The sequence below is a fragment of the Oncorhynchus kisutch genome, linkage group LG18 (assembly GCF_002021735.2).
Source record: "Oncorhynchus kisutch isolate 150728-3 linkage group LG18, Okis_V2, whole genome shotgun sequence".
Taxonomy (NCBI): Eukaryota; Metazoa; Chordata; class Actinopteri; order Salmoniformes; family Salmonidae; genus Oncorhynchus; species Oncorhynchus kisutch.
The window spans coordinates 57,485,682-57,629,860 of record NC_034191.2 but is presented as its reverse complement, the minus strand read 5'-3'; the positions used below and the strand labels follow the sequence as shown (position 1 = coordinate 57,629,860).

Here is a 144,179-nt window from a genome sequence, read left to right as displayed (position 1 = left end):
GATATAGTGCACTACTTTTGACCTGGGCTCTGGTCAATAGTAATTCACTATAGGGAATAGGGTGCCATTTGAGATCCAGCCTAACAGGGCTGCTAGAATCACTAGCACTCAGTAGGCCCATATCATACAGATATAATTTCAAATATATACACTGCTCAAAAAAATAAAGGGAACACTTAAACAACACAATGTAACTCCAAGTCAATCACACTTCTGTGAAATCAAACTGTCCACTTAGGAAGCAACACTGATTGACAATAAATTTCACATGCTGTTGTGCAAATGGAATAGACAACAGGTGGAAATTATAGGCAATTAGCAAGACATCCCCCAATAAAGGAGTGGTTCTGCAGGTGATAACCACAGACCACTTCTCAGTTCCTATGGTTCCTGGCTGATGTTTTGGTCACTTTTGAATGCTGGCGGTGCTTGAGACGGAGTCTACAACCCACACGAGTGGCTCAGGTAGTGCAGCTCATCCAGGATGGTACATCAATGCGAACTGTGGCAAGAAGGTTTGCTGTGTCTGTCAGCGTAGTGTCCAGAGCATGGAGGTGCTACCAGGAGACAGGCCAGTACATCAGGAGACGTGGAGGAGGCCAACAACCCAGCAGCAGGAGTGCTACCTCCGTCTTTGTGCAAGGAGGAGCAGGAGGAGCACTGCCAGAGCCCTGCAAAATGACCTCCAGCATGCCACAAATGTGCATGTGTCTGCTCAAACGGTCAGAAACAGACTCCAGGAGGGTGGTATGAGGGCCCGACGTCCACAGGTGGGGGTTGTGCTTACAGCCCAACACCGTGCAGGACGTTTGCATTTGCCAGAGAACACCAAGATTGGCAAATCCGCCACTGGCGCCCTGTGGTCTTCACAGATGAAAGCAGGTACACACTGAGCACGTGACAGACTTGACATTCTGGAGACGCCGTGGAGAACGTTCTGCTGCCTGCAACATCCTCCAGCATGACCGGTTTGGTGGTGGGTCAGTCTTGGTGTGGGGTGGCATTTCTTTGGGGGGACGCACAGCCCTCCATGTGCTCGCCAGAGGTAGCCTGACTGCCATTAGGTACCGGGATGAGATCCTCAGACCCCTTGTGAGACCATATGCTGGTGCGGTTGGCCCTGGGTTCCTCCTGATGCAAGACAATGCTAGATCTCATGTGGCTGGAGTGTGTCAGCAGTTCCTGCAAGAGGAAGGCATTGATGCTATGGACTGGCCCGCCCGTTCCCCAGACCTGAATCCAATTGAGCACATCTGGCACATCTGGGACATGTCTCGCTCCATCCACCAATGCCACATTGCACCACAGACTGTCCAGGAGTTGGCGGATGCTTTAGTACAGATCTGGGAGGAAATCCCTCAGGACACCATCCGCCACCTCATCAGGAGCATGCCCAGGCGTTGTAGGGAGGTCATACAGGCACGTGGAGGCCACACACACTACTGAGCCTCATTTTGACTTGTTTTAAGGACATTACAAAGTTGGATCAGCCTGTAGTGTGGTTTTCCACTTTAATTTTGAGTGTGACTCCAAATCCAGACCTCCTTGGATTGATACATTTGATTTCCATTGATAATTTTTGTGTGATTTTGTTGTCAGCACATTCAACTATGTAAAGAAATAAGTATTTAATAAGAATATTTCATTCATTCAGATCTAGGATGTGTTATTTTAGTGTTCCCTTTATTTTTTTGAGCAATATATATATATTATTTAACCTTTACTCAACTAGGCAAGTCAGTTAAGAACAAATTCTTATTTACAACAACAGCCTACACCAGCCAAACCTGGACGACGCTGGGCCAATTGTGCACCGTCATATGGGACGCCCAATAACGGCCGGTTGTGATACAACCTGGATTCGAACCAGAGTGTCTGTAGTGTCGCCTCTAGCACTGAGACGCAGTGCCTTAGACCACTGCACCTTTCGGGAGCCCAAAACAGTTAAGTGAGCAAACACTTAGGCTCAATACCAATACCCCCTGGTTTGTGCAATTCCACGAGCCCCATCGAGTCATAGTGTGTCCCAATTCAACTTCTAGTTGGCCCTCCAAAATGCAGACTTCATATCTAGTGTTTCTGAAAACTCCCATGAAGCTCTGAGACCCAACCCTGTCGAGTTACTTTAAGAAAACAATAAACTAGGATGGAAGCAAACGTAAGTAATTATTACTTCATCAGGAATCATGCAGAAAATGTACAGTTAAGAGGAATATGTTAACGCAAGAGATTGAAGATATTTGGCAGCTGAATAAAGGTAGCTAGCTAACTATTTTCTTGCTTATTGGGGAGGATAAAAATACATGTATATCTATGGATGCTTGGCTATGTAGCCAATCGGTGTATGGACTCTAAAACTTTGGGTATAAACATAATTTCTGAACAGTAGTTTGGCATTTTTATTGCTTCCACTGGTTAATCATTAATCCCAAGAAATGACAGAAAATTTGTGAGTGAATGAAATGTAACTGTTACATGTCAAACTGCTATGGAATGAAAGTCCTGCTTCAGTACGACTCCACATTGTTGTGATTGAGCCTTAGTCAGGCAGTTAGTCTTACTAAAAGAAACATCATCTCACTGTCAACTGCGTTTATTTTCAGCAAACTTAACATGTGCAAATATTTGTATGAACATAACGAGATTCCACAACTTAGACATAAACTGAACAAGTTCCACAAACGTGACTAACAGTAATGGAATAATGTGTCCCTGAACAAAGGGAGGGTCAAAATCAAAAGTAACAGTCGGTATCTGGTGTGGCCACCAGCTGCATTAAGTACTGCAGTGCATCTCCTCCGCATGGACAGCAGCAGATTTGCCAGTTCTTGCTGTGAGATGTTACCCCACTCTTCCACCAAGGCACCTGCAAGTTCCCGGACATTTCCCTCACCCTCCGATCCAACAGGTCCCAGATGTGCTCAATGGGATTGAGATCCGGGCTCTTCGCTGGCCATAGCAGAACACTGACATTCCTGTCTTGCAGGAAATCACGCACAGAACGAGCAGTTAGGCTGGTGGCATTGTCATGCTGGAGGGTCATGTCAGGATGAACCTGCAGGAAGGGTACCACATGAGGGAGGATGATGTCTTCCCTGTAACGCACATCGTTGAGATTGCCTGCAATGACAATAAGCTCAGTCCGATGATGCTGTGACACACCGCCCCAGACCATGACGATCCCTCCACCTCCAAATTGATCCCGCTCCAGAGTACAGGCCTCAGTGTAATGCTCATTCCTTTGATGATAAACGCGAATCCGACCATCACCCCTGGTGAGACAAAACCGCGACTCGTCAGAGAAGAGCACTTTTTCCAGTCCTGTCTGGTCCAGCGACAGTGGCTTTATGCCCATAGGTGACGTTGTTGCCGGTGATGTCTGGTGAGGACCTGCCTTACAACAGGCCTACAAGCCCTCAGTCCAGCCTCTCTCAGCCTATTGTGGACAGTCTGAGCACTGATGGAGGGATTGTGCATTCCTGGTGTAACTTGGGCAGTTGTTGTTGCCATCCTGTACCTGTCTTGCAGGTGTGATGTTCGGATGTACCGATCCTGTGCAGGTGTTGTTACACATGGTCTGCCACTGCGAGGACAATCAGCTGTCCGTCCTGTCTCCCTGTAGCGCTGTCTTAGGCGTCTCACAGTACGGACATTGCAATTTATTGCGCTGTCCACATCTGCAGTCCTCATACCTCCTTGCAGCATGCCTAAGGGACATTCAAGCAGAGGAGCAAGGACACTGGGGATCTTTATTTTGGGTGTTTTTCAGTGTCAGCAGAAAGGCCTCTTTGGTGTCCTTTGTTTTCATAATTGTGACCTTAATTGCCTACCGTCTATAAGCTGTTTTCTGTCTTAACGACAATTCCACAGGTGCATGTGTTCATTAATTGGTTATGGTTCATTGAACAAGCATGGGAAACAGTGTTTACGCCCTTTACAATGAAGATCTGTGAAGATATTTGGATTTTTACTAATTATCTTTGAAAGACAGGGTCCTGAAAAAGGGACTTTTATTTTTATGCTGAGTTTATATACAAAAGAAAGAAGAAGGGAGATACACACTAAGCTACAAATAAACAGACACAATAAAGGGTTTTCCAGAACACACTCTCCTGTACACACACACACACACACACACGGGCAGCAGACACACCAACAGGCAGACATGCACACCCACAAAGCATAGCAGCAACCCACCTGATCAGACCTGCTACTCTGGTTCCTTCAGTTAGTGTGCCAGAAGGCTCATGACGCTCCACCCCTTCACTTCAATGTACCGCCTTAGAGCCTGTCCGTCAGAGTGAGAGAGAAGGAAAAGGAGTGTCACCCATAGAATTCAAGGATTTTACACACAGTATACAAATGAGAGAGGGGAGTTGCTAAAAACCTTTGAGGAAGTACCATTCATACAAGGGTCATTCAAAAAATATCCTCAATTGCATTTTCCACCGATCACCACTAGATGGGGCTGACTGCACATAGAAGCAATACAGCGCTGTAGCCAGTGGTGTATACTGTGTGTATATATAAATATATATACACACACAGTTGAAGTCAATTTAAAAGGCAATGCTACCAAATACTAATTGAGTGTATGTAAACTTCTGACCCACTGGGAATGTGATGAAAGAAACAAAAGCTGAAATAAATCATTCTCTATACTATTATTCTGACATTTCACATTCTTAAAATAAAGTGGTGATCCTAACTGACCTAAGACAGGGAATTTTTACCCAGATTAAATGTCAGGAATTGTGAAAAACTGAGTTTAAATGTATTTGGCTAAATTGTATGTAAACTTCCGACTTCAACTGTATATGTATATATCTCATTGGCTGTAGCCCAGCGTATACTAGACCAGAGTGAAAATGAAAAACATTCCCTACAACTCATACCTGTGCTGCCTTTCCCAGAATGAGAGAAGCTAGGCAGCTAAATATCAAGCTATGACTCCAAATCACTCAGCTTCCTATTGGTGTCTATGAAGAGAGAAGCAGCAGAGATCTCCTCTCCTGCCTGGTTTGGTTTTATTTAGCCACCCTGGATATGTGACCTGTCTGTCTGGGACTAGCTAGCAGTGAGATTGAACCTTTCTCCTTAATGAGCTTTGTAATAAATTGAAGTGTTTTTTCACCCCCACGTTGTCCGTCCAGGACCTGGTTTCCCAGGATAAGTCTCTCATTCCGTGCCATGCAGCTGTGCATTAATTCAATTTAATATTGTGTCAGTGCCATGGAGAGGCAACCCCCGACACATAAGTGTATGTAGAGGGGTGGGGGTAACAGTGGAATGCGGCAGTGCGGGGAATGTAACCTCAACTCACCCAGCAGTACTATTAAGGGTGAAAGCTCCACAAAGAGCTGCACTGTATGGGAATGGACTGAACAAGGAGAAAGAGTGAGAAGAGAGGAAGGAGGAGAGAGGGGGGAGAGGAAGCAGAGCGGGAGGATAGAGGGGTGAGGGGAGAGAGAGGGTTGAGTGGCCTAAAAGTTTCAGAGACTACGGAGTGAGTGAATGAATATCTCTGGTCATTCGTTCGATGGCATTAACCACCCAGCTAGGTGGAAAGAAGCTAAGCCAAGATGGGCCCCCTCCTCAGCCCCTTGCTTCTCTCACTCAGTCCTTTTCTTGCCCGGCAACCTGCCTCATTTCACAATGCCTGCTTTGAATGACAATAGAACCTTGACAGGGGATGAGATCACTGGTGGCCATCTCCTCTGCCCTCACCTGAAGAGGTCACACAGTCAGTAGGACAGGCCCCCAGGGAAAGTGACACACATGGTCTTTCTTGCTCTCTCTGTATGCATCTTTCTCACTCTCTCTCTCTCTCTCTCTCTCTCTGTGTGTGTGGCTCAGTTGGTAGAGCATGGCACTTGCAATGCCAGGGTTGTGGGTTTGTTTCCTGCGGGGGACCAGTATTTTTTTTAAATATTTAAAAAAATGGGCAAAGCTGTCAAAGCAAAGGGTGGCTACTTTGAAGAATCTCAAATATATTTTGATTTGTTCAACACTTTTTTGTTGACTACATGATTCCATATGTGTTATTTCTTAGTTTTGATGTCTTCACTATTAATGTAGAAAATAGTACAAATAAAGAAAATCCCTGGAATGAGTCGGTGTGTCCAAACCTTTGACTGGTACTGTAGATAATAACCAAAAAATGTACAGTAAACATTACTCAAAGTTCCAAAGGAATAGACACATTTCAATGTCATATTATGGATGTGTGTGTTGTAACTATATGCAAATAGTGAAAATACAAAAGGGAAAATAAATAAACATAAATATGGGTTGTACTTACAATAGTGTTGCCCTTTTTTGTGGCAACAGGACACAAATCCTGCTGCTGTGATGGCACACTGTGGTATTTCACACAATAGATATGAGAGTTTATCCAAATTTGATTTGTTTTCAAATTCTTTGTGTATCTGTGTAATCTGGCAAATGTATGGTCATACATTTGTCAGGAGGTGAGGAAGTGCAGCTCAGTTTCCACCTCATTTTGTGTTGTGGGCAGTGTGCACATAGCCTGTCTTCTCTTGAGAGCCAGGTCTGCCTACGACGGCTTCTCTCAATAGCAAGGCTATGCTCACTGAGTCTGTACATAGTCAAAGCTTTCCTTAAGTTTGGGTCAGTGACAGTGGTCAGGTATTCTGCTACTGTGTACTCTCCGTTTAGGATCAAATAGCATTCCAGTTGGCTCAGTTTTTTGGACAATTCATTCCAATGTGTCAAGTAATTCTATTTTTATTTTCTCATGATATGTTTGGGTCTAATTGTGTTGCTGTCCTAGTGCTCTGTTTGTGTTTGTGAACAGAGCCCCAAGACCAGCTTGCTTAGGGGGCTCTTCTCCAGGTTAATTTCTCCGTAGGTGATGGCTTTGTTATGGAAGGTTTGGAAATCGCTTCCTTTTAGGTGGTTGTAGAATTTTCTGGATTTAAAATCATTAGCAGGTATCGGCCTAATTCTGCTCTGTATGCATTATTTGGTGTTTTATTTGGTACACAGAGGATGTTTTTGCAGAATTTGGTGTTTGTCCCATTTTGTGAATTCTTGTTTGGTGAGCAGACCCCAGACCCCACAACCATAAAAGGGCAATGGATTCTATAACTGTTAAAGTATTATTTGCTATTTGATGTTCCTTTTGATGCCGTAGGGCCTTCTTGCCTTGTCTCTCAGATCGTTCACAGCTTTGTGGAAGTTACCTGTGGTGCTGATGTGACTGTGTGCTCTGTGACTTCAGATTCTAGTGGGGTGAGGCCGGGTGTTGCAGACTGTTCTAGTGTCCCCGCAAATTCGTTGATATATATGTGGAAGGGGGTGGGGCTCAAGTTGCATCCCTATCTCACTCCACGGGCCTGTGGGAAGAAATGTGTTTTTTTTGCCAATTTTAACCGTACATTTGTTGTTTGTGTACATTTTAATAATGTCTTAGGTTTCCCCCCAACACCACTTTCCAATTTGAATAGCAGACACTCATACCAAATGAAGGTAAAAGCTTTTTTGAAATCAACAATGCCTTTGCTTTGGTTTGTTTGTTTGTCAGTTAGGGTGTGCAGGGTGAATACGTGGACTGTCGCATGGTAATTTGGTAAAAAGCCAATTTGTCATCTGCTCAGTACCTTGTTTTCACTGAGGAAATGTACGAGTCTGCTGTTAATGCAGAGGATTTTCCCAAGGATGCTATTGACACATATCCCACGGTAATTATTGGGGTCAAATTTGTCCCTACTTTTGTGGATTGGGGTGATTAGTCCTTGGTTGCAAAAATTGGGGAAGATGCCAAAGATGAGGATGATTAAAGACGTTAATATGGCCAATTGGAATTCGTGGTCTGTATATTTGATCATTTAATGTCGTATACCATCAACACCACAGGGTTGGAGGGTTTGTAAGTTGTCATGAAGTTCATTCAATGTAATTGGATAATCCAGTGGGTTCTGGTAGTCTTTAACAGCTGATTCTATGATTGGTAATTGACCATGTAGATATTTTTGCTTTTGTTCTTTGTTATAGAGCCAAAAGGATTGGAGAAGTGGTTTATCCATCTATCCGATTTGGATAGATAACAACATGAAGTTGTTTGTTTTAGGTTTTTCCAATTTTCCCAGAAGTGGTTAGATTCTATGGATTCTTCAATTACATTAAGCAGATATCTGACATGCTGTTCCTTCTTTTTCTGTAGTGTATTTCTGTATTGTTTGAGTGATTTTAGTGAATGCGAAGGCTCAGTTTTTCTGGGTCTAGGTTTTTGGTTGGATACGGTTCTCAATTTATTTCTTAGGTTTTTGCATTCCAGTTTGTCACTGTTGTTCATTTTCTTAGGTTGTCGGCTTGAAATGTTCAGATTTGACAGGGAGGCCAAATATAGTGTTTAGGTTTCCTACTGCCAAGTTTACACCTTCACTATTACAGTGGAACATTTTGTCCAGGAAATTGCCTGAAAGGGATTGAATATGTGGTTGCCCAATTGTCTTTTAGTAGATTTCTACACTACTTTCCTTCCATCCATTGCATTCTTTTTATATTACTCAGTTCCTTTGGCTTTGATGCCTCACGATTGAGTATGGTTCTGTTCAAGTAGACTGTGATTTTGCTTTGATCTGATAGGGCTGTCAGTGGGCTGACTGTGGATTCTCTGAGAGACTCTGGGTTGAGGTCAGTGATAAAGTAATCACAGTACTACTGCCAAGGGATGAGCTGTAGGTGTACCTACCATAGGAGTCTCCTCAATTAAAAAAATATATATATTTGCCACTTCTCAACAACAACAAAAAATCTTGATCAACCAAACAATCGACTAAATAGGGGTCAGCCAAATTGCAACACAGTGCAACTCTCAGTACCTTCCGTCTCCGTAGTGTGAATTTACCTTAAGCTACCAGTAGTTGTGGCTTACCTAAACAATGCCCCAAACTGAGTAGAGAAGGATGGGTTAACTTTAAAGCACAACTGATGGCAATAAACAACTTCTCTGATAGAACGTTTTCTATGTGGCATCAATATTAGTCAGAAACATTTATTATAGTGTCAAATTTTACTACAATTTTGGTAATAAAGTCAATCTTGTCCAAAACTGAGTTTTGTAATCGAGTTCGTCATGAATTGGCTAATAGAGGGTTGGGTTTTGATTTTGACAATGCTCACTAACACAGGACTCACAGCTGCAGTGATTGTGCTCCATCCAATCTTACCGCAGCGAATCTGACTTTGTTTACATAAGACAACACGATGTACATTTTTTTTACTTGAAAAACACTGCACCTTAGCTAGATGTAAAATGTTTTATTCATTCTGACTATTTTGAGGAAGTGATACTGGCTTTGCACCTATGGTGTCTTATGGGAGACAAACATCAGTAACTGTCCCAAGACTGAAATCTTGTTTTTCTTCATGAGCAACAGAGAAACACAAGCGGAATCGGTGCAGAACAATGTCCTCTGTCAGACAAGTCAATCAACTAGTCAGCCAGTGTTTGCTAGGTCAAGTCAAGGGAGCTGCAGTCAGTAAAAATCAGTCTCTGTGGGAGGGAGGTGGGAGGGTTAGACCATTAGTATATGCATAATTGAAAAGGCTGTTTGAAGGACAGCTTTCAGAGCATACTGCTACATTTTATAATCTTATTTTTACACTGAACAAAAAATAAACAACATCTAAAGTGTAGGTTTCATCAGGAGAAATAAAAAAAATCCCTCCAATTCTCCATACGCACAAAAAGTTTATTGTTCTCAAATGTTGTGCACAAATGTGTTTACATGCCTGTTAATAAGCATTTCTCAATTGTCAATCAAAAAGCTGATTAAATAGCATGATCATTACACAGGTGCACCTTGTGACTTGGGACAATACAAGGCGACTTTAAATGTGCCGTTTTGTCACACAACACAATTCCACAGATGTCTCAAGTGTTGAGGGAGCGTGAAATTGGCATGCTGACTGCAGGAATGGGGGTAAAGTATAATGGGGGTAAAGTATACGACATAAAATATATTTACACATGTAGTTTAAACTGAACAATAAAATACCCACGTTTTTTTTGCAGAAGGGCAAGGGGTGAGACAAGGTGTAGTTTAAGTCCAACCCTGTTTAACATCTACATCAACGAACCAGCAGTGTTGTTGGACTGATCTGCAGCCCCTGGACTCACCCTAAAAGATGAGGTCAGACTCCTGCTCTACGCAGATTACCTTGTCCTACAGTCACCAACAGAGCTAGGTCTACACTAAAGGAAACAAAAAAACAAAAACTAAAATTTCTTAGGGGGTAGATCAGCTTTAAAAGTGCAGATAGATTGTAGCTTCCATCAATGTAATTGTCTGCATCCAATCACACATATATTTTTTGTATATACTTGGATAAACTTGGTTTAGCTAACACAACGTGCCATTGGAACACAGGAGTGATGGTTGCTGATCAGGGGCCTCTGTACACCCATGTAAATATTCCATTAATAATCTGCCGTCTCCAGCTACAATAGTCATTTACAACATTAACAATGTCTACACTGTATTTCTGATCAATGATGTTATTTTAATGAACAAAAAAAAAGTGCTTTTCTTTCAAAAACAGGGACATTTCTAAGTGACCCCAAACTTTTGAACAGTGGTGTACGTTTTATGGAAACAGTATGGTTTACATTATTTGTTATATTGTTAGTCCCAACCTTCAGCTCTATCAACCCCTCCCATCTATCTCTGAACACCATCCATATTGGATTTCTATTTGCCTTATATTTTTCAACTGTGCTGTGATGTTTCACTAAAGTTCTGAACCTTTCAAATCTCATTGCTTCTACAGATTGTAAATTGAAAATAAATGTTATTGCTAAAATAATTATGTCATTGATCAATTGACTTTGACTTTCCAGATCAACCAGTAGTGCTATCTGCAGGGTTAGCTCCAGGTAAATATTGTAATTCTTTAGCCATTCCTGGACCTGTGACCAAAAACCAGCTACATATGGACAGTACCAAAACAAATGATCTAATGATTCTGCCTCTTCGCAGCAAAATCTACAGAGCTGGGAAGATTGTATCCCCCCCAAAATAACATTCTATTGATCGCAAGAATTTAGTATAATCATTTAAATTGACAAACTTTAAGTTTTGAATCCGGCTTTGTTTTGCGTATCAGTTCAAAAACCATGTACCATGGAATCGGTACATCAAAAATCTCTTCCCAACTACTTGGCCATCTATATGCCACGGCTGTCCATTTTTTGGTCCTTAAATGAAACTGGAATACTTTTTTATTTATCACAATTTTCTTTAACCATTTATGGCTAAAAGAAATCAGCCGAAGACCTCAGGAAAAAAATTGTGCAAACAATAGTACGCAAGTATTAACACCATGGGACCACGCAGCCGTCATACCGCTCAGGAAGGAGACGCGTTCTGTCTCCTAGAGATGAACATACTTTGGTTTGAAAAGGGCAAATCAGTCCCAGAACAACAGCAAAGGACCTTGTGAAGATGCTGGAGGAATCAGGTACAAAAGTATCTATATCCACAGTAAAACGAGTCCTATATCGGCATAACCTGAAAGGCCGCTCAGCAAGGAAGAAGCCACTGCTCCAAAACCGCCATAAAAAAAACCAGACTATGGTTTGCAACTGCACATGGGGACAAAGATCATACTTTTTGGAGAAATGTCCTCTGGTCTGATGAAACAAAAATAAAACTGTTTGGCCATAATGACCATCGTTATGTTTGGAGGAAAAAGAGGGAGGCTTGCAAGCCGAAGAACACCATCCCAACCGTGAAGCACGGGGGATGGCATCATCATGTTGTGGGGGTGCTTTGCTGCAGGAGGGACTGGAGCACTTCACAAAATAGATGGCATCAGGAGGGAGGAGAATTATGTGGATATACTGAAGCAACATCTCAAGACATCATTCAGGAAGTTAAAGCTTGATCACAAATGGGTCTTCCAAATGGACAGTGACCCCAAACATACTTCCAAAGTTGTGGCAAAATGGTTTAAGGACAACAAAGTCAAGGTATTGGAGTGGCCATCACAAAGCCCTGACCTCAATCCTATAGAAAATGTATGGGCAGTTACACCAGCTCTGTCAGGAGGAATGTGCCAAAATTCACCCAACTTATTGTGGGAAGCTTGTGGAAGGCTACCCGAAACCTTTGACCCAAATTAAACAATTTAAAGGCAATGCTACAAAATACTAATTGAGTGTATATAAACTTTTGACCCATTGGGAATGTGATGAAAGAAATTAAATATGAAATAAATCACTCTCTCTACTATTATTCTGACATTTCACATTCTTAAAATAAAGTGGTGATCCTAACTGACCTAAGACAGGGAATTTTTACTAGGATTAAATGTCAGGAATTGTGAAAAACTGAGTTTAAATGTACTTGGCTAAGGTGTATGTAAACTTCCAACTTCAACTGTATATAAAAAAAAATATTATATACCTCAACTGGTTTTCCCAGAATTAAAGGCTTTAATTGCATCAAGAAGTACCTCCTCTGAAATTTCACCTTCACATGAGTCTTTATGTATAGAAGTTATTTTTACATTATAAATAGAAAAAAGCCATACAATTAGCTTCGGTTAGAGGGAAGCAAAGTGAATCATGGGTGACTAAAATACTTTTGGTAGCTTCTATTTCCTTTGTTTGTATGGATTCTTTTGCCCTGATTTTGTTTAGAGATGAGTACTGAATTACATGGCCACTAAAAAAAGGCACATTTAAAAGCGTCCCATACAATAAGCAAATTTGCTGTACCTATGTTATGTCAGATTTTTTTTTTAAATTCCTCTGTCCTAGTCCTGATTAAATGCAGTAAGAGTAATGTATATGCCAATTATCTGATGGTCCGACCACATTCTACCCCCTATCAACACTTTTTCAACTTTTGTTGCCAACGAGAATGACATAAGAAAAAAAGTCAAGACGAAGAGCTTGATTGAGCCTCTGCCATGTGTATCTCTCAAGGTCAGGATCTTTAAGCCTCCATATCCTCTAGTTCCAACATATCCATGGCATTCATTACTTCCTTAAGAGCATGAGGGTGATAGTTTGTAGTGTGATTTCCTTTACAGTCCATTGAGGCATTTAAAACAGTATTATAATCTCCCACCATAATAATAGTGTTTTGTATTGCTTGCAGGGTTGATACATTTATTATATAGATTGTCAAAGAAGCGTGGATCATCATTATTTGGTCCGTAAAGGTTACTGAGCAATATCTGTTTCTGGTCCAATAACATATTTAAAATCATCCATCTACCTTGCGGATCTGTTTGGACAATTTGCACATTCGAATCAAAACTACTGTTAAATTAATATCATCACCCCTGGGAGAAGTGTATTCCACCCCCCAGTCCATTTTCCACACAACTTCATCTAAAATTGTTGAATGAGTTTCCTGTAAACAATAGATATTATATTCCTTCTCTTTGAGCCAGGTAAATAGTTATTATTTTGTTATTATCTGCTCAGCCATTACACTTATAACTGGCTATACTTATTTCACCATAATGATACACGTTTCAAATCAATTTATCATAATATGTTTGTAAATGTACCGTTAAAAAGTACCATAGTGACTGAGTGTCCATATAGCTCTACCATGATATTTGCATTGCTGCCAAGTAACCCTCCAAATGTTCTCCACTATTCCACCCGCTAAAGCCCCTCACAATCCCATGTAGGGTTGTCATCCCAATGACAGGCAGACCACCCCCGTCCTCCCGGATCCCATGGCCCCTCCGAGAGGCCGGTACCCATCCTTTGAAAAGAGTACAGTGCCACCCACAGAACAGAAGCAGATCAAGCACTAAAATATTGGCTGATTTAAAAATCCTTTATAAATACATTTCCATTTCCAATGCTCTCACCTAAATCTGCTTAATATATAGCTATTTTTTTAAATTTGTATTAATATATATATATATATATATATATATATATATATGTTAATTACCATCATTAACAATTAATATGCATAATAATTTGTACAAAGGATTGTTACCTTTAACCAGAATTGCCATTGCATTAGATTACATTTTTGTCAAGCAATTATTATTCTAAATGAACAACTTAACATTCTTTGGGAATACAACTTTCAGAAAACCAAAGTCATAATTTTCCAGAAAAAGGCCAGGAATCAGAGCAGCAGACACTCCATCAAATGAGAAAATACCATGGTTTAACACGCCCAATGGTAGAGAGTGAGCGCGCGAACAAGGGAGAGAGAGAGTGAGCGCGCGAGCAAGGGACAGAGAGAGTGAGCGCGCGAGCAAGGGAGAGAGAGAGTGAGCGCGCGAGCAAGGGAGAGAGAGAGTGAGCGCGCGAGCAAGGGAGAGAGAGAGTGAGCGCGCGAGCAAGGGAGAGAGAGAGTGAGCGCGCGAGCAAGGGAGAGAGAGAGTGAGCGCGCGAGCAAGGGAGAGAGAGAGTGAGCGCGCGAGCAAGGGAGAGAGAGAGTGAGCGCGCGAGCAAGGGAGAGAGAGAGTGAGCGCGCGAGCAAGGGAGAGAGAGAGTGAGCGCGCGAGCAAGGGAGAGAGAGAGTGAGCGCGCGAGCAAGGGAGAGAGAGAGTGAGCGCGCGAGCAAGGGAGAGAGAGTGAGCGCGTGAGCAAGGGAGAGAGAGAGTGAGCGCGCAAGCAAGGGAGAGAGAGTGAGCGCGCAAGCGAGCAAGGGAGAGAGAATGTGCACGCGAGCAAACAAGGGAGAGAGTGAGCAAGGGAGAGAGTGAGCGAGAAAGAGAAAGCTAGAGCGAGCAAGGGAGAGAGAGCGAGAGCGAGGGAGAGCAAGCGAGCGAGCAAGGGAGAGCGAGAGAGAGGGCGGGCGAGGGAAAGAGAGGGCGAGCGAGGGAGAGAGGGCGAGCGAGGGAGAGAGGGCGAGCGAGGGAGAGAGGGCGAGAGAGGGCGAGCGAGGGCGAGCGAGGGAGAGCGAGGGAGAGCGAGGGAGAGCGAGGGAGAGCGAGGGAGAGCGAGGGAGAGCGAGGGAGAGCGAGGGAGAGAGGGCGAGCGAGGGCGAGCGAGGGAGAGCAAGAACGAGGGCGAGAGAGAGAACAAGGGAGCGAGAACGAGGGCGAAAGAACGAGGGGAAAGTGAGAGGAGGGAGCGAAGGAGGGAGAGCTAGCAAGGGAGAGAGAAGTACTACTATCTAGCCCATCACAACATGATCACAACATGATCATGTGTCCACTGGCATGTGATAAAAGGTGCATAAACATTGGGTGACTCCTAGGCCCAGTCTGCCCCACCCTCTTCCACCCTGTAAGCTAACCCAAGAACAGACACTTCCTTTGGGGAAGGGGAGCCCCACCGAGGGGGTTAACTGAGCCAGGACAGTTATCCCCCTCGGAACCCATCAGTAACAACGGCCCAAAAGGGGATGGAGAGGGTAAGGATCAGCTTGGGCCACCAGGTCTGGTTGCACACAAAGGCAAATAGGACCACCCGAAGAAGATACACGTCTGTGGTGGAGCCACTAGTGTAGCAGCTGGTGAGGAAGGGATCAAGACAGTTCACTCATTTGACCAAGACCATGTTAGTTTTGGTAAGACCACCACTTATTGCTCACATCAAACAGTGAGCAAACAAAGAGCAGAGTGACATTACATTCTTTCTCTCTTTATTGTCTCTTATTTTTGTCAGCTCCTGTGTGTAGGCCCAAGTCATCTTTCCCCTCCAGGGCAGCCAGTAGTAAACCTGCCAGCCAGGCCAGCCAGTAGTAAACCTGCCAGCCAGTAGTAAACCTGACAGCCAGTACAGCCAGTAGTATACCTGCCAGCCAGAAGTATACCTGCCAGTCAGGACAGCCAGAAGTATACCTGCCAGCGAGGACAGCCAGTAGTATACCTGCCAGCCAGAAGTATACCTGCCAGCGAGGACAGCCAGAAGTATACCTGCCAGCGAGGACAGCCAGAAGAATACCTGCCAGCGAGGACAGCCAGAAGAATACCTGCCAGCGAGGACAGCCAGAAGAATACCTGCCAGCGAGGACAGCCAGAAGAATACCTGCCAGCGAGGACAGCCAGAAGAATACCTGCCAGCGAGGACAGCCAGAAGTATACCTGCCAGCCAGAGGAGCCAGAAGTATACCTGCCAGCCAGGCCAGCCAGATGTATACCTGCCAGCGAGGACAGCCAGAAGTACACCTGTCAGCCAGGGCAGCCAGAAGTACACCTGCCAGCCAGGGAAGCCAGAAGTACACCTGCCAGTCAGGGCAGCCAAAAGTATACCTGCCAGCGAGGAGAGCCAGAAGTATACCTGCCAGCCAGGGCAGCCAGAAGTATACCTGCCAGCCATGCAGGTGTTCAAACAGCTCAGACAAAGAGAGACAACTATTACCTGTCTGTGACCACGCATGTTGCATCTTTTAGGACCATTCTCAAAGAACAATCAGTAGCTTTATTTTGGTTTTAAAGTAGACAGGATTACAAGGCCACCCCCTCTTGGGTCTCTTATTGTTCCACCAAATACCAGGCTACTTGTAGCTTCAACTAATCCAGCCGTTAAGCTTCTTAGCAATGACAAACAGATAGATAGGCCTAGTTGTTTGATAAGCTGGGTGAAAGTGGCCCATACAAACATTGTGGCAGTTACTGGAGTCTGGCTGCCAGTCAAAGTCTACTCAGAGAAATACAACTGTCAAAATGTTATGGCACTTCTTCAGTCAATCACTCTCTCTTTGTTGTTCCCTCAATGTTTTTCTAACAGGTGGCTCAGATGGAAACTCAGGTAATTTCCAGCAGACTTCACCCGGATCATATGACGTAAGCCAGCCAAGTCAGAAAGCTATTTGGAGGAAAGCTAGGCAGTAGGCCCAGTTCTTTACCATGGATGGATGACCTTTAATGGTTTTCAATGAGGATAAGACAGAACCATCCCACACAGTGACAGTGTTCAGATAATTGATTACCTTTAATGGGAAAAGGAATCCCTACCTTTTGAGCCCAACCGCACACAAAGGTTTAATACAGAACACATGATGAATCATGCACCCATAGAGGACAGTTTGAGATCTCTGTATTGGGAGGCTTGAACTACAATTTCCCTTTCTGAAGAGCCATAACAACAACATAACACCAGAGAAGAAGAGAGACTGAGACCTTCCTCCAACTCCAGAGAAACTTAAAATAACTACGACTTCCCTTTTCTCAATGACCATAACAACCATAGCAACAAACTGTCACCCATGCATGCCACACCCTGGTTATTTACCAAGCCAACATATGGAAAGGGAATACACTATATATACAAAAGTATGTTGACTCCCTCTTCAAATTAGTGGATTAGGCCACTTCAGCCACACCCATTGCTAACAGGTGTATACAATTGAGCACACAGCCATGCAATCTCCATAGACAAACATTGGCAGTAGAATGGCCTTACAGAAGAGCTCGGTGACTTTCAACGTGGCACCGTCATAGGATGCCACTTTTCCCACATGTCAGTTCGTCAACTTTCTGCCCTGCTAGAGCTGCCCAGTCATCTGTAAGTGCTGTTATTGTGAAGTGGAAACGTCTAGGAGTAACAATGCGCAAAGTGGTAGGCCACACAAGCTCACAGAACGGGACCGCCGAGAGAAGGGAAATCTTACCGCTACAGCATACAATGACTTTCTAGATGATTCTGTGCTTCCAACTCTGTGGCAACAGTTTGGGGAAGGTCCTTTCCTGTTTCAGCATGACAACTTCCCGTGCACAAAGCGAAGTCTAAACAGAAATGATTTGTCGAGATCGGTGTGGAAGAACTTGACTGGCCTGCACAGACCCTGACCTCAACCCCATCAAACACCTTTGGGATGAATTGGAATGCCGACTGCGAGCCAGGCCTAATCGCCCATCATCAGTGCCTCTCTAATGCTTGTGTGGCTGAATAGAAGCAAGTCCCCGCAGCAATGTTCCAACATCTAGTGGAAAGCCATCCCACAAGAGTGGAGGCTGTTATAACAGCAAAGGGGGGACCAACTCCATATTAATGCCCGTAATTTTGGAATGAGATGTTAGACGAGCAGGTGTCCATATACTTTTGGTCATGTAGTGTTGCTAGTCAGTTGCACAACTGAATACATTCAACCGATATGAATATGAGTCTATGAGAGCATAGCCCCCCCTCTTTTCCAGCCAGAGTTTAAATCTTCTCTTTCCTCGAGGACCATAGCAACATAAAGTACCATAACACCCATGGACTACATGAACAATTCATATACTGGAAGTCAAATGGGACCAAAGCCCCCGGTCAGTCACTGCTATAGCCTGGATCTAAATTAGCCAGAGGACGGCTCGAAAGCCACAAACTGTTATTTATGCTACCAGGAAGTTTCCAAGCCATTGAGCATTCTCAATACTCTGATGCACAGCCCCAAAAGGGAGAACCCAGTTTCTCAGAAACTATGGTAAACCCCAATGGAGGACATAAAACTGTTCAAGGAGAATTGTTTGAGATTAAATTAATAGGGGGGAAAGGTAAGGAAGGGTGAAACATCATGGATGACCATGGGAATGTGCATTTCTGTTTGCATCCCAAATGGCACCCTATTCCCTATACAGTGCACTACTTTTGACCAGAGCTCTTTGGGTTCTGGTCAAAGGTAGTGCACTATATGGAAAATGGGGAGCTATTTGGATGTAGCCATTCTGAATAATTCCCTTTGCTGTCCAATATTACTTTATTACTGTCACAGTTTCCATTTTTATCAATGCCTGACTGCAAAGAGCAAGGAGTCAAGGATTGTAATTTCTCACCGAATGTGTCCGTTTCCTAGCACACCGTAAACGATAGGCTAGCATGCACACATTGACTTTTCCCTGAACTTTAATAACACACTCAAAAGGAGGCCCAGAATCTGATATGCAAAAGCCTGAACCACTCCCAAGTAGCCTAATCCCCCACCTCCAAGTTCAATATTAGCCTACTGCCAGGAACAGCAAACATACCAGCAAACAAGTAGACCAGTACTACAGGACACTCCCAAAGATTCATTAACCCCAATGAAGATTATAATATACCAAAAAGAAGATGATTAGGAGTAGACAATCCTAATCAGTTGGCCAACCTGTTTGGCTGCAGTGGGCTTCTAGGTAGCCTGGTTAAACCTGCTTGCATGTGTGTGTGTGTATATATATATATATATATATATATATATATATGTGCGTCTGTGTGTGGTCTTCCACATCAATCAAGTCTGGTCTACCTACTCCCTAGCCAGCCACTGAACCAGCCCCTTTCCACCCAACGACTCCGCATCTCTGTCCCAAATGGCACCAAATTCCCTCTATAGTGCACTACTTTTGACCAGGACAAATAAGTCTCTGCTCAAAGGTAGTCTCAGTGTGTTACCTCCCCCCAGCCTAGCCTCAAGGTCAAGCTGTAAGGCCAGGGTATTTCTTCTGGTGTTTCTCATAACAATACTAAAAACTTTCCCTTGGCTTTCCAGTGCTTTTTCATTCGATTTCTAACTTTGCTAAAGGGGACAATAAGCCCTCTAAAAGCTCCCTGCCTTAATAATGCTCCCCTATACGTAATAAGGACCCAGTTAGCACCCTCCAATTATAGGCTCTGGTCCTGCTCTTGCTGAAGGGCTGGAGAGAAAGAGATGCGACATTAACACTTTGTGCAATGAGGCCGTCGGCTGTTTTTAGAGCCTGAGTTTTAGCGTCGGGTTGCACTGAGGGGCAGAGCACAGCTAAACGGAGCTAAGCACAGGGATAGTAGTGAGAATCCCTGGTTCTGACTCAGCAGGTGAAACCCTAGAGGGCTGAGGGAGGTGGGAGAAGGTTAAACCGGTCAGAGATTAAGAGTAAAAAAAAGACAAACTGAATTGCTTTCATGGAGGACTGGCTTGAATTGTGAGGATGACCACACAATTTATTTTCATCAGGAGCAAAATCTATTGGTTATCTACTCAAAGTTGCAAAGGAAATGCTGTGATCTATGTAATATACACAAGTGACCAACAAAATGGATAAAGACTGGCGGTATAGCAGAAACAGTGACATTAGTGGTCAAAACATGGTACTTCCATACTACTTTATGGTAAATAATGCACGTGATTACAATGAATAATTTCAGATTCACAGGGAATACATTACATAGTATGGACAAGCAATAATCCAAGCCGCAGCTTCATACTATTGATCCTGTATACAGCTTGTTGGGGTTGGATTGGCATGGGGTGCGGGCGTCCATGGGTGGCTTAAGACAATTTTGGGGGGATTCGTCATGACTTACTAATTGGTAGGAAGAAGTTTACTCCAAATTGGATGTTGGGTACAATATTAATTGAAAATGATCTGAATCCTATTGATTAAAATGGCCAATTTGGGTGCAATCAATTAGCTTAATTTCTCTGAGATTAAACACATTTTCAACAAGGTAACATTTCAGTACTTATTTCTAATAAACTATTTCAGAACAATCTGAGATGGGTGTCATGGCTTGCTTAAATAACATGGAACAACTCAATTGAGAAAGAAAAAGCTGAGGATAATGTGGTGTTAGTTGAAATTCCAAGCGTCTATGCAAGATCAGACAAGCCACATTGCATCACATTAACTGTGTGTGATAACAGGTACGTAGGCTTCTGTGGAATTTTCAATAAAATGATCTGCAGGCAGAACAGAATTTTCTTGTTGCTTTGGAGCAATTTCACGGTAACGTTATTAGGCTATGACTCCGATTTTTCACATTAAAATGTAGGCCAGCAGTACCAGACCAAAGGTTTGGACACCTACTCATTAAAGGGTTTTTCTTAATTTTTACAATTTTCTACATCAGGCCTTTGTATTGGTGTCCTTTAGTAGTGGTTTCTTTGCAGCAATTCGACCATGAAGGCCTGATTCATACAGTCTCCTCAAAACAGTTGATGTTGAGATGTGTCTCTTACAGTGAAGCATTTATTTGGGCTGCATTTTCTGAGGCTGGTAACTAATGGACGTATCCTCTGCAGCAGAGGTAACTCTGGGTCTTCCTTTCCTGTTGCGGTCCTCATTAGAGTCAGTTTCATCATCGCCCTTGATGTTTTTTGTGACTGCACATGAAGAAACCTTCAACGTTGCTGAAATTTTCCACATTGACTGACCTTCAGGTCTTAAAATAATGACGGAATGTCGTTTCTCTTTGCTTTTATGAGCTATTCTTGCCATAATATGGACTTGGTCTTTTACCAAATAGGGCTATGATCTTTATACCACCCCTACCTTGTCACAACACAACTGATTGGCTCAAACGCATTAAGAAGGAAAGAAATTCCACAAATTAACTTTTAACAATGCACACCTGTAGATTGAAATTCATTCCAGGTGACTACCTCATGAAGATGGTTGAGAGAATGCCAAGAGTGTGCAAAGCTGTCATCAAGGCAAAAGGGTGGCTACTTTGAAGAATCTCAAATATATATATATATATATTTTAACATTTGTATTAAACTTATTTTGGTTACAACATGATTCCATGTGTCATTCCATAGCGTTGATGTATTAACTATTATTCTACAATGTACAAAATTCTACAATAGTAAAAATAAAGAAAAACCCTGGAATGAGTAGTTGTGTCCAAACTTTTGACTGGTACTGCATGTCAAACAAAAAAACATTGACTTCAAAGTTAACAAAACCATACAACTCTACGCACGAGGACTACTTTTTACACAGAACATTTCACAAAAACACATTTACTTGAAGAACTGTGCAGATGCAACGTTTAGTACCAGAATAATAGTTGTGTCCACTGTTTCCAAAACCGCTGTTAAATATCTGCTCTGAATTAAGATTCAAAGATGTCTGAGGAAAGAATGGAGTGTCAGCTATGACATGGCACCATGAGTTTGTATATATCTATGTTGGTTATTGAATGACAGGAAATTACGTGGATTTACAACCGGTAACGGTTTTACGGTTACGGAATTACATCATGGGTCCCTGATCTGTATTATACAGAAATGCATAATCACGAATATGAATAGCATTGTCTTCATGGTGTTGTATCCAGAATAGAGGTCGACCGATTAATCAGAATGGCCGATTAATTTGGGCCGATTTCAAGTTTTCATAACAATCGGAAATCTGTATTTTTGGGCGCCGATTTTGCCGGGTTTTTGTTGATGTTTTTTTACACCTTTATTTAATCTTTATTTAACTAGGCAAGTCAGTTAAGAACACATTCTTATTTTCAATGACGGCCTAGGAACGAGGCAGAACGACAGATTTTTTGCTTGTCAGCTCGGGGGATCCAATCTTGCAACCTTACAGTTAACTAGTCCAACGCTCTAAACAAGAGCCTCACGAGGAGACTGCCTGTTACACGAATGCAGTAAACCAAGGTAAGTTGCTAGCTAGCATTAAACTTATCTTATAAAAAACAATCAACGACTGTCGTTGCTCCAATGTGTACTTAACCATAAACATCAATGCCTTTCTTAAAATCAATACACAAGTCTATATTTTTAAACCTGCATATTTAGCTAAAAGTAATCCAGGTTAGATGGCAATATTAACCAAGTGAAATTGTGTAACTAGATAAAATACGGAACGGAATAAACGTTTTGTTTTCGAGGTGATAGTTTCCGGATTTGACCTAAGGCTCGTATTTCTGTGTGTTTATTATAGTTAAGTCTATGATTTGATATAGCAGTCTGACTGAGGGGTGGTAGCAGCAGCAGGCTCGTAATAGTCAAAGGTATATGGTTTAGAGAGAAATAGTCAACGCGTTATAATTCCTGAAATAACTTGCAGCTGAACTTTAAAGGGATTCCTTCGTTATTTTACCGTTCATGTCTTCCATAGAGAATGTCTTGATCTACTTCAAATAAGGTCTGTGTTTCGTGATGGCTTAAACCGCCTCTGCGTTTTGATACCCGTGTAAATCTCAATAGGATAAGGTAAAGTTTGTCAAAATATTTTCATAAATCCACTCTACAAAAAAATTGATCTTCGCTTATATTTAGCCAATATTGATCAGAGTTACCTTGTCCTATGGATATCTACATAGTTATAAAATTGGCAAGGTGGTGTAAGCCTACACGAAACACAGACCTTATTTTAAGTGAATCTAAAAATATCCTATGGAATAAATGAATGAAGGAACCACTTTTGCTAGGTGTCATGGGAATTATGACTCGCACTTTGGTAGTCAATTCTTATTATGTCCATTATTAAAATAGGATTACCTGCATATAGAAATTACAGTTTTTGTTTTCAACATTCATCACAGGTAACTTAAACTCTATTTTTATTCAAACAGTTGAGAGTATTTGTCTCCTAAGCAGACTCTTCAGTATCATTGTCACTTCAGAGCTGTGTGTGTGTTTTTAAATCGGACGAATAAATCGGTATTGGCTTTTTTTTTTTGTTCTCCAATAAATCGGTATCGGCGTTGAAAAATCATAAATCGGTCAACCTCTAATCCAGAATATGTAGAAATAAAAAAGATAGAAATATGCAATATCAGAATTCTGCATATTAGGGTATTATTCTACACACTGGCGATTGTTGAAATGAGCTCAGCACACCAAAAAGACCACATGTTAATCAAAGACAACATCTACCAGAAAAAGTACACGTCTAAGACCCCTTTTCCATCTATTTGACCAGAAATCAAAGCCTTTGATTATTCCAAATTTTTAGGAAGGAAAACAGTTGAAAAATATGTAGCCCTTAATAAAAAATAATGCTTTATTGACTATTAGCTTTCATTTGACACCCAATTTGACCAGTGTCATGTATTCATGGCTGCCAAGGGAAGCCAGACTTCCTAAAAAAATGTACCAAGAAACAAAACATTACAGAATTTATCTTTCTTTGTGTTGTTGTCCTCCGGTGGCTAGCTAGCTAGCTAAAATTGACCCTTTTCTAAATTAGCCATGGCTGGAGACAGGGATTTGGACTTCTGGTTTTACTTAATTCTTCGTACTGGCCAATGATTATAAGGGCGATTGTGATCCAACCAATAATTACGACATTGTGCCCCTGGCCCGAGAGAATGGAAGTACAATATGTAACTAGATGTAGAAGACTAAGGTTTATTAGCGAACGTTGCCCATGAAAAGGAATTTAGGATAGCAACCAAGCATTTTAGCCAGGTAGCCTAAGACAACAACAAAAAAGTGTGTACTGAATGTCGGAAACATGAACTTGCATGACCATGCTGTAGGTCATGTAACTGTTTGTTACATGCAATAAGGCCTATGTTTTGTGGATTTCACAGGACAGATGTTGCTCTCTGGTTTTGTGATGAAACTAAAAGTTTGGTTGAATTTATTCTGCAGCCTTTATTGTCGCAGCCTTTAGGCCTCTGTATCACAGTCACAGGGCATATAAACTAACAGATTATAGAGCAAACAACACAATTGTCACAACACATAGGTTGTAATATGCCTTTTTCCCCCCCTGGATTCCCCAGTGATTTTAGTCACACAGCATAACTGAATTTTCTATTTACTGCACATGTTGGTGCTCATGGGTCATTTGGCTAAAAGCCACTGACTGTATTACAGCTATGTCTAAGGGGCATTGCTAAACATCAGCTGACAGGCTTACTTCTGTTGTAGTGACAAAATGTCAACAAGATAGGTTGTAGGCTAATAGCTAAGAGGAAATATGCATAGTGTGGAGTTGCTAGACAGCTTACTTGTACTTATTTAGAGGAAGTGGGGGAAAACACATGACACTTATGAGGGAAAAGGTAGAAACAACAAAAAGGCCAAGAAATGAACAAGTTTCATTCATCAACAAGTCTCTTAAAGGTCTCACAGCCGGACCAATTAAAACATTCCTGCTGCGAGGGAGAGAGAACTGGCCATGGACCTGCTGAAGATTCATCATCACTCACTGATTACTGGGCAACAAGCGCCATGGACCTGAGATGAGGAGAGGGGGGCAGGCCTGGACAATGGCTTTAATTTACGAGGACCAGCAGAGGGCAGGAGGGGCAGGGGAGACCGGGTCTATGCGCCCCGGCACTCCATGAGTCACCCCATTACACAGTGTGTACCACTCCCAGGCTACGAGTAAGGGTCCACTGTCTCTCGGCGTGAAAAGGGACATCAAGGGACTTTCCAGTTTCCACATCATTGTGCCAATGTGACACTGGATGAAACAAAAGATCCAAATAAAGTTAACTAGTAACTCAGAGTTTCCTTTGAAAAAGTTCAGCACTATTGTTACTTAATTCCTTTGCTTTGTTATGGAGAACATTGCTAACAAACAATGTCATGCTCCCGTATAGATTCCCACAAATTGGTTTATGGGTCGTTCCATGCCATGTCAGAGATCTGTCACACCCACCAACTCCGGTTGTTCTAAAAATAGTTTCTGTAGTTAAAATTTCCTATCTTATCTGTTTCTACAAATCAAACTTTGTCACATGCCCCGAGTACTTACTTACAAGCCCATAACTCTCTTGAACTGCACTGAATAAACTAAAAGTAAAAAATAAACCATAACAATAACATAACGAGGCTGTATAATACAGGGGGTACCGGTACCGAGTCAGTGTGCGGGGGTACAGGTTAGAGGTCATTTATACATGTAAGTAGGGGTGAAGTGACTATGCATAGATAATAAACAGCGAGTAAGAGTGGTGTACAAAACAAAGGGGGGGCCATTTGATTAATTGTTCAGCAGTCTTGTGGCTTGGGGGTAGAAGCTGTTAAGGAGCCTTTTGGTCCTAGACTTGGCGCTCCGGTACTGCTTGCCATGCGGTAGCAGAGAAAACAGTCTATGACTTGGGTGACTGGGGTCTCTGACAACTTAATGGGCTTACCTATGACACTGCCTATTATATAGGTCCATTATATAGATCCTATTATACAACATTATATCATTTGATCAGTGTCACATTTATTGAATATTATATCATTTAAAATGGCCAATTTGGGTGAAATCAATTAGCTTAATTGCTGAGAAATTATATTTCAACAAAATAATGTTGCAGGAATGCTAATCTGGTTTGTTTTTACTATTTCGAAACAATCTGAGATGGTGAGTGTTGAAATCCTCTTTCTTGTGCTTTTTGAGAGGTGGAATGACCCTTATGAGACTGCATGCACAGTAGTCTGTGCAGTGAGTGTGTCCCGTTTGGCAATAAAGGACCCCATTGTCTGTGAAACCAAAAACAAATGAGTAAGCCCTGAGCATCAGCACCTGTCATCTCCCTCACACCCCTCCCTGTTAATCACAACGACTGACCCAAATGAGCCAGCCACGCAGAAGATTCACATAATAATCATTACACACACACACACTCTCTCTCTCTCTCTCTCTCTCTTACACACATGCACACAACTACGCACACACCCCTTGTTCTCAACATTCCTCACACACAATAATATACAGTCCCCGCCAAGCAGGCCGTAGTGGATTCTGTCTGTCGGTGTATTTTCTACCCTCAGCTATCCTCTCATCTAATTGTTGCCTTGCCTGTGAAATGTGAACCAAGGGAGTGATAAGACGTGAAGGAGTATAAAATACAACTGCTAAGAAGCAATTGATTAAAAATAAATCAAATTTATGATCCTGGATTCAGGTGGGTGAATCTAAAACACTGTACGGACAGAGAGCAGGAAAGGAGAGGAGGAGGCAATGAGAAGAGAAGGGTGAGTTTAGTAACAGAGACCGGCTGGCTGTGGGATGGTTGGTTCCCTTGAGGCTTCAAAGCACAAACTCCCTGAAACTCCCACCACCTCCACTGTGATTAGGAGGAGGCTGGAGGGAGTCTGTATATCACTTGAGCTCACTTTTTACCGCTTTAAAACGCCTTGATAATGCCTTGGAATGTACCTCCCTTTCTGACATGGGAGGACGGAGAGAACGGAGAGACAACCCATATGCCTCTTTTTGGCATGAGGAGTAAGTTGTACCCTCAAAACACCCGTCTCAACGTCAACAGTGAAGAGGTGACTCTGGGATGCTGGCCTTCTAGGCAGAGTTGCAAAGAAAAAGCCTTATCTCAGACTGGTCAATAGAAATAACATCCTCCTACATCCCGTTGCCATTCATAAACTATGCAACGTGGTTAGATGGCCATGGTATCACATCGGGAGTAGTAAATCAAACGATTTCCTAGGTGTCATTTCCTAGGATGTCAGGGATTGCCTGACAGTGACACTTAAGTGAGTGACTTTCGTCTCCTCAGTCAGCGTAGCCTGCCGAATCGCATCGGTGAGAGAGCCGTTCATTTGGCACCCTAATTTGCACAGGCTACTGGCACAGTAGGCCAAGGCTGTTTGGTGATAATCTGTAAATAAATTATGAAAACATTTAATGAAAATTGTGATTCATCACTGCAGGAACAATAGGTAGTGAAGAGCCTCATTCTGGTCCAAATATGATAATTTGTCATTCAGGCATTAAAACAGAATTCAACCATGTACATTTTTTTATTGAACTTGGTAGGGAATCAACTAAATGTTTTGAAAATGTATTACATTTGCCCAATATTATAAGACGTTTACAGATTCAGGGACGTCACTACAGATTCATAAATAGGGGGGATACACCTCTTTTAGGGGAGGTCTGGCCCCCAAATGTCTTTTATAGAGCAACAACAGGTGTAAAATCTATCAAAATAAGGTTATTTTTGGTCAAGGTTGGCTAAAATATACTTGTCTCAGTTTGTGTTAGACACTGATCTAATATGACTTACTTAAATTCTATCCAAATAAAGTCCACTCTGTCACCATCCATTCAAAACCAACAAAAGGCACAAACATGGCTGTACTACATATCCAAAATACTTTTGGGATTTTATTTTGAGAGAGAGAAGAACGAGAGAGAAAATGATGGATCTGTTTGTTGTCCCTCCTTCTCTGGATCTGTTCGCTTCGCTCTGGATCTGTTTCTTGTCCCTCTTTCTCTGGACCCGTTTGTTGTCCCTCCCTCTCTGGACCCGTTTGTGGTCCCTCCCTCTCTGGATCTGTTTCTTGTCCCCCTCTCTCTGGACCTGTTTCTTGTCCCTCTTTCTCTGGGCATGCTTGCTCTCTCTCTCCCTTATATAGCTCGCATGTTGATCTCTTCCTTGCACATAAGTCTCTCTTTTGGCATGACGCTTGAATATATCATGAACATCATTTATTTATGCCTAACAAAAGTAAGACATAAATTTGTACAGCATATGACAGCTTAAACATCTACGCGCTTTTTTAATCACGTAACCATCAAACATGCTCCCTCAGCCCTATCAGCCTCCAGCTTCTTTCCCTCATTCTTGTCTGCTGTGTTTTGACATGTATTGTTATTAAACTCAGATTTACAATAACTCAAGGATTAATAGGTGATTAATCAGCCTAAATTTTAATTTGTTTGAACTGGTAAAATCTTAATTTTTCACCGAATTGGCTCTCGGCAGAGCTGCTGGCACTGCCTCTCGAAGAATTTCCGTATATACATCTAGCGATAGTCGTAGCTAGCCTACAGTTGAGGAAAATACAATGACATTGTGATCAACACTATGTCACCTTTTCTACACATGACCTACTGATAATTGTTTTGCAATGGCCTACTGAATGAAAGCAATTGAGTATGAAAAGATACGTGCATGATGTTACGTCATCGGTCTCATTTATAGCCTGACACAGATAGCAAAACTAAATTAAGGCTGAAAACAAAAATATTCTCTCAAACCTTAACCATTGAGTTGACGCTTAACCACAAACTCCGAAATGGGACGTTTGAGAAACCGGAATGAATGTCTAATTCGGATGTGAGACTGGGAGAACTAGCTGGTCTTGAAAGTACCACAAGCACCTCTGTATACGTTTGATAAATAAGAAAAAAGTTGAAGTCAGAAGTTTACATACACCTTAGCCAAATACATTTAAACTCAGTTTTTCACAATTCCTAACATTTAATCCTAGTAAAAATTCCCTGTTTTAGGTCAGTTACGATCACCACTTTATTTAATTATTTTCGTGACCAACTTGCCCTCCAAATACACCTCTGCTGTAGTCAATCAGGATCTCAGCGATCACTGCCTCAAACGACCACCCCTCATCACTGTCAAACGCTCCCTAAAACACTTCTGCGAGCAGGCCTTTCTAATCGACCTGGCCCGGGTATCCTGGAAGGATATTGACCTCATCCCGTCAGTAGAGGATGCCTGGTTGTTCTTTAAAAATACATCTTAAATAAGCATGCCCTTTTTTTTTATGTAGAACTAAGAACAGATATAGCCCTTGGTTCACTCCAGACCTGACTGCCCTCGACCAGCACAAAAACATCGTGGGGCGTACTGCACTAGCATGGAATAGTCCCCACGATATGCAACTTTTCAGGGAAGTCAGGAACCAATACACACAGTCAGTTAGGAAATCAAAGGCTAGCTTTTTCAAACCGAAATTTGAATCCTGTAGCTCGAACTCCAAAAGGTTCTGGGACACTAAAGTCCAAGGAGAATAAGACCACCTACATCACCGATGAATCCAAGAAAATCGAGAATTTCAATAAGCATTTCTCAACGGCTGGCCATGATTTCCTCCTGGTAACCCCAACCCAGGCAAACAGCTCCGCACCTGCCGCTTCTACTTGCCCAAGCCTCTCAGCTTCTCCTTCACCCAAATCCAGAAAGCAGATGTTCTGAAAGAGCTGCAAAACCTGGACCCCTACAAATAAGCTGGGCTAGACAATTTGGACCCTCTCTTTCTAAAATTATCCGCCGCCATTGTTGCAACTCCTATTACTAGTCTGTTCAACCTCTCTTTGTATCGGCCGAGATTACTCAAAATTGTAAAGCTGCAGCGGTCATCCCCCTCTTCAAAGGGGGAGACACTCTAGATCCAAACTATTAGACCTATATCCATCCTGTCCTGCCTTTCTAAAGTCTTCGAAAGCAAAGATAACAAACAGATCACTGACCATTACAAATCCCACCGTATCTTCTCCGCTGTGCAATCCGGTTTCCGAGCTGGTCACGCGTGCACCTCAGCCACGCACAAGGTACTAAACGATATCATAACCACCATCAATAAAATACAATACTGTGCAGCTGTATTCATTGACCTGGCCAAGGCTTTTGACTGTCAATCACTGCATTCTTATTGGCAGACTCGATAGCCTTGGTTTCTCAAATGACTGCCTCGCCTGGTTCACAAACTACTTCTCCGACAGAGTTCAATGTGTCAAATTGGAGGGCCTTTTGTCCGGACCTCTGGCAGTCTCTATAGGGGTACCACAGGGTTCAATTCTCGGGCCGACTCTTTTCTCTGTATATATCAATGATGTCGCTCTTGTTGCGGGTGATTCCTTGATCCACCTCTACGCAGACGACACCATTCTGTATACATCTGGACCTTCTTTGGACACGGTTAATAACAAACCTCCAAATGAGCTTCAACGCCATTAAAAAAAAAAACTCTCCTCCCGTGGCCTCCAACTGCTCTTAAAACCTCTTATGGCTTGGGGGCAGTATTTCGACGTCTGGATGAGAAGCGTGCCCAAAGTAAACTACCTGTTAGTCAGGCCCAGAAGCTAGGATATGCATATACTTGTTAGATTTGGACGAAAACTCTAAAGTTTCCAAAACTGTTAAAATAATGTCTGAGTATAACAGAACTGATATGGCAGGCGAAAACCTGAGGAAAATCCATCCATGAAGTGGGATTTTTGTTTGATGTGGGTATTTTCAATTGAATGCCTATAAAGTATCTAATGGGTTAGGACCCAGATTGCAGTTCCTATGGCTTCCAAAAGATGTCAACAGTCTTTAGACATTGTTTCAGGCTTGTTTTCTGAAAAATTAAGAAGAATGAGACCTCTCCGCCGAGTTTTTGGAATATAAAGAGGGACTTTGTTGAACAAAACAAACATTTGTGTACCTGGGACTCTTGGGACTACAACCATATGAAGATCTTCAAAGGTAAGTGATTAATTTTATCGCTATTTCTGACTTTTGTAATGTATAACCGATGTATAACACCGGCTTAAATGTTTAATTTTTTTATGAATGTTTATTATGACTATTTCTGTATTTTTAATTTGGCGCTGTGCAATTTCACCGGATGTTGTCGAGGTGGGTCGCTATCAGAACGCCTGCCCGAGAAAGGTTAAACACTAGTAAAACTAAATGCATGCTCTTCAACCGATTGCTGCCCGCACCCGCCCGCCCGACTAGCATCACTACTCTGGATGGTTCTGACTTAGAATATGTGGACAACTATAAATACCTAGATGTCTGGTTAGACTGTAAACTCTCCTTCCAGACTCACATTAAGCATCTCCAATCCAAATTAAATCTAGAATTGGTTTCCTTTTTCGCAACAAAACCTCCTTCACTGACGCTGCCAAACATACCCTCGTAAAACTGACTATCCTACCGATCCTCGACTTCGGCGATGTCATCTACAAAATAGCCTCCAACACTCTACTCAGCAAACTGGATGCAGCCTACTACAGTGCCATCCGTTTTGTCATCAAAACCACATATACCACCCACCACTGCGACTTGTATGCTCTCATCGGCTGGCTCTCGCTACATATTCGTTGCCAGACCCACTGGCTCCAGGTCATCTATAAGTCTTTGCTGGGTAAAGCTCTGCCTTGTCTCAGCTCACTGGTCACCATAACACACACCCATAGCATGCGCTCCAGCAGGTATATCTCACTGGTCATCCCCAATGCCAACACCTCCTTTAGCAGTCATTCCTTCCAGTTCTCTGCTGCCAATTACTGGAACGAATTGCAAAATTCACTGAAGATGGAGATATATCTCCCTCACTAACTTTAAGCATCAGCAATCTGAGCAGCTTACCGATCGCTGCAGCTGTACATAGCCCATCTGTAAATAGCCCATCCAACTACCTACCTCATCCCCATAGTGTTTTTATTTATTCTTTTGCATACCAGTATTTCTACTTGCACATCCTCGTCTGCACAGCTATCACACCCGTGTTAATTTCCTAAATTGTAATTACGCTACTATGGCCTATTTCCTTACCTCTTTATTTCATTTGCACACACTGTGTATAGATTTTCCATTGTGTTACTGACTGTACTTTTGTTTATCACGTGTAACTCTTTTTTGTTGTTTTTTGTTGCACTGCTTTGCTTTATCTTGGCCAGGTTGCAGTTGTAAATGAGAACTTGATCTCAACTGGCATACCTGGTTAAATATAAACATTTTAAAAAATGTAATAATGTGAAATGTCAGAATAATAGTAGAGAGTATGATTTATTTCAGCTTTTATTTCTTTCATCACCATTCCCAGTGGGTCAGAAGTTCACATACACTCAATTAGTATTTGGTAGCATTACTGTTCAATTGTTTAACTTGGGTCAAACATTTCAGGTAGCCTTCCACGACCTTCCCACAACAAGTTGGGAGAATTTTGGCCAATTCCTCCTGACAGAGCTGGTGTAACTGAGTCAGGTTTGTAGGCCTCCTTGCTCGCACATGCTTTTTCAGTTCTGCCCACAAACGTTCTATTGAGGTCAGGGCTTTGTGATGGCCACTCCAATACCTTTACTTTGTTGTCCTTAAGCCATTTTGCCACAACTTTGGAAGTATGCTTGGGGTCATTGTCCATTTGGAAGACCCATTTGTAACCAAGCTTTAACTTCCTAACAGATGTCTTGAGATGTTGCTTCAATATATCCACATCATTATCCTCCCTCATGATGCCATCTATTTTGTGAAGTGAACCTGTCCCTCCTGCAGCAAAGCACCCCCACAACATGATGCTGCCACCCCCGTGCTTCACGGTTGGGATGGTGTTCTTCGGCTTGCAAGACTCCCTATTTTTCCTCCAAACATAACGATGGTCATTATGGCCAAACAGTTTTATTTTCGTTTCATCAGACCAGAGGACAGTTCTCCAAAGAGTACGATCTTTGTCCCTATGTGCAGTTGCAAACCGTAGTCTGGCTTTTTTATGGCAGTTTTGGAGCAGTGGCTTCTTCCTTGCTGAGTGCCCTTTCAGGTTATGTCGATATAGACCTCGTTTTACTGTGGATATAGATTATTTTGTACCCGTTTCCTCCAGCATCTTCACAAGGTCTTTTGCTGTTGTTCTGGGATTGATTTGCCCTTTTCAAACCAAAGTATGTTCATCTCTAGGAGACAGAACGCGTCTCCTTCCTGAGCGGTATGACGGCTGCGTGGTCCCATGGTGTTTATACTTGCGTACTATTGTTTGCACAGATGAACATGGTACCTTCAGGCGTTTGGAAATTGCTCCCAAGGATGAACCAGACTTGTGGAGGTCTACAATCTTTTTGTCTGATTTCTTTAGATTTTCCCATGATGTCAAGCAAAGAGGCACTGAGTTTGAAGGTAGGCCTTGAAATACATCCACAGGTACACCTCCAATTGACTCAAATGATGTCAATTAGCCTATCAGAAGCTTCTAAAGCCATGACATCATTTTCGGAAATTAAAGGCAGTCAATTTAGTGCATGTAAACTCCTGACCCACTGGAATTGTGATACAGTGAATTAGAAGTGAAATAATCTGTCTGTAAACAATTGTTGGAAAAATGACTTGTGTCATGCACAAAGTAGATGTCCAAAACCGACTTGCCAAAACTATGGTTTGTTAACAAGAAATTTGTGGAGTGGTTGAAAAACTAGTTAATAACTCCAACCTAAGTGTATGTAAACTTCTGACTTCAACTGTACGTAATGAATATACTGTACACATGGGCCAATTTATTTCCACTAAATTATGCAAATTACCTACAGACCGATAAGCATGACCAGTCAAATGGATTTACAACGACTGGTATTTTCAATGAACAGGCTAAAAAGCATTATCTCGCAATGGGATTTTCTCCCGGCACCAATTCTATTTATTTTCTCTGACAAAAGCCAGCCATTATCGGCTAACGGAAACCCTGGCCGCTCCATGTAATTGCGGAAAACAAGGGTGGCTATTCCCATGACATTGCGTACATCATTCTCAACACAATATATATATATCTCTCGTCTCCAGGGGCTAGCCTAACCCAGATGCCTGTCCGGCTTGAGAGCTGCTGCTGCTGCACTGAACAAACTGAACTGTGACATTAAACAGAACCTCTCACACATAGTTACACATACCCTCTCTCTCTCTCTCTCTCTCTCTCTCTCTCGACACACACACAAATTCTCTCTACACACATACCATGCTTCTTCTATCAACATCAGCCGTCCATATAACAGTTGCCTGGACACAAGGGCCCGTGAGAATTGGCTCCCACCTTTCTGTGGCCGATAAATGAGAACAAATGCTAGAAGCTAGGTGTAATATGAATTACAGTAGGGAACTTGGGATAACATAAATAATACAAATACTGAGCTATATTGTATGCTAAAAAGGAAAATTATATTATTTTATACTAAATGGTCATTTCCATGTAAAAGGACCCATGAGCATCAACATGTGGTTCATCAGAGCATATCACAATGGGTGTCAAATGAAAAGCTAACAGGCTGACTACACCGTTTGCATCGCGTGCACGAACATTGCAAAATAAATTTAGAAATCTATATTATTCAATTACTGCACCCACACTGCTCGGCGCACCAACGGCCGTCTGCGTTGCCAAGGGCTAAAATAGAAGTCAGTTCTATTTGTGACGCAGATTGCGCAGCAAGTCCTGCCTCTCCCATCTCCTCATTGGTTTATAGAAACAGATACCCACATGCCATCTCCTCATTGGTTATTCCCATGTTGGTGACAAAGACGAACAAGGTCAGTGGCGGTAATGCACCTAATTGATTAAAGTTGCCATCTCAATATAAAGTCAAGAGAAGGAAAAAGCCTAGGAGGAGAGATGACTAGAAATTATTTGGTTGACCGTTTTATGTGTGGATTAATTGGCAGAGTAGAGGACCTTGTGCATTTCAGGTAAAATAATAACTCAATGTTTATATCCCAGTACAAATTAGATAGCAACAGCAAGCCTGCTAAATAGGACAAATTAGCTAGCAAGTGCAAGCTAGCTAGCTAAATTGCCATAAATGTTTAATGCTTTTCGACTTGTCCCCAAAGTTCTTCTTTGATATTTTAACCTACGTGTCGTGATAGCGTTTGGTGTTGGAAGACAAAATAAATCTATGCACGATGGCACACGTGTGCAGCTGGTTTGGGTTCTGTGTAAGAGTGTATATTTTGGGGGAATTACAGGATATATATATTTTTCAACCATTTCCCTCCAAAGAATGAGGAATAAGTAAAGACTGATTCCTGGTCAAACAGATGGAAAAGGGGTCTTCGAAAACGCCTACCAGAAAAAAAGTATTGAAAGGTGTTAGAAATAAATCTAAACACAATAATGAAGTAAAAGGCTCATTTTGTTTATGAATTATTAAGTTATTAAAACTAAAACTTCCACTACCAAATCCGTAACAGAATTCCTGAAATTGAATTGGCTACAATGAGAAACCACAGTTGGATTCACAAGTTTGGACAGTACTGTAATGTACTCTACTGTTTTGTACTGTACTCTCCTGAGCTCGACTTTGATTTTCAAACTTGTGAACATAGAAGTTGATGATTGGTTCATATTTGGTCCGGTCCAGACCAACCAAATGTGGTCTTTGGGGTTACAGCTCATTAAAAATAAATAGCCAGTGTTTAGAATAATATCCAAATATGCAAAGGAGGATATTGCCTATTTACACATTTGTGTACCTATTTAGGACACATCACCAAGAAGAGAATGACATTCATATCCACAATTGTGCATTTCTGATCAGAGACCCATGATGAAATTCCCTTACAGGGTGTAAATCCACTTCACTTACTGTAGTTCAATAACCTAAATAGATTTTTTCAAAGTCAACATGTCATGTCATTTTTACAGACATCTGTGAATCTTAATTCAGAGCACATATTTAACAAAGATATTGGAAAATGGGCACATAAAAAGAGATTTTACCAAAATTCAGTTGCTAAACTTTGCATCTTCACAGTTCAAGTAAATGTGTTTTTGCAAAATTGTCAGTGTAAATTGTTAAAAGTAGTCCTTGTGCATAGAGTTTGTTCAACTTTGTTTTTTTCTGTGGCATACATTTTAACTGTAAAATCAGAGTGTCAGCGCAATTCCATTACCACAGAACTGAACTAATACAAATGCTCAGAGAAAGACATTTGGTTTAACAGGTATTACATCTAAAAATGTAAAAGATAAATACGGGTCAAAATTATTGGCACCCCTGTTTTCAATACTCTAGCACTCTCCCTTTGTGAGGACAACGACATTGAGCCTTTTTTCTAAAAAGGTTGTATGCGATTGGAGAACACGTTGGGAGGTAGATTAGACCAGTCCTCCATAAAGAATCTTCCCAGATCCTTGATATCCTTTGTGTGTTCTTACGGACTACTCTTAAATGAAATCTTTCTCTGAGCAATTATATTAGTGTAAAATATAATTGCCCAGTTGTTGAGCATACTACCTCAGTATCTGCAATATTTATACTTCACAAAAATATAAAACAACATGTAAGGTGTTGGTCCCATGTTTCATGAGCTGAAATAAAAGATCCCAGAAATGTTCCATATGCACCAAAAGCTTATTTCTCTCATATTTTGTGCACAATATGTTTACATCCCTGTTAGCGAGCATTTCTCATTTGTTAAGATAATCCATCCACCTGATAGGTGTGAAATATCAAAAAGCTGATTAAAACAGCATGACCATTACACAAGTGCACATTGTGCTGGGGGCAATTAAAGGCCACTTTAAAATGTGCAGTTTTGTCACACAACAATGCCACAGATTTCTCAAGTTGAGGGAGCATGCAATCGGCATGCTGACGACAGGAATGTCCACCAGAGCTGTTGCCAGAGAATTTTATATTAATTTCTCTACCATAAGCCGCTTCCAACGTCATTTTAGAGAATTTGGCAGTACACCTAACCCGGCCTCACCACCGCAGACCACGTGTAATCACACCAGCCCAGGACCTCTTCACCTGCAACATCGTCCGAGACCAGCCATCTGGCCAGCTGATTAAACTGTGGGTCTGCATAACCAAATATTTTCCGCAAACTGTCAGAAACTGTCTTAAGGAAGCTAATCTGTGTGTTCGTCTTCCTCACCAGGGTCTGGGTCTGACTGCAGTTCAACGTCGTAACCGATTTCAGTGGGAAAATGCTCACCTTGAATGGCCGCTGGATCTTCACGGATTAATCCCGGTTTCAACTGTAGCAGGCAGATGGCAGGCAGCGTGTTTGGCCTTGTGTGGCCAGCTGATGTCAACATTATGGTATGGGCAGGCATAAGCAACGGACAACGAACACAACTGCACTTTATCGATGGCAATTTTAATGCACAGAGATACCGTGACGAGATCCTGAGGCCCATTGTCGTGCCATTCATCCACTGCCATAACCTCATATTTCAACATGATAACGCACAGCCCCAAATCGCAAGGATGTGTACACCATTCCTGGAAGCTGAAAATGTCCCAGGTTCTTCCGTTGCCTGCATACTGACCAGACATGTCATCCATTGAGCATTTTTGGGATGCTCTGGATCAACGTGCACAACAGCGTATTCCAGTTCCCGCCAATTTCCAGCAACTTCGCACAGACATTGAAGAGGAGTGGGACAACATTCCACAGGCCACAGCCAGTTCAACTCTGCAAGGGAGATGTGTCGCACTGCATGAGGCAAATGGTCACAATAGATACAGACCGGTTTTCTGGTCCACGGCTTACATTTTTTAAGGTATCTGTGACCAACAGATTCATATCTGTATTCCCAGTTATATAAAATCCAAGAGGCTAATGAATTTATTTCAATTGACTGATTTTGTTATATGAACATTAACTCAGTAAAATCTTTGAAATTGTTGCGTTAATATTTTTGTTCAGTGTATTTATATTATTTTTGGATCATATTTATCAAAGATGCCAAATATTTATCAAGGGTGCCTCTGCGAGAGGATTATGGCCACATGTTGACTGATAACGTCAAGCAGATGAAATTAACAAAGAGAATAAAGACCTCACAGCTTGATCACCCACTTACCCCTTCTTCCAACGCCTCTTCCACCCACTGAGGGATTTGTTACGGTGGAAAACAGACACAGGGGCGACAGACAGGAGAGACAAGCCAGTAAAACCTGCTCACCACTAAACAATGTAGTTCTGGAGGTTCCCCTCCCCTGCCTCCATTTTACTGGGAAGATACAAGATCCCATATCGCCAGCTGTCTTTACTGTAATGCCAACCGGAGAACAAATTCCCTACCTGGCACCACACCTGGATAAACTGTTAACATGGCACCGATGGGTAATACATGCTCTTATACCTTTGTAGTAGGACTAACGCTATAATTACTACAAGACCTTGGCTAACTCAAGCTTCTTAATAAACAAGCTAAACAAAGGGTGCAGAGACAAAGATTTAACCAAGTGGTCAGGGGCTCACTCACAGGTTAGAGCTTACTGCCATCTCTAGTCTGCCAGACACACAGAAACAGAGAGTGCAAGCATCTTCATTTAGCCCCATTATAGCCTATTAGGATGATTACCTTTAAAGCCCTAGACCTAAACTCATCCACGATACCATTAAAACCATCCTGCTGGGCTGATAGGGCTGGACAAGAGGGGCTTTAAATACACTACATGACCAAAAGTATGTGGACACCTGCTCGAAGGAACGTCTCATTCCAAAATCATGGACATTAAAAAACATTTCTGTATGGACTTGCTTTGTGCACGGGGGCATTGTCACGCTGAAAAAGTAAAGGTCCTTCGCCAAACTGTTGCCACAATTCGGTGCTGGAATCGTCTAGAATGTAAATGTATACTGTTGTGGTAAGATATCCCTTCACTGGAACTAAGGGGCCTCGCCCGAACCATGAAAAACGGTCAGTTTGTCAGTTTGTCCGAAAAATATTAGTATTCTACCTCCACCAAACTTGGCACTATGCATTGTGCCACTATGCATTGGGGCAGGCACAATGCATTGGAGCATGCATTTAGCACTATGCATTGGGACAGGTAGTACTCTCCTGGCATCCGCCAAACCCAGATTAATCCGTCAGACTGCCAAAACAGTGAAGCATGATTCATCACTCCAGAGAACGTGTTTCTACTGCTCCAGAGTCCAATGGTGGAGAGCTTTACACCACTCCAGCCAACGTTTGGCATTGGCAACTACGCGCTTCAGCACTCAGTGGTCCCGTTCTGTGAACTTGTGTGGCCTACCACTTTGCAGCTGAGCCGTTGTTGCTCCTAGACGTTTCTACTTCACAATAACAGCACTCACAGTTGACCGGGGCAGCTCTAGCAGGGTAGAAAATTGACAAACTGACTTGTTGGAAAGATGGCATCCTATTACGGTACCACGTTGAAAGTCATTGAGCATTTCAGTAAGGCCATTCTACTGTCGATGTTTGTCTATGGAGATTGCATGGCTGTGTGCTCGATTTTATACAGTCAGCAACGTGTGTGGCTGAAAAAAATAAATCAACTCATTTTAAGGGGTTTCCACATACTGTGCATATATAGTGTACCTCTAATGAAGAAAGGTACTATCTAGATCCTAAAAGGGTTATTTGGCTGTCCTCATAGGAGAATCCTATGAAGAACCCTTTTTGGTTCCAGGTAGAACACTTATGGTACGAGGTTGAACCCTTTTGGGTTCAATGTAGAACTCTTTCCACAGAGGGTTCTACCTGGAGAAAGAGTTCTCCCTGGAACCAAAAAGAGTTCTCCCTGGAACCAAAAAGGGTTCTACTATGGGGACAGCCGAAGAAACCTTTGTACAGTATAGGCTAGAGGTCAACCGATTATGATTTTTCAACGCCGATGCCGATTATTGGAGGACCAAAAAAAGTAGATACCGATTAAATCGGCCGATTTATTTATTTGTAATAATGACAATTACAACAATACTGAATTAACACTTCTTTTAACTTAATGTTATAAAACATCAATAAAATCAATTTAGCCTCAAATAAATAATGAAACATGTTCAATTTGGTTTAAATAATGCAAAAACAAAGTGTTGGAGAAGTAAGTAATATGTGCCATGTAAAAATGTGTGCCATGTAAAATATGTGCCATGTAAAAAAGCTAACGTTTAAGTTCCTTGCTCAGAACATGAGAACAAATTAAAGTTGGTGGTTCCTTTCAACATGAGACTTCAATATTCCAAGGTAAGAGGTTTTAGGTTGTAGTTGATATAGTATTTATAGGACTATTTCTCTCTATACCATTTGTATTTCATATACCTCTGACTATTGGATGTTCTTATAGGCACTTTAGTATTGCCAGTGTAACAGTATAGCTTCCGTCCCTCTCCTCGCTCCTACCTGGGCTCGAACCAGGAACACATCGACAACAGCCACACTCGAAGCATCTTTACCCATCGCTCCACAAAAGCCACTGCAAGGGAAATAACTACTCCAAATCTAAAAGCAAGTGACGTTTGAAACAGTATTAGCGCACACCCAGCTAACTAGCTAGCCATTTCACATTGGTTACACCAGCCATTAGGCTGACAGCCTTGAAGTCATAAACAGCGCTGTGCTTGCGAAGAGCTGCTGGCAAAACGCACGAAAGTGCTGTTTGAATGAATGATTACGGGACTGCTGCTGCTCAGTCAGACTGCTTTATCAAATCAGACTTAATTACCACATAATAACACACAGAAATACGAGCCGTTGGTCATTAATATGATCGAATCCGGAAACTATCATTTCGAAAACAAAAGCTTTATTATTTCAGTGAAATACGGAACCGTTCGGTATGTTATCTAACGGGTGGCATCCCTAAGTCTAAATATTCTTGTTACATTGCACAACCTTCAATGTATGTCATAATTACGTAAAATTCTGGCAAATTATTTCGCAATGAGCCAGGCAGCCCAAACTGTTGCATATACCCTGACTCTGCGTGCAATGAATGCAAGAGAAATGACACAATTTCATTTGGTTAATATTGCCTGCTAAACTGGATAAGTAGTTATAACTAGTGATTATGATTGATTGTTTTTTATAAGATAAGTTTAATGCTAGCTAGCAATTTACCTTGGCTTCTACTGCATTCGCGTAACAGGCAGGCTACTCGTGGAGTGCAATGGTTAGAGCGTTGGACTAGTTAACTGTGCGGTAGCAAGATTGAAACCCCTGAGTTGACAAGGTGAAAATCTGTCGTTCTGCCCCTGTACAAAGCAGTTAACCCACAGTTCCTAGGCAGTCATTGAAAATAAGAATGTGTTCTTAACGGACTTGCCTAGTTAAATAAAAAAGGTATAAAAAAAAATCTCAATTCAAATAAATAAAACATTTCATCGGAAATCGGTGCCCAAAAAAACAGATTTCCAATTGTTATGAAAACTTTAAATCGACTCTAAATAAATCGGCCATTCCGATTAATCGGGTCGACCTCTAGTATAGGCATAGGCCGATGAAGGCCTGGGTCGTATTCTTAGTGAAAAAATTACAATTTTGACAAGTTCCGGGTAGTCTCTCTCAGTTTTGGCCCATTTACGTCAGGTTCTTTCCTAGTGAATAGTACCCTGCTGATGGGAAAGAGAGAAATACCCACACACACCTTTAAAAAATGGCTCAGGCTCAGCAGAGACTCAGACTGGCGATAGAACTGAAGAAAGGACAGCAGCCTGTCAGTCTCAAAGCCAATGGAGGCCTAAGCCTTAACATCAGAAAGAGGGTGGCACATACACCAGCTCCAAAAAGCATCATGGAGGGGGGGGGGGGGATTGGGATTGAACCTCTGAAAGAGAAGGAGGCGGCTGGGGACAGTGTGTTAAGAAAGGCCAGTGGAGGCCACTGGGTGCAACAGATTAGCTGAGGAGCTCAGCCCGGGGCGATCCCATGCAGCAGGACCAGTTCACTACTAGACTAGCCCTGCCCTGGTGGGGTGGTGTCACTGGCAGAGCTCCATGAGAGAGGATCTGCTCAGTCACTGATGAGATTAAAACAGCCCAGCGGATGTAGAGGCTCTGAAAGTATTTATACGCAACACACTCCTGAGGGAGTTACTATTACGTTACTATACACCGCACACACCCTGCTGTGGCCTGGCTTGTAGGGTTGAAGTCCTTGGCTAACCTTCCTGTAAAGGGTCACAATAAAAAGGTTCCTGGCTGGGGCAATAGGCTCGGTCTCTGGCTAACCTAACCTGTGAAAGAAGGGCCAAGGTAAGAGTTAGGGTTTCCAAATTTCCATCAGGTTACAGCCACTGATTCCATGGTGTTTGTTGGCTCTTCTGAACAATAAATAACCCTGCCTAAGAGACTTCTGGATTTAGATAGAGCAATGTGCAGTCTTTATCCAGATATGAGCTAGATACGGTGTGGCATCTCAATCCCTTTCTAGTGCACGACTTTGGCCTGGGCCCATAGGGCACAACGCAGTAACGTGACTGGTGATGTGGGTAGCCAATCCTCAGGTTGTGTCTGACATTAAGGAGACATGTATCCCACACAAACCTATCTGCTATCATAACAATTTAGATCGCATTGCTCCCTGTGAGAGTAAAATCCCCTATTTACACCGAAAAAGCTAGACTTTTCATGAAACTGAACAATGAATCACATCCTATCTTATCCCACACCCCATTGTCAGAAGCGGTAAGAAAGGAGGGGGATTGCAATGTCTCCACTGAAGCCCATTGAGTTTGGGGCTCAGAGATGGAGGCGATGGTTCATGCCCTCTGTCCATTTGCCAGACCCTTTGTTTTAGTTAATGACTGGAGCAGAATAGGTGGATTGGTATCAAATACATTAAACACATGGTTTACAGGTGTTTGATGCCATTCCATTTGCTCCGTTCCGGCCATTATTATGAGCCGTCCACCCTTCAGTAGCCTCCTGTGATGGAATTAATTATCAAGTTGTATTTATATGGCTCTCTTTCAATTCCTCTCTTCCTTCATCCTCCAGGCTGCCTGGTGACCTTGTGCCTGGCTGAGGTTCAATGCTGCTGGACAGGACAGGTTCACCTCTAAAGAGGTTGTGTTCTACTACTAGGTCCAGACACACACAACACAGCTCGGTTATGTTCAATACAGGCCCACTGGTCAATGACAAGTTTGATCATGATTGCTTTCTCTCTCTCTCTCTTTAATTATCTAGCTCTCTCCTTCTCTATCACTTTTTCTCCAGCACTCTCTTTCTCCCGGTCACCCCCTCTTTCTTGGCTAGTGGGCCATAGAAGCCACCGATGGTCAATTAGATAACCGACCAGCAGTCTAAATGGACAGATTCAGAAAAAGGAGAGAGAAAGAGCAGCATTGTTTTACACCCAAGCCCAATGGCTAAGTCCCATATGGCAACCTATTCCTTACATAGTGCACATAAGTTTCTGGTCAAAAGAAGTGCACTATATAGGGAATAGGGTGCCATTTGGGATGCAGGCAATGACCCAATAAACTAGACAGAGAAAGCTACATGGGGAAAAAATCTCTGAAAGAATTTGTTGGGAAAAACGAATGTGTTGGAGGGGGGAAAAGGCCATATAGTGACCATTTGTGTGAGTTTGGAGGGGGAGACTAGGAATGTGAGATTAGGGCCTGAGAGTTGCAGTTGTAATCAGTTATTAATGCATCTGCCTTCCAATCGGTTTCCCTCCCACTCCTTCCACACACCCCCATTGTGCAGCGTTGTGACCTGTTAGCATGTCCTTGGGATGGTCTTCTCCTAGCCCGGGAGATGGGAGAGTAGCCTACTGCTCACCAGAACTCATTCAAATACAGCCTTACTAAAGATGCAACTGAAACGCCTGCTGCCCCAGCAGCCCATCCCCCATGGAAGCCATTAACATGGTCCCTCACATAACCCTGTCACCCCAATGACTGTATACACATGAATGGACAAAGTCAATGATCACGTGACAACTCAATCCCATTTGAAGACTCAAACGCATATTGAAGCCAAATGAAGATGGTTAAAATGGCATCTCATGGAAACATGCGCAGTTTGAGCTATTCCGAATAGTAACGTTGCAGGCTAGCTCAGCGCTGCCCCCTATGAGTAAAAGCTGATTTATGCGGTCCGGAGCTCCGTACGGAGGTTGTGACGCATTTGCGGAGCCTACAGAGACATGCAGCGGTTAAATCAAGTTCTGTCCTGCGTCGCCGTGTGCTTCCCAATTGTTTTTACAATGCTTCGTATAGATCCGAACAGCTCTGGGCCCTGTTCCCGAAAGCCTAAGTTCCCTCGCTTACAGGCGTTTTAACAATGCATTTTTCCTACAACACTATGATGTAACGTGCATTTCTGAAAACACCACGCAGATAGAAAGTTCGCTAAGTGCATTGTTGAGGCATGCGTCGATACTGATTAAAACAAACGAAAGGCCGCTCTGCTCTTGGATCAGCTTTTTCCCTTTCAAATCTTACCTTAACATTATAATTATTATACAACACTGATGACGGATCAGCGCCTATGAAATATCACCTATGGCTTATTCTAATACTTACCCTATAATAATGAACTAAATCAGGATTTGACATGTCACTGAGCACATTTAGGCTACCCATCATAAAATATATTGGAGGCAAAAATTAGACAGTAGCATACAAATAGCTAAATAAAACTGAATGAACAAGAAATAGATTTTAACATCATTCAAATATAGGCATATATGTACAGTCATCTCATTTTTAACATATTATATCCTTTCCTTTTTTAAACAATTGCAAAGACATTGGCAACTTTGGATTTTCAGTCACGTTCGTTTTCAGCGGCTACACAAAGACAGATAAAGATCTTGATTTTGTGTTTAGCAGAGATCTTCGTGTTGGAAGTGACACAGAAGGGCAAAAAAATTATCTAATGACGCATTTAGCTGTTCTAAATATGGAGTCTTTTCAAGTGCAACTTTAGTAAAGATGGTTTTGAACTTAGGGATAGCCCCCTTTTTTTAAATGTTTGCCTAAAATTACCCTAAATCTAACTGCCTGTAGCTCAGACCCTGAAGCAAGGATATGCATATTCTTGGTACCACTTGAAAGGAAACACTTTAAAGTTTGTGGAAATGTGAATTGAAAGTGGGAGAATATAACACAATAGATCTGGTAGAAGAAAATCTAAAGAAAAAAACAGTTTATTTTCTACCACCATCTTTGAAATGCAAGAGAAAGGTCCCAGTTCTAGCCATCACTGTGGTTGTAATTCCGATGGCAGCAGTGTATGTGCAAAGTTTCAGACGGATAACTTCAAGTATGAGCAAACTACATGACATTTAGTGTGACGTCACCCAGGTACATTTGGGCAAATCGTGAAGGAGATAGTTGCATTCATATTACATTCTTCTGCAAGAATATCGTCAAATCTGTATACTTGGACTTTGATTTAGCTTTTCCAGAATTGGTAGCCATATTCTAAGTTCAACATTTGCAAAACGACCAGTTTTAATAACTTCATAACTCTGAATATTCTTATAATTTTTTGTCCGAAAAGAAAAAGGTCAGCACCTACATTATGCAAAAGACGCAGGGTTTCCGGACACTCCCGTAAAGCCCAGCTCATTGGCTATCTAGCTAGCTTTGTTTGACCCTGATTGGTGCTTATTTGACAAAGATAGTCGTTCAAGTGAAGACCGCCCACGTCATCGGCATGCCATGAAGGCGTCGCGCTCTGACCAAATATGGTGTCCTATAGGATATACTACACCCCTAATGATATAGTGAAGTCTTGATGCGTTCTAGGATCTCTGAGGAATAAATACGAACGTGATTTGACTCGCTGAAACACCATTTAGGGTGAGATTTTCACAGATTCCTTTCTTTGCAAATTGAACAAGTGGAAATACAAAATCAATCATGCATGCTTTATGGACCTTTTCAGGATATGAAAAAGGATTTTATCTAACAAAACGACACTTCATGTTTTTTCTGGGACCCTTTGGATGATAAATCAGAGCAAGATTTCAGAATGTAAGTACACATTTCATCTTCAGAGGTGAATTTATCAAACCTATCACCGTGAAAAAAAGTGTTTTGTTGTTAAGAGCTCTCCTCAAACAATAGCATGGCAGTTTATCGCAGAAATAGCAACTGTAAATTGGAGAGTGCAGATGTATTAATTAGATTTTAATGATGTTCCTACAAAGATTCTAACGATGAACTTAAAATGCTTTTGGGAAACCAGGCCCTGCTCCGTGAAATGCAAAAAGTACGAATGCCACGCCGCAATAACCATAAATCGGCTTTAACTCACGTTGAACACCGACCGGGGTATGGCACGTTGCCATTCGCAACTAAATTAACCACATAACTTCTGTGTGAGATTTAAACTAGATTGGTGCAATGACATACATCAGGTGTATTAGAAGCAAAATTGGCATCATGATAGTCTTAAATTCATGTAATTTTTATTACACAAAGATCGACCAAGATTGGGGGATCCTGCTTTTTGCTAACAATGCCCTGATGAATATAAAAACGCATCTTCCTTCCTCACCTACAGTTGAAGTCAGAAGTTTACATAAACTTAGGTTGGAGTCATTAAAACTCGTTTTTCAACAACTCCACAAATTTCTTGTTAACAAACTATAGTTTTGGCAAGTCGGTTAGGACATCTACTTTGTGCATGACACAAGTTATTTTTCCAACAATTGTTTAGACAGATTATTTCATTGTATCACAATTCCAGTGGGTCAGAAGTTTACATACACTAAGTTGACTGTGCCTTTAAACAGCTTGGAAAATTCCAGAAAATGATGTCATGGCTTTAGAAGCTTCTGATAGGATAATTGACATCATTTGAGTCAATTGGAGGTGTACCTGTGGATGTATTTCAAGGCCTACCTTCAAACTCAGTGCCTCTTTGCTTGGCATCATGGGAAAATCTAAGGAAATCAGACAAGACCTCAGAAAAAAGATTGTAGACCTCCACAAGTCTGGTTCATCCTTGGGAGCAATTTCCAAACGCCTGAAGGTACCACGTTCATCTGTACAAACAATAGTATGCAAGTATAAACACCATGGGACCATGCAGCAGTCATACCGCTCAGGAAGGAGACGCGTTCGGTCTCCTAGAGATGAACGTACTTTAGTGCGAAAAAGTGTAAATTAATACCAGAACAACAGCAAAGGACCGTGTGAAGATGCTGGAGGAAACAGGTACAAAAGTATCTATATCCACAGTAAAAAGAGTCCTATATCGACATAACCTGAAAGACAGCTCAGCAAGGAAGAAGCCACTGCTCCAAAACCGCCATAAAAAAGCCAGACTACAGTTTGCAACTGCATATGGGGACAAATAACGTACTTTTTGGAGAAATGTCCTCTGGTCTGATGAAACAAAAATATAATTGTTTGGCCATAATGACCATCGTTATGTTTGGAGGAAAAAGGGGGAGGCTTGCAAGCCGAAGAACACCAACCCAACCGTGAAGCACGGGGGTGGCAGCATCATGTGGTGGGGATGCTTTGCTGCAGGAGGGACTGGTGCACTTCACAAAATAGATGGCATCATGAGGGAGGAAAATTATGTGGATATATTGAAGTTAAAGCCTGGTTGCAAATGTGTCTTCCAAATGGACAATGACCAAAATTCGCCCAACTTATTGTGGGAAGCTTGTGGAAGGCTACCTGAAATGTTTGACCCAAGTTTAACCATTTAAAGGCAATGGTACCTAATCCCAATTGAGTGTATGTAAACTGCTGACCAGGAATTGTTAAAAACTGAGTTTAAATGTACTTGGCTAAGGTGTATGTAAACGTCCGACTTCAACTGTATATAAGCTGCTTATTTTTGCCTCATTGTTTGTTAAGCATTTGTGGTGGCATGGGGTGGCCCAATTCCTTTACCTTTTGTTGTACGTGACCTGACTAAAGTGCCTTAAATTGTGTAGCAGTAATTGTAATATTGTAACCTGTGTACATTTGTTATTTGTAAGCTCATAGTTTGATTTCTGCACTGGCTTCGTACTTTTCCTGCAGTGCAGCATAATATCCTTTGTTTATCCTAGCTTGTGTATTGTTGTACTGCTACATGGTGAAGCCTACTTCATATTCTCTTGTTATTATGGCACTGCTCATCACGTATGCTAATGTATCTCCACCTTAGTATCATCCAGAACCACAGCCTTCTATCATACAAGTTATCAAACTTACCTACATGCCTTACAAGCCATCAAATCTACATCCTACCCCCTACCCCCCCCCCCCCATGTGCACACTGTATCCTTATGCCGTGCTTTTTAGTTAGTTGATAAATACCCTGAACTGCAAACCTTGCCCACCTTAGTCCTTTTCTTAACTAACCCTGCACCCTGAAGAAACCAAACCCTGCACCCTGAAGAGACAATTTGGGAAAACGAACTAAATAAACCCACTAACATAATAGGCCCAGACAGTAATGGTGTTATTTTTCTATCAAGGATGAGTGTTCACTTTGGCCCCAGTCCAGTGTTCTCACATAGTGAAGATTGCTAGCTAATGTTATCTAGGCTAACTACCTTTCTAGCTAGATGGAACCCAACTACCTTGCTGGCTAACTAAGTGAGAATGTGATGACAGGGCTGCTTGCTTAGTGTAGCGTACTTTTGATGATTTACTTATTCAAATATGCTGTCGCTGGCTATAGCAAGCTACTCAGCATCAAACCACCATGCCTACTCTCTCTCACATTGTGACGACTTTGGCTGAATGATGTTCAATGAGCAGCTCGTAGAGCGCCCTCTTTAGGAACCTTTTGAAAAGAAATGTAAATGAGCAGACGTATTTGTTCATTCTATGTATATAATATTGGTGCTTTTTCTGTGGAATATAGACCAATACAAATATTTTGGTGAAAGGCTAATATCAGCCAACTGATTTATCGGTCGAGCTCTAGTATCAGATAAAAAAAGGGTTGACACTAGCCCATGCCTGAATCCATCCCTGAAACAGTCCTACACTAGTGAGCTGAACAACTGAGTGCACCTGCCAACAAGCCAATCCTTAACCCAGCTTCAAATCAAATTCACTCAGATTTAAACCAACTTCTTCCTAAGGAGGCGGGAAGTGAAGCATGAAGGAGGAGGGGGAAGATAAGCATGAAGAGGAGGAGACAAAGAAGCATGAAGAGGAGGAGGAGGATGGGGAAGAGAAGCATGAAGAGGAGGAGGAGGAGACAAAGAAGCATGAAGAGGAGGAGGAGGATGGGGAAGAGAAGCATGAAGAGGAGGGGGGAAGAGAGGGAGAACACATAGGCTACTTCACAGCTACAGCCACAGTGCGTGGTCCACAACTCCACACCAACCATCTGCCAAAACACCAAAAGCCTTTTGATATCAACCCCCAACGTTCCTCTCGCTATATTTACCTCACTGTAGTTGCGACAAAGCCAAAGGTTTCACTATAGGAGATGGTTCAGTGAGGCTATGCAGCAATTAGTGGTGAGCTAAGAGCGAACTCAGAGGCTCCGTTGTTTGATATGAAAGGAGGAACAACATGTTTGTGAGTGGGAGAGGAGAGTTTGCATAGTGCATGTAATCCCTACATAGTACACTATGGGCCCTGGTCAAACGTAGTGCACTATATACAGAATAGGGTTCCATTTGAGATGCATCCTAGGGTTGTTTAGATTCTGAGGCTGCTTTTAGTGTACAGCCCGACCTGGGACATAAATTACTGGCAAAGTAAAGCTGTGGTAGAAGACTGGGTTCAAATTATGGCATGACTTCTTGACATTTGTATCGTATATACTCCTCCATTTAAAGTAACTTACGGTAGAGAAGGCTACATTGACACAAACCCACACATCCTTACACGAAACGACCATTCGGCAGACTCAGTAGCCTCGGTTTTTCTGATGACTGCCGTGCCTGGTTCACCAACTACTTTGCAGACAGAGTTCAGTGTGTCAAATCGGAGGGCATGCTGTCCGGTCCTCTGGCAGTCTCTATGGGGGTGCCACAGGGTTCAATTCTCGGGCCGACTCTTTTCTCTGTATATATCAATGATGTTGCTCTTGCTGCGGGCGATTCCCTGATCCACCTCTACGCAGACGACACCATTCTATATACTTCCGGCCCGTCCTTGGACACTGTGCTATCTAACCTCCAAACCAGCTTCAATGCCATACATTACTCCTTCCGTGGCCTCCAACTGCTCTTAAACGCTAGTAAAACCAAATGCATGCTTTTCAACCACTCGCTGCCTGCACCTGTAGAGAAATGCTAATTCTTATGTAGGTGACCAAACTATTGTTGATAAAGGGCTACAACTCAGAGTTGAGCCTGTGGGGTCCCCTACAGGATAGCTCCCGCATTACACTAATGGCCAAAACCAGCGCACACACATGATCTCAGTTGTAGCTGAACGTTGAATGCCCGAAGAGGATTCTACGATGACGGACAGACTACTGAGCCAATGGCGGAAGACTACAGACTACACCCCAGCTGAACCAATCCAAAGATCCGATCTTCCAGAATCAACCTACTTTCTTTTCTATATATAAGTGGTGTACTGATTGTAACGGCCTCTTCTTCGTCTGCGCTTCCGTACGAACCAGCGGGAGAGCCGTAATTACGCTGTTCTAGATATCTTCACTCTGAATAAACTGTAGCTTGTCATACAATTTACCACCTTGTCTGAATCGATCCTTGACCGACTCGTCCGTCTACATATCAAATTATTAACACACCCGCACGCCTGACTAGCACCACCACCCTGGATGGTTCCGACCTTGAATATGTGGACATCTATAAGTACCTAGGTGTCTGGCTAGACTGTAAACTCTCCTTCCAGACTCATATCAAACATCTCCAATCTAAAATCAAATCTAGAGTCGGCTTTCTATTCCGCAACAAAGCCTCCTTCACTGGAGGCTGCAAAATTGTAATTATTCGCCTACCTCCTCATGCCTTTTGCACACAATGTATATAGACTCTCTTTTTTTTCTACTGTGTTATTGACTTGTTAATTGTTTACTCCATGTGTAACTTTGTGTTGTTGTCTGTTCACACTGCTATGCTTTATCTTGGCCAGGTCGCAGTTGCGAATGAGAACTTGTTCTCAACTAGCCTACCTGGTTAAATAAAGGTGTTCTCAACTAGCCTACCTGGTTAAATAAAGGTGTTCTCAACTAGCCTACCTGGTTAAATAAAGGTGTTCTCAACTAGCCTACCTGGTTAAATAAAGGTGTTCTCAACTAGCCTACCTGGTTAAATAAAGGTGTTCTCAACTAGCCTACCTGGTTAAATAAAGGTGAAATAAAAAAATACAAATAAAAAAATTCAGGTCAAGAAAGACTGGATGTTAAACAGGCATAGAAGAGGGCAGCCTCTGGGGTAGGGCTGGGCGATATGGTCAAATGATCATATCACAATATTTCTCTAATTTTTGACGGTATGACGTATTTGACAGTATTTTATGTTTTTTAATAATAAAAAGTTCAAAGTAGTGTAACAAATACATTCTAATTGGTTTTAAATGGGGCTTTCTCTGTTTTATACTGTTCAATAAACATACAGTTCTGCAATTCCTTCACTAATTTGTTATCATTTCCACATTTATTTGGTCTTTGTTTGCCTCTATTTGTGAAAAATTCACTTCCTTTATCAGAATAATTATCCTGTATGAAAAAGAGTGCCACCAACTGGTGGTGGACTTCGATAGAGGTGCCAGTTTAATATATTGGAAAATGACCAGTAGGAAATAGTACAGAACAGGCTTTATTCCACACTCAGGACAGACAGAGACAGACAGACAGACACACAGACAGAGACAGACAGAGACAGACACACACGTCACCACCGACTCAGTGGCAGGGATGGAGCGGACAGTGCGGGACAAGGTGCTCACATTGTCAGGGCAGTCCATGCCCATGCTGCTGGAGGTTCCCAGACTGGTGGAAGAGACCATTCCACCGAGTCGGGCCAGGCATCCTTGGCCGGAACAGGGCGAGATGGAGGTTAGAGGGAGGCTCTCCTTCAGAGGCTGGATGTGTATCCAGGTCCGGAGCCGGAAACAGGCCCAGATCTGGTCCTGTTGGTGGATCCAGGTCTGGAGGCTCTGGAGATGGGCCCAGGTCAGGGCCGGCCGGACTGGTCCTCCAGGACGGCAGTGGATATCGGGACCAGCACTGTGGTTGGTCCGACGATGACAGGTCTAGGAGAGATAGTGGAGGCTTGGGCGCTGCTGGAACCTGAGGTGCTGAGTGGGAGCATCATGTCCAAGCCAAGCAGGCCTGCAAGTGCAGCAGGCTGTGTAGGGACCAGCACTGGAGTTGAGTCCAGTGATGGCTGGTCCAGAAGGAACACTAAATGAAGTGTCGGCTGGGGTGCTTGTTCTAGCTGGCAGTCTGCAGGCAGAGCGTGTGTGCCTCATCTGGGGAATGGCATGCGGCACAAACTTTATCCCGTCTCTACTTGTCATGTCCCAGGATAACTGCACCTATACTGCTCGAAGGACCATGAAAAAGCACACTCAATAACCATGTATTTTCAATCGATTCAATGGCAGTTCTTACTTTCGCCACAAGGCACTTTGTGACAATTTCTAGAGTGCTTTTGGCTCCAGCGCTGCCTCACAGGCACTATTCATGTCAGAAAAGTACATACGCACAACCGAAGCTCTTGCTAGCAAATGTTCAACTGTTAGCAATGTCTTACTGCCGGTAAGAATGAATGATTGCCATTATTTGGATTATCATCACTCAGTTATTACATTTAAAACATCAAAAATGTAAATACCGTAAGGTTAGATAAAGTAAATATCCAAACCAGTCTGTTCATCAATACCAGTATATAGTAAAATAGGGTTTACCGCCCAGCCCTACTCTGGGGCCTTCAGCAGGGCGGCAAGGGGTGGCAGTCTGGAAGGAGACAGAGCAACAAGGGTATGTAAATGGAGCCACACATGCAGCTGACAACACTTCAGACAGCCCTGGCACAAAGAGAAGATTACTGCCATGAAAACCATTGCTGTTACAGCTGCACCAACAGCACGCCCCAGGACAAGACTCAGCCCAGAAAGGAGCCAACGGAGCAGGGGAGGGGAGAAGGGAGGGGAGGACCGAGTAAACCCAGCACCACCTTCAACACTCAGTATTCTGACCTGAGGGAGGGGTTCAAAAGGTTGGGTCCCTGTTGACACTGGTCAAAAGTAGAACTATTTCCTAGGGTGCCATTTGAGATACAGCCAAAGACTAGCACAACACCCACTCCGCCCTGACCTGACGCCCTCACTCAGGCCCTCACAAAGGCACAGTTTGACAACATACTGAAGACAAAAAAGGGCAAAAGGCAAGATCATGGGAAAGCATCATCTCATAGAAAAGGGGCAAGCAATATGGTGTGTATGTACTGTGTACTAGTAAACATCAGGTAGAAAATTAAAGCTTTACTACAGCACTGACCAACAACTTTGTCTTAGCCGGTGTCAGAAATGGCAACGTATTCCCTACATAGTGCACTACTTTTGACCAGGGCCCTTAGGGCTATATAGGGAATAGGGTGCCAGTTGGGACTCATTCTTAGATATGGAGGGGTAAACTAAACGATCCTCCCTGTCCTGACATATCGTGTCAGGATGTCAACCACCAACCTTCCAAGTAGCAAATGGCCTTTACCACTGAGAGTCAGAGGGGAGTCAGGTGACTGTAGGATCCCTTACACACACACACACACACACACACGCACACAGCTGATGGGATCCCTGTCACTTGATAGACTAGGAGTCTCAGACATTAGTGGGCTCTAACTAAGGCTGCGAGCGAGGCTACTTGATAGGGTACACCGCTAAGCTTGGAGAAGAGGGAGGATGTGTGTGTGTGTGTGTGTGTGTGTGTGTAAGGGCGGCTTATCAGAAGCTGTCTGTGTAGCCCAACATGTGTAAGACACACCAGAGACGCCTTGGCTTGGACACAACCAATATTCATTACCCTAGAGTTGAATTAGAACCACTATGAATGTAGGCCTGTATCTTATTTGTGCCTCACAGCCAGTCTGTTACAGTTCAACTGAGGTAGGGCTATCAAATACCCACTGGATTGATGCAACCCATCATGATATAATTCTGCACTGTAAGCATAGACTACTTTGTAGGGTGTCTACCCACTCCGCCCAAAGTGGGTGAAAACGCATTTTGGTCATGAAATTTCGCTTCCTTATGTTATAAAATAAATTTTACCAAGACAAATTTTTCTAACATTTCATTATGCTACCCCCCGAAAAATAAAAAAGCGGTTAGGGGTTTCTTATAACTTTTGAGAATTTAACATTTTATAGCGGTCATCTTCAAAGTTGTTTACGCGAGTGGCAAAAAGAAAAATTAGCATGACACGAGCGGAATTAAATGTAAAAGGCTTTTGAAAATAAAAAGCTTGGTACAGTATACGCTCAGTGCTCTGTTGAAATTTCACAGGGTTATGCTTGTTTTTGTGAGAAATCTTTGAAAAAACAGAATTTCGAATGAATATGAAAAGCGTATATTAAAATACTACATGTCAGCTCTCAAACTCTATATCAATCTTACCTTTATTTTGTTTTATGTCCTGCGGATTCGAGAAGATAGATGACTAGTTCAATGGGAAAGTGAGCCTGTCAGGTAGTCCGTAGCCTAATTTCTGTCACAGAACACATCCTCCATTGATTTAGTCACCCTAACTTTGGACATCCTACAAGTGTAAAAGACATTTCACAAGCATCTTCGCTAACAGCTACAAAAAATGGTCGGTGTGCACACCACACATATTCTCATTGCCTCTTCAGAAAGAAATACTGTATCACTGATGCATTCTATTCATGTCTTCTGATAAACTTGGGCAAATGAATACATTTTCAATAGATTACTTGATTTCCTACTAAGTTCAATACATTTTTGAATATTGTTGAATTTCGTTTTAATGTCTGGATTCTGTCCACATTCTCCGCATCAAGGATTTTATTGTGCCTTAAAAAGGGTAACTATGGATACAAAGCACCATACACACACACATTAATATAGGTACTCAATACACACCACTGACAGGTTATAATGTTGGACATTTTATTTGTAATCTACAAACCATAAACAGATATCCTATGATGCAGATAGTGCTGATGTGGAGTGACAGGAAAACCAGTGACAAGGACGATGTGAGTGACAAGGACAATGTCATCACACACCACACTGCACGCACATACAGGCTAAATGAAGACACCAACTCGTGACCATTAGCACGAGTACACGATTCACACCATTGAAAGGCTATAACGTTGGACATATTATTTGTAATCCACAAACCATAAACAGATATCCTATTATGCTGATGTGAGGTGACAGGTAAACCAGTGACAAGGACAATGTCCACTTTAAAAATGGCCTAGTATGTTTACACATCAGAGCCAGTATTCAAAAAGCATCTCAGAGTAGAAGTGCAGAACTAACATCAGGTCCATCCTGTCCATGTAATCTTATTCTTTGTGATCTAAAAAGGCAAAACTGATCCTACTACTCAGACTGGTCCAGGTGGAGTTTCATCACCTCATATTTAACAAAAACAGGCAGGTATTGTATGTGCTGTGGTTAACGTTTCCCACCTACCAGCATATGACATGACAGGCGGAGCTACACACACACACAGTAGTTAGGCCTGTTTCGGTCTTGTTTTCCCTGTCTTCCTTGCCTGGTAGTTGAATAATTTACAGGCACGGGTTAAGGGACCCGTAGAGAGTCGTAGTAGTAGTCTAATGCTGGGAACAGAACAGGGACCATTCATGGAACACCGTCATCAATAAAACAACAGCAGACAAATAAGCCCCTGGCTGACGTTACAGGCTGACTACACCGCTCGCGTTGCGTAGAAAAATGAATTTAGAAATCTGTATTATTCAATTATTGCACCCCCACTGCTCGGCGCACCAACGAGCATCTGCGTTGCCAAGGGTTAAAATAGAAGTCAGTTCTATTTGTGATGCAGATCGCGCTGCAAGTCCTGCCTCTCCCATCTCCTCATTGGTTTATAGAAACAGGTACCCACATGCCATCCCCTCATTGGTTATTCCCATGTTGGTGACAAAGACGAACGAGGTCAGTGGCGGTAATGCACCTAATTGATTAAAGTTGCCATCGCAATATAAAGTCGAGAGAAGAAAAAGCCTGGAAGGAGGAGAGATGACTAGAAACAATTCGGTTGACCATTTTATGTGTGGATTAATTGGTGGAGTAGAGGACCTTGTGCATTGCAGGTAAAATAATAACTCAATGTTTATATCCCAGAACAAATTAGCTAGCTAAATAGGAGAAATTAGCGAGCAAGTGCAAGCTAGCTAGCTAAATTGCCAAAAATGTTTAATGCTTTTCGCCCTGTACCCAAATTAATGTAATTGGTTCAGTTTGTTTTGATATTTTAATCTGCGTGTCGTGATCACGTTTGGTGTGGGGGGACAAAATGTATGCACGATGGTGCACTCGCGCAGCCGGTTTGGGTTCCGTGTCAGTCTGAGCTGCTCTGCCATGTATAGAGCTGTGCTGAGCACGCTCTTCTGCTCTGCTAATGTGTTGCACTGTAATGGAGCTTCTATAAGCACTGGTCTGAGATCAGCTGTAGGAGAATGGAATGAATATAATGTGAACGTACTGCAGCCTAGAGATGATCAGGTAGATTACTGACCTAAGATCAGGTCCCCCTGACCCTAAATCAGCACTCCTACTCAGACGATTTATAAACACACAGCACAATATATATATTATTTTGCTCAAGGGAAACATTTGCGCTTCAGTGTCCGATGTCCATATCACAACATCTTGATGCCTAACCTTCTCTTGTCCCCCACAAGGGTTGTGGGTGGCCTAACACTCCTGGTTCCTTTGATTGCCGATGTGTTTCTCTGTCTCCGTTTTCTCCTCATAGGCCCCAACCACCAGTCTGTTGTAGTGACAACGTGCCTGGGGGGATAGAGGAGAAGCTTTATAGCTGGTAATCAAATGTGACCGCTGACTGTTGCTGGTGTCTGATGGCTGACATCTGCCTGGTGGACTCATTCCAGCTCAGAACGCACCACGGTGATGGGTAACCCGACACTACACCGCCGGTCCAGAGGAGGAAACAGAAGCGCTGTCTGACCTAAGACCCTTACAAGGCAACCGAAGCTGACATTGACAGCAATTAATCCAAGAGAGAGAATTCCAGGCCATTGTCAGATGGATGTCCCGAGAGCTTGTTTCCTCTAAACAGTGGCTGTGATGATTGCCTGGCTCCAATGACTTGTAGCACTGTGGAGCACTGACACTAGGTATCAAATGGCACCCTATTACCTATATAGTGCACAACATTAAGGGTTCTGGTCAAAAGTAGTGCACTATCAAGAGAATAGGAGGCCACTTGGGATGCAATGTAGTATGTGCTGTGTACAATACAGGTACCTCCACATCACTATGCATTCCTGGAGCAAGAAACAATAAACACACCAACATCTGACCCCTAAAGAGATGCAGTAGAATACTTAAGCATCCATTCACCTAAATATGTTATCACTCGGCAGTCATTTGGCATGTCCCTCCCTATCCCTGGGTAACTGAACAAGCCAGAGGAGCTGCTGCCGGTCATCTGCAGTGAGTGTGTTGGATGCGTCCCAAATGACACCCTAATCTCTGTATAATGCGCTACTTTTGAACAGAGCCCTATGAAAAATAGGTTGCTGATGAGGCAGTACAGAAGCAGTTAGGAGGCCAGGACCTTTGTACAACCGTCTCACATGCCTTAGCTACTTGTTTTTCCACATGTGAATGTGGAAGTGGATGGCCTGCATTGCCGCATACAGTACAAGTATCCACTTACCGAACGTAGCCTACATACCTGACATTTTACCACCACGACCTTTTTGAAACGAGGTGTAGAAATTAGTGACGGTGGAAACATCGATACCGTAGAGCATCGATTTTAGGTCGATACTGTGACTATAGATTTGTCAAATAAATCAATAATCAAATAAAATTGCTAGCAGTAGTGAGCTGTAGCCTACCTGCACCAAAACTCTTAACATTTCTCTTTCTGCATTCTAAAATGGTGAGCCAACATATTTTCAACACTTTTATCTCAATGACTGATCAAAACATGTCAATTTTGTCCCTCTGCAGATACAGTGCCTTGCGAAAGTATTCGGCCCCCTTGAACTTTGCGACCTTTTGCCACATTTCAGGCTTCAAACAAAGATATATCAACAACAAGTGGGACACAATCATGAAGTGGAACGACATTTATTGGATATTTCAAACTTTTTTAACAAATCAAAAACTGAAAAATTGGGCGTGCAAAATTATTCAGCCCCCTTAAGTTAATACTTTGTAGCGCCACCTTTTGCTGCGATTACAGCTGTAAGTCGCTTGGGGTATGTCTCTATCAGTTTTGCACATCGAGAGACTGAAATTTTTTCCCATTCCTCCTTGCAAAACAGCTCGAGCTCAGTGAGGTTGGATGGAGAGCATTTGTGAACAGCAGTTTTCAGTTCTTTCCACAGATTCTCGATTGGATTCAGGTCTGGACTTTGACTTGGCCATTCTAACACCTGGATATGTTTATTTTTGAACCATTCCATTGTAGATTTTGCTTTATGTTTTGGATCATTGTCTTGTTGGAAGACAAATCTCCATCCCAGCCTTAAGAAATGGCTTTCTTCTTGCCACTCTTCCATAAAGGCCAGATTTGTGCAATATACGACTGATTGTTGTCCTATGGACAGAGTCTCCCACCTCAGCTGTAGATCTCTGCAGTTCATCCAGAGTGATCATGGGCCTCTTGGCTGCATCTCTGATCAGTCTTCTCCTTGTATGAGCTGAAAGTTTAGAGGGACGGCCAGGTCTTGGTAGATTTGCAGTGGTCTGATACTCCTTCCATTTCAATATTATCGCTTGCACAGTGCTCATTGGGATGTTTAAAGCTTGGGAAATCTTTTTGTATCCAAATCCGGCTTTAAACTTCTTCAAAACAGTATCTCGGACCTGCCTGGTGTGTTCCTTGTTCTTCATGATGCTCTCTGCGCTTTTAACGGAACTCTGAGACTATCACAGTGCAGGTGCATTTATACGGAGACTTGATTACACACAGGTGGATTGTATTTATCATCATTAGTCATTTAGGTCAACATTGGATCATTCAGAGATCCTCACTGAACTTCTGGAGAGAGTTTGCTGCACTGAAAGTAAAGGGGCTGAATAATTTTGCACACCCAATTTTTCAGTTTTTGATTTGTTAAAAACGTTTGAAATATCCAATAAATGTCGTTCCACTTCATGATTGTGTCCCACTTGTTGTTGATTCTTCACAAAAAAATACAGTTTTATATCTTTATGTTTGAAGCCTGAAATGTAGCAAAAGGTCGCAAAGTTCAAGGGGGCCGAATACTTTCGCAAGGCACTGTATATAGTGAGCAAAAAGATTGGAACATCGAATCGCAATAAAAAAAATCGCAGTTTTGAATCGCTATATATTCTAGCTATATACTATATATAGAATCGCAATACATATACCTAAGTATTGTGATAATATCGTGTCGTCAGGTCCCTGTCAATTCCCAGCCCTAGCAGAAATAACTAGGCCTGCGCCTAAGGCTTGCTCCTGATGGGCATGCCCCATTTCCTAGAGACCAAGCCTACAGTATAAAGTCTTTCAAATTCTAACTTAGGCTGGGCCAACACAGATATCCCACTTCTCTCCCTCAAATATGAAAGCCCACAGATATTCATAACCTGGCTTTAGTTTAATCAATAGCTCAGCAGGAAGCGTTTTTGTCTCAATCAAAGTAGGTCTAGTGCATACAGCAGATGACTCGTGAGACTACGAGCTGACTGAGTGTAATTTGAGCATAGCACAAATAGCATTTCCAGACATCGCTCCCCCTCCCGAGAGACCCACCACTCCCTTCGCACGAGGAACAAAACCTGAGGAATGTAAGTTATGTCAGGCCAGGGGTCTCTCAGACACAGGTTCATAGGACCAGGCCGCCCCATGCTGCCCCCTCCATCGCTCCCCATCTGGAGCTGCTCTCTCAGGGCGGACCCCACTCGGGCCTCCCACTCCCCCTCTGCTAGTTTCCAGCTGCTGGAGGGTAGGAACACATCAATACAACACACAAGACCAGGATGCAACATCCAGGTGAAATACTTCAACTGACTGACCCCTGGAAGGAATCCTTCTAAAGAAACAATTATCTCACTGTCTGGGGGAAGACTTCTTTCATTGTCAGTAGACAAAGTTTAGGCTAGTTTTCTAATTCCAATAAAAAAAGCTGCTCAACTCCATTACTATAAAATTACAGTATTAGCTATGTAACACTGTTGTTACAGTAGTTATTACAGTGTTACTACACACAGGTATAAGAGCAACCTGGGTGCATTTCAGTTGGTAACGTTAAAGCCAAGAAGTTTAGGTGAGCCAAGGGTGAAGCCCTTCTACAGTCACCGTCTGATCCCCTTTGAATTATACAGGAAGGGCATGCAGCGCCAACGGAACATTGTAGACTAACTGGGATCCACAGAAATCTGGCCAGGCTATAGCTTTCTAGCCATGGGATGAAGACAAGAGGGTGATCTGAGCAGCCCCAGTCAGACCACAGCCCTGCCATCATCCCCTGGTTTGGCCTAGTTCTCACCCCCTGAAGCAGACCACAAACCACATTATGAAGGCTAGGCCTGATCATTGGTTGTATCCGATATACATGTGCAGGATAGACTACTCATGACAAGACCCGGGGAATTTCAAATAGGGTTAATTGGATTCTAAAGCTAAAAATAACATGACAGGTGATAGCAAAGCTAAATCAAACTGACTTGTTGAATTTAAGCTTTTCCTCTGTTTTCATTGATGTATTTCAATCACCGAAAAGTATAGCCAAAGGTGTAGCCCAGTCTCCCACCGTAGCCCCTCCCCTGTGTGAGTGAGAGGTGTAGCCCAGTCTCCCACCGTAGACCCTCCCCTGTGTGAGTGAGAGGTGTAGCCCAGTCTCCCACCGTAGACCCTCCCCTGTGTGAGTGAGAGGTGTAGCCCAGTCTCCCACCGTAGCCCCTCCCCTGTGTGAGTGAGAGGTGTAGCCCAGTCTCCCACCGTAGCCCCTCCCCTGTGTGAGTGAGAGGTGTAGCCCAGTCTCCCACCGTAGCCCCTCCCCTGTGTGAGTGAGAGGTGTAGCCCAGTCTCCCACCGTAGCCCCTTCCCTGTGTGAGTGAGAGGTGTAGCCCAGTCTCCCACCGTAGACCCTCCCCTGTGTGAGTGAGAGGTGTAGCCCAGTCTCCCACCGTAGCCCCTCCCCTGTGTGAGTGAGAGGTGTAGCCCAGTCTCCCACCATAGCCCCTCCCCTGTGTGAGTGAGAGGTGTAGGGTGCAGACAGCTGTGTGAATGAATGACAGATACTTCTCTCCTCAGACAGCGAACATAAAATGCCAAGATTTACAGCAGAGGAGCTGAGGAGTAAACACTTGGCGACCAGTATAACAGCCAAGGCCAGGGAATTTCCAGCTGAACAGTACCAGGATGGAGGAGTAGTATTCTGCAGTCTATCAGCATTTAATCGTCTACATATGACGTCAAACTGCGGTGGAGCACCTGAGGTCACTCCGACAGAAAAATAGGAGGGCTAGTGGACAAGGTAAACATTCTGACGCTTTAGCTAGCTACAGATATATTAACTAGCTAGTAGGTTTGCTCTAGTTAGTTAATAACTCTTCTTGACAACAAAATGATGTGGTAGAGCTATCAAAACAAGTGAGAAGTTTTTTTTCTTCTGAAAAATCACTGCAAGCAGGGAGGGTCTATCCCAGCGCCATCCCATCTGCATACAGAGTACCTTCCAGAGCTCTATTCACAATATGAACAGGACATCAAAGATGCTGTACAGGGAAAGGACATTTATATTGATGAGACGACCGATGCATTTGGAAGATGTGCACTCGCCATCTTACTCCAGTCAGTGGGTGAGTGACCTGTTGTAGCAGACCTGGCTTTCTTGGACAAAATCACCTTTACCACTGTGTCCCAAGCTGTCATTTCCTGTGTCAACAACAGTGGGGTTGACTTTAGCAATGTGTAGGCTTTTGTAAGTGACTCAGCTAGCTACATGAAGAAGGCTTGGAGTACCTGACTTAAAACACGACCCTATTAGAAACGGCCAAGTGTGTCCAGGACCTTTGTGAGCTGCTGAGGGAACACAAGGCCCAGCTGAAAGCCCAGACAGTGCTCATTGTGGAACATAGCATGGAGATAGTGGCTAACCTGACAAAGCTGGAGGAGACCTCTGTGCCAACAGCCTACAACATTGCCAGCAAGCTGGAGGACCTGCAAATGCAGTTTGAGTATGGCAGAACAGCTGGGGCTGATGACTGGCTCCTTCATACAACTGAGCTGCTGGGGAAGCTTCCAGAGTTGTTCCAGTCTGCCATGGCAGCATGCTCAATCAAGCTGCAGACTGTGCTTAAGAAACCTTTCCCTGTTCACGTCACTAACTGTTCTAGATCCAGCCCAGGTGGTAGGACCAAGGACATTAAGGACTATGTCCATGCCATCCCTGCTCTGAGTCAGGTGTCTGCAGGGGAGTGGCACAGATACATGGGCATCAACAAGGCAGACTCTATGGAACTGAGTGAAGTGGACTGGTGGGCAGCTAGGCAGGACAGGATTCCAGCCTTAGCTCACATTGCAGTGATATATTTATTTAAATGTTGTTGATTGCAAAGTATAATAGCATTGAGCACTAAAAAGCATGTCAGTCACATACACACCCACCAACTCTACCACTCTTTCTGTGATTTGGTTTGAAGCAATTTGATAATTGTTCATTAATGGAACGAAGGGACAGAATAGTTAATCTAATCAATTTGGTGTTTATGTAATTATAGATGGATTCAATGTATTATTTGTATTTATATGCCTTTGCACTTTGTTGATGATGCTCTATTTATTTATCTATCATATATATTTTTCCATAAGGAAACACTTACGATAAAAGGATAATATAAAGGTTGAGTCTGTGTCGAGGTTATTTTTGACTGAGCTTTAGTAGTAGGATAACCGTGTGTTCATTGTCATTTAATACACAGAATTAAGCATTTATTTACATAAAACCATGTTCCCAATGTTATTAAATAATGTTACAACACTAGAGGCCAACAAAAAAAACTATCCGCAGATTTTCAGCAGAAATCGCCAAATAATTTTTTTTTTTAAATCCCCGCAGCTTCCGTTTGGGTTTGCTCATGACCCGGAGCCCAGACCCCCACCCAATCACGCCGTCTGTCCCCAGACCAAAATTTGATAAAAACAATATTATTACACTATACAACTTAATGTGAAGTGTTATCCATGAACCCAATACTGTACAAACAGACAATGACATACTTTTATTTGCCTGACCTAAATACATGTGCAAATACTGGTGGTGTTTACATTTCGAACACCTGCTGTCACCCAGAACGGATGCAGGTGACATGATCTACATTGGTATATTTGCCTAAAATGGCAGAGACATAACCCACTAAATACCTTTGTCATTATCTACCAATAATACAACGAACAGAGAAAATGCAATCTATAACTAGAATCCTCACGATTCGAGTCATTTCACTATCAACATCGCGACTTGCTCCGACTTGAACTTGCTGGGTTGAGAGCGAGCCGAGCTCTATCGTTGAAGGAACTAGCTCGCTAGTTAGCTTCACTATTATATAAATAAAGATAAAGGATCTAGCTACCATAACATGTATTGTTTAGTTTGTTTAAGTCCTTATTCCAGACACGGAAAATGCCCCAAAATAAGTAGAGGTTAGCTTGAAAATACGGACTACTTGCCTCGCGCTGTCAGTGACAAGCTCCGTTTCAAAACACTTGGCTCGAGCTCAAGAAACGGCTCCGTATTCCTTCGCAACCGCGCTTGCTAGCTAGCGATGGCTAACTTATTCTTTCATAAAGCACAGCTAAACTCTCACATATTTCAGGTATACATCTAGTTAAGAGATGTGAGCGCATGTAAAACACAATTTAGCTCATTTCTTAACTAATGTTAACTTTGCTATGAGAGCAGCTTGCAAGTTTCTTTCCCACGCAACATGGAATCGTCAAAATACAATATTACTCACTCAAGCTTCGTTGCGTTGGTGCAAATGTGCTCACACTGAGGTTGGCACTTTACAAGATCACTTCGGGATAGAAACTGCTTTGCAGCCAGCCTTAATTTGATCTTGAAATTCTAGACGGAGACTTTCTGCCTGTTTCAATGTCTCATTCTTGTTCTTTCTCTGTCTGGGACGCGAGCCTTCCACAAAGAAACGCCCAGTGCCATCCTCATTCGTATTCCCGTTTTGGGCGTTGCCAGTTGTTCATCTGCACATTTTTATTGGTTCTCTCAAGTTATCAATCACCCGCCAATGCCTGCTTCTCTTGCAACATTGTTCGAATAAGAGAAAAAGTACAGTATTCAGACTAAGTCAGTAATACTGTATCTCATTTGGATATTCGCCATGTTAACTTTAAGGTATACTTCAAATTATGTATAAAGGCTTTATAAGTAAATTATCCATAAATGTATTCTAAATATGATAAAGTATACATTTGGATTATCTAATATTCCTATATCAAATATTATACTATTTATCATAAAAATGTACTTACTTATTCTAATCTGTGTGTAAGCAGAGTTTGTTTACCAGTATTATGAAGATGCTTAAAACAGGGGTTCCTAAACTTTTTGGGCCCACAACCTCATTTTGAAATCTAAAAATTATCGTGACCCCACCCATGTGAAAACAATTATGCGGCCTAATTAATAGCCAACGTTTACTTATTTTTATGGCAGTCAATTGAAAAACATTCTAACAGTATTTCTGACTGTCTTCTCAACTTACCATCACATACTTTTAATGTGGGGCAGTCAATTGACATTATGTCTCTTATCTCGCCACCACTTATGAGATGTGTGTGCTTGATGCAAGTCATGCCCAAGTGTCTCAAAGTCAGCAGGCGTGGTCTACAGTACGCACCCCATCTCTGCTTTCACATCCAACCTGGATCGATATATGGTTTTAATGCAGATGAGAGCACTGAATCCAGCTTCACCGTAGATACAGTATGAGCTAGCGAAGGGTAGCCTACCATGAGTTGTATGGTGCTTTCAAGACATCTGGATACTCGGAAAAATACAAGGTCAAATCATGGCGTCAGTGATCTTTAGGTTGGAAAGTCTGAGCTCTAGAATGAGGCCCGATTTCGCCAGTTGAATTCCGAGTTGGATGACCGTTCGGAACAATTGTTTTCCAGTCGGAGCTCGTTTCTTTCCGAGTTTATCGGTTTTCTTGAACGCTCGGGAAGTTGGAGATTTCCCCGTTCTGTGATCCCAGTGGGTTGAACGCGGCATTAGTGCTCATAGGGAGACGGCAGGATATTTAATCAATTTGAGTCCCTTTGGGCTGCTCTCCGCCCGGTGATAGATGGAGCCCCATCTGTGGAAAAGGCCACCATTCGATCCCATATAGAATCTGTTTTTCGTCAATATAGCTTAGCAGCAAACTGAACATCACATATTCCGTTTCATGCTCGGGAATCGTGGGACAGAACAATATGTCCTCGTGAATAGCATCCCCTACATGTAGGTTGTAGCAAACAAAGTCAATGCATATGCATCTCGACCCTCACAGCTAAAGTCCATTTGGAGAGGATAAACTGGGGAGTTTGAATCGTTCAGGACGAGTTTCCTCTTGATTGCTAGCAATGGCACATCTTATTCGTTTAACAGTGTTATCTGAGAAAGGTATTGATATGAGATTATGTGCCTCTGCCTCCCCACACATTGTTTTCACCATATCAAATGCGGCCGGTAATATCAGTCTACAATATTGTGTGGTTTCATTGCGAAGCGGACCTAGCCATTCACTGTGGGAATGATTCAAGTGCGACCTTTTCCCATAATCTAAGGGAACTCTGGTTGAATTTTAGATTTGAGATACAAAGACGATATTATAATATATCTATAGAAAATCCAGAATATTTATATATATATATATATATATGTGTTTTTTTCTTCTGGATTTTCTCAATTCTCCCACTAACCTATTTTTATATCAGGTGACCCCACATGGTGTTGTGACCCCTGGTTTGGCAGCAGTGGTGAAAAGTAATTAAGTAAAAATACTTTAGAGTACCACTTAAGTCGTTTTTGGGGGTATGTGTACTTTACTTTACAATCTATATTTTTTGACAACTTTTCATTTTACTTCACTACATTCCTAAAGAAAATAATGTACTTTTTACTCCATACATTATTCCTAACACCCAAAAGTACTTTTTGAATGCTTAGCAGGACAGGAAATTCTTAAATAAAAATGTAATTGTACCTTCTGGTTTGCTTAATATAATGAATTTGAAATTATTTATACTTTTACTTTCACTTTTGACACATAAGTATATTTGATCAATTATATTTACTTTTGATACTTACATATATTTTAAACCAAATAGTTTTAAACTTGAACTCAAGTAATATTTTACTGGGTGACTTTCACTTTTACTTGAGTAATTTTTTATTAAGATGTCTTTACTTTTGCTCAAGAGTGACAATTGGGAACTTTTTCCACTACCAGGCATGATATCAAGAGGAATGATATCAGGCTTTTTGCTCTCTGAAATGTTCTGTGGATTTATTAGGAAATATGAGAAGAATGAGTTGTTTTGCATTGCTTGATTTAGGCTTCTTCCTGTTCTATATCTCTATTATTTGTTTGTTTTAACATGCCCAAGCTAAAGGTTATAAGTGAGACTTGCACATACCTGCCCCCTGAAGAATTTAGCCTTCCAGGATTAGCTGGCCTTACTATTTCAAGCTATTTATGTATTGCTTATACATACATGTATTGGATGTATTTGTTGCATCTTTAAATCCCTGGCTGCAATAAAATGCTATTGAGGTGTTTGTGACATGCCAACATTGTCTCAATCTCAGTGCAGAGAAGCACCAATCATAGGCAACAAGTGTTATTTTCAGGTGTACCGTACCATAAGAAAAGTTGATCTTTGGCGCCCCCTGGTGTTTTTTTTTTATACAGATCACGTGGATTGTTAGTCAGTTCTGGCACTTACAAGTAGGCCTTGGCCTAAATACTCATAATTTTCAATGGTCAAAAAAAGATTAAATACAGGAGTCGTTTTCAATATCCCTGCTAGCCTACGATCCTGTATTAATTTGGAAGAAGAGGAGCACTACGTGATATTTGATTATTCAAATCAAAGGTCTAGGCCAATTGTAGCCTTCAAGCGCTAGTACTAGAGTACATGAATGGGAAAGCCCCATTTAAACAGTCAAAGGGGAATATAAAAAACAAGCTACCTTTATTAATTAAAGGCTTGAAATTTAGATGAGCTTTTTTGAAACAGGTTTACAGTAAAACACATTGACACGAGTACACTAATGGCTTCTATCTCTTTACTTTCACTGGATGGCTCAATCACTTCCTAAAGTGCTACAGTGCTTTCACAGACTTATTTGTTGCTGACCGAGTCCACAACTGACCAGAAACAGTACCAAAGAAAAACTTATTTGTTATTTTTTCCCCAAACAAAACTGTAGGGTGATTTCAATAAACGAATTGGTCCCCCAAAGACTCCCACTACAAACACAAACTAGCCTATTTATTTGTATGTAATTGCTTCTTCTATTAACCTTTTCAATCATGAAAGTGTAATGATGCAACATTGTGTAGAAATGTTTTCACTCCTGTTAAATGTATGCTGATTGTCTTAACCAACAAAGCATTAAGCATTGCATGAGTCTACAATCAGCTTGTTCTAGAAATTAATCAACAAAGAGAGCTTCATACTGTGCCCTCCTGACCCATAGTCAAAATGCATTGTGCACCAAAGTGCTGATGCACATAGCTTCTTTTGTCCATGGCCTTTAGGCTCTCTCTTCATTCTGACCATGCTAACAATATGTAAATGGCCTTGTTCTGGACCTGGGGACTGTGAAAAGACCCCTGGTAGCATGTCTGGTGGGGTAAGTGTGTGTGTCAATGATGTGTGTAAGTTGACTATGCAAACAATTTGGAATTTACAACACATTCATGTTTCTTATAAAAACAAGAAGTGACACAGTCAGTCTTTCCTTAACTGTTAGCCAAGAAAGCCTGGCATGCATATTCCTTTTATTAGCCCTCTGATTACAATGAAGAGCAAGATGTGCCACTCTGTTTTGGGCCAGTTGCAGCTGAACTAGGTCTTTCTTTGCAGCAGTTGACCATATGACTGCACAATGATCAAGATAAGATCAAATTTGAGCCTTCAGGACTTGGTTTGTGGAGTGTGGTGTAAAAACAAGCAGAGCATCTCTTTATTATGGCTAGACGTCTCCCCATCGTTACAACCATTGAATCTATATGTTTTGACCATGGAAGTTTACAATCTAAGGTAACACCAAGTAATTTAGCCTACTCAATTGGTTCAACAGCCACACCATTCATTACCAGATTCAGCTGAGGTCTTGAACTTAGGGAATGATTTGGACCAAATACAATGCTCTTAGTTTTAGAGACGTTCAGGACCAGTTTATTACTGGTCACCCATTCCCGAAACAGATTGCAAGTCTTTGTTAAGGTTTTCAGTGACTTCATTCGCTGTGGCTGCTGATGCGTATGTAGTTAAATCATCAGCATACATGGACACACATGCTTTGTTCAATGCCAGTGGCAGGTCATTGGTAAAAATAGAAGAGTAGAGAGCCTAGAGAGCTGCCCTGCAGTACACCATACTTTACATGTTTGACATTAGAGAAGCTTCCATTAAAGAAAACCCTCTGAGTTATGATAGATACAGTAGCTCTGAATACACGATATGGCAGAAGTTGAAAAGCCAAACTGTTTTCTCAACAAAAGGTTATGGTCAATAATATCAAAGGTTTAACTAAATCTAACATTACAGCTCTCAAATCTCCTTATTATCAATTTCTTTCAACCAATCATTAGTAATTTGTGTTAGTACAGTACATGTTGAGTGCCCTTCTACATAAGCATGCTGAATGTCTGTGTAGTTAATTTGTTTACAACAAAATAGCATTGTATTTGATCAAAAATCATTTTTTTGCTAAGAGCAGTTTGCTAAGAGCTGTCAGTACGTGAGTACGATGGCTCACTGTTCGTTGTTGGCATTGCATGCCTAAGTTTGCCCACTTTGCCAATGAAGTAGTCATTAAAATAATTGGCAACATGAAATAGTTTTGTGATGAATAAGCCATTTGATTCGATGAAAGATGGAGTTTAATTAGTCTTTCTGCCCATCATTTATCCAACGTTATTTTTTCATCATTCTTTATATCATTGATCTTGATTTCATAATACAGTTTCTTCTTCTTTTTGTTGAGTTTTGTCACACAATTCCTCAATTTGCAGTAAGTCAGCCAGTCAGATGTGCAGCCAGACTTATTAGCCACTCCTTTTGCCCCATCTCTTTTAACCATACAGTCCTCATCATCCTTAGAAGTACAGTAGACAACATACTGTACAATAGGTCACAATATTTGTCAATTCACTTCCACAAATATCCACCAAGTGTCACAAGATATCCACAATCGAAAAAGGGAGAATCCGTTTCAAGTAGACACTCGAATTACTAGACATCAACTTCTTTGAAAGAGTGTATTTGTGACCAAAAGTGACAGAAGTACCAGTAGCTACGATATATTTTTGCCGATGTTATTTAATCGGCAACCGGAAGATGGCGGCCGAGTTTAGCCCCACAGTTTCCCGGATGTAGTGGTGGGAGGGAAGCGGGTGGTTTGCAGCCTGAGCTTCGCTTTTTGGTAGATAGGGGCAGTTGGTGTTTGCGAGTGGGAGATGGACCGTGAGCCCTCTTCTGATTAGCGAAGCCGAAGAGCTCCTCAAAAATAATCAGAACTATTGAAATAATAGACGAGAACGGGTTGCTGAAATAAAAATACAACATATAACTTAGTCCATCTTTCACATCCACTCCACACACACTAACACGGCATTGATGGTAATGTATGCAAGGAAACAACCGAGACTCAGCGATGGGTAAATAGCTCCTAACCTTACTTCTATTCAGAATTTCCTTCTTAGCTTTGACAATCCGCCATTTTTATTGAAACCAAAATAAGTAGACATTTATGGCAGATATTCAGCTGTTGCTGACTATTGTACAGTTAAGTTTTTTTAAACATTAATCTTTACAACCTGTTTCTTTATTTTTTTTTAGGTGCAACGACCGAAGGGATTCACAGCCCTACCAGGTACTTGTTAATGTTAGCTAGCAACAAATAAGATTAAAATGGATACTCTAGTGCAGGCTTCCTGAACACTACAGGCCTCAGTGCGGAAAATAAATCGAAAAGTAGCCAATTTCCTTTGAATTTGAACAAAAAAAAGAATGCTCTGTTTTGTTTTCATAATTATGACCGGCAGATCGAACTTTGCCTTATGAACACATTTACTAGCGAGTTTTATTGGAGTTCAGTTAGCCTGTTAGCTAACGTTAGCTGGAATCCCGGCCTATTCGTAATATGTCACAGTAAGACCAAAGATCAGAAGTATGTAAACAACGTTCAGTTACCAATTTGCACAGCCATCTAAATTAGTTTATCTGTGCAATTGAATAATTATACCTAGTTATATGTCAAGACATAGCACTTGAACTACCACGGGTCTATTGATTTAATTTGGTGGATTTCAAAATGTGTCGTTTAACCCAGCATTTAGTTTATTCTTAAATGCGCAGGGTTTAGTCTATTTCCAATGCCCATCCATGGAGCCATTATAATAGCGTGTGACGTACTACAGGCACAGCTGATCTAACCACAAGATTAAGTCACGACTTTTTGGAATTCGCAAGACACAAACACTTTTATTGGCAATGATATTTGGGCACATTATTTATAGATTTTTGGTCGATCCGTTCTAATTGAGCATTGCTCTGAACCGATTGCAGTTCCAGAATCTAACGTTATTGATGTCTTTGGTGTTTACAGACGCTCAAATACTCGTCGAAGAGTCACCCCGGTGGTGATCATCGCCATGACAAGATGCGAGACACCGCAGATGCCACTCCTCCATGTAAAATGTATCGTCGATCTGACAGTCCTGACAACAAACACATCGATAACTCGGGGCATAGCAGGGCAAAGGCAGTCCACACGCACCGTGCCAGAGAGAGGGATGGAGGTGAGAAATATGTCGAAAACGATCTTGATTCAAACAAGCCATTTATTTGAAGTAGCGAACCACCAGTGTCTGACTTAATTTCTCCCTTGGCTAATTTTACTACTGATTTGTCTGCAGCCTTAATATGATAAACTGAATGATATAGCCTACACCTATTCAGAAATACTGCTATGTTGCTAATACAACAACAGTAGGCCTACTTTCTCTCATTAGGTTGCTTTTCTGGATCTGAAGCACAAGGCAACAGTTATGACTGAGAAGTAGTCTTTGGTCACATGCCTTAAATCGATCTTTAATAGTTTGGTGTGGTTAATTTGGCAACCATTGTTGTGATTCTAGTAGGCAGAAAGCTAGCCACATTTCTCAAACTGTTTAATGACACAGTTATTTACCTGTTGCATTGTCAAACATTAGTCGAATGGTACTTCATATCTATAGGGATAGGATAGGGAAGACGAGACAACGTTCTGAGTGCTGTGGTGAAACTAGACAGTCAAGTCATGAAGGCTAGTTGGCAAACGCCAACTCAGTAAAGTGCATCTCCTTGAACTAGCGCTTCAGTTTGCAAATGCACAATATTAGATGAATAGTTCTGTCAACTATTTGCTTATATTTGATTAATTCAGGTAGCCTCTAAACATTTCCTTAACTATCCACTAGTCTTTCATTGTCATATTATTTTGGGAATAGTATTCAAACACACCAACTTTGGACACTTGGCAGTGACATAACCGCATTATAGTGTGCAACCTTCATTTCCCATTGTTATACTTCTGTTTTGCATCTGGTTAACTCTAGCTGTGCATCATTCTTTAATACATCTTCAGATTATTTAGGCTAATTTACAGGTACTGTTATAGCCTTTTTCTTGGTTTTGGTCATTTTATCCAAAATGTCTGCTCTCTCCCCTTGCCCTGACTGGAAATCGGTCGCTGTTTGTCTTCTTCACCCACAATGAGAATAGCTTAACCTAATGAGACATGTACGAACAGTGAAAGACCAGTGTATAGATTATATCACTTAATCAATATCTGGTACGGGTGTAACATTTCACCGAACCCACGGTTTGCTACGTTTTGGGGTCACGTTTCGGTACAGCGGGAAAATGAAATTTGCAACAGTTACTTTGGTAGATTTTTAAGAAAATACAAAGTGTTATTCCTGATTCCATATATGTTCATGAATCATAATGCCTGATGAGAGAGCAATCAGGAATAACAACACTTTGTATTTTCTTAAAAATTTATGAAAACACACGATTACTCAACAATAAAATAAAGTGCAATATGCATATGAAATCAATACAAACATGGCTCAGACATTGTATAGGCGTATGCTATAATGTTTTCTTACGAAGATACAAATATGCACCCTTGTGTGACTCATAAAGCGGCACGGGATTTGTCATTTCCCACTCAGGGTAATGTGATGGGCTGTCACTGTTAAGTAGCACTCTGCAGTCCATCTGCAGAAAGCGCAGTGCAGGGTGCATTGGCCAATTCATTGACAACTTCAGCTTTAGCTTGTTTATATAGAGCGGGTACTACCTGTTTGCTGAAATGGTTGTGAGAGGACAAAGTTTGTAACATGGCTCAAGCACCTTCACGAGGTGCTGAAACCCCCTATTCTTCTCAACCACAAGAATGGGCGCATATCCACAGGAGGAAACATACCTATCGCTCTTGTAATTTCATGGTCAGAATCGGCTGTGTGAATGCAGAGGGATGAATAAAAAATAAAAAAATTGCTACAGTGGTAGGAGTACTGGGTTGATGTCGGTGTAAGTGTGTCAACATGTTTGAGGTGTCGTCAGCTGCATAGGCTATTTTTGGTGAGCAGTGGCGACATATTCTGTCCATCGCCGTTGAAACCAAAATGTTCCTAAATTTGAGATTTTAAACGATGATGGAGAATCCTCCTGGTTTATTGAACCCACCACTCGCTATAGAACAGAACTTGTTCTCCGCTGTGCCTCACAAAAGGACAGTTTGAAATGCTATAGTTGTTTTAACAATGCTGAACAAAAATATAAACGCAACATGCAACAATTTCAATGATTTTACAGAGTTACAGTTCGTATAAGGAAATCAGTCAATTGAAATCAATTCATTGAACCCTTATCTATGGATTTCACATGAAGGGAGCGCAGCCATGGGTGCAGCAGGGGCGCAGCCATGGGTGCCCACCCACTGGGGAGCCAGGCCTAGGCAATCAGAAAATGTTTTTCCCCACAAAAGGGCTTTATTACAGACAGAAATACTCCTCAGTTTCATCAGCTGTCAGGGTGGCTTGTCTCAGACGATCCCGCAGGTGAAAGAAGCTGGATGTGGAAATCCTGAGCTGGTGTGGTTACACGTGGTCTGTGGTTGTGAGGCTGGTTGGATGTACTGCCAAATTCTTTAAATTACGTTGAAGGTGTCTTATGGTAGAGAAATGAACATTCAATTCTCTGGAAACCACTCTGGTGGGTATTCCTGCAGTAAGCATGCCAGTTGCATGCTCCCTCAACTGTGGCATTGCATTGTGTTGTGTTGTCCCCAGCACAAGGTGCACCTGTGTAAAGATTGTGCTGTTTAATCATCTTATTGATATGCCACACCTGTCAGGTGGATGGATCATTTTGGCAAAGGAGAAATGCTCACTAACAGGGATGTAAACAAATTTGTGCACAACATTTGAGAAACAAGCTTTTTGTGCACATGGAACATTAGTGGGATCTTTTATGTCAGCTTACGAAACATGGGGCCAGCGCTTCACGTTGTGTATTCATATTTTTGTATAGTTTAAATAGCCTGGAATGATTTACTCAAGGAGGCCTACAACGCAGTGTAGGCATAGCCTATAGGCCTAGTGTGTTTGTATTGTAAATATTTTTTGGTTTCATAGTGTGGACCGTACCAAGGTCCCTGTACCTAATTGTTCGGTACAAATACGTGTGCCTTTTACACCCCTAATGTCTAGCTGAACATATCTGTGGCACATGGGAATATGTAACAGTGGTAAAGGCTGCGTTTACACAGGCAGCCCAAATCTTTTCACTAATCAGATCAGCATTGAAATGTATCTGATTTGAAACTGGCTGATTTTATTATTGGTCAAAAAAATCAAATCAGTGGGAAAAATATCAAAACCTCCCTGCCCTGTAAACGCAGCCAAAGGGACATCTGGGCCCGTATTCAACAAACGTGTCAGAGGTCTAGGATCAGGTCCCTCCTGTCCGTGTAATCTTAGTCATTATGGTCTAAAAGGCAAAACTGCAGCACTCCCACTCTGAGACACTATGAATACAGGCCCTGAATTGCATTCCCCTATGATAAGTCAGTGCATACACTGTAAATACTACACTGAAAAAAAGCCTGCCTAATTACATATGATCAAATGCATGACAGAGTGAACTCAACATTGTATTTCATCTAGGTAAAACATGCCTCTGATATACAAGCTATGATTGTGAGAACTAGTTTTTTTATGGGTAGTTATATCTTAAGTGCAAGGAAATGGCAGTACATTTCATTAATCAATTTGCTTTCGCTTTGACATGTTAGTTAAATGATACATACATACTTTCTTTCCCCCTTTTCCAGTAGTCTTTCACTGTTGGTAGGCGCTAACTAACATTCATCCCATACTATAGACCCGATGCGTTGTAGCCAACTCTTCGATCATTCTTCAACATACCATATGAGGAACAAAAGAAGAGATGGCCACACCACCTGTTTTCACATGAGTCACGAGGCTTTAGGACCTCTAATGCACAGTGGCCCCATCTTCTAACCTAGAGATCTGCATTATTTCTATAAAAGTTAGATTATCACAACATTTACGCTTGCAAGGAAATAAGTGTGACAGTCATTTATGTGATAATGTCTTAATTGATTTAATTTGTTGGCTGTTGAAACATCTTTAGATAAAGCATACCTCCATACCCAACCATATTTATTATGAAATGTCTGCTGCTGATTCTGCTGGCTGCACAGAGCTGTCACAGCTAATAGTTGTTCTGGGCAATGGCTGGCCTTTTGGTTGCCATAGATATGAGTGTTTGACACCTCTACTTCCCTCACCTTCGTTCAGGGATGCCCTGTCATATGGGCCCTGGTGGTCAAAAGCAGTACAGTATAGCCAGGTTTCCATTGTTACTTTGAAGTCTACTCAGGTTGGGCTGGCCTTGGTGGGCTAGCTCAGATTACTTTTCCACTGCCTCCAGAAATGAGAAATGTCATCTTGCTTGAGCCTGTATGTGACTGCAGCTGGCTTTGCTAATGTTGCTAGCTAGCAAGATGTTGGAAGAATTTAATTCAACCTCACCATGCAATAACTAACATTTTCCCATACTCCTGCCAGTGCCAGCCAGACTTGGAGCCATGTACTAGCATGCTGATGTTAGCGTCGTTGTTGGCGTAACAGGCTAGCTATGTAGCTTAACCTTGCTTGTCTTGGCATTGGCTATTAGCTGCTAGCTAACGAAGCAAACCACATTACATGTTTGATATGATGTAGCTAGCTAGCTTTCAATACGACCTGGCCAGCTAAAATTCCTACTAGCTCACGTTAGCTCGCTAGCGTGTTTCAACTCTGATTTGCTAGCATTTGAGGGATGACTTATCATAATTTTATTGTGCAAACATTAATGCTGTATCCAGCTATGGTGTTAATTTGTGTCATGTCTGACTACTGCAGTACTGCTTGTCCATGTGCTAGCTAACAGCAACAATCCCAGACAAGCTAGCTTGTCGTTTTCAGCATCCAGCAGTGATCAGCCTGGTGGTTGCGTAGTAACGGCGCCACCAGCCCGAATTCTCATTGAGTTTGCAGCAGTAGTGAAACTGGGCCGTGCTCTCCCGGGTTTCCCTCGAATTTGAGAATTCCATTCGAGACAGTTCTGCATTAGATGGCGCTATTTCTGCCTCTGATGCGTTTCCATACAGGATTTGCCCCAGTGTTTTACTAAAAAAGGCACAGACTTTACTTTTTCCATCTACGCCGGGCAGCGACCTGTGTCTCACTGGGAAAAGGCTCCGGCGAACCTACTTTCTCTTGGCACCGAAGCCAGGCCACTGGTACTTTTCAGCTTGCCTTTACATAACTGTGAACTTAATCACCTTCTCACAAAGCAACTGTTTTGAATATGTAGAGGTTGATTCTGGTTTTCACTGTCAGCCCTAGCTCTGGAAACACAATTTCCCTAATATAACATGAGGGTTTTACAGTCCAGTAAAAAGTTCGGACACACCCACGCATTAGTGTTTTTCTTTTTTCTTTACTATTTTCTACATTGTATAATAATAGTAAAGACATCAAAACTATGAAATAACACACATGGAATCATGTATTAACCAAAAAAGTGTTAAACAAATCCAAATATATTTTAGATTCTTCTTGATGACAGCTTTGCACACTCTTGGCATTCTCTCGACCAGCTTCACCTGGAATGCTTTTCCTACAGTCTTGACAGGAGTTCCCACATATGCTGAGCACTTGTTGGATGCTTTTCCTTCACTCTGCGGTACAACTCATCCCAAACCATCTCAATTGGGTTGAGGTTGGTTGATGGTGGAGGCCAGGTCATCTGATGCAGCACTCCACCACTCTCCTTCTTGGTCAAATAGCCCTTACACAGCCTGGAGGTGTGTTGGGTCATTGTCCTGTTGAAAAATAAATGATATTCCCACTAAGTGCAAACCAGATGGGATGGTGTATCGCTGCAGAATGCTGTGGTAGCCTTGCTGGTTAAGTGTGCCTTGAATTCTAAATTGATCACTGACATTGTCACCAGCGAAGCACCACCACCTCCATGCTTTACAGTGGGAACCACACATGCAGAGATAATCCATTTACCTACTCTGTGTCTCACAAAGACACGGCAGGTGGAACCAAAAATCTCAAATTTGGTCTCCCAAAAGACAGATTTCCACTGGTCTAATGTCCATTGCTCGTGTTTCTTGGCCCAAGCAAGTCTCTTCTTCTTATTGGTGTCCTTTAGTAGTGGTTGCAGCAATTTGACCATGAATGCCTGATTCACGTAGTCTCCTCTGAACAGTTGATGTGTCTGCTACTTGAACTCTGTGAAGCAGAGGCTGGTAAGTCTAATGAACTTCTCCTCTGCAGCAGAGGTAACTCTGGGTCTTCCTTTCCTGTGGCGGTCCTCATGAGAGCCAGTTTCATCATAGCCCTTGATGGTTTTTGCGACTGCTCTTGAAGGAACTTTAAAAGTTCTTGAAGTTGTCCGGATTGACTGACCTTCATGTCTTAAAGTAATGATGGACTGTCTTTCTCTTTGCTTATTTGAGCTGTACTTGCCATAATATGGACTTGGTCTTTTACCAAATAGGGCATCTTCTGTATTCCACCCCTACCTTGTCACAACACAACTGATTGGCTCAAATGCGTTAAGAAGGAAAGAGATTCCACAAATAAACTTGTAATAATGCACACCTGTTCATTGAAAAGCATTCCAGGTGACTACCTCATGAAGCTGGTTGATAGAATGCCAAGGGTGTGCCATGCTGTCATCAAGGCAAAGGGTGGCTACTTTGAAGAATCTCAAATATAAAATGTATTTTGATTTGTTCGACACTTTTTGTTGGTTACTACGTTATTTCATTGTTTTGATGTCTTCACTATTATTCTACAATGTAGATAATGGTAAAATAAAGAAACTCATGATTGAGTAGGTGTCCATACTTTTGACTGGGCTCTTAAACGGGTAAATTGCGAGCTACCGGTAGCTTGCCATCACAAACTGTCATAAACATAAAGCTCCCGGCCACTATCCAATCAAAGCCACATTGACATTATCCCACCCCTGGTTAGCCACTATTGGCTTAAAAAGCCAAATGTAACTCTATCTGCCAATTTAATTTCCAACAAGATTGACCGTCTGTCTCTTTGGTGTTCGTCTGTCCGTATGTAACCATTTAGTAATGATAACTGGCGTCTTGTAGGTAGACAGACTTTCCCCATAAACCTTCTCAATTAAATGTATACTGCAAAGTAATCATACCTGACAACTGTGTTAATTTGATTTGTGTCCATTGGATGGCTATTGTTTTTTAAAACTCTGCCTTGACATGTGCTACAGCAGTAGGGCTAACGGCAGAAACACTGCTCGACTGACACGTTCCGCTCTTGCTAGATACTCAAAAGGGGAATTACACTCAAATACACTGCTCAAAAAATAAAGGGAACACTTAAACAACACAATGTAACTCCAAGTCAGTCACACTTCTGTGAAATCAAACTGTCCACTTAGGAAGCAACACTGATTGACAATACATTTCACATGCTGTTGTGCAAATGGAATAGACAATAGGTGGAAATTATAGGCAATTAGCAAGACACCCCCAATAAAGGAGTGGTTCTGCAGGTGGTAACCACAGACCACTTCTCAGTTCCTATGCTTCCTGGCTGATGTTTTGGTCACTTTTGAATGCTGGCGGTGCTTTCACTCTAGTGGTAGCATGAGACGGAGTCTACAACCCACACAAGTGGCTCAGGTAGTGCAGCTCATCCAGGATGGCACATCAATGCGAGCTGTGTCAAGAAGGTTTGCTGTGTCTGTCAGCTTGGAGGCGCTACCAGGAGACAGGCCAGTACATCAGGAGACGTGGAGGAGGCCGTTGGAGGGAAACAACCCAGCAGCAGGACTACTACCTCTGCCTTTGTGCAAGGAGGAGCACTGCCAGAGCCCTGCAAAAGGACCTCCAGCAGGCCACAAATGTGCATGTGTCTGCTCAAACGGTCAGAAACAGACTCCACGAGGGTCACGAGACTCCACATGTGCTTACAGCCCAACACCGTGCAGGACGTTTGGCATTTGCCAGAGAACACCAAGATTGGCAAATTCGCCACTGGCGCCCTGTGCTCTTCACAGATGAAAGCAGGTTCACACTGAGCATGTGACAGAGTCTAGAGACGCAGTGGAGAACGTTCTGCTGCCTGCAACAACCTCCAGCATGACCGGTTTGGCGGTGGGTCAGTCATGGTGTGGGGTGGCATTTCTTTGGGGGGCCACACAGCCCTCCATGTGCTCGCCAGAGGTAGCCTGACTGCCATTAGGTACCGAGATGAGCTCCTCAGACCCCTCGTGAGACCATATGCTGGTGCGGTTGGCCCTGGGTTCCTCCTAATGCAAGACAATGCTAGATCTCATGTGGCTGGAGTGTGTCAGCAGTTCCTGCAAGAGGAAGGCATTGATGCTATGGACTGGCCCGCCCGTTACCCAGACCTGAATCCAATTGAGCACATCTGGGACATCATGTCTCGCTCCATCCACCAACGCCACGTTGCACCACAGACTGTCCAGGAGTTGGCGGATGCTTCCAGGAGTTGTCCGCCACCTCATCAGGAGCATGCCCAGGCGTTGTAGGGAGGTCATACAGGCACGTGGAGGCCACACACTACTGAGCCTCATTTTGACTTGTTTTAAGGACATTACAAAGTTGGATCAGCCTGTAGTGTGGTTTAATTTATTATTTTATTTTGAGTGACTCCAAATCCAGACCTCCATGCGTTGATAAATTTGATTTCCATTGATAATTTTTGTGTGATTTTGTTGTCAGCACATTCAACTATGTAAAGAAATAAGTATTTAATAAGAATATTTCATTCATTCAGATCTAGGATGTGTTATTTTAGTGTTCCCTTTATTTTTTGGAGCAGTGTATATCTCCTTTTCAGGCCTCAATGGTCTTCTGGTGTGATTTAAGCATTGACATGGACTCAGAACATCTATTTCATTATCTCAATGAGTAATTGTTATATTCAGTGTAAAAAAAATAAAAAAACGACGCAAAATCCAAACCAGGAAAAATAAGACGTAAGAAACAGTATTCAAGAAAATAAAAAATTATTTTATGGGTCCCCCAAGGGTTTTAATAACTTATTTTACTAGGTATATTGACAGAAACACATATCTTGTACACAAAGGACCCAGTGAAGAGTTGCAGGGTAGAAGAGAAGAACGGGCCTATTTGAAGGCAACAAAATAAAAAAGAATCAGGGTAGCTTGCAACATGTTTGATTAAAAAGAATAATACTTTGCTCTCATGTTAAAGGCTGAATACAGTGGAGTAGCAGTATGACTGACACCTGCCCTGTGGGAGAGGAGACTCTCACTGATACATTGACATGCATGCGCACATACACAATCATCCCTCCTCCCCCATGGCCTGCATCCACACACATTATGGCCCAGTAAATGTTAAAACACCATTGTATCTGCATCACAAGGAAGTTTAAAAATGTCTTATTAGATGGGTAAAGTACTCACTCATCTGCCAGTTATCTGACTTTCCTAGTTAAATGTAAAAAAAATCTGCCAGTGATGCAACTTTTTGGCATTGGTTTGTAGTAAAACATTTGTTAATTGTAAGCTTCAACTTTTTTGTTTGAATTGGAGAAGTATCTTTCTGGCAAGTCAGTTTTCCTCTAAATGTGTTTACACCGTATATACACGTACTGTATCTGAAAAGTGGTCAACTTGTAAGTTGCAATAACTAAATATTGCAGTGTCGGTTTGATTAGACTCAGTAGTTGGATGCCCTTATCAGGGCTCCCGAGGTACGGAGTGGTCTAAGGCACTGCATCTCAGCGCTAGAGGTGTCACTGCAGACCCTGCTTCGGTTCCAGGCTGTATCACAACCGGCCGTTATTGGGAGTCCCATAAGTTAGGCTACTAGGTTAGTTAGGCTACCATTTATCTTGATTGGATTTTTTATTACACAGACAGAATTGGACAGATGACAAAGTACTGTCGTTATTGTTCCATATCTAGCAATATGATAGTATAATAACAAAGTTGCCTATTGGTTGAATTAAAAACCATCTACCTTTTTGTTCTTTTCTAGGGACGAGTTATTCTCCACAGGAAAATTCACACAACCACAGCACACATCAAAGCAGCTCCAATTCACATTCAAACCCCAGCAAGACATCAGACGCAGTAAGTACAGTTCCCGCTTACCACCTCTCTGTGTTGTCGACGCTATGTCATGGTGGGCTGGGCTATGTCCCCATCTCTCCTTTCCCCAGCAGTGTGCGATTGTTCACTTCACTGCATGGATTTGAAATGATTGCATTAAGAAATATGGTGTAAACTCCCTCTAGAACATGCCTATACCACTCCAATGATTTGAAATGTGTGGGGGGGTGTACAAGTGCACACTTCAGGAGTAAGGAGAGACTATTGTGATGAACCCCTAGTGATTGATGTATTTAGCACATTGAAGAGGTTCAGACAGTCTCTCTTTGAGTGGGAATCTACAGCTACACTCCAGAGACTGGACCAAGACCTTGTCCTGTATGTTAGTCTTTCTATAAATAATGAGTCCAATGTGTGACATTGGATCCACATTTAAAAATGGTTTGAAACTAAAATAAATATGATTTTTATTCAGTTACACATGTGTACTAAAAGGAATATATACCAATTGACCCATAACTCCACCTATACAACAACAGACCTAGGACTATATAGCCTTTAAGCAGGGTTCATACAGACATTGGCAACTGTCAAACGCTCCCTAAAACACTTAATCGAGCGGGCCTATCTAATACCCGGGCGACCTGGCCCGGGTATCCTGGAAGGATATTGACCTCATCCCATCAGTAGAGGATGCCTGGTTGCTTTTTAAAAGTGCTTTCCTCACCATCTTAAATAAGCATGCTCCGTTCAGAAAATGTAGAACTAAGACCTGATATAGCCCTTGATTCACCCCAGACTTGACTGCCCTTGACCAGCACAAAAACATCCTGTGGCGTACCGCATTAGCATCGAATAGACCCCTGCAATGTGCAACTTTTCAGGGAAGTTAGGAACCAATATACACAGTCAGTTAGGAAAGGTAAGAATAGCTTTTTCAAAAGAAATGTTCATCCTGTAGCACTAATTCCAAAAAGACACTAAAGTCCATGGAGAATACGGCTGGCCATGTTCTCCACCTGGCTACCCCTACCCCGGCCAACATCACAGCACCCCCTGCAGCAACTTGTCATCATCCCCCCCCCCCCCCCGCTGCCTCCCCTTCACCCAAATCCAGATAGCTGATGTTCTGAAAGAGCTGCAAAATCTGGACCTGTATAAATCAGCTGGGTAAGACAATCTGGACCCTCTTTCTAAAATGATCTGCCGAAATTGTTGCAACCCCTATTACTAGCCTATTCAACCTCTTTCGTATTGTCGGAGATCCCCAACGATTGGAAAGCTGCCACAGTTATCCCCCTCTTCAAAGGGGGAGACACTCTAGATCCAAACTGTTATAGACCTATATCCATCCTGCCCTGCCTTTTCTAAAATCTTCGTAAGCCAAGTTAATAAACTGAGTTCCTTCTCCACTATGCAATCTGGTTTCCGAGATGGTCATGGGTGCACCTCAGCCACGCTCAAGGTCCTAAACGATATCATAACCGGCATCGATAAAAGACAGTACTGTGCAGCCGTCTTCATCAACTTGGCCAAGGCTTTCGACTGTCAATCACCGCATTCTTATCGGCAGACTCAATAGCCTTGGTTTCTCTAATGAATGCCTTGCCTGGTTCACAAACTACTTCTCCGACAGAGTTCAGTGTGTCAAATCGGAGGGCATTTTGTCCTGACCTCTGGCAGTCTCTATGGGGGTGCCACAGGGTTCGATTCTTGGGCCGACACTTTTCTCTGTATACATCAATGATGTCGCTCTTGCTGCTTGCTGGTGATTCTCTGAGTCACCTCTACGCAGACGACACCATTCTGTATACATCTGGCCCTTCTTTGGACTCTGTGCTAACAAACGTCCAAACGAGCTTCAATGCCATACAACACTCCTTCCGTGGCCTCCAACTGCTTTTAAATGCTAGTAAAACTAAGTGCATGCTCTTCAAACGATTGCTGCCCGCATCCTGCCGCCCGACTAGCATCACTACTCTGGACGCTTTTGACTTAGAATATGTGGACAACTACAAATACCTAGGTGTCTGGTTAGACTGTAAACTCTCCTTCCAGACTCACATTAAGCATCTCCAATCTAAAATTAAATATAGAATTGGCTTCCTATTTCGCAACAAAGCTTCTTTCACTCATGCTGCTGAAAATACCCTCGTAAAACTGACTATCCTACAGATCCTTGACTTCGGCGATGTCATTTATAAAATAGCCTCCAACACTCTACTCAGCAAATTGGATGTAGTCTATCACAGTGCCATCTGTTTTGTCACCAAAGCCCCATATACTACCCACCACCGTGACCTGTATGCTCTCGTTGGCTGGCCCTCACTATATATTCATCGCCAAACCCACTTGCTCCAGGTTATCTATAAGTCTTTGCTAGGTAAAGCCCACCTTATCTCAGCTCACTGGTCACCATAGCAGCAACCACCCATAGCACTTGCTCCTGCAGGTATATTTCACTGGTCATCCCCAAAGCCAACACCTCCTTTGCCCGCCTTTCCTTCCAGTTCTCTGCTGTCAATGACTGGAACGAATTATAAAAATCACTGAAGCTGGAGACTTATATCTCTAACTTTAAGCATCAGCTGTCAGAGCAGCTTACCGATCACTGTACCTGTATACAGCCCATCTGTAAATAGCACACCTAACTACCTCATCCCCATATTGTTACTTATCCTCTTGCTCTTTTGCACCCCGGTATGTCTACTTGCACATCATCTGCACATCGACAACTCCAGTGTTAATGCTAAATTGTAATTACTTCGCCACTATGGCCTATTTATTGCCTTACCTCCCCACTCTTCTACATTTGCACACACTGTATATAGATTTTTGACTGTACGTTTGTTTATCCCATGTGTAACTCTGTTTTTGTCGCACTGCTTTGCTTTATCTTTGCCTGGTCGCAGTTGTAAATAAGAACTTGATCTCAACTGGCCTACCTGGTTAAATAAAGGTGAAAAAATAAAGGCATGCATGCTTAATACATCCATAAATAGCGAATATCACCAACTAATATCATTTTTGAATTTCGCTATCGCTGGTTTTATAATGAGAAACACACCAAAAACCAGGTTCCTTTTGGAATGGAAGGATTTGTATGGAAAGCCAAGTTGAAGACAGCATTAATGTTGTCGTCATAATAGCTGCAAATGGTTTTACCGCAAGCGTGGCGCAAGACCATTCAACTGAAGAGGCGGGAAACAAACTAAGGTGGCCACATCTCACAAAATGGATCAAAACTGAAATCGCGGGTAGTTATAAGGGCGCAAGGTAACTTTATAATTTGGCTACATAATTACAAGGACTTTTCAAACACCAAATTGAGGAAATATTTTATTTTCCAAATATAGGCCTATTCCAATCGACAACATGAAGGTTTGAGCTCCAAGTTCAAGTAGGCTACGTCGTGTCCCTTGTATTGTTTTACAATTGCAGGTGTAACATGGAAGACAAAATATATTTCATGTTATTTCAATACTAGATCTTATTGGAAATGTAATTTGTCAATATATCCAGAATAATTAATAAGAATAGCATTGGGTGTTGCGCAAACAGTCTACACACAATTGCGCACCGTGGACTGTGCACAAAAACATATGAAAACATGAACTAATTCATTACCTTGATGCTTCTCTTCAATCTAACGATCCTGCTGTAAATCAAGAGGACAACAACAGATGTCCAACATCAATTCGCTAGGGATCTTAGGACCGTGTATCTAGACACAACCATCTTCACAGTCGTAACGAATGAGACTCCCAACACCAAAATATTCTGGACATTCCTCGCAAACACCTTTCCCTTCATCACATCCCTTCCTTCCTAGATCAGATGGTGTGTGTGTGAAAATATCACAGCGTGATTAAACAGCTTGACACCAAATTCGCATTCCAACAAATCTAATTCATAATATAAGAACCATGTTAATGACCGTATCAAGGTATGGGGGGGGACTTTTTCAGTTAGAAGCAAATACAATTTGTAAGCGCATTAGGGCTGACCCCATTAAGTCGATTGGCTTTTGGTCGACAATATTTGTTTAGGGTCGAGCAGCTGCCCCAAAAACTGATAAATTGTATGGCATGTGTCTTGATTGACGCCTGTCTCAGTGTACTAATCAGCGAAGGCTGTGGGGATGGCACACCAGTATCATCAGTAGTACAATTACCGTTAATTCCCATAATGTCAACTTTATTTTTTTAAATTTATCCTTTTTATTATTTATTATTATTGGTATTTTATAGTTCTCATTGGAGAAGTGGACATGTTTGCAGAGTGCACATCCTAGGCTACACTTGTGAGAAACACATTTTGTGTTATTCCATTTACGAGTTGTCAATTTATACATTTTGTTTGAGCTCCTGTCAATGTTGAGTAAGGACACTCACCTGATTATACATAGGAGGCCTAGGCTACCTGGCCTGCGAGCAAATATAGGATTATAAATGTGCCCATTTGTTGGTCTGATTTCTATTTCTGATTGTCTTAACTCACCACGATTAATGAGCTGTGGAACTTCTCAAATGAAACAAATCTTCACCTCAAACAACAAGTAAACAGTCTGTTTTTACATCCATGAAATTACATTAGTTCCTTTTTATGTAGCCTATGTGAATAATCTATCCAGCTCTCCTTTTCAATAACCAATCGGCATGAAAGAAACAAAAAAATGTCATGCTCTGATCCGGTGGAATCGCCAATAATAGTCCTGCCTACCTGATTACTTCTTGCCCAGATAGCCTACAGCTGTGTCTGTCTGGGGATGAGGGTCCAGAATATTTTATACAATGCTGCAAGTTTGTTAGTGCATGCTTTGGGCTGGACCTAGTTGATACAATGTTTCAAGTTCCTTGCAGATATGCCATGCATAGCCAATGTGATCTATTTTTGCAGGCTGAAGTGTGTTTGTTTGTTGGCTTTACGTAGGCTCTTTTTATATAGTTGGCAAGGTTAAGAAGTTACTTTTAGGTTTGTATAATTTTCATTAAGATATCATTTTTATTAGTCACATGACAAGGATTTGAGATATGACTTTATAAAAGAAATGAAACTGTTCCACGAAATGTGCATATGAAAGTCAGAACTAATTGTTAGCGGTTTGAGCTCCCGAGTGGCGCAGTAGTTTAAGGCATTGCATCTCAGTGCTAGAGGCGTCACTACAGACACGGGTTCGATTCCAGGCTGTATCACAACCATCCGTAATTGGGAGTCCCATAGGGCAGCGCTCAATTGGCCCAGCAGTGTCCGGGTTTAGCCGGGTTAGGTCGTCATTGTAAATCAGAATTAGTTCTTAACTAACTTTCTTGGTTAAATATAAGAAATTGTAAGAAAAATTGACACTCCTAATGGAAAAGGATCTGACGACCCCTGCTGTAACCTATTAACGGTAACTTTGGGAACATAATGGCAGAATCTGCAAAGGCCTGCAGTGTTTTTTTGGTGGTGGTTTAGGAAGAGTTTTATTTTTTCTCTTCTGGTTAGGCTGTCATGATCACTGAGTAATTTGTTTCTGAATTATTTAATCACTGTGTGCTTAAAGCATCAGACACGCTCAGTAGCCTACATATAGTTGATTTTATTTAAACACATAGGTTGTGTCTATATAATGAAAATACTTGGTTTAACATTTCGATGGGTTGAAAGAACGAACAGATGACGACTCGGTCTACCAAGATTGTATCTGGTCTGGAATAGCACTAATCACATATATTTTGGGTGATTTGTTTGCCCCTGGAATCTGTTATCACCCTGTAACATAAGAAAGCATACAATGTTACGTAGTTGCACTGCATTTCTGAGATCTCCATATAAAAAACTGTCCGACGGCTAGATCCAGGGTTCAAGTTAAATGTATAATATAACTTAATGCTTAATATGACACAACAACAATTTACACTGCCATAACGGCAAAGATGGAAAAGTTTACCAAAAAATTTACGGATTTGTCCGAAATCGTTTGACAAGACCCCAACCATGCGAAAGGGTTCAATTGTTTTAAATCAACTGGTGAATTTGATTGAATATTGCTATGTTCCCACCTTAATGTAATTACATGAAAATGATTGGTAGAATATCAATGATTTATCAACTGCTTTAACAAGTTGTCTAGCATAGGAAATCCTCACTAGTACCTTAGTTTATAGATGAAACCATGTATATCGCGTCCCAGAGTAGGAGTGGTCATCTTCGATCAGGTTCACACTAAATGTCATTGGACAGGAGGATCTTAATGTCTTGTGGACAGTTTGCACATGACATAGGATGGTCGCGTCTGTGAAGACTGGGATGCAACAACCAGCAAGGAACCTTGTTCCGGTGCAAATTGAACATAGTCATTATGTTTGTAGGTTACAACGTTGTTTGTCACTTGTCAAAAATAAGGAGGATTGGCATTAGAAATATTCTGAATTGGAATGGGGAAAAATATTCTTATAACACAAGGCCCGTACTGGAGAAAAATGTGCTCATTTATCTCTAGGCTTATGCCAACAGTGTGCAACACTGCCTCATTTATCATAACCATTATAGATAACCAATCCTAATCGCTTAATTGCCCGATAGATATATCTAACTCTGTATAGTGCATTCAGAAAGTATTCAGACCCCTTAACTTTTTCCACATTTTGTTACGTTACAGCCTAAATTCTAAAATGGATTACCCCCCCCCCCCCCCTAAGAATTCAGACTCTTTACTCTGTGCTTCATTGAAGCAACTTTTGCAGCGATTACAACCGCGAGTCTTCTTGGGTATGTTACGTTACAAGCTTGGCACACCTGTATTTGGGGAGTTTCTCCCAGGTTGGATGGGGAGTGTCGCTGCACAGCTATTTTCACGTCTCTCCAGAGATGTTCGATCGGCTCTGGCAGGCCAACTCGAGGACATTCAGAGACTTGTTCCGAAGCCACTCCTGCATTGTCTTGGCTGTGTGGTTAGGGTCGTTGTCCTGTTGGAAGGTGAACCTTTGCCCCAGTCTGAAGTCCTGAGCGCTCTGAAGCAGGTTTTCATCAAGGATCTCTCTACTTTGCTCCGCTCATCTTTCCCTCGATCCTGACTAGTCTCCCAGTCCCTGCTGCTGAAAAACTTCCCCACAGCATAATGCTGCCACCACCATGCTTCACCATTGGGATGGTGCCAAGTTTCCTCCAGATGTGACTCTTGACATTCAGGCCAAAGATTTCAATCTTGGTTTCATCAGAGCAGAGAATCTAATTTCTCATGGTCTGAGAGTCCTTTAGGTGCCTTTTGGCAAACTCCAAGCGGGCTGTCATGTGCCTTTTACTGAGGAGTGGCTTCGATTGCTCAGTTAGTCACTCACCATTGGGCACTCTGTTCACTCTGTTAGCACACTGCTTGCCAACACTACGCTGTACACATGGTCTGCGGTTGGATGTAATGCCAAATTCTCTATAACAACGTTGGAGGCGGCTTTTCTCTACTTGCACATATCACTCCAGTATTAATGCTAAATTGTAATTATTTTTGCCTCTGTGGCCTATTTGTTGCCTACCTCCCTACTCTTCTACATTTGCACACACTGTACATAGATATTTTAATTTTATTTTGTGATATTGGCTGTATGTTTGTTTGTGTAACTCGCACTGCTTTGCTTAATCTTGGCCAGGTTGCAGTTGTAAATGAGAACTTGTTCTCAACTGGCCTACCTGGTTAAATAAAGGTAAAATTAAAATAATGGTAGAGAAATTAACGTTCAATTCTCTGGCAACAGCTCTGGTGGACATTCCTGCAGTCAATTACACGCTCCCTCAAAACCTGAGACATCTGTGGTGTTGGGTGACGAAACTACACATTTAAGTGGCCTTTTTTTGCAACTGTGTACTGATCAAGCTGTTTAATCAGCTTCTTGATATGACACACCTGTCAGGTGGATGGATTATTTTGGCAAAAGAGAAATGCTCACTAACCGGGATGTAAACAGGGATCTTTTATTTCAGCGCGTGAAATATGGGACCAACACTTTACATTTTGCCTTTATCTTTTTGTTCAGTGTAGCTTGTGTACCCCATCAGTTAGATTTGTTTTCATGGGAATTTATTTCAGTGTGCCTCAAGTGTGTGTGGGTGGAGCGGTCGGAACGCAATTGAAGGAATGAGAAATGGAGGGAAAGGGAATTTAGGGAGAACTGTGTGCACATTTACAAACGGAACTCTAGAGTCCAAGCTAATGAACGTCGTGTTCATGACTAAATGTAACTTGTCTATTTCGGGTTCGCCACAAAGGACATTCCACCAAATAGTTTGTTACAGTATAAAAATAGTACGTGATCTCTGCTTAACGATGGAGCTTTGATGTCCGTTCCAGTACTCTATTACTCAAGCCCATCTCTACTTTGCAAGATCTGATTTTATTAGATTTATATACTGGTACTATGCACAACATTAATCACACGTCTGGAAATGTGTCCGCTTTGTCGACAGATTTGTATCTAGTCCCCGGGCATGTGGTTTTCAGAATCCGAATCACAAAATGTTACTTTCTCTTGGTGTTGTACATAGAAGCATAGACCTCAACAATGACACAAACATTTTAAAAGCTTGAGAAGCCGTCCTAGCTGTTGAGTAAGCCAGCATCCATCCCTACATGTCATCTCCCAACCAGCCCTGGTATCAGAGTCCAACCTTAAAGCACAGATGGAGCCTCACATACTAGATATTTCACATTGCAAGCTCTTGCATCAGACCTAATCGCTCTCTCGCTCTCTCTCTCTCGCTGCAGTATCTTTTTTTCTCACCTATCAAATCTTGATGGCATAAAATGTATCATTGCATATTCTCCTCCCTTCATACATAAAATGTGTCATTGCATATTCTCCTCCCTTCATACATAAAATGTGTCATTGCATATTCTCCTCCCTTCATACATAAAATGTGTCATTGCATATTCTCCTCCCTTCATACATAAAATGTGTCATTGCATATTCTCCTCCCTTCATACATAAAATGTGTCATTGCATATTCTCCTCCCTTCATACATAAAATGTGTCATTGCATATTCTCCTCCCTTCATACATAAAATGTGTCATTGCATATTCTCCTCCCTTCATACATAAAATGTGTCATTGCATATTCTCCTCCCTTCATACATAAAATGTGTCATTGCATATTCTCCTCCCTTCATACATAAAATGTGTCATTGCATATTCTCCTCCCTTCATACATAAAATGTGTCATTGCATATTCTCCTCCCTTCATACATAAAATGTGTCATTGCATATTCTCCTCCCTTCATACATAATGTATCCTCTTCTCTATTCCCTATTTACCAAAATGTCTTCCTTCTCCCTATTTGCCTACAGTTCCCTCCTCTCTCTCCTTTGCAAAATGTCCCTTTCTCTCCCCTCCTTAACCTAAATATCCCCATCTGCCTCCCTCCGCCTTCTCTCATAACTGTCGTCTTCTCTCCTCCTCAGCCTTGTGAAGATAAAGATGACTGGTCAGAGCACATCAGTTCCTCTGGGAAGAAGTACTACTACAACTGCAGAACAGAGGTGTCACAGTGGGAGAAACCCAAAGAGTGGCTGGAGAGGTAGGCATTATGCCATCTTCATTCACTTCATTCCCCTTTCACATGACTGATCCAAGCGTAGCTGAGCTGTACTGCACTGGCTGGCCTGGTTCCCTTTTCATTTTTAAAATGCTGGCCTTTTCAGTCAGTGATGACTGGGGTGGGGGGCAGCGGTGTACCTTAACGCTATTTCTAACTTTTAAGAAATGTCCAGATCAACTAGCCCATGTCAGCTAATGTTTTTTAGCTAGGTTCTTTAGCCCATAGATTTTGTTGAAATTTTTGAGTGACTTAAGTATCACATGAATAAAGAAAATGTATAGAATTGCAAGAAATGGGCTTTTAAACTGCAATGTTTTCTTGCTGCCAACAAGAGGGAACAATTTGTGTCATGAACAGTGCTTGTGCCAATATAAATAGACGTGGCACACTCACAGGATGTTCCCCGGCCCTGGAAGGGGGCCCTGAGAGGAGTGAGTTTGGGAACCCCTGCCCTATATCACATGTCAAAAATGAAGATTTGCACTGCGATGTGTTTTAACTTATGGCCCAGGTTAAAAGCAGTGCAATATATAGGGAACAGGGTGTCATTGGAGACGCAGACTTGAGTTCTAACTGTTTGTTTCCAGAGAGCAGAGGCAGAAGGAGTCCTGCACTAAGTCGGCGCCAGTCAACAGTTTCCCCAAAGACCGGGACTACAGACGGGAGGCCATGCAGCAGGCTACAGCACTCACTGGCTTTACTGCTGCTAGTAAGTTATACAACTACATACTGGCTTTACTGCTGCTAGTAAGTCATACAACTACATACTGGCTTTACTGCTGCTACTGAGTCATACAACTACATACTGGCTTTACTGCTGCTAGTAAGTTATACAACTACATACTGGCTTTACTGCTGCTAGTAAGTCATACAACTACATACTGGCTTTACTGCTGCTAGTGAGTTATACAACTACATACTGGCTTTACTGCTGCTAGTAAGTCATACAACTACATACTGGCTTTACTGCTGCTAGTGAGTTATACAACTACATACTGGCTTTACTGCTGCTACTGAGTCATACAACTACATACTGGCTTTACTGCTGCTAGTAAGTTATACAACTACATACTGGCTTTACTGCTGCTAGTGAGTCATACAACTACATACTGACTTTACTGCTGCTAGTGAGTTATACAACTACATACTGGCTTTACTGCTGCTAGTAAGTCATACAACTACATACTGACTTTACTGCTGCTAGTGAGTTATACAACTACATACTGGCTTTACTGCTGCTAGTGAGTGGTACAACTACATACTGGCTTTACTGCTGCTAGTGAGTTGTACAACTACATACTGGCTTTACTGCTGCTAGTGAGTTGTACAACTACATACTGGCTTTACTGCTGCTAGTAAGTTATACAACTACATACTGACTTTACTGCTGCTAGTGAGTTGTACAACTGCATACTGGCTTTACTGCTGCTAGTGAGTCGTACAACTACATACTGGCTTTACTGCTGCTAGTGAGTCATACAACTACATACTGGCTTTACTGCTGCTAGTGAGTTATACAACTACATACTGGCTTTACTGCTGCTAGTAAGTCATACAACCACATACTGACTTTACTGCTGCTAGTGAGTCTTTTTTTTTTTTACCATGTCTCCCATTGAGGTCAAAATACCTTTTACAAGGAAGACCTGGCCAAATTGCTATGTGCAATGGTTACTGAATGTTCTTATCAGTCATGGATGATCCTTGTTAAATTTCTTGCTGACGTATGCTACATTTACCAAAAGAATGAGCTTATTGTGGCCGTGCCGTCTATACGTATGATTCAATTCATGCTGCATCTGTGAGTCAAGGTCGTGTTTTGAACGTGTGCCTCTGGGAGGAGGCTGTGTTGAGTTCTAAAATGTCTGATGAAATCTGTGGGCTGCTTGTCTTCAAAAACCACTGTCTTGTTCTCAGGCCTTCCATTATCTCAGTGAAACAGTAGCCTCTTAGGGGATATACTGCAGGAGCGGTGGTAGTGGTTCATGTTAGTGAGCGTGCCGTGCTGTACAGCCAGTCAGTGGAGACTGGGGGGGGGGTGGACATGGGCCGTCATAGAGACCTGATTGATGTCTTCTGGCAAACACAGAAAGACTGACTGCACTGTCACCGTCCGGGAGAGAGAGAGCAACGGAGGGGGAGAGAGAGCGGAACTTACTGCACCGCCCAGAGCAGAGTAGAGCTCTCCCCTCCTGTCAAACAGCCAGAACACAGCGGTGGTGCACAGTGCTCTGTCTCCCCTACCAGACCTGGCATCTGGGCTGAAACGGTATTTGCAAGATTTATTTGGACTCAGGTTTGTCATGCGTGTTCACTATGCCAAGGTCACTGGTTTGTGGTTGGTTCATAAGTGGTACAGCTTAAACAAAGGGAAGAACAGTATCAAGTTTGTTCTTTCAGAGGAACTACTCTTTGGAAGCTAAAAATGTTGAGGGCCAGCTGGGGGGGAAAAGCTCTCAGGGGGAGATTCGGCTTACTAAGTTAGCGCCTTACAGTCCACATGCCTACTCTCAAATAAGCCAACAGCCAGGTTCTAATCAGACTTCGCAAGCCTGTTGATTTGAGATGGTTTGAATAATTTGGCATATTTATCGAAGAGAGAACTTCTGTGTGTCTGTCAGTGACTCGACATACCCACTTGCTGACTTATGATTAGAAAATGAGATTCCGCCAATTTTAACAGGCAGTTTCCCCTGGAGCGAATCCCGTCTTTAACAAACGCATCTGCTGCCCAGTAGGGATGTGATATAAGTATCGCATAATTTTTTCCCATGGCAACAATGAAAACATGAAGCAGACAAAACTCTTTGGTCCTTTAAAAGCCCGCTGTATATAAAATGTGTGCTATAGCTAGGAAAATATGTTAATGTGAGTCTTGATGACAACTTGTTTGTTTCTGACATTAGGGCTGTTTTCCTAAAGAAGTCAAAGCCTCTTTGTGTATAGTTTCCTTGCCATGATACTAATGAGTATCGCAATACTGCTATCGTCCCGCTTCTATTGTTTAATATCGGCTTCTTGATTTCCATTGAACATTTCCTACACACTTGCAAAAATCATCTTGAAGAATCAGTAGTGCTGAGCGATTTAATGCTATTGTTTTGACATTAAATGCATAATGTTTGTTGAATGCTGTAACAAAACAGAATAAACAATTAATTATAGTCCCGTGATGGTAGTAACTGCCTATTACCGCTCATTACTGAAGTCATTTATTCACTTTAATCAACTATTTCAGTCTATATTATATTTGTTTTATTTGATGATTGTTTATTTCCAAGTTATCTCATCTCTATAGAGCTGTTGTCTGACAAAATCCCTATTTTGTAGTTCTTCAAAGTAAATAAGGCTTACATGCATGACTGCTGAACCTCCAGCTATCAATCATTTAGATCATGTATTGTTTCATGTAGAGAGACATCGTGAAGCAACAGCTGCTTTCTATCACCTCACGATGTACGTTCTTCTCCCTTCAATAGCAGGCGTAAAATAAACACAGACCGGACAAATAGATGCACAATGGATTATGGTCATTCTAGTTCATTACCACGGTTAATGCGAGAATGTAGAATATTGACCTGTTGGAAACTACAACTCCCTACTAAAATTGCATAGTTCAGGTTGGATCTGATTTATCTCTAGAGAAACGGTGCGATGTGCACATTGAGCTCACAGAAGGAAAAAATTTACTAAATTAACTTCTACTAATTGAACCGATAACTGTCAAAATTGCTCAGCACTAAATCGGTTGTGAGTGCTTTTAACATGTGAGATCTCCTCCCTCCCACAGAGTCAGCCCAGTTGGAGAAGCAGCCAGCGTCGGTGTCTTCACAGTCATCCTCCTCAGGCTCGGTCCTGAACCCCACGTCGGGTACCCCCTGTTCCTCCTCAGCCCCCACCACGGTGCCGGTGTCCCCGGTCCTGCAGTCCCACGCCCATACCCCCCTTCTCCAGGACCCCTCCCTGCTCAGACAGCTCCTCCCAGCACTTCAGACCGCCTTGCAGCTCAACAACGCCAGCGTCGACATGGCCAAGATCAACGAGGGTGAGAGAGGGAGAGACGCATGTGCACGGAGTCTTATCTGTGAGGGCTACTATGGTGAATGTTTTCGCGGACAGCAAGGGAAGCTAGGTTATAGAGGGAGTAGGTGAGAGACACAGAATATTGCTGAATATTTAGGAGCAGCAAGTGATACTTGAAGGTTTTGTTTTTGCTCATGACGGTGGAGACAGTGGTCTTTCAACCTTGTGCCCATGTTTCTCTAGCTGCCCTTTGTCTGAGTACTGAAACTCCCAGATAATAGGCAGATATGTAGACCTGACTAGCAGGTTACTAAGGCTTTATAAAAAAATATGTCATGCAAAGGGAATCACAGAATCCATACATTAAAATGGAATTCAACAATATGTTTTTTTAATTATTTAACTTAGTAGGGAATCAGCTAAATATCTAGAAAGTTCATTAATTTGCCCAAGTTTATCAGAAGACATGAATAGAATGCATCAGTGATTCGTATTTCCTGCAACTTTCTGCAGAAGCAACGAGAATTTCCCGTGTGTCTGGTGTGCGCGCTTCTACCATTTTGTGTCGCTTTTAGCGTTGATTCTAATGAAATCTTACTAAATCAAATTTTATTTGTCACATACACATGGTTAGCAGACGTTAATGCGAGTGTAGCGAAATGCTTGTGCTTCTAGTTCCGACAATGCAGTAATAACCAACAAGTAATCTAACTAACAATTCCAAAACTGTCTTACACTTGTGTGTATAAGGGGATAAAGAATATGTATATAAAGATATATGAATGAGTGATGGTACAGAGCGGCATAGGCAAGATACAGTAGATGGTATCGAGTACAGTATATACATATGAGATGAGTATGTAAACAAAGTGGCATAGTTAAAGTGGCTAGTGATACATGTATTACATAAAGATGCAGTAGATGATATAGAGTACAGTATATACGTATACATATGAGATGAATAATGAATGGTATGTAAACATTATATTAGGTAGAATTGTTTAAAGTGGCTAGTGATATATTTTACATTTCCCATCAATTCCCATGATTAAAGTGGCTGGAGTAGAGTCAGTGTCATTGACAGTGTGTTGGCAGCAGCCACTCAATGTTAGTGGTGGCTATGTAACAGTCTGATGGCCTTGAGATAGAAGCTGTTTTTCAGTCTCGGTCCCAGCTTTGATGCACCTGTACTGACCTCGCCTTCTGGATGATAGAGGGGTGAACAGGCAGTGGCTCGGGTGGTTGTTGTCCTTGATGATCTTTATGGCCTTCCTGTAACATCGGGTGGTGTAGGTGTCCTGGAGGGCAGGTAGTTTTCCCCCGGTGATGCGTTGTGCAGACCGCACTACCCTCTGGAGAGCCTTACGGTTGATAGAAAGGCTTTCTCCAAAATGTTATGTTAACTACCAGGTAGCCTATGCTTCCAGCGCCCCACCCCCTCAATTTCTCACCATCAGACTGAGTTTGTACTTCAGTTGCACTTCTATACTTGGACGAGAATTCACGAATTGGCATTCTTCTAAAAGACAGTGCTCTGACTGATGTGCAGCTACTTTTCTCAGTGCAGCCTAATTGTCTCCAGTAAAATACAAGATTAACTTCAAGTAAAACTTTAGGAAATGTAGCTGGTTATACATTCTATGATAAACATTAGAAATACACTACATTACCAAAAGTATGTAGACACCTGCTCGTCAAACATCTCATTCCAAAATCATGGGCATTAATATGGAGTTGGTCCCCCCTTTACTGCTAGAACAGCCTTAATTATTCTGGAAAGGCTTGCAACTAGATGTTGGAATATTGCTGCTTCCATTCAGCATCAAGCATTAGTGAGGTCGGACACTGATGTTGGGCGATTAGGACTGACTCGCAGTTGGCTTTCCAATTCATCTCAAAGGTGTTTGATGGGGTTGAGGTCAGGGCTCTATGCAGGCCAGTCAAGTTCTTCCACATCGATCTCGACAAACCATTTCTGTATGGACCTCGCTTTGTGCATGGGGGCATTGTCATGTTGAAACAGGAAAGGCCCAAACTGTTGCCACAAAGTTGGAAGCACAGAATCGACTAGAATGTCATTGTATGCTGTAGCGGTAAGATTTCCCTTCACTGGAACTAAGGGGCCCAGCCCGAACCATGAAAAACAGGCCCAGACCAGTATTCCTCCTCCACCAAACAGTTGGCTCTATGCATTGGGATAGGTAGCATTCTCCTGGCATCCAACAAACCCAGATTCGTCCGTTGGACTGCCAGATGGTGAAGCGTGATTCATCACTCCAGAGAACATGTTTCCACTGCTCCAGAGTCCAATGACGGCGAGCTTTACACCACTCCAGCCAACACTTGGCATTGCACATTGTGATCTTTGGCTTGTGTGCGGCTGCTCGGCCATGGAAACCCATTTCATGAAGCTCCTGTCGAACAGTTCTTGTGCTGACGTTGCTTCCAGAGGTAGTTTGGAAGTCAGTAGTGAGTGTTGCAACCGAGGACAACTAATTATTACTAGCTTCAGCGCTCCCCTTCTGTGAGCTTCTGTGGCCTACCACTACGCCACTGAGCTCTTCAAAAAGGCCATTCTACTGCAAATGTTTGTCTATGGAGATTGCATGGCTGTGTGCTCAATTTTATACACCTGTCAGCAACGGGTGCGGCTGAAATAAGCAAATCCACTAATTTGAGAGGGTGTCCACGTACTTTTTTATATAGAGTTTGATGGTGATGCATCGTTTATGAAAGACCTTGCTTTTCCATTTGTAAGCTAATTTACTTTGGCTGCTAGCCAAATAGCATTGCACTTCTGTCATCTGGTGAAAATGAAGCCACTTTCTGCTTCATGTATTTTTTTGTGAAGGAAAACTAGTTGCACACCTCTGATCACTCTATTGAAGCAAAAAACAGCCCCATTGATTTTCAATATGAAACGCTGGTGAAAATGCAGATATCTGAACTCCGACGCGACCAATGGCTGACCTGGCAGAATGATATCATGATTATTTGCATCAGTCCAGTAGGTATTTGTTTAGCAAACTCCATCGCATGTGTGCTACAAAAACACTGCTTCTCTCCTACCCTTGTCCTTCCACCTCTTTTCTCTCTTTGTTTGTCTCCTCTTTCTCTCTGCTCTCTTTCTCCTTCTGCCTGTTCTGTCTTTCATCTGTTTTGGTGTTCTGGTATTGCTTAGGGCTGGGAATGGCTAGGGACCTCACAATACTTTGGTGCCGATAAGATATCTATTGTGATTCTCACAATACTATATGTATTTTTATTCAATACTATGATTTTATTGCTGTTGGATATTCCGAACATATTTCTCACCATATTGGCTGCAGAGACGGGAGGAGAGCCATGAGAAAACTTTTTGATCAGTCATGGAAATGCAAGTGCTGAAAACAATTTGGCTCCCTATTTAAAAAGGTGAAGTGTACAGCCAACTAGCGCAAGAATTTATACAATATATCGTCAAATTATATCTCTTTGTAACTAGCTTTTTGATTTTTTTAAATGTACAAAAATGTCCTAACACTAGTATTGCTACTACCAGGTCTCTCGGTTGGAGGCTGGCCCTGGCTCTGCCTGGCTTGTGAGGGGAAGGCCTACTTAAGTGCTCCAAATGTGCTCATCGGGGCCAACGTCACACAGCCGTAGCCCAATACTGCTTCAGTATGCATCGATGAGTGGCCATGCAGAAAATAACATGTCTGTTTAGAGCGAGCGTGTCAGTCTGTCTGACTGCTTTATGGTCCCTGAGTCAAAAGCAGAATGCAGTATCTTAGCGGAGCAGACTACACTATACTGGCTCATCTTTCCACATTTCTGGGTTTTCACATTGGGAATTAGCCAGGTTACCAGGCACTGTTATGTCAATTGACCAAATTATTATTTTATTTTATTTAACCTCAGCCTAGCCTGGAAGGTCCCATACTAAGCATTTTGAAATCTAACACGAGAACTGAATGAATATTCACTCAAATGTATTAGCATGACCTGGGATACAATATTAGTAGCGCAGACTGAAGTGTTATGTAAATGCTTGTATTTCCTGTTTCTGCATTCTGGGGTTTTGCTATTGGGAAGTAGCCTGGTTACTAGGTGGCGTTGTCATCTCAATTGACAGATCTACCTACCGCTGTCTATCTGTTGCATATCTGTCTCAAATTCTGAATCGAACAGGATCTGAATAAATATACATCAGACTGTATTGGAATATGTGGTAACGCTACTCAACCAACAAATGTTATGCTGCTGTAGTACCTTCGTGTAGCCACCACTTCTTTTTTTTCTCTAAACATCTTTGTGCTTACTACTAGCCACGTCCAAGAATGGAAGCTTTTCTTCCTGCCTGTACTTAAGTAGGACAAGATGGACCAACACAAATGTCTGTGTCCATTGAATCACCTGCTGGGTGTCGTCGAATGGTGGCGATTTCAAAAGTCAAAAGTAGTGCCCTACGAAAGATGTAGGGTGCCGATTGGGACGCACAGAGACTGCGTCTCCAGAAGTGGGTCAGACGGTCTCTCTTCCTGCTGATGCTCTGCTCTCTTCCAGAGATTCCCTTCTTTCCCTTACTCAGCTCGGTCGGCACACCTAAACCTACAGAGAAATGACTGCTAAGGGGTCTTCCAGGAATCCGTTAAATCCAACATGATGTAGGCTTCCCGTTAGTAAGCATCTATCAGTTGACCTGGAATCCAGACTGAACACTGCTCTGTGATAGAGGTTTACACGGGAACAGGACTCTTAAGGTCCAGGATTCTGGCATGAATGGGAGTGAAAGACTACCTCAGACGCCAACCTACGTCAGTCAGCTAAATGATGATGCCGTCAACAGCGGAATTACAATGCGTTTCAGCCAAGAACCCATCACTAACCTTACTGACAAGGAAAGAGCAATGTTTTAGCTACATTTTGTTTATGGAGTTGTCTTTGACAAGGAAGGAACTGAGTACAGGGCTTGTAAAAAATAAAAGAAACTGCTGAACTTTAGTCAAATAGCTTACCAACCGGAGAGTGGGACAAGCGGCCTGAAGCAGCATAGCTGCTCTACTCCATACAGCTTAAACACATAATTGGGCTTAATGGTAAACTAAACCCGTGCCATCTGAAGTGAAGAGTGAAATAAATATAGATTGACTTAGCCAGTAGCCTACTGCCGATCAGGTTTTTAAAATATATATGTTGTAAATGTTCATATGTTCTCCGCTGTAGGCTACAGATTTCTGGGTGCTGTGGTCTCGGCTCTTGTCCTCCAGCCTGTATCTGTCTACATTTAGGTCATTTAGAATACGCTGTTATCCAGAGCAACTTAAGGCCAACAGTCAGTGCATTCAACTAAAGTAGGTAAGACGACCACATCAGTCACATGTTGCATTACTGAAATGATTTCAGATGCTTCCTAAACAAACACAATAGCCTACATATTTCTGCTCGCAAAAATGAGTGGGACTGATTTTTATCGGGAAGGGACAGGAAAGTTCCGGGGTTATAGAACTGTTGTGAGATCAGTACAGGGGGAAAAGATGACAAGACGGGACAGGAATGAATTTTCACTTCTGTGTCATCCTCTACTTTGTTACTGTTTCACCGTTCTGATGCAGTTTTGTCATGAGAATGTTCAATCCCAATGATTATAACTAACAATCAATAGCTAACAATCAATGACCAATCCCCGAGGTTTGTAAGACCATGGGTATAATAATAATTAGGCAAAGACGCAGCTTATGCAAAAGGTTAGTACAGTTTATTCACGAGAATGTTCTAACGTCAAAAATGCATACCCCGTCTTTACTAACAGTTTCTCACCTACACAGGTGGAGACAGGATGTCCTGTAAGGAACACAGTAGTCCAGCTTGTCTGTCGATAGCTCCTCTTATCATTTGTTTCCCACTTGCACCCTGCTTACACACTAAAAAGGAAGAAAAGGTCCTTGTTCTAATTCTGACAACTACACACACCATCAGATTATAGTTTTATGATTCTAATCAATTTCATACAATTATATGGTTTCAGGGTGGAATTATTATTATTATTATTATTATTATTATTATTATTATCTTTAGACATATAAATTGTTTTATCAAGTTTGCACCTACTTCAAAAGAGACACTTGGAGCAGCTAGAGAACGGCTGTTCATTGCAGGTCCTGGAGGGCCGAGACACTTCTGGTTTACATCATCCTCTCCAAATAAGGGACCAATTCATACCTGGGACACCAGGTGAGTGCGGTTAATTACCAGGTAGAAACAAAAACCAGAAGTGTTTCTGCCCTCCAGGACCGGAATTGAAAATCCCTGAGCTAGAGAGGAGCCACTGTCACCAAATGCATTTGCGCCGTTGTTTACATTTTGTTGGTGGGCCAACTTACTCTTTGGTGGTCTCCGCTGCCCATTTTACAGTGTGTGGGTCTGATCAGTATTGATCTAAAACAGGGATTATATTAGGGATTAGGGGGTGTGACGGCTCACCAAAACCAAAGTTTGGTACATATTGCTGTTGTCAGAGTTGGTTTTCGGTACAGCAGGAAAGTTATTTGCCGTTCACGATGTTCAGCATTTACAATGTTCCTGGCATTGTCTGTTGTGACCGGATTGTTTTGTTGGGCCTCTGCAGTTTTCTCTCTGGTGCTGCGTTTGTAATGTGGGAGGTGGGAATTTACCAGTTGGATTAATTCATGGGACTTAAACTCATTGAGAAAGGCAGATTTGGATAATTGTCAAGGAGCTGTGTCAGCCATGCTACAAGTACAGCTATCATGCTTGTAAACAAATTATAGTTTATACATGTTTTGTTGCATTTAACTGCCAAAAAGACTGTTTCGAGGAAGTTTCCTTAGTAGGTCACCATGTGGGAGAGGTGGGTGTGTGCTAGTTTGCCACTAGTCATTTATCAGTTTCATGGCCGTTCAAGTGGATTTTTCCCAGTCGTACTTGGTAAATATCCACTTCCCACTTAGTTATGAACGCACCATGACACTGCCTATTTCAGTGGCAGATGCGCGTCTAGCACGGTACATCTCCCACTGCGGGATAATGTGAATCGCTGTCACTTAAGTAACACAAGGTGCTATGGAAAATGAATTGATAACTTTGGCTGTGGTTTGTTTATATGGAGCGGGTACTAACTGTTTGCTGAACTGGGTGTACGATTTGAAGTTCGTAACGTGGCTCGGGCACGTTCACGAGGTGCTGAAACCACTAATGAAACCCCCCTCTTCTCAACCACAGAGTATGCGCATATCCACGGCTATAAACCAAAGACTGTAAAAAAAAATATGAACACAGCCCACATATTGCTCCTGTTATTTCTTTGGCCCAGTCGGAATCCACTGCCAAGAGCTGCTTGAATTGGGAGACGACTGTTTTCTTTCTTTGTGTTTCTGTCTTGCTCCGGTATACGGCGGGTGCGAGTGTGTGAATGTGTCAACATATTTGAGGTGTTGGCAGCTGCATAGGCTATTCTCGTTGAGTGCGGCGACATACTGTTAACGTTTTATCCACTACTCTGTCCATTGCTGTTGGAAGCTAACATTTTCCCAAACTGGAGATTTTAAACAATGATGAGGAATCCTCCTAGTTTATTGAACTCGCCATCGAACAGAACTTTTCCCGTTTGCGCATCACAAAAGGACTGTTTGAAATGCGTCAATTATATATTACGATTTATTCCGTGAGGACCGAACCAAGTTCCCTGCACCGAGCTGTTCGGTACGAATACATGTACCGGTACACCCCTAATTAGGGATCATCTGTAATGCTTTTAGATGATCTTTCCTCACTATTTTCTCTCTCCCTAGTCCTCAAAGCTGCGGTCACTCAAGCGTCGTTACAGTCGTTGCTTCATAAGATCCTCACGGCCGGCCCGTCGGCCTTCAACATCACCACTCTTCTCTCCCAAGCAGCCCAGCTCTCCAACCAAGGTAGGACTTCTTCAGCCACACTGTTGTTTTGCTGCCGCGGTTGTTGTTTTTTTACATCCAAAATTGGCAACTTTCCTCCAACTTGCCACTGTTGATTTTAGTATTAAAAAATCTGTCTAAACCAGAATTGGAATGGTGGTCAAATGTGTAAGCATATCCATGCCCTCTCCCTCAAACCGCATCGATGCGTGTTTTTAGCATCTCATGTCAGTGGTTGGTTTTTGTATGATTTTGTGTCAGTCTTCTTTTTGCACTGTTACACTCTGCAAAGAAGACACTGTTTTCATCTACAATTCTGTCATAGTTAGTCCCTAACATTACTTTGAGTTGCTTTTGCCACCTGCTTACAAAATGCAGCTTTGTCGTGTAAATGTTTTTTACTAAATCATTCTCCAACCTCTCTGTTAACACCAACAGCCCAGCAGTCGAACCAGTCCCCCATGTCCTTGACATCAGACGCCTCCTCTCCCCGCTCCTACGTGTCTCCCAGGATCAGCACGCCTCAGACCAACGCTGGTCACCACAAAGCCCTGCTCAGCACGCCGCCTGTCACCTCACAAACCAAGGTACTGTCTACTCTACCCCCCCCAGCCTAAGGTAGGGCCTCTTTACCCCACTGTCCCCCTGAGTGGCATGGTAGTGATCTTGTCTTCATAACCCAGCTGGTCTGGGACGAGGATTATTTACTCTTGGTGTTTCACAGTATCATGACCAGCTGTTCTAAGACCTACCTTGGTTGTTCAGCATTTATTACTGCTGTAGGGGTGTGTTTCTCTTTCAGATTTGTGTTTTTGTCAGTGTAATAAGCGTGTCATTGTCGGAACGTTTGCTGTGACAGCACTTGAGCAAGCAGCTCTTGTTTTCCGTTGTGTCTGTGTCTGGCAGTGTGTGTCTGCATCTTAGTCTTTAATAATGAATGTTTATCTCACTAGAGCTATTCTTATCTGGCCTCGGCTGTCTGGCTGTTGCTGGGTGTCGCTCGCTGGCTGGCTGGTGGTGTGTCGCTCGCTCGCTGGCTGGCTGGCGGTGTGTCGCTGGCGGTGTGTCGCTGGCGGGTGTGTCGCTCGCTCGCTGGCGGGTGTGTCGCTCGATCGCTGGCGGGTGTGTCGCTCGCTGGCTGGCTGGTGGTGTGTCGCTCGCTCGCTGGCTGGCTGGCGGTGTGTCGCTGGCGGGTGTGTCGCTCGCTCGCTGGCGGGTGTGTCGCTCGCTCGCTGGCGGGTGTGTCGCTCGCTCGCTGGCGGGTGTGTCGCTCGCTCGCTGGCGGGTGTGTCGCTCGCTCGCTGGCGGGTGTGTCGCTCGCTCGCTGGCGGGTGTGTCGCTCGCTCGCTGGCGGGTGTGTCGCTCGCTCGCTGGCGGTGTCGTCGGTGGGTGGGTTGCTGGCAGTCGTTGATTTCTGTGTCGGTCGTTGGTGTCGGTCTCTGTGTGGTCCAGGTGAACGTCCGTGGTTCTGGTGTTTCCTCTCTAACTCTCCTCCCCTCTGTCTCTGTGTGGTCCAGGTGAGCAACACGCCAGTTGTGAAGCAGCAGGGATCAGCCCCCCAGCCCTCCCCCCAGCAGCCCCTCCCCAGCGACAAACTGCACGGACACGACATCGCCGCCTCCCCAAGGACCCTCCAGCGCCAAGGGTTAGCCCACATTTACATTTTAGTCATTAGCTCTTTGTGACATTGTGTTGAATATGTTTGTGTTTTTGAAATGTTTTCAGTGTGAAAAATCTATAAAAAATGCCATCGTAATTTAGCAGATGCTCTAATCTAGAGCGATTTACAATTGGTGTTTTCAACTAAAGGAGGTAAAACAACTATCATTGCTACAAAGAGTCTTCAAGAAGCTCTTGTGTTCATTTCAGACTGATGTGAAGAGAAAGCAGAGAACCTCAATGGGTGACGTACAATGCCACGATCATGCCTTGTAAAACACTGTTTACACATTATTTCAATATGTAGTGTTGAGGTGCCACCTGCTGGTGGGTTAATGGGCAACAAGTCTTTGATAAATCATTGCGAAGACCCTATTGCAGGGTTCCCAAACAGGTGGACTGCGGGCCATATATTTGCCCCCAAAATTAATTCTGAATATTGTTGTTCATTAAAAAAATATATAATATATTGGACCTGAGATGCAATGTCCCAAGAAGGAAGTGACCCAACTAAATAATGCAAAAGTAAAATTGTATCTTCATTCATGAGGAGAGCGAATGCAGGAGACAGTCCTCTAATAAAGCAGGCAGTGGACCATTTTTTTTTAGGTGCTGAAATGTAAAGTTGCAACCGCAGCGCAATCAATAGGAGATGAACAGCACCTGCTGCAGAAAATATAGGTAACTTGTTACGCAAGTGGTGCCAAGCAACAGATGGAGGAAAAACTACCCTAATTCACTTCCACAATAATCTTCATTTTAATTTGACTTTACAAACAACAAGAGGGCTTAATTGGAGTGTTATTTCCTACGAGCCAAGGCCCATTATAAAATAACTTGGCCTACCTCAGCCAGTTATGTGGCTGAACAGCATCTTTCACAAGAAAAGAAAAATGGCCTAATAGAAGTGGGATTTTTATATTCTTTATTAGGTATACTTACAATTGCAACTGGCAAACAAGGTAGCATCCTACATAAAACAATCATTTAAGAAAGGTGGTTTGTAATGTCTGAATGTCTGTATCGGGAGATTCGGGATAACCTGCTTGTGTAACCACAAACAGAAAATAGTGTCAGCATGAGACCTGAAATAGCCATGGGTAAGCACATATTGAATGTTAGTAGCCTATATCATTATTTATTAAATACTAAGTTACTTACTTAATGGGAGAAGTTGCTTTTCCCCCCCGGACACGATCTTATGGATGTCTGTTGAGAGGGATGTGATTTTGATGTGCAGGCAGTCCTTGATTGACTTATGTGAAAGCCGGTTCCTGTTGTGAGTCTTTATTGTGTTCATAGAAGTTCTACACCTGCATTGCTTGCTGTTTGGGGGTTTTAGGCTGGGTTTCTGTACAGTACTTTGTGAAATCAGCTGATAATAACAAGGGCTTTATAGATGCATCTGATTGATAAATTTGATAGAGGAAAAGGAGGACTCGCAAGCTGTAAGTCGAACCAAACATGGTCTTTATTGTGCTATGTTTCTCTGAGCATGCCAGGACTCCGCACTCCTGCATCCCTGATTTGTCTCTATGTTTGGAATTCAATCGGCTCAGTTTGAATTGCGACCTCATCCAGCGAGGCTATCGTTTCCTTGCCCCCTGGTACCTCTGTCTGTCGTTTCTTCAGTGTGCTGAGGTGCAGTAGCCTTCCAGAGGACAAGTCCAAATTGAAAACTCAAGCTTTCTGGTAAAGGCCTCAAGTTTTTCCACTATGTCCTCGACTGTTTTCCCTCTTCCTTGTAAATGCAGATTTAAGTGACAGAATATGTCAGCCAAACCAGCTACATTAGAGAGGAATTCTTCAATTTCCAGAATACGAAGATGGTCATTTGCTGTCATCATTTAGCTTTTTTGGACAAAATCCACAACCTGGTCATGCAGCTCACAGAATTGCTCTTGATCTTTTCCTTTAATCAGCCAGTGCACGTTGTTGTGAAGCAGGAGATCATCGTGGGTGGGCTTCTCTGATTCTGTCACAAGCTTGCGGAAAATACAGGGTTGTGTGCTTGATGTCCCCCTGACAAAGTTGATTATTTATCATGGCTTTGTCCATCACATCTTTTAGCTCAGCGTTTAGTCTGACACACAGCACACTCTGATGGGTGAGACAATGCAAGCCATTCATTTGTGGGGCGATTTCCTTCAACCTGCTGAACAGGCCCATGTGTCTGCCCACCATAGCAGGAGCCCCGTCGGAGACCACCAAGTTTTCTAATGACAGGCCATGCTGCGTAAACAATGATTCCAGCTTTGTGAATAGGATGTCCCCAGTGGTGTGCCCGTCGAGGGGAATCGGTGCCAGTAGCTCTTCTTTAAAGTCATTTCCATGAAAATAACAGCCAAATACACAACTGTACTACATCGGTTTTGTCAGTACTCTCATCAATAGCCAGGGGAAAATGCTCAGCCTTACTGGGCCCCTCCAGAACAATCCTATGCACATCATCCACCAGAGCATGGACACTGTCCGGCTGTTGACGCAGACAGGGGTAATTATGCAATCCACAGACTTGTCTGTAGCCAATTCCTCAAACTGTCACCATGCACGTTTTAAATAGCTCCGCGTCTGTGAAGGGCATTTTGTGTTTGGTTAGAACCCAGGACGTCTAGGAAGGCTCTTGTGACCTGCTGTTCTTTTTGTCAGGCCACAAAGGATTCTGCTGCCGTTTTTGTAGCTTGAAATTAATGCTTCAATTTTTCTGCATCGGGCCCCTGTCTGGGGCGGGATGGCCACTTTGAAAGAACCATGCTTAGATTCATAATACTGTCTGAGATTGACTTCTTTGCAAACGGCGACCTTTTCATTGTAAGTAAGACATACTGGCTTCGTTTTTGAGAAAGATGGTAAGATGAATGCATATCTCTGTCTATTCTTCCCCTAAACTTAGATTTTCATTATCCACCTTTCTTTTGATACTTTTTGAGATCGACATGTTCTCTTGCTATAAAGCTAATTGTTCTGAACGAATGTTGACATTAACAAAAGTAGTGTGGACTACAGTAGGTTACGCAGACCTGTTTTTCCCCCACCAATCAATGCACTGAGAAATAAACATAAAATAATAATTGAGTAGAGATATTGGTGATTTTATGAGCTTAAAACTTACGGCTTGAATCCCGCTAACGGGATCGATATGACAACAGCCAGTGAAAGTGCAGGGCGCCAAATTCAGAACAGAAATCTCAAAATTAAAATTCCTCAAACATACAAGTATTTTACACGATTTTAAAGATAAACTTGTTGTTAATCCCACCACAGTGTCCGATTTCAAGAAGGCTTTACGACGAAAGCACACCAAACAATTGTTAGGTCTGCACCTAGTCACAGAAAAACACAGCCATTTTTCCAGCCAAAGAGGAGTCACAAAAAGCAGAAATAGAGAAGATTAATCCCTAACCTTTGATCTTCATCAGATGACACTCATAGGACTTCATGTTACACAATAAGGTTCATATTTATATCCAAAATCTGAGTTTACATTGGCTCGTTATGTTTAGTAGTTCCAAAACATCCGGTGATTTTGCAGAGAGCCACATCAATTTACAGAAATACTCATAATAAACATTGATAAAAGATACAACTATTATGCATCGAATTAAAGATACACTTCTCCTTAATGCAACCGCTGTGTCAGATTTCAAAAAAGCTTTACCGAAAAAGCACACCATGCAATAATCTGAGTACAGTGCTCAGACAACAAATCAAGCCATACAGATATCCGCCATGTTGTGGAGTCAACAAAGTCAGGAATAGCATTATAAATATTCACTTACCTTTGATGATCTTCATCAGAATGCACTTCCAGGAATCCCAGTTCCACGATAAATGTTTGATTTGTTGGGTGAAGTCCATAATTTATGTCCAAATACTCCCTTTTTGTTTGCGCTTTTAGCCCAGTAATCCAAATGCTCAATGCACGATCGCTTAGTTCAGACAAAGTCAGTTATATTACAGTTCGTAGAAACATGTCAAACGATGTATAGAATCAATCTTTAGGATTTTTAAAAATCATAATCTTCAATAATGTTCCAACTGGAGAATTCCTTTGTCTTCAGAAATGCAATGGAACTCATGCTAACTCTCACGTGAACGCGCGTGGTCAATTCATGCCTCTCTGGCAGACCTCTGACTCAATCCCCTCTCATTCCCCCCTCCTTTACAGTAGAAGCATCAAACAAGGTACTAAAGACTGTTGACATCTAGTGGAAGCCTTGGGAAGTGCAATTTGACCCCATAGACACTGTATATTCGATAGGCAATGAGTTGAAAAACTACAAACCTCAGATTTCCCACTTCCTGGTTGGATTTTTTTCTCAGGTTTTTCCCTGCCATATGAGTTCTGTTATACTCAAACATCATTCAAACAGTTTAAGAAACTTCAGTGTTCTATCCAAATCTACTAATAATATGCATATATTAGCAACTGGGCCTGAGTAGCAGGCAGTTTACTCTGGGCACCTTATTCATCCAATCTACTCAATACTGCCCACAGCCATAACAAGTTAATCAGATCGAAATTATGTTATGATCACTGAATTTAGTATGTACTAATCAGATGTGTTAAACATTTAGTTCAATGTGTAGTGTAGGCCTATTCATTGTGCTAATATTATATGATACTTATGTTCTGGCCCGCCGACTATTAACTCGGGGGGGGAAATTGGCCCGAAGCCAAACCTAGTTGTCGAACCCTGCCCTATTGGATTGTACCATCGTTTAATTCTTTAGAATCTAAGCTGTTGGTGGGTGCTAAGATGACAAACAGAATTGTTTCAAGATGGTCTATTTGATTTTGAATTTGTGGTCCCCCTTTTTTTTTTTACACATACTGTATTTAATCGATTTTTGGGTTAGGCACAAAACTACCTTCACACTTCCATGTTTTTTTTTTTACCAGTGCAGGTTACCTTCATATACGAGCTGAGCCCCGTGGCACTTGTTGGGGTCGTAGAGCAAAACCGAGAGCACCATCGTGTTTGTGAATCTCCCCTTTCCAGAGTTTGTAGGCCACACCGTTCAGACGTTTTTCGCAGGAAGGCTATTTCCCGGGACTTCTCATGGTCTGACAGACACTGCTCTAGCTCTGCCACCTTTCACTGCATATATCTCTAGCTTAAACTAACTGATTTCTATGGAGATTTTTTTAGGCGCATCAATCGACTCTATGGGGCTAACCAGCCGAAATCGCACATAATCAAGTTCAACATGTCTGATGTAATTTAACTGTTAAGCGGATTTAACCATATTACGATTCACAAGCCATTTGCGTCGATACTACTTTTTGCAATACTGCATCACAATGCATCACAATTTTTTTTTTTCGACCGTTTATGGTAGTCATACACTGGAATTCACGGGTTATATAATAGGCTTGGGCAGTATACTGTATTTACCGGGGTATTTGGAAATAGCCACGGAATGGTTTTTCAATACCATCAACACAATGTGTTTTTCCATACATTGAAACAATTTGAGCTATTTAACTAAATACCTGCAGTCAACTTGTGCAATGCGTTAGAAGGTAAAGCAGATAGCGACTTTATTTCCCCTGTCACATTCTTTTCCATTATGGAGTTACTTAGTTCCCCAGAACAGTTGAGCCAGTCACGTGTTTGTTTGTACATGGCACAACCAGAGAAAGCGGGAGCAGGTGTTCCAGCTGTGTATTGACAGGGGTCACGTTTAATATTGAAAGTCCAGTGTTTTTTGCTTCAATAGAGTGATTCCTTCACAGGAAATACATTAGTGCAACACATTTGACATAAAATAGCTGCAATTTCATCAGTTGACTACAGAAGTGGAACGGTATACGGCTGGCAGCCACATAAGTAAATTAGCTTACAATGAAAAGCAAGGTCTTTTTGTTGTTGTTGGGAAAAAAACATGCATGGCCATCATATCTAATGTTTAGGCATATCATAGAAAGAATGTAGCCAGCTACACTTCCTAATGTTTTGATTAAAGTTAATCTTGCATTTTACCAGAGGAAAGTAGGCTGGCTATACTGAGAAAAGTACTGGAGAAAGTGCAACTGAAGCACAAATTACTCTGCTGAGCAGAAATTACAGTAAGAATCATTTCAGATCCGTGTTTACAAAACGCAGCAAGATATGAATTTTTTTGCTGCGTGTAAAACACAGAATTATGCGTTAACACGACACCTAGTTTAACTTGTTATCCAAGTGGCTGAAATAATATGACAGGGCATCATATTATGTTAGCTTCCTGACATGTTTGAGAAGCCAAAGCCCTTTGGATGAGTTATTTGTTCAGCTGCCAATGCTATCTTGGTTTCCTTGCGTTTTTTTTCTCCCCTCAGTTCTCGGCCAGTCTGCTCCTCCCCCCTCTTCTCCAATTAGAGCAGTCAGATCTGTTTCCCTAGCGACTCCACACAGACACAGCATGTAGACATGCTGCTGGAGAGCCAGTACTGCATGCAGCACAACTTTGTTCATTTGCACAACGTCTCATTTACATTTAGTTGTAAATGTCCAAACATGCCAAAAATGATATTCGGTCGCTCGTACCTATATTCACTACATGACCAAAGGTATGTGGACACCTGGTTGTTGAACATCTCATTCCAAAATCATGGGCATTAATATGGAGTTGGTCCCCCCTTTGCTGCCATTACAGCCTATACTCTTCTGGGAAGGCTTTGCACTAGATGTTGGGGACTTGCTTCCATTCAGCCACGAGCATTAATGAGGTCGGACGATTAGGCCTAGCTCTGTCTGCATTCCAGTTCATCCCAAAGGTGTTCGATGGGGTTGAGGTCAGGGCTCTGTGCAGGCCGGTCAAGTTATTTCGCACCGACCTCGACAAACCATTTCTGTATGGACCTGGCTTTGTGCACGGGGGCATGTCATTGAATGCTGTAGCCTTAAGATTTTCCTTCACTGGAACTAAAGGGCCTAGCCCAAACCATTATTCCTCTTCCAGCGAACTTTACAGTTGGCACTATGCATTCGGGCTGGGAGTGTTTTCCTGGCATCCGCCAAACCCAGATTAATCCGTCACACTGCCAGGTGAAGTGTGATTCATCACTCCATAGAACGCTTTTCCAATGCTCCAGAGTCCAATGGCGGCGAGCATTAGACCTCTCCAGCCGACACGTGGCAAGATTGTGCATGGTGATCTTAGGCTTGTGTGCGGCTGCTCGGCCATGGAAACCCGTTTCATGAAGCTCCCGACGAGCAGTTATTGTGCTAACGTTGCTTCCAGAGGCAGTTTGGAACCCGGTTCTGAGTGTTGCAACCGAGGACAGACTATTTTTGCACACTTCAGCACTCGGCGATCCCATTCTGTGAGCTTGGGTGGCCTACCATTTCGCGGCTGAGCCGTTGTTGCTCCTAGACATTTTCACTTCACAATAACAGCACTTACAGTTGTGCCCGGGCAGCTCTAGCAGGGCAGAAATTTGACCAACTAACTTGTGGGAAAGGTGGCATCCTATGACAGTGCCACGTTGAAATTCACTCAGTAAGGCTATTCTGCTGCCAATGTTTCTCTACGAAGATTGCATGGCTGTGTGCTCGATTTTATACACCTGTCAGCAATAGGTGTGGCTGAAATGGATGAATCCACAAATTGTAATGGTTGTTACTTTTGTATATAGAGTGTATCGTACATGAACTTTGAGCTGGATTGCCTGTTTTTGCAATTGAGTTTTTTTCTTCTGCGTTCGTTACCATATTTAGCTAGCAGTATCTGCAAATTCGCTGTTACTTGTGCTAATTGTTTTAACCCTCTGGTAATAGATGCCCAATGGGCTTCTTTTTTTTTGTTGCCTTTATTGGTACCAAGTTGTGTATTAAACCGGTAAAATAAGGGAAAGGGGGATACCTAGTCAATTGAATGCTTTCAACTGAAATGTATCCTCCGCATTTAACCCAACCCCTCTGAATCAGAGAGGTGCGGGGGGCTGCCTTAATCAACACCCATGTCTTTGATGCCCTAGGAACAGTGGGTTAACTGCCTTGCTCAGGGGCAGATCAACATATTTTTTACCTTGTCAGCTCGGGATTCGATCCAGCAACCTTTCGGTTACTGTCCCAACGCCGCCCCACTACCTTTGTACTTGTCGATCTTATTCTGTGGTGTTCCGTCTTGTCCATTTTGATCAGTTTGACCCTCTCCTACAGTCTCCTCTGTTACAACAACAAAGTTGGCAATAGTGTTATTACAACAGAATATAATTAACCCATAATATGCAGAATTGGACTGAACCCTCTCCTCTCGTTGATCCTGTCATTCCACAGCAGTCAGAGGAGTCCGTCCCCAGGTCCCAACCATGCCCCCCCCAGCAGTAGCAGTAGCAGTGCCCCCACCACCACCTCCACACCCTCCACCCGGCCAGCCTCCTGCTCCTTCACCCCAACCCTAGCGTCACACTTCAACGAGAATCTCATCAAGCATGTCCAGGGCTGGCCCGCCGACCACGCAGAGAAACAGGTAGGTTACGCATCCCAGGAATTGTATGTATGTATTAGTTTGTTTTTATTTTAACAGGTTGTCCAACTTGATAAAATACCTGTTTGTCAAGGGAGATCAGTAAAGAGCTATATATAGATTTGATTTGGATACCTGATTCATGTCGTTATTCTGACGTGAACCTACATTCATTATGCGTTGGTCAGAGTCCTGGCTGTTGGTATTTGATTATGTCTTGTCATAACTTCACTGGTCTCTGCTTCGGCTATCCCAGGCGTCCAGGCTACGTGAGGAGGCCCACACCATGGGCAGCATCAACATGTCTGAAAATTGCACCGAGCTCAAAAATCTGAGATCCTTAGTTCGAGTCAGTGAAATTCAAGCGACATTGCGCGAGCAGAGGTAAGAATCCAGACCCATGGTAACATCACAATATGTTAAATTATTACTAATATTTTATGTCAACTAATACATGTTTATTTTTTACTCTTTCCTCTAGGATATTATTTTTGAGACAACAAATTAAAGAACTTGAAAAGTTGAAGAATCAGAATTCCTTCATGGTCTGAGGACTTGACTTGAAGAGAGGAAAGGGGGGAGAGACCCATTGCACATGGTTGGAAGAGAGCTCTTGGTTGGGAGAACCATTATGTGTTCTTGTTCTGTGCCCAGTCTTAACACTTTTGAGCTGCAGTTGGATTGGCTTTGGACCACTGGACTGGGCTTTGAGAGGGCTTGGTTAGGTGGAGAGAGTCTGAGTGGTTGATGGTTGTTGTGGAGGAGAAGAGCGGAGAGAAGGGTTAGACATGGCTTGCATCCCAAATGGCACCCTTTTCAATTTATACTGCGCTACTTTTGAACGGGGCCAACAGGACGCAATCATGGTTGGTTTTTGCGCCCTGGAGATGTAGATTTCTTGTAGATGTTATCCATGTTGTAAATATGTTTTGTAGATGACTGAAGCCATGGAAAGCCATGTTTATCAAAGCTTTTGACATCCAAACGAGTCAACGTTATGCCCGAGGAATCAACAGCTTCAGTTCATAGCCTTCATGTTAAACGCATCAGTCGGGTTATGTCCCAAATGGCACCCTATTCCTTATATAGTGCACACTATTCCCTATATAGTACACTACTTTTGACCGGAACCCTGTGGGCCATGGTTGAAAGTAGTGCACTATATAGGGAATAGGGTGCCGTTTGGGACAGAGGCACTCAGTCTGCAGACTTCAAGCTTTTTTGTTAATAGATCAGTGAACCATTGCCTTGAGCATGTCTGTGACCTATGACCTGCATGGAACTGGAAGTTAGCGTTATAATAACTGAAACATTAAAAAAATACCGTAACGCAAACAAAACAAACTCACGTTTTAATTGTCTAGTTTTCTCTGCTCTTGCATAATAATAATAATGCTCTATGGATGAAACCCAGTCATATTTGACGAATGTATTACCTTCTGGTGGAAGTATTAAGGTTACACAAACACACACGATGTCTCTCAAATGGCACCCTTTTCCCTTTATATGCCAGTACTTTTGGCAAACGTAGTGCACTATATAGGGAATAGGGTGATGTTTGGGAGACAGGTACCCATCTCCACCATCCTCCTAAAAAGGTTAATCATGCCTGGTTGCAATGGTTCAGAGATCTGTTTGTTCACAGCTCACAGTAGCCAAACCAGTGCCTGATGGTGTGATGGGAAAAAAATTATGAAAGAACACAGCAATGTTGTGATGTTTTTTTACATCAAGGTTAATTCCCGATGCTAGTCCCTCCCTAAACCCTGCCCCTGGCCACACCCATTACGTGCCGAAGCCCAACCCCCCTGGTCTAGCTCTTCTGAGGAGCCGCCGAGCAGTTGTCTTTCTAAAACCCTCCTGTTTTTTTTCTTTATCAAACTTTCAGCTAAGTTATTTTTGTATTTTTTGGGGTGAGAACTGTACTTTTATTAAATGTGAGGTGGCACCATCTCGGTTCAACTAAGAGTTCATTCCTATGTACATTTGATAAGGTAATAATGGAGTTTAAGAAGAGGTTTAAAAAGTTGCAGTGATTACTAGTATATCAGAATGTTATAAATTATTGCTACACATTTTCCTTTGCACCCTGTTGTGAATGAGTGCGAATGAGAGCTATTAAAGAAGTGGTTTGGGGGGCACTACCGAGGCAAGGTGTGGGGTGTGTCTGAAATGGCACTGGATTCCATTTTCCACTGCACTACATTTGACCAGGGCCCATAAGCAAGACTAAAATGGAGAAGACAGCGATGTCATAATTTTCAAGATTCTTCGGCAGGTCCACTGGGAGCCAAATAGAGCGCCCGGTGAACTTACCTGAATGACGCAATTGGTGCGCTTGGCATGTTCTTTGTTTTGACATTGTCTCAGGCTTCTTCTCTTTTAGTCTTCCTGCCCATAGGGACTGGTCAAAATGTTGTGTACTATATAGGGAATAGGGTACCATTAGGGACGTAGGCATGGAGATTATGATCGCTGCCCCACACACCATGGTCAGAGGTTGGGCAGGGCAATTACAGCCAGGTCACACGGTCAAATGTGAAATGTACGTATTGTAATAAACATGCTAAACTCAAGCGAGCACTGGTTATTTTATTGGAGTTTTCTGTTATGTTTTACCTTGTATTATTACTATTATAACGCTAGTGCCTTGTTGAAAGTCTTAAGTCACACAGCCTCTGACATGGAAATAAATGTACCAAGTTTGTTTTCGGTTTGATCAGTTACAGATAGATATTCAATAAGCATGTCATGCATCAATCTACATAGGGTTGTTTTGGCACTCCAACCCAGAATTGCATCTTTGTATATGTTGTGTTTGTTCCCCTGTTCACTCTGAGTCAGAGCGGGAACAGTGTTTCTATCCCAAATAGCACCCTCTTCCCTATGTAGTGCACTAGTTTTGACCGGGGTCCATAGGACTCTTGTCAAAAGTAGTGCGCTATATAGGGTATCTGGTGCCATTTGGGAACCATATGTGTCCTCAGCTGTGACATGTTTTTCTCCACTGTTCTATTATTCTAGTGAGTCTGTGATTTGAGCTGCACCAACACATTCAGTAAATATGACCACATTGCTTTGTATATTGTTTTCCTCTGAGTATATTGAATAAAATAAATAAAATATGCCTCTATAGGACCAAGATGTCTCTGTTTTGCACTTTGAATTCAGTTATTTTTGGTTAAAGTGCTTTGTGCTGACCTTGCCTGAGTGTCAGTCCTGTGCTACCATGTTTACTCATTGTCATGTCAGACATGTTTGTATACAAAATAAGTGAATACCACACAACTAGAGATTATGTGAACCGTTGCAACAAAGACCCATATGAGCATTTTTAGATTGTAATGTATTTTGTTTCTTAGAACGCATATAGCGGTTCTTGTCATTGTGGCCGTTCGAATAGTCCTTTTATTTTGATGTGAATATGTGGACTGCTGCCATTAGGAAGCTGGCAATGCCTGCCAGTCCTCCCTGTCCCCTCTCCCCACTCATGCTTATCTTCTAGTTGTCCTGCTTTACCCAATCATACTCTCCATTTAATATTCCTGTTTTCCTTCCCTTTACCCAGTTCCTACTCTAGATTTCTCTCCTCTGCAGGACAAGGAACCCTCTTAAAATCAGTAGGTCTACTGTGAAGGGCTCCAGTTAATGTCACTGAATACAAGGAGTATGGAGACTGCAAAGGCATAGTTGAAAGGAGGTGTATATATATAATTTTACCCCCTTTTTTTTACCTCCCATTTCGTGGTATCCAATTGTCTTGTCGCTACAACTCCCGTACGGACTCGGGAGAGACTAAGGTCGAGAGCCAAGCATCCACCGAAACACAACCAAGCTGCACTGCTTCTTAACACAGCGCGCATCCAGCGTGTCAGAGGAAACACCGTGCACATAGCGACCTGGTCAGCGTGCACTGCGCCCCGCCCGCCACAGGAGTCGCTAGTGCGCGATGAGACAAGGATATCCCTACTGGCCTAACCCGGGCGACGCTAGGCAAATTGTGCGTCGCCCCTTGGACCTCCCAGTCGCGGCCGGCTGCGAACCCAGAGTCTGGTGGCACTGCGATGCCTTCGACCACTGCGCCACCCGGGAGGCCCACAAGTTATATTTTATGTTGAACAGAACACACACCACACCAATGTTTCACACATGAAACCAAAGGAATGCCAAGTAGATTTGAACCTTGAGTTAATCTTGGCAACATTAGTGTCACTGATTCTACTCATCACTAGATGGCGCTGTTGTCTTTCCCTTATGATTGCACACAACAAAGAACCAGGTAGGTTTGCGCAATGTAATTCTTGTACGTTTCCTTAATTTATGACGCTTGTACACTATATCAAATAATTACTCTCTTTGCATTTTATACTCTTTTGCCAAACTTTGTAATAACCATTTTCTCTCACCAGAACTACAAGATCACTGGACCGTAAACCGCAGTGCTGAAATGAAGCAACAACAGCAGCTGTGAAATGTGTAATTTGGAGACTACAGGCTACTAAATGCAGTAATTTTCTTGTCAAGGTATGGATCCTTCTTGAAGATTAAACCACTTTGGTAAAATGTCTGGCTGGCTTATTCACATTTTTTATCAAAAAAAAAAAAAAAAATCAAAGCCTGATGAAACCTGCCTCTGACAAGGTGGGAAGCTGATAACATCTTAGAATGGAAAAACATCGACAGTCAGTTCCTGTCGGTGACGTTATTTAGCCTAGTAGTTGTCTGCGTAGTCCTGCAGTACTTAAACTTATAGGAAAAATGAACTATAGAATTTAAAAATACCAAATGTAAAGGTAATAAAAGTAGCTTTCATACAGTAGGCTTACATAAACTCAGCAAAAATAGATATGTCCCTTTTTCAGGACCCTGTCTTTCAAAGATAATTTGTAAAAATCCAAATAACTTCAGATCTTCATTGTAAAGGGTTTAAACACTGTTTCCCATGCTTGTTCAATGAACCATAAACAATTAATCAACATGCACCAGTGGAACGGTCGTTCAGACAGAAAACAGCTGACAGACGGTAAGCAATTAAGGTCACAGTTATGAAAACTTAGGACACAGTAGAGGCCTTTCTACTGACTCAGAAAAACACCAAAAGAAAGATGCCCAGGGTACCTGCTCATCTGCGTGAACGTGCCTTAGGCATGCTGCAAGGAGGGATGAGGACTGCAGATGTGGCCAGGGCAATAAATTGCTATGTCCGTATTGTGAGATGCCTAAGACAGCGCTACTGGGAGACAGGACGGACAGCTGATCGTCCTCGCAGTTGCAGACCACATGTAACAACACCTGCACAGGATTGGTACATCCGAACACGTCGACCTGTAAGGCAGGTTCTCACCAGACATCACCGGCAACAACTTCGCCTATGGGCACAAACCCACCATCGCAGGACTGGCAAAAAGTGCTCTTCACTCTTTGCTTGTCATTGCAGGCAATCTCAACTCAACTACAGGGAGGACATCCTCCTCCCTCATGTGGTACCCTTCCTGCAGGCTCCTCCTGACATGACTCTCCAGCATGACAATGCCACCAGCCATACTGCTCTTTCTGTGCGGGATTTCCTACAAGACAGGAATGTCAGTTTTCTGCCATGCCAGCGAAGTGCCCGGATCTCAATCCCATTGAGCACATCTGGGACCTGTTGGATCGGAGTGTGAGGGCTAGGGCCATTCCCCCTGGAAACGTCCGGGAACTTGCAGGTTCCTTAGTGGAAGATTGGGGTAACATCTCACAGCAAGAACTGGCAAATCTGGTGCAGTCCATGAGGAGGAGATGCACTGCAGCTCTTAATGCAGCTGGTGGCCACACCAGATACTGACTGTTACTTTTGATTTTGACACCCCCTTTGTTCAGGGACACATTATTCAATTTCTGTTAGTGACATGTCTGTAGAACTTGTTACGTTTATGTCTCAGTTGTTGAATCTTGTTATGTGCATACAAATATTTACACATGTTAAGTTTGCTGAAAATAAACGCAGTTGACAGTGAGTGGACGTTTCTTTTTTTGCTGAGTTTATATGACATACAGTGGGGCAAAAAAGTATTTAGTCAGCCACCAATTGTGCAAGTTCTCCACTTAAAAAGATGAGAGAGGCCTGTAATTTTCATCATATGTACACTTCAACTATGACAGATAAAATGAGAAAAAAAATGCAGAAAATCACATTGTTGGATTTTTTATGAATTTATTTGCAAATTAAGGTGGAAAACAAGTATTTGGTCACCTACAAACAAGCAAGATTTCTGGCTCTCACAGACCTGTAACTTCTTTAAGAGGCTCCTCTGTCCTCCACTCATTACCTGTATTAATGGCACCTGTTTGAATCTTGTTATCAGTATAAAAGACACCTGTCCACAACCTCAAACAGTCACACTCCAAACTCCACTATGGCCAAGACCAAAGAGCTGTCAAAGGACACCAGAAACAAAATTGTGGACCTGCACCAGGCTGGGAAGACTGCTTCGTAAGAAGCATTTCAAGGTCCTGGAGTGGCCTAGCCAGTCTCCAGATCTCAACCCCATAGAAAATCTTTGGAGGGAGTTGAAAGTCTGTGTTGCCCAGCAACAGCCCCAAAGCATCACTGCTCTAGAGGAGATCTGCATGGAGGAATGGGCCAAAATATCGGCAACAGTGTGTGAAAAACTTGTGAAGACTTACAGAAAACGTTTGACCTCTGTCATTGCCAACAAAGGGTATATAACAAAGTATTGAGATAAACTTTTGTTATTGACCAAATACTTATTTTCCACCATCATTTGCAAATAAATTCATTAAAAATCCTACAATGTGATTTTCTGGATTTTTTTCTCATTTTGTCTGTCATAGTTGAAGTGTACCTATGATGAAAATTACAGGCCTCTCTCTTGCACAACTTGCACAATTGGTGGCTAACTAAATACTTTTTTGCCCCACTCTACATGTATGTTTTATGAAATCCTTATGTAAGGTGATCAAACTTTATTTGTCACATGTGCTGAATAGAACAAGTGTTCACCTTACCGTGAAATGCTTACTTACAAGCCCTTAACCAACAGTGCAGTTCAATAAGGAGTTAAGAAAATATTTACCACAAATTAAAGTAGTGAAATAATAAAACATTAACACAATAAAATAAAAATAATGAGGCTATATACCCAGTGTACCTGTACCTGAGTCAATGTGCAGGGGTACAGATTAGTCGAGGTAATTTGTACATGTAGGTGGGGGTGAAGTGACTATGCATAGACAATAAACAGTGAGTAGCAGCAGTGTAAAAAAAAACAAATGGAGTGAGGGGCATTTGATTAATTGTTCAGAAGTCTTATGGCTTGGGGGTAGAAGATACTTGTACAGTGTAAATTATAACATAGTAATTAGGCTAATCCCTTTTTTTGTCCATCTGGGACCTAAAAATGTCCCACATGTCGAACACACGGATGCACTGTAGATCAGGCCTCTCATAAACCTGTGGTCAAGGCTCAAATCCTCACAGTGGGCCCTGTTGGGATCAAAGTCTGCAGGCTACATTCCCAACTTGCTCAATCTTTGAACGTTTGATTAAATGAACTCTTCCATTCATCTGAACCGAGGCTACTAATTAACAGTGGATAGGTACCTTCTACCTTTGTAGTAGGGAAGAAAGCATTAACAATTAATGGAGCCACCCAATCTTTCCCTAGACGAGACGACCTCAAACTTGAAATGACACACACGTCTAAGAGAGGATGAAGACAGAGGTGTCAGAGGATGTCTGTCTAACTCTGCTCCCGTCTCGGCTGGCAGATGGAGACCCTGGGTGAGACACACGCGGGGGAAGTGTGTGTGTCAGTTCTAAACTGACCTCTTGTTTCTCCCCACACAGTTGAGTGGATCACTGACCAGAGTCCCGTCTGGACTGAAGGGGTCCCAGGACATCCTCTACTTACTCAGGTAGTCTTCAACTCACCCCCACTTATCTCCCATTCCCATTCTCTATCTATTGACAGGTAAGTGACGTCATTCCCTCACAGCCCAAACAATAGCTCTCTAGGCAGGGTTCCTGTAGTCAGGCTAAAGAGAACCCATCCAGGCATCACAGACTGACAGGGGCTTGACATTGGCAGGACAAACGGCTGCAGACAGACAGAGCTCTCTGTCCCCGCTCCCCAGCAAAGTACAGTGAATTTACCCCTTTGCGCTGATCATGGGTCAGTTTTGCATTTCCCCCACTAATGGTTAATATCACGATTTGGAGGGGGAATGTGATCCCAGATCTGTACCTAGGGGGAACTTCCCCCCGGGGGCCCTCAGACGACTAGCCCTATACACACCCTTGTTGTCTCTGATTCACACCTCCAGGTGTGGACAGTTTAATGGTCAGCAACATGAAAAGCCCCAGTCTGACCAGCTCACCGACACTGATCGCCTCAGCATGAAAACACACACTGTTTTGTTTCCTTACCCCTTCTCTTTTTTGATTATGCAATCCATCTATCTACTAGGTTCTACCCCATTAGGTGGGACTGACTGGCCATCACGGGGCAGATACATGGCATAGTTTGCCCTGTCCATACTCAGTGTCCTACTTTGCACCAACTGCTTGAAACTAAACAGCATCTAGTATTAATTCAGTCATATTAAAATGACTGAACAAAGATTTGAGTTAATTTGATTGATTGGTTTGAGTTGATTTGAGTTAATATGATTGATTGATTCATCAAAGGATTTTTCGTGCAAGAGAGTTTGTGATCTACGGTTCAGTTTAGACACAATGGACATTGCACTCTGAGTCAGTAGATGGCGTCAATCGACCATACAGCTGAGATACTGGCAAAATACCTACCTGTCATGCATGGAACATGCCATTCATGATGAATTTATAGAGCTAGAACCTCAATGCCTATTGGATATTATTTTTGTCTGAGAATATCACACCCTCTATTTAATGTCTATGGTTTCTTAGAATTGCTTCTATTTTCGGGAAAAAGGGCTATTATGTCGCACAGTTGCCTCCAAAAGCCAATAGCCTACATGTGGACTAAAACGTGGGCCCATATAGGTTACATAATTAACCTGAGGGAGAGCATAATTTCGGAGCACAGTAGTAGTTTTATGCTTGTTATAAAAAAAAGTTGCAAGGGCTGTGGGAAATATGTAACTAAACTACTTATTGCCACAGTTGTCCTTTTTAGAGGCAGAAGAACAAGTTCGGTTTAGTTTGTTGAATAGTTTTGGGTGGATGATGATGCACATCAGGGATAGGTCTGGCGCCTCTCAGGAATTACCGACAATTACCGATAATTGCTGTCAATCCAGTTATTTCTGTACGTGTCCCCTTGAGCGGAATCGCACCCCTTTACCCTTTGACACTGTGTCGATGACCATCTATCTGTAGGGCAAATAATTAGGCCTGCGCGTCTCCATGTCTGCTCTCTCTCTTCTCTATACTCAGGCAGTCTATGAAAATTCGTGTCCATTTAGACCCACAAGGCTACGCTTTTAGAACTATGCGAGTAGGCCTATGACATTTATCTACCGTCATGAGAAGGTCGCCGTTGTTGCCCTTTTCTGGAGATTCTGCCTGAAGGGGTTTATAATTAGGGGATATAAACAGGCAAAAACTGCTGCAGCACAGTTATCCATGAGAATGTTTGATGCTATCAGTGCAAAACCTTACCTAGCTGTCATTCCATGTAGCCTGTAATCTCTTTCCTTCACAGAATTCTTAAATAATACTCCCTTTTTCCCAGACACAATACCACATTGGTGAATAATGCTTCACCCTTTTCCTGAATTATGATTGTGTGGTTGTAATCTTTTATTAGCCTAACTCAATCAATCAGCCTTTAAAATATTTATTTTTCTTCATTTTTTTCATTATTCAAACCAAACATCAAACAGTCTACATCCTAAGTAATCAACACCTCAACGGATAGTGACGGTTTGAGTTGAGCTGGTTGGTTTTGATATCGATCGGAGATCAGTGCTGCTGTGTGTTTTGCATAGAATTGTTGGAGGGTAATTGAGTGTCAGTGTCTGTCTGTCGTCTCAGTGGCGCCATATGCCTTTTTGGATTGCTAATTTCTCTAACCGCCTGTCCGCTCCGCCCATAACATCCATTCTCACAGGCAGAAGCAATCTAGATATCTCCGGGCTGGCGTAGCCTGGGGAACCTGCTCACGATGGCGTCCGCCTGACGAGGCAATGCGGATGACACTATAGCTACAGACAGACATGTACAAATGAGCTAATAGCCTAGTCTGTTTAGAAGTTCAGATAGTGTTTGTTTTCATTATTAGGCTATTGCCGTAGAATGTAATCTATGGTTATAGTTTAAACATGTTTCTAAGGCATTTATAGGCATTTTTGATGCTGCTATTTAATAAAACAATGTCGCTTTGTAATGCAACATTGTAGCCAACGCCACCGTCTGCAAAAGGAGTGAAACAAACGGTAACAATGTTTCTTCACCTTTACTGTAGCCTAGTCAGCACCATAGACTTATATCGCACTATCAGTAAGAGGAATGATGAATAGTGACCGCCTGGTGAACCAATGGAAATGTAAAGTTCGTGAAGTATGCTAATTGAGCGAGAGGTGCTCCAATGGGCGCTGATGGGGCGGAGTTGTGTTACGTAGAGAAGTCTGGCTCGGATATTTCTTCAACTCGAGGTCCGCTACCCGAAGTCGACTATTGAAGTGTTGATGCCAGAGTAGACAACATTTTATTCACATTTCGTTGTTTTCGGATTATAAACGTTATGCTTGACCACCGTCGTGGATGTGTGTAAAGTCGGATTGGACAAGTAGTCACGACATTTATCCGGTTTTCTACTAAAGGAATGTTTTTTTTTTCCTCTTTTCAGCAACTAACGATACAAGTGTTCCGCTTTTCCAGTAGGGCTGTTCAAGTACACCAGTCGGCTTTTAGGCTTTTTCTCATGTAGTCTAGTTTTTCTTTGCAGGGAAAAGCCTTCCGTTTATCGCGTGCTTTTCTTACGTCTTCCGGTGGATTGTGATTGTGGCAACTATTTCTTCTGTAGATTTCATGTAACCGTGTCTTCGAGCTCAGCCCTGCGGGTTTTGGTACTTGGATAAGAGTGACTAAAAAGTTAGGCTACTTGTCGTAAATGGATCGCCATTCCAGTTTCATTTCCATTTGGCTACAACTGGAACTCTGTGCCATGGCTGTTCTTCTCACTAAAGGTAAACTTTGAGCCCTTAAAACATGCCTTCATGTCCTCTTTGCCCTTTTCTGACCAAAGGAAAAAGTTCAAAAAGGTTGAATGCGAGAAAACGGGGTCAGAACCTCCCAAAGGCCTTTATCATTGTTTTCTTATACGTTTCCAATTGCGCAACGTTGAATAAGTAACATTATTAAACAACGCAGTTTTGTCAACATAGTTATTTAATCTTATCTCTCTTTACTTTCCGAACTTTGATCTTTCGTTTAACAAAGAATGATACAAATAAAAGAAAAACCATCCGCGCATCCAGGTGGCGTGTTTTCAATATGCTCTTTCTAAATCTCAATAACTTTTCGTTTGTTTCATCTACTATATATTCCAACACAGGACAGGTACCATAGCACTGTTATACCCATGGAAAACGTAACTTTCTATACCGTTTGTGGTCTGTGTCTTCCCCCATGAGTTCCTATAGCAAGGCCTTAACAGACTGAATGGCCCTAATGTTTCTCATAATTCTCACGCTAGGGCACATCAATGGGAGGTGTGATATTATGTAGCCTATAGGCTATAGGGTTTTAATGTAAATACGTCAACTCGAGTTTCCAAAGTAGAAAGCAAAGCCCAGTAGCTACTACGCCACGGATGTTTGGCTCCTATATATAAAGCATTGGCAATTTCCGAACATATTTATTAGTTTGTTGCCGTAATGCCATTATCATGTGTTTAGGGCCCTGTCAATGGTCAGTTCGTGATTAAGAAGATATGACAACGTGTAACTGGAGACTGGAAGTCCACAAACATCGTGTAACAACATACAACCGCTGTGTTTATTTGTGTGCGTCTCTGCGTGTGTTTTGGGGGGTAGCTGTCTTGTAACAATGTTAATTAGCCTTTAACTAGTAAAGCTATGGATTTATATTGAAAATTATAATAGGTCGATGCAAATAGCTTGTGCCATATTTAACTTGTTGAGCTCCATAAAAATGTGTTTTCAGTCATTTTAAAACATCTGACTATAAGTGAAACGCTATTCGTAGCATTTGCTGCGCGTTTTTAGCACTATATATATTAACATTGTTAATAAACGTATATATAAAGTATTTGTTTAAAAAAAACGAATAATAACAAGGTTGTTTGGTGGAAGCTTTTGAGATGAGAAGCCGAGAGAGCTCATTGCGCCCAGCCCATCCTGACCACACAAATGCTTGCATATGAAAGATGAAAAAGGAGACTCCTGCGCTCCTCTCTCACCCCCCTTTACGAGTTTCCATTTGGGTTGAAAGAAATTGACTTTGGAAAACAAACCACTAATTATAAGATACACGGTTCCTGTTTTATAATAGGGACGGACTAAAAGGACAATTTTGAACGGAAAGGGCTTAACCTCGGCCTATGTACTGCATTTCATTTGAACACGTCTACTTCTCAAAGTCTTTCAGGGGTTACCTTGTCATTTACATGCGTTTTGCCAATGTCGGTTCAGATCCGACTAGGCAGTCTTTAAAAGACAAGTAGTCTGGTTTCTGATTCAAATATCGAAATAGCGAGTTGGTTTTTGGTTTTAAAAGTAAAGTAGATATGCTATTGGCTGTATTCTATTCTTGGATATAACAGCCATGTGTGTGTGTGACTTTATCAAATATCTATCTGAGGCGTTTATAACATTTCCACAAATTTGACTACAAAACGCAAGATTTCTCCCCTGTTGGAATATGTTTTGATTTCCCAAACTGCTGCCCAGTTAGAAAAGGCAGACCTTGTACGCGGTAAAGTTTCAAAGCACAAACAATTTAATTGAGACGTTATTACTCGATAATATGTTGAATTTGGGGTCAGTTATACTATTTAGCCGACAACACTTCATTAAACGAATCAGGTAGGCCTATGACTAACACTTTGCATTTCTTTTCTTTTAGGAGAAATACGGTGTTACTGTGATGCCCCCCACTGCGTGGCCACGGGCTACATGTGTAAATCTGATCTAAACGCCTGTTTCACCAAGGTGCTGGACCCAATGAACTCTAACTCTCCCCTCACGCACGGGTGTCTAGATCCCATAGCGAACGCTGCTGACATATGCAGCTCTAAGAACACAAATGCCCTGAGTGAGGGGTTGTCTATGTTGGAATGCTGTCACGACGACATGTGCAACTACAGAGGCCTTCACGACCTGGCTCACACCAGAGAATCAACAGGTAAGAAAAGAAATGTCTCTGACTGGAAATATTATGGGTATTATTTTACATTCTGTTCTATACGGTTTATAACGTGTGACAGACAGAGCAACCAAACTGACAATATGTAGTGTAGCCTATTCAGGTCGCCTCCCTGTAATATTCTGAAATAGTGTTTAAATATACCATAGCCCTATACAGTAACTGAATCAACCACAGAGCTTAGTTTAATGGTCTATTGTAATGCATACACCTTTTACTAATTCCCACCTTTACACAGCTTCAGTTAGATTTCTTTATGAGTTGCAGCACAGCGGCAAAGAGAGGGGTGTGTGGGGGGGGGGGCACCGCTTTACCTGAATAACTTGGACGCAGATATTTTTTGTTGCGTGTGCACCATGTAATTTCTCCACCGAGTAGGGATGTGCCTTGTAGAATATCATTTCACAGGCTGCATGTAGGAAGGCATAAATACGAGCATCGCTGAGTCATGACAAGGTGTATGGTCATACAGAGAGGAAGGGAGAGCTCTCAAGTAGGACTTTCTGTTATGTATTGGAGTTTAGCAGGTTTATTAGCTGAAATGTATTTATTTTGGCTCTTATTTGGGATAAGGCTCGGCGACACATTGCATTTCCCTTCTGAAAGCAGGAGCCAAGTTTCCACTAGACATCAGTGTACGTTAGACAGTGAAATAACCCACGTTCCCTCTTATCTCCTCGTCCAGACCACGGCCGGTACCAGCCCGAGAGCAACAACCGTCATCTGGTCACGCGGGTACAGGAGCTGGCCTCGGCCAAAGAGGTGTGGTTCAGGGCAGCGGTGATCGCGGTGCCCATCGCTGGAGGCCTCATCTTGGTCCTCCTCATCATGCTGGCCTTACGGATGCTCCGCAGCGAGAACAAGCGGCTGCAGGACCAGAGACAGCAGATGCTGTCACGGCTCCACTACAGCTTCCACGGCCACCACACCAAGAAGGGCCACATGGCGAAGCTAGACCTGGAGTGTATGGTGCCCGTGACAGGACACGAAAACTGCTGCCTCACCTGTGACAAGATGAGACAGGCAGACCCGGGGAACGACAAGATACTGTCTCTGGTACACTGGGGGATGTACAGTGGGCATGGGAAGCTGGAGTTTGTATGACTTACTTTTCTAAGTTTGTTTGACTTTACTTCATGCCCCCCCCCCCCCCCCCGCCCAAAAAACAGCCAAGACTGTCTCTCCTCTACTCGTTGGGTTTCCTCTTTTAATTTTAAAAAACAAATCCCCAGTTTTGTCTATTTTACTTCACAGCTGTTTTTTTCCAATGGAGGAAAAAGAAGAGGACTGAACTGAACGCAAAGCCTTGTGGTTTTTGCTAAAGGAGCACTTTACTTGAAAATGAAAGGCAAACCATCGAGGCTCTATTTAAACTTGAGGACAGGACTGACCGACGGACTGAGAAAGCTCTGTCGACCCTGTCTGCATGTGGATCCTGGACTATACAGGGAGCGCTGAAGGATTCCAAATCTGTCTTATTTGCACATTTGTAAAAAAGTAAAATACGTTGTTTTGCTTAAAAAGAAGCTAAATAGAAGAAGACTTTTACACTGACACCAGGGTTAAACAAAAATAAAATAGTTCAATAATTCAGTGTTGACTGTAGGTGTGTGCACTCCTCTGTGTACGTTTCTTGATCCCAAGCCTATTGTAAAGATTTCAAATATATATATTTTTGTCTGAAAGAAAGACCCTGTCCTGTGTGTTCTTCCTTGCTGTGTGAAAGAGAGGAACAGAGAGCCGTGGCTCATGTCAGATTTCTTTTCAAGATGTCCCCCCCCGGTGTGGTTCGTGTGTGTACAGTAGTATGTAAGAGGATGTGTAGTGAGTGAGAGGACCACGCGGCCGTGGTGGTGTGACGTTTCATACCCAGACGGTGGGAGTGTGGGCCGCCGCGGCGCGTGTGTAGTTTCAGGCGGAGTGTGTTGGCCGTGTGGTGCGTGTAGGGCTGACTTCACAGTGAGGCCTTGTTTCACAGTAGTACTCCACATCTGAGTCATTCTTGAACCTCCTCCAAAGGTCAGGATTTCGGGCTTCAAACACATTCGGTTTCTTTCATTGCTGAATTCCTCCTGGAAGTAGTGTGGCTATTTATTTTATACTCGGTCTAATGCCAGTAGAAGCCCTCCCCATTCAGCTCCTCTGCATGTGTTTCAGCCAACACACTAACCCTCCTGTATCCCAGCTTGTGTTGACGAAGAGGGAACTTTTCTTTGCCAAGCGACGAGGCTAGTGATTATGCCGCAATTGACACTCTTATTACGCAGCTTAGAAATAGATCTCAAGCCTGAGGTTGCGCATGTGGTTATCGGGAGAGTTCATATGGAACCCGCAGAGTTCTAGCTTCAATAATGTGAAGACTATATTTCTATTGTTGTTGTGTTGAAACACCCTTCGCTTCATTTCTCCAGTCTGTTTGGTAGGCCTTCTACTTTATTACATTTCAATACTTCCCTGATGGTACGTGTATCTAGCTGTAAAGCCTGTCCACCGTGAGACACAAAGACACATCACATGACCAATTTCAACCAGCTACTTTTTCCCCCTTTTGAGGAAAAACTCGGGTGGACTTTGACTGTGATAAATGATGTGGAAGAATCAATCATGGCAATGCAGGATTCTGTGTATTTGTAGGAACATTAACGTAGCAGCCTAAAAGTTGGGCCTTCAAAAGGAACACGTTTTGGGAACCACGGTTCAAAAGTTCAAAGGAACTGTGTTTACTCCTCTCCGTGGTAACCAAGACAGAGAGAAGGAAAGTAAGTTGTTTATTTTAGGTCCACCTGTGTGTGTGTCTGTCTGTGTGTCTGTCCGTTTGCATGCGTGCATGTCTACTGTGTGTGTGTGTCTGTCTGTGTGTCTGTCCGTTTGCATGCGTGCGTGTCTACTGTGTGTGTGTCAGTTCCAGGCTGACCTTGTTTCTCTCCATTAGGCCTTAAGGAAAACACTATTACCAGGCTAACCACTTAACAGCAATCTGCCTCAGCCGGGCCTCAGCCCACGCAGACACTTAGTCTCCCCAGGACTATTACCCTGCAATAATAACAAGACCCTCTGGTTTGGACAGCTAATGTGCCCCGTGTTTTTGTTCAGCTCGCTCCCATCACCTGCTGATACCAGACAGGCAGGGATGTCTGAAGGGGGAGGGCACGTACACGTACGCACACACACACTAGTAGTGCCTCTTGATGCTACTGTTAGACCCCATGCACAGTGGCTCTACAATAAAACACTTCTCCAGGCCCATTAGGATCGGCTGCCATTTTGCTGAGCGGCAGGCGGTCAGGCTGTTTGTATTGACATGCAAATGTAATGAGGCGGTCGACTGGCTCCCTTCAAAAGCCCAATTTGTTTTGAAGTCACTTCAAAATGTCCCCTTTCTAACTTGCCAATGAATTATTATTGGTGTAGATTCTGGATGCGTCTGGAAACGCACCCTGTTGCCTATATGGTGCAGTATATACGTAATAGGATGCCTTTTGGGTCTCGCTCTCTCTCTCTCTCTCTCATGTGTATACCTCTCAAGAATCATAGACTCCAGTCCCAGGTTTCCGCACTAGCAGCAATGAGGGTGAGATATACAGCTTTTATTGGTATGTGACATTTTCCAAACCTCATAGAGGGGAAGGTTAACTACCGTGATTTAAATCAGAGCTGTTCTCATTTCTTCTCTCCCCACCTCGCTGGCGATTAAAACGCTCATGCAGTCGGTGCTGTGTGTATATAGGGATCCCATAGACTATTCTGTGCCCTGTGTTAAACAATATATGAAGTGTAAACACACATGGGACCTGTTAACACCTGCACATAGTAATGGGTCATTACACAGCTTTTATAGCCGTGAATGTTATTCTTGTTTTTCCCCTCTTCTTCCTCTTCCTCAGGCTCTATAGAGATTTCAGCTTATCCCATGTTGAGCAATGCTGAGTAATAAAGACACTCATGATCAATTAGTTATTGGTGAACATTACAGGTGAATGCTTCTCTGTCTCAGTAGCAAACTCTTGACTACATAGAATTGACTCACAGTACACAAACTGATATGCGGAAAAGCCTATATATATATGAGGGCACACACTATAAACGGTTTCACAAATGAACTCTGGGACCTTTTCGCTTTTCAGAGATAGTTCTTGTAACTCCCGTGGCCTGTCTTGAAAACATACGCCGTATAAATGACCCACTGAAGACTATTTACTTGTCAGCCATTAAAATAAATAAAAACATTCTCAAAAACAAACAATGTGTCATTTTAGAGAACATACAATTTATACGTTCAAGAAAATAGACGTTCCTGTTGGCTTTCCACCGTGACGCATATACAAGTGTCATTCTGCCCCCGTGACAAATGGACATCCGTTTAAATAAGACATGGAATAAATATTTATTCCGCCCAAAGGCAAGTTCGCTTCCTTTGAATGGATACAACATGGGTTGGTCCCTGTCCTTGACCTTCAGCCCATCTAAACATTTAGCCCTGCATGTTGTTAACGTTTAGATTTAAATCTGCCTTGAGAAAAATCAAGTTGGGAATGTTTACGAGATCCGGCCTGGGGCTCTTGAAGCTTAATGTCACCGTGTGTAAATAGGCGTTTTGTGATGTTTTTAAAAAGGGGGTTTCTCAGCTGCAGACCAACCACGGTTAAATCAAACACTAGGTCTACAAATGAAAGATAATTAACAGAGGACTCCAACGACAGGAGACAGAGATTGATGACGATGGTCCATTGTGGCTCAGTTGGTAGAGCATGGCACTTGCAACGCTGGGATTGTGGGTTTGATTCTCACGGGGGACCAGTACTAATGTAAATATATGCATTCACTACTGTAAGTCACTCTGGACTAGAGCATCTGCTAAATGACTAACATGTCAAATGAAATACAATTTCAGGATTACAAAAAAGTCCCAAATAGATATGTCTATGTACAGGTATAGGCAACAAACCACGCTGCTAGTCAAGTGTCCTGTTGGTTTAGTTTGCGTCTCTAACTCTAAACCGTGGCAGAGAGAAGAGCCCCGAGCTTCAGTGAGGAGGCTGGAAGCCACCTAACTTGTCCCCATGGCTGGTGTTGAGACAATTTTTTAGAGCCCATTAAGGATCCAGACTAGGCCTTGTGATGAGCTGACCCCAACAAAGCCTGAGTACATACACACATTTATTGGCCCCTCACCTGACCCTGAAGACAGACAGCAGAACAATGTCTACCTCGCCTTAGAGCCTCTGACACTTCTTACCCTCAGAGACCCACTCATATCTCTCTTTCTCCCTCTCTCTCTCTATGACCACTCAAACTCCCACTCACGGCTGACATGGATAAGCTTATATTGCCAGTCCCCAACAAGGAAGGTTAAAAAGGCCTCTCATGTAGTCTGATGTTATCCAAGTCAGGTGGTCCTAGTCATACACATAGGGAATGAAGGCCATATTTTAAGACTACATACTGCAGCAGTTTGGATGTACTATGCAGGACCTCCACTTTCTATTTGACTGAAATACCAACTCCCAACTTTATGCCACATCCTGCTGTTAACGTGGTCCCTATACCTCCCAACACACTTCTGTAGTAGAGGAGAGATGGAGTACATTATCAGGTGCCAACTGTGAACACAGAGAATGACAACAGAGGCTGAACATGAGCAGAACAGAAGTTGAAACTGTTCAATAAGCCCTCCCACCCCCCATAATAATGGCTTTCACAAAGTAAATTGGCAGCTGGCCAGTCAGGCTTCTCTCTCTGTGAACAGAGTAGGGACAGTGAGCAGCGGCAACACCTTGAGTTGGCAGCTAAATCCCTGGTCTAGTGTGTGTGTGTTAGTTGGCAGCCATATCTCCGGGTGGGACTCTGTGCAGGGAGGTTATTATGTGTGTGCATTGTGAGACCTAGATCCCAGGAATTACCAGACTGAAAGGACAGATTAAAAGGATTGCAGGCAGTCAAATGTCCAGAGAATCTAATCCTACAATAACAGATAAGACTGGACTTGCGTCCCAAATGGCATCCTATTTCATATATGGTGCACTATGGGCCCTGGTCAAAAGTAGTGCACTAAATAGGGAATAGGGTGACATTTGGGATGCAGGTTTTTATAGCCTGCCAGGTGATGAATGGGGAGTGGCATATCTCATCCCAGTTGTCACACTTTAGCTTTTAAAACCATGTCAGATCAGATGATATCTTGGTCACTGAGAGATTTGATTACAGGAGCAGCACTGGTGTTTAGAGACCCAGTATGGGTCGTTTTCTCTATAGAGGGTGGATGGGTGGGTGTAGCCTGGGTCCTAACCGGATTGTTCCGTTTCGGGTGGGTGGCCATTGTCAAGGGACACCCAATAACGTGCTGTGGAAAAATGTGCCCAATGTATTTCACAGGGAGGGAGCCAAACTAAATCAACTACAGACGGACAACTGGGACATGGAGTCTATAAGTGATAAAACCGCTCCTGACAAAATGAATTTATCTATTTGTTTATGTTTGAGAAATTACTAACTGACATATCTACAGATGTAGGATCTTACCGGTTGGCTCTTGCAGGAAAACTTTCTTGCAATGCAGGAAATGTAAAACTTGTAGTGTATTTGAGGTTAAAAAGGGATACCGAAGTTTGTAATTTTCACTTAGAAATGTCAAACTTGATTATCCCTTAAGAAAAATGTATCGAACTCCTACAAAAATGTTAATTCATTATCCACGAAATATTATCCACATAATAATTCATATTTCCTGATGCAGACAGATTATTTTCCTGCTGTAGCAAACTGGCCCAAATTCAGATCATACATACATACATGTTGGAGGACGACACCACTGCAGGACAAAGTGAAATGAGACATTTAGGCTGCTATGTCCCAAAACACTGGGGGTAAACGCTGGATAATTATTCTCTGAGACGTTTACGACACTTTCTGGGTAACGTTAAACTGTAGGGTTTGTTTGGGGAAAGTGTCCTATTAACCATTAAAAATCAATATGTTTCCCAAATGGCACCCTATTACCTATAGGGTTTTGGTCAGAAGTAGTGCACTATATAGAGGATAGGGTGTCATTTGGGATGCAACCAGGGACAGACATGTAAAGACGTTAGGTGGTGATGAAATCTTTCAAACCCATTTTTTTAATACAGTACATACACATGGAAAATCATGTTTGGCATATAGGCCTATATGTGATTGTTGTTATGTACAGTTTATAAACATGATATTCATTCTGTGTGTAAAGCGTTCATGTATGAGCTCTGCAACCCCTCAATCCCTTATGGGGGAAAAAAATAACAACTTCACATGTGAAACCATGTTGTTTTGGAACTCATGTGATGTTATTTCAAATAAAGTTTCACATGTGGATTTTCTAGTGATCACATAAGCTTTCATACGTGAAATCATGTGGTTTTGGAACCAAAGTTAGTTGTTAAGATTACCCCGGCACATCACACAGACGCAGTATTTTCAATTTACACAATGTAATCATGTATGTCAAATATGTATGTTTATACAGTAATTATTATTCAACCTTTTCTCACCTGGGATTTGAACTCACAACTTCTTGGTTGAGGCATTGCGATGTACCTGCTATGCCACCATGACCGTGTCAATGACGGAGTTCACTTGTATTCCTACACTTTGGACTTCAAAGTAAATCTCAGCTTTTTTTTTAAATACACGAAAGAAAAACTATTATAATCATAGTGATTCAAGTGTAACAATAAAACATAATAATATGTCCCACAAACAGTAGACAACTACAGAGAAAACCCTCAAATTGCTGAAATAAGAAAACTAAATCAATGATAAGAGAATGGTCAGAATAACTGCTAACTAAAATAGCAATGCAGATGGCACACTTTTGCTAATTGCAGTGATTTATTATCGGTACAATGCATTCGGAAAGTATTCAGACGCCTTGATTTTCCCCACATTTTGTTACGTTACAGCCTTATTCTAAAATGGATTACATAGGTTTATCTCCTCATCAATCTACACACAATACCCCATAATGATAAGGCAAAACAGGTTTGTAGAATTTTTTTGCGAGTATTTATTACAAATAAAAAACAGAAATATCTAAATTAGCTAAGTATTCACACCCTTTACTCAGTACTTTGTTGAAGCACCTTTGGCAGCAATTTCAGCCTCAAGTCTTCTTGGGTATGACGCTACAAGCTTGGCACACCTGTATTTGGGGAGTTTCTCCCATTCTACTCTGCAGATCTGCAGGTCTTTGCAGAGATGTTCGAACGGGTTCAAGTCCGGGCTCTGGCTGGGCCACTCAAGGACTTTCACCTCCCTGACCAAGGCCCTTCTCCCTCGATTGCTCAGTTTGGCTGGGAGGCCAGCTCTAGGATGAGTCTTGGTGGAGGCCACTGTATTCTTGGGGACCATCAATGCTGCAAAAATGTTTTGGTACCCTTCACCAGATCTGTGCCTCGCCACATTTCTGTCTCGGAGCTCTACTGACAATTCCTTCGACCGCATGACTTGGTTTTTGCTCTGACGTGCACTGTCGACTGTGGGACCTGATACAGACAGATGTGTGCCTTTCCAAATCATGTCCAATCAATTGAATTTACCACAGGTGGACTTTAATCAAGTTGTAGAAACATCTCAAGGATGATCAAAAGAAACAGGATGCACCTGAGCTCAATTTCGAGTCTCATAGCAAAGGATCTGAATATTATATAAATAAGGTATTTCATTTTTTTTAATGCATTTGTAAACATAAAACCTATTTTCACTTTGTCATTATGTATTCCATTTTACAATAAGACTGTAATGTAACAAAATGTGGAAATACCCAAGGGGTCTGAATTCTTACAGAATGCATTGTATTTGTCTTTATTATGGATCCCCATTGGCTGCTTCCAAGGCAGCAGCTACTCTTCCTGGGGTCCAGAAAAATTAAGGCAGTTATACAATTAAAAAAACATTACAATACATTCACAACTAATTTCACAAAACATTGTGTGCCCTGTTTCCACATTATTCATTACAATATTTAGTTGTTTAGGGTTTAGTGAATGATTTGTCTCAAATACAATGCTTTTTGTTTTTGAAATATTTAAGACTAACTTATTCCTTGCCACCCATTCAGAAACGTATTGCAGTTCTTTATTAATTAAGTGTTCCAGTCATTTCAGTTGCTGTAGTAGCTGACGTGTATAGTGTTGAGTCATCCGCATATCGTTAGTAAAGATTGAAAAAATTAAGGGGCCTAGACAGCTGCCTTGGGGAATTCCTGATTCTACCTGGATTATGTTGAATAGACTTCCATTAAAGAACACCTTCTATGTTCTGTTACAGGTAACTCTTTATCCACAATATAGCAGGGGGTGTAAAGCCACAACACATACATTTTTCCAGCAGCAGACTATGATCGATAATGTCAAAACCTGCACTGAAGTCTAACAAAACAACCCCCACAATCTTTTTATCATCAATTTCTCTCAGCCAATCATCAGTCCTTTTTGTAATTGCTGTGCTTGTTGAATGCTCTTCCCTATAAGTGTGCTGAAAGTCTATTGTCAATTTGTTTACTGTAAAATAGCATTGTATCTGTTCAAACACCATTTTTCCAAAAGTTTACTAAGGGTTGGTAACAGGCTGATTGGTCGGCTATTTTAACCAGTAAACTGGCCTTTACTATTCTAGATAGGAGAATTACTTTTGTTTCCCTCCAGGCCTGAAGGCACACCGTTTCTAGTTGGCTTAAATTGAAGATATGGCAAATAGGAGTGGCAATATCGTCCTCTATTATCCTCAGTAATTTTTCATCCAAGTTGTCAGACCCCTTTGGCTTGTCATTGTTGATAGACAACAATCATTTTTTCACCTCTTCCACGCTCACTTTACGGACTTAAAATTGTCATAATTTGGTCAGGTATACTTGGATGTGTAGTGTCAGCATTTGTTTTGCCGGCATTCATGTCTAAGTTTGCTAATCTTGCCAATGACAAAATCATAAAGTAGTTGACAATATCAGTGGGTTTTGTGATGAATGAGCCATCTGATTCAATGAATGATGACGCGGAGTTTGCCTTTTTCCCCCAACATTTCATTTAAGGTGCTCCAAAGCTTTTTACTATCATTCTTTGTAATTTATCTTTGTTTCAAAATGATTTCTCAATTTGCAGAACGTTTGCCAATCGGTTGTGCAGCCAGACTTATTTGCCATTTCTTTTGCTTCATCCCTCTCAACCTGTCACGACTTCTGCCGAAGTCGTTGCCTCTCCTTGTTCGGGCGGTGCTCGGCGGTCGACGTCACCGGTCTTCTAGCCATCATCGATCCATTTTTCATTTTCCATTGGTTTTGTCTTGTCTTCCCACACACCTGTTTTCAATCCCTTTCATTATCTGTTGTGTATTTAACCCTCTGTTTCCCCTCATGTCTTTGTCAGAGATAGTTTATTGTCAGTGTTGTGTTTGTTGTATAGGTGCGCGACGGGTCCTCGTACCCATGTTTGTTTATATCTGTTCTTGTTAGTGTTATGGAGCATGTTACGTGGACATTCATTAAAAGACTCAATTTTACACTCCGTTTGACTCTCCTGCACCTGACTTCCCTGCCACCTATACACACGACTCTGACACAACCATACCATTTTTAAATGTAAGGAATGTGTCGGGGACTTCTGAGAATTCTACAGACTTTGTGGTGCACCAGAAAGATCAGCGTTGTGAGTTTAAATCCCAGGTGGGGTCATATTGAAATCGTGTCAAATGTTGATAAAAGATGTCTACACTATTTTAGTTGAACAGTGCACCACTTACCTTAAAACCCCCCATACAATTGTATTACTTATCCTGAATGGACTACAGTCAGTGCATTCAAGGTAGGTAAGATGAACACATATCACAATCACATTGCAAGTAAATCTTTCCTAAAAAAAAACTATTTTTTTCCTGTCCTCCTCCATGACCTCCACTCCTCTCTCCAGATTTCTCTACCTCTTCCTCCTTTCCTCTCCAACAGATATACTCTAGAACTTTGGACCTCCAGACACCGCCCCTCCCCTCTCTACCTCTCTCAAGCAGGGGACAGGCTGTGTCTGCTTGTGTAATGACTGGATCCTTATTACCCAGTGATCCAGCACATGAGATCATTAACCTGTCTGCTGCCCCCCCCCCCCCGCTCCTGCCCAGCCCCTTACCTTATCTTTAAAAACAAGAAAAAAGTGGCAATAGTACTGTTTGTACTTTTTTGAGAAGCCATAGCCAGTATAAAGTTCCTGGTAATAGTCAGAATTAATCTAAGATAAATCAAGGAATCTGTCATTAATTTGGACGTGTCTGCCGAAGAGATCCTAGTCGCTCAGTTTTACATCTAACTAAGATGTTTGGCGCAATATTTTTAAAGGAAAAAAGGTACATGAAAATGAGTTGTCTCTCATTGAATGGCAACAAGTACTTTATTGAATAATCCCTACTGTTGACCAATCACTGACAAAGGGGCATAGACTTCGGCTCCGAACTTCGGCTTGCCTCCAGAAAGACAAATGTGCGCCCAAACAGCCGAAAAAAACATCACTGATGTACAAAAAGAAACGAAGGTCACAAAATGTTGTCATAATAGGTATATGCATTAACTCTAATGAACTGTTTAGTCTGGGAAGCATGCGACTCCTTACCCCCCTCCTTACCCCCGTCTTCCCTCCCACCCACCCAGACACCTAGAGGTCACCCATTCCCCCTTCCTCCTCCCCCTCCTCACTCCCTCCGCTACATCTTCTGGTGGGACAGACTCCCCAAGTACATTAAGTGCATATCCAGCAGGGCCATTTACCATTCACATTTTGCGTCTCAAATTTTGCGTCTATTTAGTGCACTACTTTTCACCAAACTTCGGTCATTAGTAGTGCACTACATAGGGAACAGGGTGCCATTTGGTATGAAGCCAGAGTCCCCAGAGCTCAGTCATAGTTCGTTTGTTGTAAACATGATTCCTCAAGGCCTTTCAGTCGCTCTCAGTCCTAATATCTGTTTGGAAACTTTAGAGTACAGGAGTAAACAGTGGTTCACCAGACCGGCTCCTCTCCTTCACCCTGGTGCTTCCGATGGTATGCTATGTTTGGTGAAGCCGCCTGCTGACTGTTCATCTCTCACGGCTCACAGCCAGGCCTATAGCCAGGTCAGAGTTGCCCTAAGTGTTGAGGTTACTGGGAAGGGTGTCTCTCGTTTCTGAGGCTTGGTGAGTTTTTATAGCAGGGCCCTGATCAAAAGTAGTGCATTACGTGTTCACAGCGACCTCATCACTACCCTCTCTGTTTGATGTTCCAAATCACCTCTAGTTACAGAACACTATCCACCATACTACTTTGTAGGGTGGACGTTTATTATGTTTAAGAGTTTCCAAATCAAGTCTGAGGCTCCATATCAAATGTACTCAACATCTCAATTTCATAAATGGTCTATGTTTGGGAAAAAAACACCATCTCCTCAGGAGGGCAACTAAATAGTTATTCCCCTGGTCTGGCTCTTCACTGCACTGGTAGGAGGATCTGGCTCTTGAGAAGAAGAGGGAAGTTCCCTTTCAAACATTAATGTGTTTCAATGTAGGACAGTCCCCTGGCCTCACTAAGAGCAGGGCAATGGAAAATAGACAGGAGGCTTCCTCTGTTCTGTGTGTAGTGTTGTACCTCAGTGGTGTTTTAGAGTCTGTCCCAAATTGCACCCTATTCCCTATTTAGTATACTACTTTTGACCAGACTAGCCAGAATTCAGTGCACTGTGTCGGAAATCAGGTGCCATTTGGGACAGTCTTACTGTGGAGACCGACGAGTGGCAAGGCGGGACAAGGAGCCCCCCCCCCCCCCATTCACAGTAACCCTATACTCCATGAATTAGAGTTGTAGGGGGTGGGGGGGACAGGAGCTACAGTGCATTTAGAGAGTATTCAGACCCATTCCCCTTTTCTGCATTTTGTTACATTACAGCCTTATTCTAAAATGGATTAAATACATGTTATACTCATCAATCTACTCACACTACCCCATAATGACACAGTAAAAACAGGTTTGTAGAAATGTTTGTAAATGTATAAATAAAAAATGAAATACCTTATTTACGCAAGTATTCAGACCCTTTGCTATGAGACTCGACATCGAGCTCAGGTGCATCCTGTTTCCATTGACCATCCTTGAGATGTTTCTACAACTTGGAGTCCACCTGTGGTAAATTCAATTGATTGGACATGATTTGGAAAGGCACAATCCTGTCTATATAAGGTCCCACAGTCGACAGTGCATGTCAGAGCAAAAACCAAGCCATGAGGTCAAATTAATTGTCCGTAGAGCTCTGAGACAGGATTGGGGACCTTTCCTGGGGAAGGATACCAAAAAAATGTCTGTAGCATTGAAAGGCCCCAAGAACACAGTGGTATCCATCATTCTTAAATTAAATACATTTGGAACCACCAAGACTCTTCCTAGACTCTCCCGGCCTAACTGAACAATCGGGGGAGAAGGGCCTTGGTCAGGGAGGTGACCAGGAACCCAATGGTCACTCTGACAGAGCTCCAGAGTTCCTCTGTGTCGATGGGAGAAACTTCCAGAAGGACAACCATCACTGCAGCACTCCATCAATCAGGCCTTTATGGTAGAGTGGCCAGACAGAAGCCACTCCTCAGTAAAAGGCATATGACAGCCCACTTAGAGTTTGCCAAAAGGCACCGAAAGACTCACAGACAATGAGAAACAAGATTCTCTGGTCTGATGAAACCAAGCTTGAACTCTTTAGCCTGAATCCCAAGCGTCACATCTGGAGGGAACCTGGCACCATCCCTACGGTAAAGCATTGTGATGGAAGCATCATACTGGGGGGATGTTTTTCAGTGGCAGGGACTGGAAGACTAGTCAGGGAAAGATGAACGGAGTAAAGTACAGAGAGATCCTTGATGAAAACCAGACCCAGAGCACTCAGGACCTCAGACTGGGATGAAGGTTCACCTTCCAACAGGACAATGACCCTAAGCACACAGCAAAGACAACGCAGGAGTGGCTTCAGGACAAGTCTCTGAATGTCTTTGAGTGGCCAAGCCGGAGACCGGACTTGAACCCGTTCGAACAACTCTGGAGAGACCTGAAAATATCTGTGCAGCAACGCTGCCCATCCAACCTGACAGAGTTCCCCAAATACAGGTGGGCCAAGCTTGTAGCGTCATACCTAAGAAGACTTGAGGCTGCAATCGCTGCCAAAAGTGCTTCAATAAAGTACTGAGTTACAGGGTCTGAATACTTATGTAAATGTGATCTTTCTGTGATTAAATTGTTATTTGCAAACATTTCTAAAAATCTCTTTTTACTTTGTCATTATGGGGCATTGTGTGTCGATTGATGAGAAAATAAAACAATTGAATCCATTTTAGATGTATTTTATTGAACCTTTATTTAACAATGCAAGTCAGTTAAGAACAAAGTCTTATTTGCAATGACGGCTTACCCCGGCCAAACCCTCCCCTAACCCAGACGACGCTGGGCTAATTATGCGCCGCCCCATTGGACTCTCGATCACGGCCGGTTGTGATACAGCCCGGGATCGAAACACGGTGACGCCTCTCAGGAGCCCTGATTCGCTGCGCCACTCAGGAGCCCATTAACGCCTGTAACGTAACAAAATGTGGAAAAATTCAAGGGGTCTGAATACTTTCCAAATGCACTGTATAGCTACTGCAATCTTAGTTTACCACTGGCCTGGTTTGATTATCAAATAGTAAAAAAGAGAAGTGGAGGGAGAAAAGGACATCGAGAGAGAGAGAGAGAGAGAGATATATAGAGAGAGAGAGATATATATAGAGAGAGAGATATATAGAGAGAGAGAGAGAGAGAAGGATGGAGAGAGAGAGAGAGAGAAGGAGGGAGAGAGAGAGAGAGAGAAGGAGGGAGAGAGAGAGAGAGAGAAGGAGGGAGAGAGAGAGAGAGAGAAGGAGGGAGAGAGAGAGAGAGAGAAGGAGGGAGAGAGAGAGAGAGAAGGAGGGAGAGAGAGAGAGAGAGAAGGAGGGAGAGAGAGAAAGGAGGGAGAGAGAGAGAGAGAGAAGGAGGGAGAGAGAGAGAGAGAGAAGGAGGGAGAGAGAGAGAGAGAGAAGGAGGGAGAGAGAGAGAGAGAAGGAGGGAGAGAGAGAGAGAAGGAGGGAGAGAGAGAGAGAGAAGGAGGGAGAGAGAGAGAGAGAAGGAGGGAGAGAGAGAGAGAGAAGGAGGGAGAGAGAGAGAGAGAAGGAGGGAGAGAGAGAGAGAGAGAAGGAGGGAGAGAGAGAGAGAGAAGGAGGGAGAGAGAGAGAGAGAGAAGGAGGGAGAGAGAGAGAGAGAAGGAGGGGAGAGAGAGAGAGAGAAGGAGGGAGAGAGAGAGAAGGAGGAGAGAGAGAGAGAGAGAAGGAGGGAGAGAGAGAGAGAGAAGGAGGGAGAGAGAGAGAGAGAGAGAAGGAGAGAGAGAGATTTCCTTCCTCCTTTTATTTGCTAATTCCAGAGAGAGGTTTCCCTTCCTTTCCTTCCTCTCCTTCCTCCTGCTCTACCCAGCTCCCAGCTCTGCTATTCATCACGGAGGGAAAGCCTGTTTACTGCCGCGGTCAAGGTTCCAGGCACATTTACTGCCGCTCTCAGAAGAGCCATTGTTGTTAAACTTCACCCAGTGCATGCTATGGCCACATTAAGACCCTATCTTAACAGGCCCCCGGCCTATCTCTCTCTCTCTCTTAGCTCTCTCTCTCTCTCTCCCCCCAACTCCATTTGAACCAGATTTGGGGCAACGGTTTGGTGCAAAAAGGGAATAATTAAAACACATTTAGTTTAACATTTTGAGGATAGAGTTTATGATAATGAAATATCTTTGTATGTTGATAACTATGTTCTTAGCTAATTAATGTTCCTCAAAATCCCAATTATAGCTACGTGGACATTGCTCAAAAATAATAACCCTGCGTAAGATTGATGCACAATCAGTGACTTAAAGCAGAGGTTGCTTATTTCTCCAGTTCAGTGTGGGAGGTTATGTGGCCAAGCATCTTAACCCTTTTAACAAAGCCTCTTTGTCTTTTCTTATTTAAAAGAGATCTTTGTGATAATCCACAGCTCTCCCCCTCTCTTTTGGGAAATGCTTTGACAGCGCCCCTCTCTCCTCTCCTCTTCTCCCCTTCCTTTCGTCCTGTGTGGTGTAGGTGGTGGTGGCAGCCCTCATCTGTCCAGCATTAAGAGTGAAAAGCACATTAAGCCTGTCTCCTCAACATTGGGCAGACCGCTGAAGTCTGAGTAGGGGTGAGAAGGGGGGGGATAGTAACGGGTAGGGGGTAAGGGGACAGGCGTTGTGTAGGGGGTAAGGGGACAGGCGTTGTGTAGGGGGTAAGGGGACAGGCGTTGTGTAGGGGGTAAGGGGACAGGCGTTGTGCAGGGGGCAAGTGGACATGCGTTTTGTAGGGGGTAAGGGGACAGGCGTTGTGTAGGGGGACAGACAGGCGTTGTGTAGGGGAACAGACAGGCGTTGTGTAGGGGGACAGACAGGCGTTGTGTAGGGGGACGGACAGGCGTTGTGTAGGGGGACAGACAGGCATTGTGTAGGGGGACGGACAGGCATTGTGTAGGGGGACTGACAGGCGTTGTGTAGGGGGACGGACAGGCGTTGTGTAGGGGGTAAGGGGACAGGCGTTGTGTAGGGGGTAAGGGGACATGCGTTTTGTAGGGGGTAAGGGGTCAGGCGTTGTGTAGGGGGAAAGGGGACAGGCGTTGTGTAGGGGGTAAGGGGTCAGGCGTTGTGTAGGGGGTAAGGGGACAGGCGTTGTGTAGGGGGACAGACAGGCGTTGTGTAGGGGGACAGACAGGTGTTGTGTAGGGGGACAGACAGGCGTTGTGTAGGGGGACGGACAGGCATTGTGTAGGGGGTAAGGGGACAGGCGTTGTGTAGGGGGACGGACAGGAATTGTGTAGGGGGACAGACAGGCGTTGTGTAGGGGGACGGACAGGCGTTGTGTAGGGGGACGGACATGCGTTGTGTAGGGGGACAGACAGGCGTTGTGTAGGGGGACAGACAGGCGTTGTTTAGGGGGACAGACAGGCGTTGTGTAGGGGGACAGACAGGTGTTGTGTAGGGGGTAAGGGGACAGGCGTGTAGGGGGACAGACAGGCGTTGTGTAGGGGGTAAGGGGACAGGCGTTGTGTAGGGGGTAAGGGGTCAGGCGTTGTGTAGGGGGTAAGGGGACAGGCGTTGTGTAGGGGGACAGACAGGTGTTGTGTATGGGGACAGACAGGCTTTGTGTAGGGGGACAGACAGGCGTTGTGTAGGGGGACGGACAGGCATTGTGTAGTGGGTAAGGGGACAGGCGTTGTGTAGGGGGACTGACAGGAATTGTGTAGGGGGACAGACAGGCGTTGTGTAGGGGGTAAGGGGTCAGGCGTTGTGTAGGGGGACGGACAGGCGTTGTGTAGGGGGACGGACAGGCGTTGTGTAGGGGGACAGACAGGCGTTGTGTAGGGGGACGGACAGGCGTTGTGTAGGGGGTAAGGGGACAGGCGTTGTGTAGGGGGTAAGGGGTCAGGCGTTGTGTAGGGGGTAAGGGGACAGGCGTTGTGTAGGGGGACAGACAGGTGTTGTGTAGGGGGACAGACAGGCGTTGTGTAGGGGGACAGACAGGCGTTGTGTAGGGGGACGGACAGGCATTGTGTAGGGGGTAAGGAGACAGGCGTTGTGTAGGGGGACTGACAGGAATTGTGTAGGGGGACAGACAGGCGTTGTGTAGGGGGTAAGGGGTCATTCGTTGTGTAGGGGGACGGACAGGCGTTGTGTAGGGGGACGGACAGGCGTTGTGTAGGGGGACAGACAGGCGTTGTGTAGGGGGACGGACAGGCGTTGTGTAGGGGAACAGACAGGCGTTGTGTAGGGGGACGTACAGGCGTTGAGTAGGGGGACAGACAGGCGTTGAGTATGGGGACAGACAGGCGTTGTGTAGGGGGATAGACAGGCGTTGTGTAGGGGGACAGACAGGCATTGTGTAGGGGGACAGACAGGCGTTGTGTAAGGGGACAGGCGTTGTGTAGGGGGACAGACAGGCGTTGTGTAGGGGGTAAGGGGACAGGCGTGTAGGGGGACAGACAGGCGTTGTGTAGGGGGTAAGGAGACAGGCGTTGTGTAGGGGGTAAGGGGACAGGCGTTGTGTAGGGGGACAGACAGGCGTTGTGTAGGGGGACAGACAGGCGTTGTGTAGGGGGAAAGACAGGCGTTGTGTAGGGGGATAGACAGGCGTTGTGTAGGGGGACAGACAGGCGTTGTGTAGGGGGACAGACAGGCGTTGTGTAAGGGGACAGGCGTTGTGTAGGGGGACAGACAGGCATT

General features: G+C 42.8%; 3 protein-coding genes across 3 annotated transcripts in view; 2 read left to right on the top strand and 1 right to left on the bottom strand.

Moving 5' to 3' along the window:
• mpp7a (MAGUK p55 scaffold protein 7a) overlaps positions 1 to 64,100 on the bottom strand; it is a gene marked incomplete in the record, with an annotated part of 250,832 nt that extends 186,732 nt beyond the window's left edge. Inside the window, 2 exon segments of the mRNA XM_031796379.1 lie at positions 4,198 to 4,288; positions 63,901 to 64,100.
• Positions 64,101 to 69,588: 5,488 nt separating this feature from the next.
• On the top strand, positions 69,589 to 115,642 carry LOC109908726 (WW domain-containing adapter protein with coiled-coil-like). Its single transcript, XM_020507376.2, has 13 exons — positions 69,589 to 69,837; positions 70,019 to 70,052; positions 70,788 to 70,980; positions 80,829 to 80,923; positions 90,337 to 90,452; positions 91,061 to 91,182; positions 94,264 to 94,518; positions 102,287 to 102,409; positions 102,827 to 102,975; positions 103,906 to 104,033; positions 112,315 to 112,507; positions 112,761 to 112,888; positions 112,986 to 115,642. Exons 1-13 carry the CDS (start codon positions 69,797 to 69,799, stop codon positions 113,053 to 113,055), a joined length of 1,647 nt encoding a protein of 548 aa, XP_020362965.1. The 5' UTR covers positions 69,589 to 69,796; the 3' UTR covers positions 113,056 to 115,642.
• Positions 115,643 to 123,112: 7,470 nt separating this feature from the next.
• bambia (BMP and activin membrane-bound inhibitor (Xenopus laevis) homolog a) lies at positions 123,113 to 127,565 on the top strand. The gene is made up of 3 exons (XM_020507377.2): positions 123,113 to 123,676; positions 125,577 to 125,855; positions 126,562 to 127,565. Exons 1-3 carry the CDS (start codon positions 123,601 to 123,603, stop codon positions 126,978 to 126,980), a joined length of 774 nt encoding a protein of 257 aa, XP_020362966.1. The 5' UTR covers positions 123,113 to 123,600; the 3' UTR covers positions 126,981 to 127,565.
• Positions 127,566 to 144,179: the final 16,614 nt, after the last annotated feature.

Coding starts and splice junctions, on each gene's coding strand:
- LOC109908726 (XM_020507376.2), top strand. CDS start 69,797: ATGGTAATGTATGCAAGGAAACAACCGAGACTCAGCGATGG. Junction 70,053..70,787: donor GGGATTCACAGCCCTACCAG/GTACTTGTTAAT, acceptor TGGTGTTTACAG/ACGCTCAAATACTCGTCGAA. Junction 102,976..103,905: donor CTGTCACCTCACAAACCAAG/GTACTGTCTACT, acceptor TGTGTGGTCCAG/GTGAGCAACACGCCAGTTGT.
- bambia (XM_020507377.2), top strand. CDS start 123,601: ATGGATCGCCATTCCAGTTTCATTTCCATTTGGCTACAACTGGAACTC. Junction 123,677..125,576: donor GGCTGTTCTTCTCACTAAAG/GTAAACTTTGAG, acceptor CTTTTCTTTTAG/GAGAAATACGGTGTTACTGT. Junction 125,856..126,561: donor TCACACCAGAGAATCAACAG/GTAAGAAAAGAA, acceptor CTCCTCGTCCAG/ACCACGGCCGGTACCAGCCC.